At 44.7% G+C, this 102,746-nt stretch overlaps 2 protein-coding genes and 1 non-coding gene across 3 annotated transcripts; 2 read left to right on the top strand and 1 right to left on the bottom strand.

Moving 5' to 3' along the window:
• Positions 1-3,334: 3,334 nt before the first annotated feature.
• Positions 3,335-32,339, top strand: Anapc7 (anaphase promoting complex subunit 7). Its single transcript, XM_005344449.2, has 11 exons — positions 3,335-3,523; positions 10,115-10,301; positions 10,898-11,017; positions 17,981-18,092; positions 18,644-18,797; positions 20,136-20,278; positions 23,057-23,174; positions 27,055-27,251; positions 27,809-28,033; positions 29,247-29,397; positions 31,694-32,339. The coding sequence occupies exons 1-11, from the start codon at positions 3,423-3,425 to the stop codon at positions 31,881-31,883; spliced, it is 1,698 nt and encodes a 565-aa protein (XP_005344506.1). The 5' UTR covers positions 3,335-3,422; the 3' UTR covers positions 31,884-32,339.
• Positions 32,340-41,014: 8,675 nt separating this feature from the next.
• Positions 41,015-83,993, bottom strand: Atp2a2 (ATPase sarcoplasmic/endoplasmic reticulum Ca2+ transporting 2). Its single transcript, XM_013349885.2, has 21 exons — positions 83,352-83,993; positions 82,773-82,790; positions 82,597-82,679; positions 71,982-72,086; positions 71,448-71,586; positions 55,938-56,018; positions 55,471-55,556; positions 53,635-54,099; positions 53,102-53,190; positions 52,240-52,342; positions 51,525-51,656; positions 49,350-49,472; positions 49,052-49,270; positions 48,052-48,387; positions 47,368-47,588; positions 46,682-46,884; positions 46,183-46,268; positions 45,809-45,942; positions 45,068-45,185; positions 43,442-44,982; positions 41,015-41,787 (listed from the first exon to the last, which is right to left on the bottom strand). The coding sequence occupies exons 1-20, from the start codon at positions 83,467-83,469 to the stop codon at positions 44,710-44,712; spliced, it is 3,132 nt and encodes a 1,043-aa protein (XP_013205339.1). The 5' UTR covers positions 83,470-83,993; the 3' UTR covers positions 41,015-41,787; positions 43,442-44,709.
• Positions 83,994-88,473: 4,480 nt separating this feature from the next.
• On the top strand, positions 88,474-88,580 carry LOC113458344. Its single transcript, XR_003378728.1, has one exon. It is a non-coding gene; the product is annotated as a U6 spliceosomal RNA (small nuclear RNA).
• Positions 88,581-102,746: the final 14,166 nt, after the last annotated feature.

The raw sequence follows: 102,746 nt of genomic DNA, 5'->3' as shown, positions 1-102,746 counted from the left end.
CAAAACAACAACAACAACAAAAAAAAAAAAAAACCCACCACCACCACCACCAACAACAAAACACTGCTACAACCTTTCATGTAGATATTTAGATTGGTGTTGATCAGAGGCAGTCCTGGAATTATTAGCCTGCACCACCTCGTCCTTGACCAGAGATTCTTGAAACTTTTTAAACAAAATGTTACCAGTGTTATCCCGAAGACAAAACCCATCCTAAGTGGAGGATCAGCATCCTGCGCAGGACAGCTGAATGTGAGGCACAGTGTAGTGCTAAAGAGCTGCGCAATGGCCAACACCTGTGGTGTTGAAAACCGCTTCAAGCCGGCTGAACCCCACACGGTGGACCAAGACTCCAGTAGCCGTCCTCTTCTTACTTATGAAACACTTCTCCATGTCTTGAACCTGGCAAATTTCACTGACCCCATCATGCACTTATGCCACAATCCACCTGAAAACTTGGTGCGGCCTGGAAGCCATGGGGAGGTGGAAGAGCAGGATCAGGGGTTTATAGCCAGCTTCAGCTCCACCGTGAGTTACAGCATAACCTGTGCCAAAGTTCTAACGCCATACTTTGTTCTGAATTCTTTCTGATGTCAAAGACCCTAGGGATTGGCTAAAGGTCGCAGTTTGGTCTCTGAGAGCCTCCCAGCTCTCGCCACTGGTGACGGAGGGACCGAGGGATCTATCCGTCCCGCTTCACGCCCGTTTCCAGCTCTGAGCCTTCACCGCCCCACCCAAACTGCCACTGGCTGCTTTTCTCTCCCTTGACCTCTTTCTTTGATTGCTTGTTCTCACCTAGGATTCCTAGTCTTCCTCCGGCTCCCACAGCACCACCCTCTCTTACGGCCCCCCTCCCGCCCACTTCATTGGCCACCGTTTCTCATTCTCAGGTCTGGCCTCCCCCATTTCCGCAACTCCCACAGCCCTCACACCCTTGGGCCAGGTCCGGGCAGGATAGCCCATAGTTATTGATGACTTCCTGGCTCTGTGGGTTTGTTTGTGTCTTGATACTTCACATAAGTGGACTTGGAGTTCGCCAGCACTTTCCATCTGGCTTCCTTCACCTAGGGGAGTTTTATTTTTAGCATGATATTTTTGAGATCTGTTTTTCTTATTTCATGATCAGTTTTTTCCCCGTCGTTTTCCCTCAGCAGCGTTAAGCTGTATGAGTGTATCCATCTGAGTCTTCATGGATTGCTCAATACTCATTTCCAGTCTCTGGTTACTGTTGAGCGTGTTATCTGCCAGGTGGCGATGGTGGCACACTCCTTTAATCCCCTGCGCTTGGGAAGCAGAGGCAGGTGCTTCTCTGTGAGCTCGAGGCCAGCCTGGTAGGTTTCACAGAGAAAGTGACCAGGCCTCAGCAGCTGGTGAAGTGCTTGCTGTGTCTTAGTTACTGCTCTATGGCTGTGAGGGGACCCCATGGACCAAGACAACTTATAAAATAAAGCATTTAATTGGGAGTTTGCTTACAGTTTCAGAGGATTAGTCCATGATCATCATGATGGGAAGCAGGGTCACCGCAGGCATGGCTGACCGCTTTCACCTGGTCTGAAAGATGGAGGCAGATAGCAAGTGAGACTGGACCTGGGCTCTTGAGAACACCAAGTCCGCCCCACACCTTCTCCATGAAGGCCGCAGTTCCTAATCATTCCTTAACAGACCACTCACTATCCGGGCGGTGGTGGCGCACGCCTTTAATCCCAGCACTCGGGAGGCAGAGGCAGGCGGATCTCTGTGAGTTCGAGACCAGCCTGGTCTACAGAGCTAGTTCCAGGACAGGCTCCAAAACCACCAGAGAAACCCTGTCTCGAAAAAGAAAAAAAAAAAAAAAAAAAAAAAAAAAAAAAAAACAGACCACTCACCGGGAACCAAATAGGGGGCCATGCCAGTTCAAACCATCACACCATGCAAGCTTGAGAATGTGAGTTCTAACCCCACATCCATGTAAGTAAGCAAGGAATAATGGCTCAGGCTTGTGATCTCAGCATTGGGAAGGCAGAGACATGTGCATAAACACACACACACACACACACACACACACACACCCCTAAATATAATAATGAAAATAAACCTTTTAAAACAGACCTTGAGTCTCAAATTTAAGCAAACAGTTTCAGTTTCAAATTTTGTTATTTGCATTTACTTATTTCCTTTGTGGGGGTGAGAGGCACATGGCTGCTGTGCCTGTGTGGAGGTCAGAGGACAATTTGAAGGCGTCAGTTCTCTCCTTCCACCATGTTGGTCACAGGGGATTGAACTCTGATGGCCAGGCTTAAGGGCAGTAAGTGCCTACTTACTCTCAGGCCGCCCCACTTCGGTTTCAACATTTTAAAATGTTGGCTTCTTCGTTGGCAAAGAGGGAATTCAAAATTTAATTTTTTTTTTTTTTTTTGGTTTTTCGAGACAGGGTTTCTCTGTAGCTTTGGAGCCTGTCCTGGAACTCCCTTTGTAGACCAGGCTGGCCTCGAACTCACAGAGATCCGCCTGCCTCTGCCTCCCAAGTGCTGGGATTAAAGGCGTGCGCCACCACCGCCCGGCAAAATTTAAAATTTTTAAAGTTTATTTTTATGAGTGTCATGCATACCTGAGTGCACATGCATGTAGGTGACCATGGAATCAGGGGGAAGGAGTCGGATGTCTTAGAGCTGGACTCACACGACGGTTGTGGACCTCCAGGAAAGTACTGGGAACCGAATTCGTGTCTTTTCCAAAAGGAACATGCAGTTTTGTTTTGTTTTGTTTTTTTAACCGCTGAGTCGGCTCCCAAAGCCTTAAGGGAATGGATTAAGCGTTATGGTTTCTGAGCATGCAACCTAATAACAAGTTCGTAAAGGCGCGAGATGTTAACTGCAGCGTTATCAGCGACCCTAGCTCATTCCTGTATGTATCCTTTATTACGTCCTTCCCCCAACCCCCCGATCTACCGGGTCATTTTACCCGGTAAACCATGCCTTGCACCAAGGAATCTTAGGGTGACAGGATACATGCCACCGGAGGAGGGGGCGTGGCACCTTCACCTGGTGCGCACGCGTCGTTGTAAAAAAAAGTCGGCCCTTGGGCGCCTGATTCAAAAATTCAATTTTAACTGTCAGTTTTCCACCTTATTTGTGATAGACTCCTGTACAATGTTACTAGCCTTGAAGATGCATCTTTTCCTCGGGCAGACTTTATTTCAAAGGAAGTCGGTATTCCTACTGGGCTGCCTTCTATTGCGTTGTCAGCCCTCAATAAAGCTTTAGCTCCCCGGGCGCTTCTTTTTTACTCAGGCACCTCAATAGCTATCTATATCCTCAGGGGTGGAGCCGCATCTGGACCCAAAGGTCCCCAGCGCCGCCGCCATTTTGGAACCTTCCCCGAGGCTCCGCTCTGCTCTCCGGCGTTCTGTCAGCTGCTGCTGGGCCGAGCTGTCGCCGGGCAGGATGAGCGTGATAGACCATGTGCGCGACATGGCGGCCGCGGGGCTGCACTCCAACGTGCGGCTCCTCAGCAGCTTGCTGCTGACCATGAGTAATAACAACCCGTGAGTGGAGGCGGGGAGCGGCGGTCTGGGAGCCGGGGCTGAGGTGGTGGAGGAACCGTGTGGCCCCGCCGAAGCTGCGCGGGCGGCGAGGCCTCTTCCGGCGGCGGCGGTCTCCCAGAGACCCCGTCCCCCGAGTGTCAGACCTGGAGGTCCCGCCGCGGCGTAGGACGGGGCCCGCTACACTCGGCGCCGAGAGCATCCTTGGCGCGCCGAGTGCCGCCTTTTTTGAAAGTTTCCCTGCAGCGTTTTGTAAGGCCCGAGGCAGCCGCCGTGTAGCGACTCTTTTGGTTTTGTTTGTAAACAGGGCCTCTTGTAGACCAGGCTAGCCTGCAACGGGCTGTCTAGCCGAGGATGGGCTTGAACTTACTACGCTTCTGCCTCCGCCTCCCAGAAGCTGGGGTCGCAGGGGTTTGCACCACCATGCTCGGTGTTCTTTTGGTGCTGGGGATCGATCCCTGCACTTCATGAAGGTTATGCAAGCACTGCCAACTGAGTGACATTTCTGGCCGGGTTTACTGAGTCTCAGATGAAGCCTTGGGTGCTTGTTGGACCCTGCTTCAAAATTCCCCCATCATGCTCACTCTTCCGCGTGGCTCCCCAAGTCGAGCGATTCCTTCTTTTCTCCCGTTTCTTCTGAAGCCCGAGCTCTCACTGCGGGCCGGTCTCCCTGGTTGTTTTCAGCTACTGCAGTGCACACGCTGATTGACACCTGCGGCTCCTGCTTAGTCTTCACTTTAGAACTGCCTCCCGGTTCAGGTTTCAGCGCAAGTCACTTCCTAAACAGATCTCCCGCCACCAGAATTGGCCTTTTTTGATTTTCTGCTTCACTCTTGCCGCCTGTTGAAAAAGCCCAGTTCCCATTTGTGAGAAGCACTCTTGAACTTCCTGAAAGTGCTGAGGAGCTGTGCAGACCGCAGGAGGTCCTGTGTGTCAGGCGAGGTCATAGAGAACATAGAGGAGCTAGGGTATTTGAATACTAGTTGTCTCTGATTGGGATCATTTTTATTGTAATCCACCACTAGGGCCTCCAGATGATGTTACAGTGGAATCTTCTACTCTGTGCAGCTGTTTGCTTTTGGCTTGGCTGAAGCTGGTCTAGGTCAGACAGCCAAAGACTTTGAAGGACCTGTATCCCCCATTTCACTTATTGGTGTGCTGTGGGCCTTACCAGTCACACGCATCATTTTATTACTTAGTGTGAGATGGGGAACACTGGTCTCTCAACCTGTGTTCAATCTGGAGCCTTTCCTCCTGGGTCAGCGTGATTGGTCATAGGAAATCCTCTAATCTTCTTTAGGGGGAGGGGTTTCTTGAAAAGGTTTCTTTGTGTTGTCCTGCTTTGTAAACCAGGCTGGCTTTGAACTCACAGAAATCTACCTGCCTCTGCCTCCCGAGTACTGGGATTAAAGGTGTGTGCCATCACTGCCCAGCTGCCCTAATCTTTATTCTTGGGTCTTAATGATGTTATAGCATTGTTTGAAGCAGTTTGCTTCTCTAGTTAGACTAAACATAGCTAACCTGTGCTTTTTCTCATTAAGTTAGATTGGCAGTTTTTTTAGCTATGAAAGCATTTAGGTTCCTATATTTATCCTTTATATTTTGAAGTTTTTTTAATAGACAGTGTACACCCTGTTAAAAAAACAAACTAAAAACAGTTAAAATGGGACTAGTGGGGCTGGCTGGAGAGATGGCTTAGGGGTTAAGAGCACTGGCTACTCTTCGAGACATCCTGAGTTCATTCCCAGCACTCACATGGTGGCTCGCACCCATCTATAATAGGATGTGATGCCCTCTTCTGGCATGCAGGTATGCATACAGAATACTCATCCATAAAATATAAATAAATTTAAAAAGAAAGAAAATAATAAAAAGCAGTACTGGTGACATAGTTAAGTGGTACAATACTTAAGTAGAATGTTTGAGGCCCTAGGTTTCATCATTAGCACTACCCAAAAAAAATTTTTTTTTTTTTTTTAAAAAGAGGTCAAGATGGCTCTTTTTATAAAGTTACATAATAAACTCAAGAAATCAAAGGTTGGTCTGGTTTGTGATAGCTTTCCTAAGGCTGGAGATGTAGCTCAGACATGGAGAGCCCACTTAGCATGTGTAAGACCCAGATGTGGGTTCCTGGTACCACTAAAAGCAAACAGACTCTTGAAATGCCTGATTATATGTATATACTGAAAAATACGCATTTGATACCTAAGATACTGCTCTACCCACAAAGTGTTCAGTATATGCTGTAACACACTTGCCTTGTAATGTGTCTATGATGTATCTCTGGAATAATACATGAAAAACCTGTTTCCTTTGGATAAGGAAGATGGATGAGTAAGGTTCAAAACTGAGCAAGCAGCCCATCTATTTATTCATTCTCTGCTCTCTGGTTGTTGTAGAAGTTTCTGTCCTGTCTGGTCCTGCAGCCATTCAGTTCCAAAGAAATACACAGAGGCTTAAATTAATTATAAACTGTTTGGCCTATAAGCTCAGGCTTATTATTAACTAGCTCTTACAACTTAACCCATAATTCTTATCTATGTTTAGCCATGTTGCTTGGTACTTTTTCTTAGTAAGGCATTCTCATCTTGCTTCCTCTGTGTCTGGTTTGCAACTTCCTCTTCCCAGAATTCTCTTAGTCTGGCTACTGGTTTGTTAAACCAGTGTGAGTGACAAATCTTTACAAGTGTACAAGAGCAGGTTGTCTCACACCACACCGCCCCCCACCTAGTTTCTCTGCATAGCCCTGGCTGCCCTGGAACTATAAAGTAGGCTAGGCATGATCTCAGATCCACCTGCCTCTGCCTCTAGAATGCTGGGATTAGACTTGAGTCATTATGCCCAGCTTTGTTTTACTTTTTGAGATAGGGTCTTGGTGAAGCTCAGACTGATCTTGAACTCTTCATCCTCCTGCATCCACATCCAAGTTCTGAGATTATAGATGTGTTCTATTGCACTTGATTTTTTTTAATGATTTTTGGTTTTGTGTGTGTGCATGTGCATAGGCATACGAGTACACATAAATAATAATAAAATTATTTTTAAGAAGGTACCACAGATTAGTGCCTTCCAAGGGAAATAGGATTAGGGAATGATTGCTTGGAATTTCTTTGTTTTTTATGTGTATGCATCTGCGTGTGTGTGTGTGTGTGTGTGTGTGTGTGTGTGTGTGTGTGTGTGTATACCATGTGTACGCATGGTGCCTTCAGAGACCAGAAGAGGGCATCAGATTCCTTGGAGGTCAGAACTGGAGTCACAGGTAGTTGTAAGCTGTCTGATAGATGTGTTAGGAGCTAGACTTGGATCCTCTATAAAAACCCAGATGCTCGCAGGTGGTGGCAGTGGCGTACACTTTTAGTCCCAGCACTTGGGAGGCAGAGGCAGGTGGATCTCTGTGAGTTCGAGGACAGCCTGGTCTACAAGGACTAGTTCCAGGACAGGCTCCAAAACTACAGAGAAACCTTGTCTCGAAAAACCAAAACAAACAAAAACCCCAAAAAATCCCAGATGTTCTTAACTGTGGAGTCACCCCACTCCTGTTTTTGAAAGGGTCATAGCCCAGACTGATTTTGAACTGATTATATATATAGCCAAGGTTAGTTCTTAGAATGCCTTGTCATCCTGCCTCTGCTTCCAAATAAATGTTAGGACTACAGGAGAGTATGACCATATCTGGTAGTGGAACCTAGTTGTTGGGGTTTTAAGATAGCCCTCTCCCTTATCACGTTTGTTTAAGACATGGTCTCAATGCGTAGGTCTTGTTTATTTAAAAAAAAAAAGATTTATTTATTATGTATACATATTCTGTCTGCATGTATGCTTAAACACCAGAAACGGGCCGCACGATGGTGGCGCATGCCTTTAATCCCAGCACTCGGGAGGCAGAGGCAGGCGGATCTCTGTGAGTTCGAGACCAGCTTGGTCTACAGAGCTAGTTCCAGGACAGGCTGCAAAGCCACAGAGAAACCCTGTCTTGAAAAACCAAAAAAAAAAAAAAAAAAAAAAAACCCACCAGAAACGGACACCAGCTGCTGGGAATTTAACTCAGGACCTATGGAAGAGCAGACAGTGCTCTTAACCACTGAGCCATTATCTACTCCTTGATATTTAGTTCTGGCTGTCCTGGAACTGGCTATGTAGACCAGGCTGACTTAAACTCATAGAGATCTACCTGCTTCTGCCTTCTGAGTGTCAGTGAATTAAAGGCCTGTGCCATCACTTATGGCTTCCACTTTTTAATATGCATGCCTGCTTATAGAATTCTTTGTCTCAGTCTCTTCTTTACCTGTTAGAGAGAAATGCATAATCCCCAATTAGTTTGCAAGGAGTAGGACTGGAATTATCTGACCAGGGTTGCAGATAGAGCTGTGGATAGAATGCTTGCCTAGCATGCAGAGACCTTGGATGGATACCCCATGCAGGACAAAAAGTAAACCAGTGTCCAGGCATTTAACCTTGCTGATAAGGACTAGTTAAAATGGTTTCTTTTTGAGAGTAAAGGATGAAGTTCTGTGATAGAAGGCTTGCCTGGCATTTGTGAGGCCTTGGGCTTGATCTGAAATACTGAAAAAGCAACATTTGAGAAATATGGATTCCCTTACATTATTTTTAAACACTTGAGAGTCAAGATGATTAATAGTGCTTCTAGTGTTGAAAAGTTTGTTTTTTGTATGTGAAATTAAAAAGAGACTTTCAGATCCTGGAGAGCTGGCTCCATAGTTTTAAGAATTCTTGCTACTCTTGCAGAGGACTTGAGTTTGGTTCCCAGAACCCATATCAGTGAGTTTGGTTCCCAGAACCCATATCAGTTACTTTCCAGGGGATCCAGCATTCTCTACTGGCAACAGTGTATACATATACATGGCACATACATATAAGTAACAGTGATGACTTTCTAAAAAGACTTCTTAAGGCTAATCCTTTTTCATCCTGCCACTTTGACTTTCCTATTCTGTTCTCACACTGGCTTTCAAATTTTTGGGTGCTTGTTTTGTTTGTTTTGGTTTTTCCAGTCAGGGTTTCTCTGTGTTGTCCTGGAACTCTGTAGAGTAGGCTAGTCTTGAACTCACAGAGATTCACCTATCTCTGTCTCCCTAATGCTGTGATTAAAGGCTTATGCCTCCATGCCCAGTTCAGGTGCTTGCTTTTTCAGTGTTTTTCTAAAAAGAATTCATAGTGGTAAATTTTCTTCTTTCTGGAGTCTCTGCCCTTTGGTAATAATAGTCAAGTTGTTGAGATTGATATCCTTGGACAATATTATCCTTAAAATTTGATGTTAACCTAAGGTAATATAGGTGTATATAAAACAGTGCTAAACTGAGAGGTCTTATTGAGTAGGCATAGGGGGTCATTCTATAATCCCATCACTTCCAAGGCAGAAGCAGGAGGACTGCCATAAATTCAAGGTTGCCTGGGCTACCGAGTGAGGCATTGTCTCAAAATGCAGGAAGAGTGTGGAAGGGCCTTAAAAAGAGCCTTAAGGAAAGCATGTTTTTTTTTTTTTTTTTTTTTGGTTTTTCGAGACAGGGTTTCTCTGTGGTTTTGGAGCCTGTCCTGGAACTAGCTCTTGTAGACCAGGCTGGTCTCGAACTCACAGAGATCCGCCTGCCTCTGCCTCCCGAGTGCTGGGATTAAAGGCGTGCGCCACCATCGCCGGGTGGAAAGCATGTTTTCTTTATCATTTTATTGGATTTGATTTATAGGTATTATTTAGGTTCAGTATTAAGAAAACACTAAGTTGCACAAGATCAGAATACAGTAAGATATCGTACTTGATGTGTTGGCCATATTTGCATAATGTTCAAATGTTGTGCCTCTTATTTACCTACTTGCACTTAATGTATACTAACTTTTCTATAAACTAACATACAATAATTTTTGTTAGGCTTAAGTAAACACCAAGGTGTTTGTAGGTGATTTTTTTTTTTAACTCTTTGTGGGCCTCCCACCTAACTCCCAAATAAATACATGGAGTCTTATTCTTACTTATGCATGCCCAGTCTTTGCTTGGCTTGTTCTAGCCAACTTTTCTAACTTAAATTACCCTATTTCTTTTTAACAACGTTTTATTTCTGAACTTTTTGTCTTTGTTTCATTCTTACTCCATGGCTGACTGTGTGGCTGGGAGGCTGGCCCCTGGCTTTCTGTTCTCCTCCTTTTCTTGCTCTCCCTCTTTTATCTCTGGAACCTAGGTTTCTCCTATTTATTCTCTCTTCCTGGCAGCCCCACCTGTCTCTCTCTTGTCCAACTATTGGCCATTCAGCTTTTATTTTAGGGGTTTGTTTATTTATCATGTATACAGTGTTCTGTCTGCATGTACCCCTGCAGGCCAGAAAAAGAGTACCAGATCTCATTACAGATGATTGTGAGCCACCATGTGGTTGCTGGGAGTTGAACTCAGGAAGAACAATTGAACTCTGGAACAGCAACCAGTGCGCTTAACCTCTGAGCCATCTCTCCAGCCCCAGTCGTTCAGCTTTTTATTAGACCAATCAGGTGTTTTAGACAGAGTAACATTAAACTAATATGCCACAGCAGGCGTTCTTTCTAATCTTCAAAATAACCTATGTAGGATTTGCTTCTTTTGTTTTCTAGTGAGCTGTTTTCCCCGTCTCAAAAGTACCAGCTTTTGGTGTATCATGCAGATTCTCTCTTTCACGATAAGGAGTACCGTAATGCTGTGAGTAAGTATACCATGGCTTTACAGCAGAAGAAAGCCTTGAGTAAAACTTCAAAAGTGAGACCTTCAACTGGAAATTCTGCGTCTACTCCACAGAGCCAGGTGATTAAAATTATTTATTTATTTATTTATTTATTTATTTATTTATTTATTTATTTGGGGTTTTTAAGACAGGGTTTCTCTGTGTAGGTAGCCTTGAATGTATAGGAACTCACTCTGTAGACCATATTGGTCTCAAACCCACAGAGATCTTCCTGCGTCTCCCTTCTGAGAGCTGAGATTAAAGATGTATGCACCACCATTGCCCAGTCTTTGGCGCGCGCGCGCACACACACACACACACACACACACATAAATTGTTTTTTGGTGGTATTTTTTTTTTTTTTTTGAGAGACAGGGTTGAAGTATGGGTTGAAACCATTCATTTTGTTATCATGTAATATTCCGTGGTACATGCATGCTGCATTTTGTTTATCCATTCATTGATGGACATTGGGTTGCTTATTCCTGACTACCATGAGTAATGTGGCTGTAAAGGTTTGTGCCCAGGTTTTTGGGTGATCTTGTTTTTATTTCTCGATTATATATCTAGGAGCAGATTGCTAGGTTATAAGATGATGTACCTTGTTTAATATTTTGAAGAACTGTCACACTGTTGAGATCATATTTTGAAGAGATGTTTTTTTGTTATCTTGAAGTGTCTTCCTTCTGAAATTGAAGTGAAATACAAAATGGCTGAGTGTTATACAATGCTGAAACTAGACAAAGATGCCATCGCTATACTTGACGGGATTCCTTCAAGACAGAGAACTCCTAAAGTAAGCTGAAGTTCCTCTTCCCCAGTTCTGTTCACTCTGCCTCATCCTGTATGTTCTCCATGTTTCAGGAAGTCTGTCTGATCATTCTTCTCATGGCTCTCTCATTTTTTCCCCCCAGACAGAGTTAGACTGGCCTCTAACTCACATAGATCCACCTACCTCCCAAGTGCTGGGATTAAAGGCGTGCTCCACCACAGCCCAGCAATCACTCTCATTCTTAACACTTTCTCCCTAGTAGTGGAGTTGGGGTTCAGACAGATGGAAGGTTGACTTGTTAAGGAGCCCTAAGAATTCAGTTAGGTATAGTGGCATTCACCTATAATCCTAGCACTTGAGATGGAGGAGGAGGAAAACCAGGTGTTCAAGGCTATCCCCAAACAGACAAATAACAGAAAAAATGTTTGGCTTGGTTTTGAGGTACTGGAGATCCAACCCAGGGCTTCAGGCATGCTCAGCAAGCCCCCATCACTAAGCTGCAGTTAGTGATCTAAAATTTTAATCTGGAAACAAAGTCTGACTGAGTTACCCAGGCTGTCCTTAAACTGTATAACCAGGACTGCCTTGGACTTTGACGGTTCCTACCCCATCCAGCCTTGTAGTTGGGATTACAGGCTTGCACAACCAGACTCAGCTATTCCTTAGCCTGCCTGCCTGTCATCCGTCCCTCTATCCGTCCGTCTGCCCATCCGTCCTTCCTTCCTTCCTTCCGTCCGTCCTTCCTTTTTTTTTCTTTTTCTTTCTCTTTTTTTTAAAAATATTTATTTATTTATTATGTATACAATATTCTTTCTACGTGTATGACTGCAGGCCAGAAGAGGGCGCCAGACCTCATTACAGATGGTTGTGAGCCACCATGTGGTTGCTGGGAATTGAACTCAGAACCTTTGGAAAAGCAGGCAGTGCTCTTAACCGCTGAGCCATCTCTCCAGCCCTCTCTCTTTTTTTAAAGATTTATTTGTGTGTCTATGTGTGGTTATGTGCATATTAGTACAGGTGCTCACAGAGGCATTGAATCTTCTGGAGCTGGAATTAACATTAGTTGTGAGCCATCTGATGTGGGTGTTGAGAACCAAATTTAAGTCCTCTGGAACCTCTGGAATAGCAGCAATGTTCTTAACCACTGAACCACCTCTTCAGCCCGTTTTTATTATTTTTAATTGTGTGTGTGAGAGTGTGTGTGTGTGTGTGTGTGTGTGTGTGTGTACCTGCAGAGACTTAGGGGTATGAGATCCCCCTGAATCTGGAGTTACAGGCAGCTGTAAGCTACCTGATGTGGGTGCTGGGAACTGAATTCAGGTCCTCTGGAAGAGTAATAGATACATGTTCTTAACACTGACTGCTCCCTCCTATCCCTCTTTGACATTTCTTCATCTCAGGAATAGTGATCTGAAGAGTACTGCAGGTGCAAAAACACTTTTAAAAAGCTTCTTCCTTTTTTATATTTAATGGTGTGGTCATTTGATAACAGGAATATTGTGTTAATCTTTCCCTTTATAAAATCAAAACTACAAGCTACTCTTTGAACTGAGGAGGTGGCTCAGTGGATTGAATGCTTGCTATGTAAACATGAGGACCAGCATTTGGATGCTCAGCGCCAATGTAAAAAGCCCTCTGTAGCAGCACATGTCTATAGCCCCAGAGCTGGGGTGACAACAGGCTAGCCATCCAGTGTAGTAGATATCCGAGTTCCAATGTCAATGGGAAATGGCATCTCAGTAGACATACAGCATTGATTCTGGACTCCACACATGTGTATGTATATACCCACACACTTGCATGCATCTACACATGAGCACATACACAAAAAGACTTCATTATCCCTTGGTACATACTGGCAAAATATATATTTGTGTTTAATTTGGCAGTCTATTAAAGAGTGTGCTTTTAACTGGAACTGGTTAGACATCTGAACTATGCCCTGGCAGGGAGGACAACTTAGCAATCTGTAAATATTTTATTTTTTTTTATAGCTAATAGCATTTTGCATTTTCTTTGTGAATCTTTTTGAAAGCTTATTAAGTTCATGAATATAAAAATATCCTTTTTCTTTCTTTGATTCTTTTTTCTGAACTGGGAATTGGGCTTACAGCTCTGTGTTTGCCAAATAAGCATGTTACCACTGAGCAATACCCCTAGGTGTAAAATTACTTTTTAAAATACTATTCTAGGGGCTGGAGAGATGGCTCAGTGGTTAAGAGCATTGCCTGCTCTTCCAAAGGTCCTGAGTTCAATTCCCGGCAACCACATGGTGGCTCACAACCATCTGTAAAGAGATCTGGTGCCCTCTTCCAGCCTTCAGGCATACACACAAACAGAATATTGTATACATAATAAATAAATAAAATAAATATAAAAAAATACTATTCTACAAAAATAAATAAAGTGCTGTAAACAGTGCTTTAGGTGTCTATCCTTTTCTTGTGTGTCAGGGTTTGTGTTTGTTTGTTTGTTTGAGACAGGGTTTCTCTGTGTAGCCCTGGCTGTCTTGGAACTTGCTCTGTGGACCACGTTGGCCTTGAACTCATAGAGATCCGCTTGCCTCTGCAGAAATTAAAGCCTTAAGCCATCACTGCCTGCCTTTTTGTTTTGTTTTTGTTTTGTTTTGTTTTGTTTTTTTGTAATTTTTAAAGATTTAATTATGTGTGTGAATGTTTTGCCTGTATGTATGTATATGCATCACATGCTTGCTTGGTGCTCAGTGAGGTCAAAAGAGGCCATTGGATAACTTGCAAGTGGAGTTTTGATGGTTGCAAGATGTCATGTAGGTGCTAGGAATTGAACACAGATCCTCTGGATCAGCAGCAGTGCTCTTAACTGCTGAGCTGTCTCTCTAGCCTTCTGTTTGCAATTTAAAAAAAAAAAATTTATTGTGTTTACAGTATGAACTACATGTATGAACCAGATCTCATTATAAATGGTTGTGAGCCACCATGTAGTTGCTGGGAATTAAACTCAGGACCTCTGGGAGAGCAGCCAGTGGCCAGTGCTCTTAACATCCAAGCCATCTTTCCAGCCCCTCCTCTTTGCATTTTCAAAACGACCTCTAAAATGCACTACCTAAAGCCAAATAAAATAGTTTAATTTATAGCATTTTATTATTTCAGTGTAGGCATCAGTGTGAATTAAGTTTTGTATAAGACTTATATACTGAGGTTTATAACTGAAACAGATGTTCTTTTCAGAGCCCCTGTGTTGAGTGAATACATAATATCTGTTATGTCAAGTTGCAGATAACTGAAAATTTAAAAGATTCTTTTACTTTTGTGCTCTCATAGCCACTGCTTTCCTCAGGTTAACAATCTACCAAATACCATCTTGTTTAGAGCTTAAATTGGGGCATGGTCGTTTTCTCTTTGTACCATAAAGATTATCTGTCTTTTAATTTCTGTGTCTATTTGTATATACTTGTATGTTATTGTGTAAGGTTTACTTGTACCTTAGTGAATATGCTGTACACACTTTGTTAAAATGTGTCCTGGGTACTTGTATGTTAGTATGTTGTGTACACTTATATGTTAGCATGTGCACTGTATGTTTGTGTGTGTACTTGCCTGTGTGGGGCTATGAGGAGGCCAGAGGCTAATGTTGGAATGTCTCTTTTAGTCTTTCCACTTTTTTTTTTTTTTTTTTTTTTTTGAGACAGGGTCTCTCACTGAACTTAGTGATCCATGTTTTTGGCTCTAATGGCTGGTCAGTGAGTTGTCAGTCCTAGGGTTGCAGTTGCAAGCTGCGGTACCCAACTGTACAAGAGTCCTGGGGATTTGAATTCAAGATTCTTGTGGTTGCCTGCACTGTGCCCACTGAGCCATCTCCCCAACCTTCATCTTTGTAATTTGTACATTCTTTGGTACTTTTAGTTTTTCTTAGAAATGTAGGGGTAGGAGCGAGAGTGTTTTGTTTCGGGTTTCATGATTTATTTATTTATTTACTTTTACTTCACTGTTATTGTGTGTGACAGCACTGCATCGGAAGTCAGAGAGCAACTTTCAGGAGTCCATTCTCTCCTTCCACAGGGATTGGACTCAGGTTGCCAGGCATTTGCAGCAAGTGCTTTCACCTACTGAGCCTGCTTGCTGCCCTGGTTAGGTTTTTTTGTAATAAGTTTATTCATTTCTTTCTTTTTGGTTTTTCGAGACAGGGTTTCTCTGTAGCTTTGGAGCCTGTCCTTGAACTAGTTTTGTAGACCAGGATGGCCTTGAACTCACAGAGATCCACCTACCTCTGCCTCCCAAGTGCTGGGATTAAAGGTGTGTGCCACCACCATCTGGCCTTATTTTTTTTGTGTGTGTGTATGTATTTGCATGCATATGTATGTGCAGCATATGTGTGCTTGGTACCTTTGGAGGTCAGAAGAGGGTATCAGACCTCCTGGAAATTGCCAGGTGGTGGTGGCACATGCCTTTAATTCCAGTACTTAGGAGGCAGAGGCAGGCAAATCTCTGAGCCGGAGGCCAGCCTGATGTACAGAGTGAGTTCCAGGACAACCCGGTCTATAGAGAGAAACTCTGTCTCAAAAAACCAAAAAAACCCATCCAACCTAATAAATGAACAAACTACCTGGAAATGGAGTTATAGATGGATGTGAAGTACCATGTGAGCACTGGGAAACAAACCTGGGTCTCTGTAAGAGCAACAAGTGCGCTTTAACCACTGAGCAATCTCTCCAGCTCTCATGTTTGTTTTTTGTTGTTTTTTTTTTTTTTTGAGAGGCTTTCAGTATGTATCCCAAGTTAGCCTTGAACTTGTGATCATCTGCATCTGCCTCCCTAGTGCTGGGGATTATAGGTAGAGGATTATAGGGTTTTTAATTAAGGATTTCTTTTGAAATAGCTTTATTAAGTACCATATTTAAATTTTTCTGAAATGTAGATGTCTTATCTCACTGGATTTAAATAATGTGGTTAGTCTTTGAGTCATGTCACCTTTGGAGATCACTTTGAGTTTTTGTTTTTTTTTGTTGTCTCAGTATTGTGAGTAGACAGTTCTAGGTTTAAGTATTAGACCATATTCTAGCCACTGGTCTGCCAGAAGCCAAGTTTGTCTGTTTTCCTTGGTTTATGTCATTTATTTGGTGGTGTGTGGGGGGGGGTATCTGTGCCTTCTTAAACATCTATGTCAAATGTTGTAAGCTCGGTGTTGTGGCTCATGCCTGTAATTACAGCATTTAGGAAACTGAGGCTGGAGGATTGCCGTAAATTTGTGGAATAGCCAGGCTGAACTACTAAATAAGAAACTTAAAAAAAGCTAGCAGCCAGTTAGTTGTACCTGTCTGTAATCATGTGCTTAGGAGGTGAGGCATAAGGATCGGGAATTCAAGGTCCTCCTTAGGTGCACAATGAGATTGAAGCTCAGGATGGCTCATCAGTTAAGTGTTTGCTGTTCTTCCTGGGGCCAGAGTTAGTTTTCCAGCACCCACATCAGTAGCTCATCCACCTGTGAGTCCAGCTCCAGGGGATGATCCCACCTCTGCTGATCTCCAAAGGCCCCCCATGCATACCCACACACTCTTATGCTCACAGACACAGTCACATTTGTGCACATAAATAAAAATAGTCTTTTTAGAAATTGGGACAATATCAGTCAGCAGTGGTGGCACACAGCACACCTTTAATCCCAGTACTTGGCAAGTAGTAGCCAGCGGATATCTGTGAGTTTCAGGCCAGCCTGGTCTACAAAGCAAGTTCCAAGACAGGCTACGTGGAGAAACCCTGTCTTGAAGTAAAAAAAATTAAGATTTCTTCACTTTTTTCTTTTTTGAATAAAGTTTTTTTTTAACTTTTATTGATTCTCTGTGGATTTCACATCATGCATCCCGATTCCACTGATCTCCCTGTCCCCTTGCTTCCCCCTTCTGCCCGTGCAACCTTCCCCCAAAACAAAACAAAAGTTAAAAGAAAAAACAACAAAAGAAAAAAAGAATCTCTTGGTGGAAGCACTAGTGTGTTGCTGAGTCACACAGTTTACCCATTAGTCCATTCATCTTGTAAATGTTCACTTCTATGGGTCATTTATCTGATTTGAGGCCTCTGGCTTCTGCTACACCCTGATAATGGGCTTTCTCTGGGGCTCCCCTTGGAGATCCTGTTGGTTCATCCTCTTCACATGCTTCAAGTTCATAGTTGCTGTGGATGTTGGGGTGGGTTAACTCATAGATCTGGGTCTGGGTGGTAGCTGGCTTGGAAGACAGGGTTTCTCTGTGTAACAACCCTGGCTTTCCTGGAACTCACAGAGATCTGCCTACCTCTGCCTCCCAAGTGCTGGGATTAAAGATACGTGCCACCATGCCTGGCTTCTTCACTTTCTTATGCTTTAGTACTAAATTTAAAATATGAGTTTAGGCTGGAAGGGTGGCTTCAGCAGTTGGGAGTGTGTACAACTCTTCAGAGGACCCGAGTTCAGTTCTCATCACTCATGTCAGGTGGTTCAGAGCCACCTGTAACTCCAGCTCCAGGGTAATTAACTCCTTCAGCCTCTGGACACCAGTACTCAAACCACAGAAACACAGGTGGGAGGCGCATGCATTTAAAAGAGGCAGACAGATCTTTTATGTGATCCAGGCCAACCAGGGCTACACAGTGAGACTCTGTCTCAAAACAAAAACGAACAACAACAAAAATTTTTAAAATATATCAGCTTGAGCACTTCTGGAGCCATTCATCTTAACAGCAAAAATCAAAGTAACTAAAATTCTGGTGCATTTCTTGAGTCTGTGTTAATCCCAGAGGCAGCATCTTTGGTTAGATATAAAGAGGTTATTTGGAAGGATTACAGAACTAGGAAAAATAAGGATAATTGTTCTTTGTTTTGAGGAACGGAATCAATCTTTATTTGCACAGGGCTGTGGGTAGATTTTTCTAATAGAAAGCAGAATAGTAATTGGGAATAAAAATCAGAACTTGCTCATAGTGAAGTACTTCCTTTGCAGATACACTTGCTTTATTGTCCTTTGTTTTTTGTGCGTAGATAAACATGATGTTGGCAAACCTGTACAAGAAAGCTGGTCAGGAACGCCCATCAGTCACCAGCTATAAGGAGGTCCTGCGGCAGTGCCCCTTGGCCCTTGACGCCATTCTAGGTATAGAAAGTTTTCTTCCTGTTGCCTGGGGTATTTGCAGTCAAAGATGATAGTTCTCAGTTATGAGTATGCATTAGATAGAGTAGGGCAGTTTTTTTAGACTTTAATTTTATTTTGTATGAATGAGGTTTTTGCCTGTATGTATATTTGTGAACCATGTGTGTGCCTGGTGCCCGTAGAGGACAGAAGAGGACATTGAAATCCAAGAACTGGAGTTGTGGATAGTTTTTAAGTCATGTGGGTTCTGGAAATCAAACCCAGATCCTCTGCAAGAACAGCAAGTGCTCTTAACCATTGAGCCATTTTTCCAGCCCCTAGAGTAGGCCTAAAACTTTCTAAATACTGTCATTTTGAAATAAAGAGTAATGTCTGTCTTTTAGGGTTAGGGGAATAGCACAGTGGCAGCATGTGCTTACCATCCTTGAGGCTCTGACCTCTTGGTGTTGTATGCATATCTTAGACTAGGGAAGGCAGCTATGCAGCCTGCTGTTTGCTGCACTGTGGGAGGAAGATGCTGTGCCTCACCTTTCTCTTGCTTTTGGGGGGATTAGGTTTATTATCCCTTTCTGTAAAAGGCGCGGAAGTGGCATCAATGACGATGAATGTGATCCAGACTGTGCCCAACCTGGACTGGCTGTCTGTGTGGATTAAAGCATATGCTTTTGTGCACACTGGAGACAACTCGAGAGCAATCAACACCATCTGGTGAGAGCCAGGATATAAACTCTGAGATTGTTTTGGTGGGAGGTACGGTCTGAGATATGTAAGCTCTTACTACATGGCCTGGGCTTTCCTTGAATTGGCCTCAGTCTCCCAGCATCAGTGTCCCTATTGCTGGTATTATAGTCATGAGCCACCAAGCCTGGCTTAATCCAAGGATTTTAAGGCCCTTTGCTTATCTGGAGATCTGATGTATTTCTGGTAAAGCAGAAAAAGTAGATGCTTACTGTTTGGCATTACAGTCTTTAGGCAGTGTTTTCTAATGCACTAAATCGTTGCAAACTGTTAGAACCTATAAAAATGAAAAGCTGGACTGAGAGTTCTGCTCTGTTCATGTGAAGAATAGAGAGCAAACTGCTGTGGATGTCATATGTTCACGCCTTTTTCTTCGGTATATATATTTATTGTAACACCTTACATAGGGTGCCTCTTCGTAATTGGCATTTCTTTTTATTCATAGTCCTAGGACAAAAAGCTATATATTTTTTTCAGTCATGAGTAGTTGTCACTTGTGAATGACATATAAAAATTATGTATTTTTTTTAAACTATAGCCTTGCTAGGTGTGGTGGTACACACCTTTAATCTCAACACTCAAGAGGCATAGATAGGCTTGACAATGCTCCATAGTGAAACCCTGTCTCAAAAAAAAAAAAAATAAGGAAAATCATAACCAGGTTTATATTTGATACACACACACACACACACACACACACACACACACACACACACTTTCATTGTATAACTTTAAACCATTTTATTTATTTAATTTTATGTATACGGTTGTTCTGTCTGTATGTATGTTTGTATCCCATGTGTGTGCTAAGTGCACAGAGGCCATTGGATTCCCTAGGAGTAAACTTATAGGTAGTTGTAAGCTGCTGTGCTAGGGCTGGGATTGAACATGGGTCCTTTTTAAAAGCTTTTAAAATTGCATTTGTATTTATTTATTGTTCATGGGCACAACTTGGAGGAGTCTGTTCTCTCCTTTTACTGTGTAGGTCCCAGGGATCAAACGCAGATCATCAGGCTTAGTGGCAAGTGCTGCCCTTACCTGTTGAGCCATCTTGCTGGCTTAATTATTATTATAGCTAGGAGTTATTGTGCCTGTGTAAAAATACCAGAACTGGGAGGTGGAGGATCATGAGTTCAAGGCCAACTTGGATAAAGTAGTAGACCCTACCTCAAAAAAACAACCCCCAAAAACCTTTTTATGAAAATGTTGTACATACAGAAAAGTATGTCATTTATATGCCCACCCCCCAAATGCAATGATTAAAGCTCTATGACAGATTCTAAGGGTTAGTATTTAATATCTTTTAAGTTCACTGGAGAAAAAATCCTTACTGCGAGACAACGTGGACCTGCTTGGGAGCTTGGCAGACCTGTACTTCAGAGCAGGAGACAGTAAGAACTCCGTCCTCAAGTTTGAACAGGCGCAGATGTTGGATCCTTATCTGATAAAAGGTAAATTCTCGGGCCGTAGTGTCTGTAAAAGGCAGCTAAGAGAAAAGGCAGAAAGAATGTGGCCTTGGCACCTTGTGTTTTTTGTTTTTTGTTGTTGCTTTTAGGCTTATTTTTAATTGTGCGTAACTGTGTCTGTGTGTGGGCATGTACACGTGAGTACAGTGCCCTTGGAGGCCAGAGGTATTGGATTCTCCAGGAGTTGGATGACCCTTGTGACATGGGTGTGAGAATCCACTCAGGTCATATGAAGAGCAGTACATGCTCTTTATTGCTGAGCCATCTCTTCAACCCCTTGTTTTTTATTGTTTGAAGAGAGGGTCTCATGTAGCCAGGCCACCCTTGAACCTGGCTTTGAATTCTTGATTCTCCTTCCGAGGAGGCATGTGCTGCCATGGTGCCCAGCTCTGCTACTGTTGTTTTTCAAGACAGCTTTTGTGAGGCTCGCTTACTGGAGCAGTCCTTTCCCTTGTCCTGGCATATGTCTCTAACACCTAGCTAATTCTATTCTGAGTGGTTGTTTTGACTTGAATATAAGTGTTTTCTCCTCACAGACCATTGCTTAGCTTTTTCTTTTAAGGGTATCATGGCACCCGTCCCTGTGAATTATAAATTTATGATGTGGCTGACTAATGGCATCTGCAGAACCCTAATGTCCTTTTAGGGATTTTGGTTTTACTCTGTCCTTAGTATAATTATGGAGAAGTAGGGAACGGATATTAGGAAAGGGACAGAGTGGTTAAAGTATCATCAGAGCAGGCAGAGCAGCTGTTGGTCTAGAAGCAGTTCCAGGTAAAGGAACAAGGTGGCCTGAGAGGCAGGTAAGGGACCAGCAGTTTGAAAAATTGAATGCTCAGGGGTAGAGAGAAGTGAGATCATAAAGACTCAACAGAGGCCAACAGAAGACTATGGCTCAGGACAGCAAGCAGGCGTTTTAGATGAGTAAAGAATGACTGAACGATAGTTGTAACACTTAGGATGCTGAGGCAGGATTGTGAGATCAAGGCTAGCTATACAGTGAGACCCTGACTCTACCAAACAAAAAGGATGACTGGGTATGAAGGGGCCTTCCCAAGTATTGAGATGTGGGAACGGTCTAGAAAATGTGCTCGTGCAAGATCTTCCCTGTCAATCTACCTACACCACATTAGTAATCCCAGCACTTGAGAGGTAGAAAAAGAAGGGCCAGCAGTTCAGGTTAATTGGCCATTCTGGGCTATTTGAATAGAAGCCAGCAGTAGTGGTATACACCTTTAATTCCAGCACTTGGGAGGCAGAGGCAGGCAGATCTCTGAATTTGAGGTCAGCATGGTCTACAGAGTGAGTTCCAGGACAGCCAGAGCTACACAGAGATACTTCTGTCTGGAAAAAACCAAAAATCACAGAACAAAACAAAAAACCCAACAAAAACAAAAAAGTAAAGAGAGAGAAAAAAAATTAGTGTTTAGAAAAATAAGAGCCTGATGGCATTGGTAGCTTGGAATTGGATACTTACACTCAAATCCCAGGCTAGCAGAAGTGTGGCTTTGATCTTGCTGTGAGGAGTGGGAATTTGAAGGGATGATAAGGAGAACAGTAAGAGGAGGTTTGTGAGAGTCAGCACGGCCTTTATAAACCATGAGGGAGGAGTGAAAGGGACTTGGCAGGGTGAAGAATGAGAGATGTGTGTTCCCTAGTGAACTACATTCCAGAATAAAACTACAACTTTTTGGGGCATAGGCCAGAGGCCATTTTTATATGTTTGTTTGTTTGAGACTGGGTGTTTTTCAGCATAGTAAGCATGTGCTGATGGCTGAGGGCTCTTGAGTAACAGCAATTATGAGATGCTTTTTTGGGTTTTTTTTCTGGGTAGTTGTTCATCACACTACAGATTTAGGGACAGACAATTCTTGACATGAATGGCTTTCAACTTGTGATGTAGGATCTGTTGCTTCTGTGCCTACCTGTCTCTGTCTTTCGTTCTTTCATGTGTGTGGTGTTTGCCTGCAAGTTTATGTTGAGCATGTATGTGCAGGAGCCCACAAAGGCCAGAAGAGAGGGCCTTTTTTGTTTTGGATAGTTTGCTGTTCATTCATCCAGTCACTTAGACCTTGAATTTTTGAACTTCTGCTTTTCCTACTTCCCAAATGCTGGGATTATTGACCTGTACCACCATCATATTTATGTGGTGCTAGACATTGAACCCTTGCGTGCTCACAACTTCTCTCCCAACTGAGCTGCATCTCCAGAGGGTTTTTTTTTTTTCCTTGAGACAGGGTGTTTCTGGATAACAGCTCTGGGTATCCTAGAATTCCCTCTGTATTCCAGACTGCCTCGAACTCACAGAGATCCAACTGCCTCTGCCTCCTGGGTGCTGGAACTAAAGGTATATGCCACTCCCACCTCGGCTTATTTAATTTTAAAGTTAAATTATTTGTGTATGTGTGTGTATGGTATGTGCGCACATAGAAGGTCTGAGGGCATGTGAGTCCCGGAGGCTCGGTGGCAGTTTCCTTTACCCATTTCACAGGTTCTTCTCTGACTTTTTAAAATTTCTGTGTGTGTTTTCCCTTCATGTGTGTATGTGTACTATGTACGTCCCTGTTTCCCTCAGAGGTCAGATTCCCTGATACTGAAGTTACATGTGGTTGTGAGCCTCTATGTTGGTGCTGGGAACTGAACCTGAGCCTCTGCAAGAAGTATTCTTGCCTGCTGAGCCATTTCTTCTGCCTCCTTTGCCTTTTCTGAGGACCTTTCCCTCTTTGGTAGAAGAACCTCTTATTACAATGCTCTTTCTTTCAGGAATGGATGTTTATGGCTACCTCCTGGCACGAGAAGGGCGGCTAGAGGATGTGGAGAACCTTGGCTGCCGCCTTTTCAACATTTCAGATCAGCACGCGGAGCCCTGGGTGGTCTCTGGGTATGCTGGCTTATTCCTTCTTTTTTCTCACCAATTTTCAGTCGATTTTAAAAAAGATACTTTTTTCTCTTTAAGAGAATATGAGTTGAACCAGGCATAGTGGTGCAGGTTTTTATTCTCATCACTCAGGAGGCAGAGGCAGGTGGATCTCTGTGAGTTTAGGGCTAGCCTGGTCTTCATAGCAAGCTCTAGTCAGTCAGGTCCTCATAGTTAAGACTGTGTCTTTAAACAAAAAGTTGAAATCACAGTCATGAGACCTGAATCAAACCAGGATGTGCCTGTGACTTTGGGCAGGCATTTATTGATTCTTCTGAGTATGTTTCCTTATTTGGAGACCAGGATAATGATCCCTACTTTAAGGACAGAGATGATGCGTTGTGTTTAGTAGGCCTCACTCAGGGTAAGAGCAGTCAGTACTGGCCTCACACTGACAACATGGCTGTAACAGGAGGAGTGAGCTGCTTGTCGTCCCAGCCACCCTGCTATCTTTCACACGAAATAACCACACAGAAATTGTATTAATTAAATCATTGCCTGGCCTCTTATTGGCTAACTCTCACATCTTGATTTAACCCATTTTTAATAATCTGTTTATTACCACCTGGAAGTGGACTACCGGGAAAGATTCAGCATGTCTGTCTCTGACAGCTCCATGGTGGCTCTCTGTCTGCCCTTCTTCCCAGCATTCTCTTCTGTCTACTCCGCCTACCTAAGTTCTGCCCTATCAAAAGGCAAGGCAGTTTCTTTATTCAACCAATGAAAGCAACATAAACAGAAGAACCTCCTACACCACTTGGCTTTTATAAGGACAATATCTAGATGTCCTTCTAGTCCTTTTGTTTTGTTTTGTTTTTTTAGCTTTATGTGTCTGGATGTTTTTGCCTACATGTATGTCTGTGTGCCACATGAGTGGCTGGTGCTTGCAGTGGTCAGATTCCCTGGAACGGGCGTTACAGATGATGCTGGAGATTACAGGAGCAGCAAGTGCTATGAAGTACTGAGCCTTCTCTCCACTTCCTTTCCATTTATTTATTTATTTGTTTGTTTGTTTGTTTATTTATTTTTAAGATAAGGTTTCTCTGTGTAGCCCTGGCTGTCCTGGAACTCACTGTGTAGACCAGGCTGGTTTTGAACTCACAGAGATCCACTTGCCTCTGTCTTCCAAGTGCTGGGATTAAAGGTGTGTACCACCACTGCCAGATTTTTTTTTCTTAAGGTAGTGAGGTTTTTTTATTTTTTTTTAAACTTACCTGAATGTGTGAGTATGTGCCACGTATGAGCAGGTGCCTGTGGAGGTCATAAAAGGATGTTGAATCTCCTGGAGCTGGAGTTATAGACAGTTGTGAACTGCTCGTGTGGATACTAGAAACCAAACTGTTGAGCCTTCTCTTTAGTCCTCTTTTTTATTTTTAATTTTTTGGATCATTTTGTGTCTTTTTTGACCTTTTTGTTTGTTTTTGTTTTTAAACCAGGACATTTTATTTTCTGACTGTTAATCTTTAAGATGAATTGGATGCTACAAGAGCCACCCTCTTGGGGTTAGGTGTTGTTCCTTCACAGAAGCCACGCCGTTTTGTTTTGTTTTATGCTGAGACAGGGTTTTACTGTGTAGCCCTGGCTGCTCTGGAACTTGCTCTGTAGACCAGGATGGCCTCGAACTCACAGAGATCTGTCTGTTCTACCTCCTAAGTGCTGGGATTAAAGGTGTGCACCACCACCACTGCCTGGCACAGAATCCATGTCCTAATCTGTATTAGATAATTTTTAGGTAACCTCATTGGCCCGATCCCAGTAGTGTTTCTTCTCTTAGCATTAGCACTCTAGTTATGCTTTCTCTTGGTGTTGGCAGGGAGCTATATTTGCCATAGGTAGACTTCTGAAGGTGGTAGGCCTTAGAGCTACAGCAGTGCTGTTACTACACAACATGTTGCTTCTATGTTGTTAGCTACACAACCTGTGCATCTTATTGCAAAACATTCCAAAGGATGATGTTCGGCATCTTTCCTCATCTTGTCATCTTGTTTCAGCTATGGAGACCAAAGAGCTGCTGTTGTTTTGAAACTAAGTCTCTCTATGTAACCCTGGCTGTCCTATAACTTAGTATGTAGACCAGGCTGGCCTGGAACTCAAAAGAGGTCCTTCTTCTGTGTCACCATGCTAGGCTATCCTTTGGTTTTTGTTTTGTTTTGTTTTTTAAATATTTATTTTATATATATATACACACACACACACACACACACACACACACACACACACACACACACACAAAATGTTCTGTCTGTATGTATGCCTGCAGGCCAGAAAAGGGCACCAGACCCTATTACAGATGGTTGTGAACCACCATGTGGTTGCTGGGAATTGAACTCAGGACCTTTGGAAGAGCAGGCAATGCTCTTAACCACTGAGCCATCTCTCCAGCCCCCATCCTTTGTATTTTGAGAGTCTCATGTACCCTAAGACTGGGGCTACCATGTAGCTGAGGCTGGTCTTAGACTTGTGATCCTTTTTTTTTTTTTTTTAATTCCTAGAGAATTTTGTACATTGTAATTAGAGGTGGGGTTTGTTCCTGGCTGCTCAGCCCCAAAATAATCACACAGAAACTATATTATTTAAGTCACTACTTGGCCCATTAGCTCTAGCTTCTTATTTGCCAATTCTTACATCTTAATTTAACCAATCTCCAATGATCTGTGCATTACCACGATGTCGTGGCCTACCAGCAAAGCTTCAGTGCGTCTTCTCTCTGACTCTGCCTCCTTTCTCCTAGCATTCAGTTTAGTTTTTCCTGCCTAGCTCTGTTCCCCTATAGCACTGCTATGGGCCCAAAGCAGTTCCTTTATTAACCATAGTATTCACAGCATACAGAGGGGAATCCCACGTCAGTATTTTGATCATTTTCACTTCAGACTCCTCCTCTTAATTCCAGCAGATCCATCCTCCCTACCTCTTCCCCAACCTGCTATTCTCTTTTTTATTTAATAAACCTTTGACATCATTTTGTGCTCTCCATTTTCTTTTGAGTATAGGGCAATACAGTGGAGTGTAGTTGACCCACTGTTAAGCCAGACTTAAAGAAAAATGGACTCTCCTTTCCCCAGAGCCACCAACTATCCATAGGTCCTCATTTATGGGTGGGATGTCATAGACCCTGTCCACTTCCAAGTTGGAATGTTTGTTGATTTTGCGGGACTGCAGCTCCGTGGATTCAGGAACGCATCTGTTCTGTAATGTTCTGATGATATTGCACCAATCCTCCCAGACTTCTGCCTGTTAGACTCTTTCTGCCCTGCCCTCTTCTATAATGGCCTCTCCGAAAGGGGAGGTGACATAGTTACCCCATCTGTGGACTGGCACTCTGTCACTGATTCACTGAAGTTCAGCTTCTGAGCCTCTTTACTCCACCATCCACATGCTGGGGTTACTGGAGTACCTGACCATGCCTGTGTGAGATGCCCTCTGAGTGATACTTAATTGGTTTATATTTGTTTTGTTTAGCTTCTTTACTGATATCTGGGTTGTAGCTGTAAGCATAATTTGTAATTGACTTTCTCTGATTGTGGATGAAGTGTCCTCAAAAGATTTTTATTACATTTTAATTTATTGTGTGTGAATGTGTCAACACCTGCCACATGTGTGTGGAAGTCACAAGACAGCAAGAGCGGTTCTCTCCTTCCCTCTGTAGGTCTGAGGGACTGAATTCAAGTCATCAGCCTTGCCTGTAAGCACCTTAACCCTGTGAGCCATTTGGACAACTTTTTTGGGTTTTGTTTTGTTTTTAAAGACAGTCTGTCAGCTTCTCAAGTGCTAAGGTTAAAGGAATTTGCACCCCCAGCCTGGCGGGCATTGAGGCTTTTCTCAAATAACTTGTTCTTTTCCCTAGATGCCATAGCTTCTATAGCAAGCGCTACTCTCGGGCCCTGTACCTGGGTGCCAAGGCCATTCAGCTGAACAGCAACAGTGTCCAAGCTCTGCTCCTCAAAGGAGCAGCACTCAGGAACATGGGCAGAGTCCAGGAAGCTATCATACATTTTCGGGAGGCCATAAGGCTCGCCCCTTGTCGCTTAGACTGTTATGAAGGTAAGATAGGAGACTGCCAGTGTGACTGACGTGACGGCTGAGCTACATGGAAGGTTTTGTTAGGTCAGAGTTCTGTTGTATGTTAGAGTCATGGCGGCTGGGGAAGAGCAGCTTTAAAAAACAGACAGAGCCTCTCCAGCATTGATTGGTTGGTTAATTTTTTTAAAAAAAAATTTATTATTAATAATTTTTGAGACAGGATGTTGCTGTAGCCCAGCAGAGCTGTGCCAGGTTTAGCAACATTTGGTGACTGAGTCACCAATACTAAAATAGCTCTTACAAGATTCTGTTCCTCTAAAACATTTTTATAAGAATTTAAAAGTAAGCTCAGTAGTCTGTCTCGTAACGGGAAGATGAGTTCAAATTTGAAGAGAAAAATTTGAAGTTGGAAAGAAGAAAAATGTGCTTATATAGTCAGAGGCTATGCTGGGTCATTTGGAGTCCCGTTGGGTCATTAGAATGGGGGAAGGCACAGCAGGGTGGGTGCGGCAGGCAGAGCATGGTGAGTGGTGTGATGGGGCTGTCTTGCGATACAGCATCTCTGCTTTGTTTTTCAGGTCTCATAGAATGTTACTTAGCTTCGAACAGCATTCGAGAAGCAATGGTGATGGCCAACAATGTTTACAAAACTCTAGGTGCAAATGCGCAGACTCTTACCCTCTTAGCCACCGTGTGTCTGGAAGATCCAGTGACGCAGGAGAAAGCCAAAACTTTGTTAGATAAAGCACTGGCTCAGAGGCCGGACTATGTGAAGGCTGTCGTGAAAAAGGCAGAGCTGCTCAGTGAGTGCACCACCCTTCTGTGTTCTTCTTGGTTGTTGGGTCCCACATCTCCGGGGGGTGTTGCAGTCCTGGAAGCTTATGATGATAGAGCAGGTCTGAGCCTGCCTGAAATGCTTTACATATATCACAACCAGACAGGCTCAGGCCTACTTAGATTGGTGTGAACCAGCTAAAATCACTTGTAGCTGCTCAGCTCATCTCTGGTTTAGTTTTGAACTACTTTAGTCTGAATGCAGCTGGTTTTAGTCAGTTTGAGCTGTTCTGAGCTGTCTGGGTTCTCTGGGCTTTGTTCTTGTTTCTGGCATAACCATATGTTTACATGATGCTGGGAGGAAGCTGTTTTGGCTCGTGGTTCTAGTGCAGGGCCAGTGGTCTCTCGTCTGGTGCTGGCCTTCTGGCTGGCATCTGCATTCTAAAGGCAGCACAGGACGTCACATGAGTAGGGACACCATTTGTTCTAACTCATGATAAACTCCTATATTTTTGCTGGTTTGGGAAATAAAATTGAATTTGACTGTTTTGTTTAGTTTTCAAGATAGTGTTTTTCTGTGTATCAACTCTGACTATCCTGGAACTTGCTCTGTAGACCTGGCTGGCCTCGTACTTACAGAGATCCTCCTGCCTCTGCCTCCCTAGTTCTGGCGTGCACTAGCGTGCCCCCCCCCCTTTTTTTTTTAATTTTCGAGACAGGGTTTCTCTGTAGCTTTTGGTTCCTGTCCTGGAACTAGCTCTTGTAGACCAGGCTGGCCTCGAACTCAAAGATCCGCCTGCCTCTACCTCCCAAGTGCTGGGATTAAAGGCGTGCGCCACCACTGCCCGGCTCCCCCCCCACCCCTTTTTTTTTAAGTTTAAGAGTGTATCTAAAGATTCAGAACACAGGTTCAGTGGCTTAAGTAAAGAAGCCATCAAGGCTGACAGCTTCAGTTCAGGCCTCAGGACCCACTTGATAGGACAGAACCAATTTCCACAATTGTCCTCTGACCTTCACTCACGTGCTGTGGTATGCTCACCTCCTTTCACATAAATCGATGTAATAAAATGTTTTTTTTAAAGATTCAGTACTCATTTTACCATTTCCCAATGAAATAAAGACCACACACACATGAGTGAAAAGGCAATTGCAGTGCCCTTTAAGGATGTCTCTGGGGAAGTTGTCATATGTGGTGGGTATGATTGTGCACTGGCTGAGCAGTGAAATTGTCTTTCTCTGTAGGCAGGGAACAGAAATATGAAGATGGAATTGCTCTGTTGAGGAATGCCCTGGCCAATCAGAGCGACTGTGTCCTGCATCGGATCCTGGGGGACTTCCTAGTAGCTGTGAACGAATACCAGGAAGCAATGGACCAGTACAGTATAGCACTGAGGTGGGTGCTCAGCCTCCCATGGGGAGGGAGGGAGGGAGAGGAGGCAGACACCTACTTTGTCCACAGTTGAAGGCAGGCTAAGAATAGTAATGAGAAGATTTTTTGAATCCTCGACTTCTGACATAGTAACAGTTAGAGAAGCTTCCCTCTTCTCCAGCCCCGTCATCACATTAGACTGTACCGATGCTCCACGCCACAACTTCATAGGGCTTCACCTCGTGTATCTTTTTAAGATCAAAGTAGCGGTAAGTGTTTTCCTGTATTTCTACCTTCTATAATAACTAAAAACTTAAATTCTGAAGTTTAAATACAGCTTTTACCTGACATCTTGATCAAAATACTAACCATTTTCCTTGTTATATTTGCTTCATTGGTTATTAAATGACTGAGTTAAGGGCTATCAAGATGGTTCAGCCAGTAATGGTACTTGCCACACAACCCTGGAGACCTGAGTTCAGTTCTCGAAACCCACATAAAGGTGGAAGGAGAGAACCACCTCAAAGGTTGTCCTTTGACCTCTGCATGCATGCCATGACTTATACATGATGCACAGACAAATGTCTACATGTATACACACACACACACACTAATTAATAACGCTAATAATAATAAACTTAATTTTTGAAAATAAATAAATGGCTGAATGAGAATTCAGAGTATTCAATAAAAAGTGCTTAGCACTGTACCTGGTATGGAGTAAATAATAAATGCAGGCATTTTTGCTGATTAGTGCAGAAGTGGGAGTATGTATTAGGTATAGCAAGGAGGTGTCCTCGTCAAGTCTGACATTCATCTGAGGCAGCGCTTCTGAGCACTCAGTGACGCTCAGATACACAGAACTCTTTGCTGCAGTGTGTAGGGTGGGCCAAAGTGTGTGAGCCTCTGGGTAGGCAAGAGTTTCGTGTAAGCTTTGGGTAAGGAGGAGATACAACAAACTACCCTGTGTCTGTGAGCATGGCCTGGAATGAAGTCAAGCACCAAGGTTAGAGGTATTTGCCAACCCACTAACTGCCGTGGGCGGTCATCACTGGAGAAAGGCTGCTTGTGGCTGGGGACTTGCTTCAGAGGGAGAGTGCTTGCTTAAGGAGCCAAATAAATGAGGATTCTGGGCTCGCATCTTTGTGGGGTTGCTACTAATGAAAATGCCTTTGTCCTGATTTCTATTCTCAGGACTTAATCAATTCCATGGTGTAGCATGCAGTCTTTGTGATAACATGGACATAAGTGGCTGTGTCTGGCTGCTCCTGCTAGCATAGTGCTAGAGCTTGGTAGTTGTGAGATGGTTTAAGAACTTTATGGAGGGGATGGAGAGATGGCTCAGTGGTTAAGAGCATTGTCTGCTCTTCCAGAGGTCCTGAGTTCATTTCCCGGCAACCACATCTGTAATGAGATCTGGTGCCCTCTTCTGTATGTATGCAGACATACATACAGACAGAACGTTGTATACATAATACATAATTTTTTTTTTAAAGAAAACTTTATGGAGGAAAAACTTAAATTTTTTTCTTTCTTTGGTTTTTCTGTTTGTTGTTGTTTTTGATTTTTTGAGACAGGCTTTCTCTGTGTAGCTTTGGACCCTGTCCTAGAACTCACTCCCAAGAGCTGGGATTGGGCTGGAGAGATGGCTCAGTGGTTAAGAGTATTGCCTGCTCTTCCAAAGGTCCTGAGTTCAATTCCCGGCAACCACATGATGGCTCACAACCATTTGTAAAGAGGTCTGGTGCCCTCTTCTGGCCTGCAGACATGTACACAGACAGAATATTGTATACATAATAAATAAATACATACATACATACATACATACATACATACCAAGAGCTGGGATTAAAGGCATGCACCACCACTGACTAAGAATTTTTAATTGCAATTTTAGTCATTATCTTTTATTGTTTGTTAATTTATTTTTACTTTATGTATGGGGTGTGGTTGCTTTGCCTTCATATGTCTGTATACCATGTGTGCCTGGTTCCCACAGAGGCCAGAAGAGGGCGTCAGATACCTGGGTCCTGGGGTCACAGGTGGTCATGAGTCACCATGTGGGTACTGGGAACTGAACCCAGGTCCTCTGAACAACAAGTGCTGAGCCACCTCTTCAGCCCCTCAAGTTAAAATTTCTAAAACTTAGGACAGTGTCCCTTTTCACTTCTGATGGACTCCCCGGGTCCAGCCTTAGAAGACACAATCATTTGCATCATCTCTGACCCTAGCGTTTCACTGCTGGGCCAGCTTGGTGACAGAGCAGTCCAGTGGAGCAAGGCAGAGACTCAGGCCTCTCCTTTGTTTTGTTGTTCCTTAGTTTGGACCCCAATGACCAGAAGTCTCTAGAGGGCATGCAGAAGATGGAGAAGGAGGAGAGTCCCACGGATGCTACCCAGGAGGAAGATGTGGATGACATGGAAGGGAGTGGGGAAGAAGGGGACCTGGAGGGCAGCGACAGTGAGGCCGCCCAGTGGGCTGACCAGGAGCAGTGGTTTGGCATGCAGTGAAGGCCCAGCGGCAGCTTCTGGTGATTCTTGGACAGGCGGATGCTGTGGGAGGAGTGTGCTTGTGACAGGAGTCCTTGCCCGTTTCCTCGCCTTGTGGTCAGGACTTCAGTCTGTCAGAAGGACTTTACTCTGCCCTGCTTTGCTGAGGACTGAGAGCAACCCAAGCTGCAGACTCACCAGGCTCTGAGTGGTTCTGATGTACCGGTGGAGGACGCTTTTTTCTCTCAGTGAATGGGTTCACAGGACATGCACAGGCATGGTCAGAGGTGTTCTGGTCCTGGGCTCGCCCACCCCCTGGTAGGAATGGCAGTGCAGAACTGTGTTCTTCACTGACTGCAGAGCGGCGCTCGGCCTCAGCTTGGGCAGGTCTGAGAAGCAGCATGATGGGAGTGTGGCCGCACACTGGGCCGGTCCACCTAATAAAACTGTTGAGTGGTGTCACAGTGGACACCCTTTCATAGACTCTCCTTCCGTCTCCTAGTCAGCCCTGAGACCCTACAACAGTTTGCCATAAATACACCCCCTTCTCCCGTGTGTTTGGAGGCAGAACCCTGAGCCCTTCATACAGGGTCACCTGGCTCTCAGAGGCCCGAGGTCAGGGTCTGATTTCAGCATCTGTCCTGGAGCAGCTGAAAGTCACTCAGCTACTGGGAAGAAGTTGCCTCATCCTCCCTCCTGGGTTCTGCAGGTGGATGCTTTTCAAGATGCAGACCAAGGTACATGAGCACATGAAAGATTGATTGTGCCAGCGATGGAGGCGCACACCTTTACGCCTTTAATCCCAGCACTCGGGAGGCAGAGGCAGGCAGATCTCTGTGATTCCAGGCCAGCCTGGTCTACAGAGCTAGTTCCAGGACAACTAGGGCTGTTACACAGAAACACCCTGTCTCACAAAACCAAGCAAAAGATTCATTGTAAATGTACAGTAGTCAAATTCAGAGCATCCTTCAGAGCAGTGGAAAGTGGGCCAGAGCAGCCTGGTAGTGACATATACTGGAGTCTTGCATTTGGGAGGCAGAGGCATGACAGTTCTACACAAGCTGGCCCACACAAGAAGATACATGTCTCAAGATACATGATAAGAAAATGGACCAAGTCTCATGAAAATGTCTCAGTGTGACCCTCAGCCTGTGCTCACTACCTGCCCTGAGCCATTTCATAGGCAGCATGTGGGTGGTGCTTTTCCTGACGTGGCCTCCCCCACAGCACCACTGACCAGTCAGTGCTAAAAGAAAAGACAAAACCCTTTGAGCATAACTTGAACCCAGTCCCCCCTCCTGTCCTCATTTCAGGCTGGATTCACATAGGTCAGATAGTTCTCCAGCTCCCTTCAGTGTCCTGGAATTCTTCCCCTTACATGTCTCCCATGCTGCTCCCTCTGGGCCAGGGTGACTCTCCATCCCAGGTGGACCCCTCAGGTCCAGCCTTGGGCTGAGGCGGAAGGAGTGTAGCAACCACATGGTTAGGAAGCACTTTCAAAGGATGGAGTGCTGACACTGCCACTTTGACTACAGCACATCAGGACCTGGAGCTTGTGACTCTCCACTTGAACTGATTGCTTGCTGGGAAGCCAAGCAACCTTAAACATACACGATTCCCCACAGGGACCTTGTGGCATCAACATGTCATAGCTGGGATGAAGCGTTTTTTTTTAAATATTTATTAATTATGTATACAATATTCTGTCTGTGTGTATGTCTGTAGGCCAGAAGAGGGCATCAGACCTCATTACAGATGGTTGTGAGCCACCATGTGGTTGCCGGGAATTGAACCCAGGACCTTTGGAAGAGCAGGCAATGCTTTTAACCACTGAGCCATCTCTCCAGCCCCCTGGGGTGAAGTGTTTATGCTAAGCTCTTGTACTCCCCATCCAAGTGTGGGGGCAGCTGCCCTGGGTGCTTACCTCTGCAGCCTCCCCGCTTAGGATTCAGCAAGCAGGAGACCCCGGCATAGCGCTGTCTTATCCTCTGGCTGTGAAGACACCCTAACTATGGCAACTCTTTTTGTTTGCTTTTTTTTTTTTTTTTTTGAGACGGGGTTTTTCTGTTGCTTTGGAGCCTGTCCTGGAACTAGCTCTTGTAGACCTTAAACTCACAGAGATCTGCCTACGTCTGCCTCCCAAGTGCTGGAATTAAAGACATGCGCCACCACTGCCAACTCTTATTGAAAGAAAACATTTAATTGAGGGCTCGCTTAGAGTTTCAGATGTTTAGTCCACTCTTCATTATGGTGGGGAACATGGTAGCATGCAGGCAGGCACTGAGCCTGTGGTGCCTCAGAAATGGCTCAGAGCAGGTAGTATGCACAGGTTGAGGTCACAGAGACTTTGAGGATACTTGGCCTGTTTTATTTATCTTGTGTCTTTTGAGACAGATCTTGCTGTGTAACCAGCAGTTCTGGAGAACAACAGCCTGATCCATAGAGAGCAAGCTTGGGCCTAGCATGGGGTTTTGAAGCCTCAGAGCCCACTGCCCATTCTGAAACACTACTTCCAAGGCCACGCACCTCCTAATCCTCTGACCCTTTCAAATGGTGCCGCTTCCTGGTGACTGAGCACTCAAACCTATGATCTGAGGGTCCTTATTAAAACCACAGGTGCTGAGGAGCTGTCGGCCGCTAGTCCTTCCTGGTGGGGACTGTAGCTCTGCCCTGCTCATGGGCCTCTCTCCATTGCCGAGTCCCTGCTGGACCCAGTGGCCTTGGTCATGTGGTTCACCCACAGGACCCATGGCAGCCACACACGTGTTTCTGAACCTTCCTCTGGCACACAACCAGCCATCCAGCCAGCCTCATGCTTGGGCGTGGTTCTCTGCTGTAGACTGTGGGATCTGGAACCCTGACCTGGGGCGTGGCCATCTTTGCTCTGCCCAACTTCCTGGTTTTGGCAGGCTTGTTGGACTTGAGGCTGACTTCAGAGAGGTCCTGGAGCTCCACCCTGTAAACACCTGTGAGTGGGAAGAATGGGCCTTAACTGGCCTTACCTGTGGCATCTGGGTCTTACAGCCTAAACCTGGCTCACCTAGGACAGGCCCGGGCCAGTAAGCATCACACTGCTCCTGCCAGCACAGACTCAACACGCTCATTGTGAGGACTGCCGAGACCAGTTCTCAAGGGCCACATCAGCTGCTGATGTCAGACACTGAGGCCAGACTGGACAGACAGCTCACCATGGCCTCTGGGGAAGCTGCTGAGGTAAGCACCTTGCTCAGGCTTTCCACATTACACAGAGGGAGGCCTCCCTCCCCTGAGGAGGAGGTGAGGCATCAGCTGCCACCTCTCTCTCGGGGAGGAGGAAGGGCACGAAGGCTGGCTTCTGCTGTCAAGCTCCCTCCAGGCCTGACCAGCAGTGGACAGGGCAAGGGCATGGGGTTTTCCTAGACTACAGGAAATGTTTGTCATTAGCAGGGGAGAGAGTTTATGTTACAAAGCACACATCAATAAACCAGGAAGATTCCAGAGCCCTACCGATTGCCTGCCTTAGTGGCCATCAATAGAAAGTGTATCAGTCTGTTGGGATGTAAGAAGTGTGGGCATGCTGAGAGCTGGCTCAGAGGTTAAGAGCACTGGCTGCTCTAAGGATCCGGATCAATTCCCAGCCTGTACCTCCAGGATCTGACAACCTCACAGACATACATGCAGGCAAAACACCAATGCACATATAAAGAAAACAAATCACTAAAAAAGAAAAAAGTGCGGCCACGTGGAAATTTCTGGTAGATCCAAAGTTGTGGCAGCCCCTTTATTCCACTTCTGGAAGAAGTCCAAAGGGATGAAAGGGGGCGCCCAGACAGGGACTGCACGTCTGTGTTCACAATTGACAAGAGGTGGGAACAACCCAGGCATCCAGTGAAGAATGCATACACCGAATGTGGTCCAGCTAAGATTGTCATGCAACCACAAAACTGAAAACATGAATGCACTTTAAGAATGTTCTGCTAGATGAAAGATGCCACGGGGCAGACGGTTCTACTTATCTCAAGCACCTGGAAGAGTCAAGTTTCTCACACTAGGCAGGGTAGAACTGCTGCAGCAGGGAATGCATGGCTGAGTGGGTGAGAACTGCAGCTAGGGATGCATAGCTGGTACACAAGAATGTAGTTCCTGCTAGTGAAATGCTTTGAAAAATGGGTAAAAGCCATTCACAGTCTGTGAAATGAAACGACTGTGTATGGCACACACTTTGTATGAAATGAAAACCCAGGCTCTGCTGGACACATTCATCACGTGCTGTGCAGAGCCCCTGCATGCCCTTAGCTGTTGGTGAATACTTTTCTTGAGGTCAGACACTGTTTCTGACCTGACCCGATAGTCCCAGGGCACAAGAAGGTCACTTTCTTGTGGACTGCAGTGTGCCATGAGGGCCATCATGGATGTGGCATTCACTCTCGGGTGGCAGACTAGAACCTTCCCTGACCTGGGGTTCACCAGGCATTTAATGTCTGGCCATATCTACCATGTCATGTTAGCCCTAGAACTGTGGGCTTCTGGCCTGGCACTGCCTCAGCTCTCTTTGACCTCACATCGCTGTTCAACCCTGAGGTCACATGCTGTGACTCCCTGAGCAGAATGTTCACTAGCTCATGGCTGTCATTCTCCAGCCGATGCAGCTCCCCCCACCCCCAGGTGCTCTAGCCTTGTCCTCAGAGCAGCCCTCATGCTCAGTCTTGCTGCGTTCAGGCTGCCAGCCAGCCTGGCCATGGGGCTGTTGTCATCCTGAGACTGGTGCTCCTGCCGCTTAGGTCTTCCGAGTCTGTCTATAAACAGCCCTCTGGCGGCTTCTCTTAGCTCCCAGCTTTTCCTTCTTTGGGTAAATCCCTAGCAGGATGTTGCAGAGTGGAGTGGAGTAATCCTTGGAACTTTCCAGGGGGGGCTGGCCAACTGTTCAGACTGTAATAATCTGTAGCCCAGGCTGGCCCCCCACCCCAGATGTCCCCTCACTCTCTAATACTTGTTCTTGAGCATTAGATTAGGGGTGAACCAGGACCCAGTCTTAAATGGCCAGCTGGGAGTGACAACTGTTCTCTCAGGCCTGGGGGCTCAGGAAAATCCTTCCCTTTGCTAAAGTTAGACCACTTCTCCTGAAGGTTGAGGGCTGACTCCTGGATCTGACTCTGCACGTGGGATGAGGCTCGTGGTTCCTTTGGTGTCCCCCCAGGGCCTTGGCCTGTCCCAGACATCCCTGTCAGTACATCCCTGGAGCCACCCGCTAGAGCTTTGTGGCTGGTCCTTTGAGGCCCAGGTTCCCGTGGACATGATTACCCCCTTGCTTTCAGACAGGCTCAGACCTGCTTTCAGACAGGCTCAGATTTCTCTTGTATGATTGGTGCTGTCTGGTTTAGCCAGACCAAGGCCTGTAGAAACTGAGTTTTCCATCTACTCCAACCTCTTAGCACAAAGTACTGCCTCTGCCATCCCATAGACAGCTTGGATTTACCTCAGGAGTTAGCTGGGAACCAGAGAGCAAGAATCTGCCCTGATGGAGTCAAGAGGATGGTGCCAGACAGTACCATCCTCTTAAATTTATTTTTAAATTTATTTTTATTTGCTTTGGTGTTTTGCCATGGATGATGGGTCTCATGAAACTGAAGTTATAGATAGTTGGGAGCTGCTGTGTGGGTACTGGGAATTGAACCCAGGTCCTCTGGAAGAGCAGTCAGTGCTCTTAACCACTGAGCTGTCTCCCCGGCCCATTGCTCTTATATCATCAGAGGGCACAATGGACCTGCTACTTCCCAGGTCAAGGCCGTAGAGCACCCTGCCAATGAGTCCAGGCCTAGCACTTCTGGGGAGTTCACAGCATTTTCTTTCTCTCTTGATTTACTTTTAGATACAGGATCTCACTCTGTAGACCAAGCTGGCCTCAGACTCATAGAGTCTGCCTCTGCCTCCTGAGTGCTAGGGTTAAAGGCTGCGCCACCATTGCCCACACAAGCAGTGAAATGAAAATGTTGTCAGGTGAGTGCCCGTAATTCTCAGCATTGGGGAAGGAGTAGAGGGATCAGAAGTTTGAGATCATCGTCAGTTATATAGCAAATTTAAGGCCAACCTGGAATACAAAAGCCCCAAGCCCCACTTGGGTATCTTCTGTGACTCTGGGAACAGCCACACTTGTGTTCTCAGGTCTTTGTTTTTTGAGACAAGGTCTTTCTACATAGCCTTGGTTGTTCTGGAACTCACCATGTAGACCAGGCTGGCCTTAGTCACTGAGATCCTCCTGCCTGTGCCTCGAGTGCCGGGATTAAAGGTGTGTGCCGCTATACCTGGCTGCCAAAATTGATTCCTGTCATTTGTACGTAGAAAAGAAGAGCTGTACAGAACTTGAGCACCTTTCCACTCACACGCCATAGCTGGTTCTAATTATCATGGAGAAACAATCGTTCTTCATGGGGGGGGGGTACGGAGAGTCCCCCTCCTCCTCTGGAGCACGGTTGGTCTTTCTGGAGGCAGTGCAGGGGGCTCTGCACAGAAACAGTGGACAGGTAGGTTTTAGTGACACCAGGCTTATGGACACTTGCCCCGGAGTTCAGAGGCAAATTTCCACCCTCAGATCCTCCTACAGCTTTCCTGCTGTTTCATCCCTTGCTGCAGCTGCTTCTGATCTCAGCAGCTCCTTAGGATAGCAATAAACTCTGATGTCCAGGACTGACCTGGATGACAGGTGTCAGGTCTACCTCAAGTCCATCTAGTCCTGTCCCAAACGGAATTACCCATTTCAGGTCTGTGTAAAATGCCTTGTCACCTCAATTCCTTATAAACTCTGTGCAGTCTCCCCTTGGTGGCTTCACTGTCATTCCTGCAAAGCGCCCTCCCCAGCCATGTAAGTCAGATTCCCTGTGCTCTGCAGTTTACTGAGTTTCTTCAAAGGACACATCTCCACGTGCACCCATCTGTCCCTGTGGCCCCTGCTGCATCCTGGTTAGTGATTTGTTGCTGATCTGTCTCTGATGTCACCCCCATTCTCAAGTCTGTGGTTTGGGTGACTACCTTTCTATTATACATTCGTTGAATTTTGGACATCTTGAGGTTTCAGGGTGCTTGCTCATCAGGATTCTCTGGAGTCTTGTCAGGTATGCTCCTGGTCTGAGGTGTGAAGCATTTTAGAAAGGTGCCTCCCTCAGGATGTCACCAGCACTGTTTAACTTGCTTACCCGGTGTGTACTCCCTCGCCTTCGCCATCCACACTGTCCAGCCTCCTTTGGGGACACTGTCTTCACTGCTGAGCCTGTTGAGGGGTGGACCTGAGCGAGCTCTGCAGCTCTTAGACCCTGCCCCCTTTAACCCTTTGTTCACACCAATGCCAACCTGAGGCTTTAGCACTCTACAGTGAGGTTGGTCCCATGTCCTTTGATATACCTGTCTGTATGGCGCTGAGCACTGCCTTACTTTAGGCAGATTCCTGTTTGGAACCTGCCATGCAAAGTGGTCTGAGGGGGCTGGAGAGATGGCTCAGAGGACCTGAGTTCAATTCCCAGCAACCACATGGTGGCTCACAACCATCTGTAATGAGATCTGGTGCCCTCTTCTGGCCTGCAGAGACACATGCAGGCAGAACACTGTATACATAATAAAAGATTAAAAAAGAAAAAATTGGGGCCAGGTGGTGGGCAGACAGTTCTGAGTTCTGAATCAGAGTTCCAGGCCAACCTGAGCCACAGTCTGAGACTGAAGAACAAAATGAAACAAAAGAACTGGGGTACAGAGATAAGCAAAACTGCCAAGATTGGTCAGATGTGGCAAATACTTGTTACGCCAGTATAGAGACTGGTTCTCTGTTCAGTGTATGAGAAACCTGTTTTCTTGACTCTAGAGTGTAGATTCTAAATCACCCCTGGCTAGGATGAAGTGTACAGATTTTGTCTCTCTCCCAGGGGTCCAGGTCATGCCAAGAAAAGCCAAGTTTCCTCTTTGTATTTAGAACTTTGAGGTGGTGAGAGGCTTCATGTCGAGGCCTAGAGCTTTGGGCATTGGGTCTATCTGGGTTGACCCTGAGCTCTGACTCAATCTGGTTTGTCTGCTCCAAGCTTCCTGCAGCTCTACTTCTGTCCTACAGACAGTGCTGTAGCTCTCTGAGGCTTTCCTGGGGCCTAGAGTGGACCTGCTAGGTCCAGTTGTTCTCCAGGGGCACTGCTTTCCCACAAACTATGGAGGTTCACAGAAGACAGCTCTGACAGGGGATAGCATTTTTCTCCCAAAATGTACAGCTTGGGCTTTAAAATCTTCTGACCCATTTGCACTAGATTGAGTCTAAGGATATAAGAGGGTTTCTTTTGGCCAACAACACACTGAGCTTGAGTGGCACTAACTTATTGGCGCACTTATCTGCTCCCATGTTAGAATGAACCTATTAGAATAAAACCATCATCCTCAACCCGGTCTCGAAAAAAACAAACAAAAAACCCAACAAAACTCATTATCCTCAACATCTGTAATTTGAAGTTATTAAATCTTACTAGAACAGGATGGCTGTTTGTGCTAGGCAGCCATGATGCACACACCTAGCACTCAGGAGGCAGAGGCAGGTGGAGTTCCAAGCCAGCTTAGATTGCATAGCAAGACTGTTCATTTGGAGAAATTTCTTGAGTCTTATTTGGTGGTGACAGTAAGATTGTTATTCTGAAGTGTTAGTCACGAATACTTCCAGGTTCATCATCCCGAATGTGTGGAAATTAGGGGACAACTTTGTGATGGAGTCAGTTCTTTTTACCATTGGTTCCGGGAATCAAACTCCAGGCTTACGTGGCAAATTACCTGCTGAACCATCTTGCTGGCCTTTGGTGTTCATTGTTGTCAAGGGGTTCTCCTGAATTTCAAGAGCTAAGTTTTCTGTTAGGTGATATCACAGAATGAGTAAAGATCATTTTAGGGAATGGGCTCACTCCAAGCAAAAAAGGGATGAATTCTGGATCCGTTCAGGTCTACTTGTCTGTGTCTCAGAAGGTGACTGCATGGTTGCTCTGCAGTCAGGCAGGTGAGGTGTGCAGTCTCCTCTTCCTACTCTGAGAAACAATGAGGCCTGTTTTCTGCTGAGTGACATACACTCTACTTCCCTCCTGGTTGAGTACTAGTCTGACAGGAGGGACCTTGGCGCCCATCCCCACCGTCCTGTAAAACAGCCACTGCTACGCTGAGGGTTTATCGTAGAATAGATTTATTTACCTGAAATCATGTCTGTTACTAGCACAGAGAGAAACTGACCTCTATTTCCAGGCTACAGTCAAACATGCGCCGTGAGAAGCTGTGAGCTGACGCTGAGCACTTTATTACAATAAATGCACACAACACTTGTATCGCACCAACATCTGTCTACTGCTTCTGAGTTCATTAAATAAATTACATCAATACAGTGTGAAACAGCTGGCTGCACACCCAAAAAAACAACTGAAGTTAGGACCGGAGGCCTATGTTGTAACCATTCAACAGCTGTAGTGTTTTAATAATTTATAAATAAGCAAACTGTACAGGGCCAATTAGAAAGCATGTTTCAATGTCACTGTAGAGCAATCTGGCTGCTTACAACTGAAGGCATGCATTACAATTATCATACAGCTATAGAGGCTATGACATTCTGTAGAGAAATATGGAGACTTGGCTGATGGCTTCTATTCTTGGATAAGGTTTCAGAACCTCATTCTTCTTTCAGCAAAGAAACCAAACTTCTCTGGAGAGGCTCTGATTCTTTATGCTAAATTGTACACGTTATTATTTTGATTAAACAGCTAAAACCCCACTGGTAATACACATTTCCTCCACATCACACAGTGAGTTGGGAACTATTTCTAGTTTTCTTTTCCCCAACATCAGTCATGCAGAGGGCTGGTAGATGTGTTGCTAACAACGCACATGCACGCACCCGAACACCCTTACATTTCTGCAAATGGTTTAGGAAGCGGTTACTCCAGTATTGCTGAAAAGGAAAAAGAGAGGAAATCAGCTTCTTGAAATATAGAGCAATGTTAGAACAACTTCCCAAGACACCAACAGAGACAGACAGAAAGAACACTGCATTTGGTCCAGAGGCAAGACCAGCATTTCTAACTAAGTGTCCTACGTGCTGCCTGTCACATCTACAAGCAGTGGCTTGGTGACTGCCCTTGTGCTTCCTGCTGCCGCCAGCTCCTAACAAAGCCCCACAAGGCAGAAACTATAAGGCGTGTCAGGCACGAGGGCAGTGGGAGCGGGAGATCTCAGTAGCCATGCAGAGAGTGAGGCAGGTGGAGCAGAGTGGCATGGCACCAGGTGGGGGAAGGCCTTCCTGCTCCCTCCCTGATCTCCATGACAGCAGCCCTGGGCTGCAGGCTCAGCTCTGCTTGAAAGGTTGGAAGGCTTTTTCAACTGCAAGGGTTGCTCTTGAGGAAATTTGGGAGCTCATGCATGGCAAAGGGCAACCATGCCTCTGCCTCTTGGCTTATGGGCATAGTAGGCACCGAGCCAGTGCTGTGGTCTTAAGATGTTCCTGAGGTCTGTGACACTGCTGGGCTGAGACCCTAGTTTAAGGATGCTATACGGTGCAGTTGCTGTGAGGTGGCGGGCCTTCCCCAGCCCTGGCAGCGCCCTAGCTTCTGGGGAATGCATCACCTGCATTTTGCTGAGTGGGCTGCAGGGCTGAACCTTTGATACAGCTGTACCAAGAGGTTACTCAAGAAAACCTCAAAGCTGAGTTCCAGGTTAGACTGTTCTGTTGGGTTGAGGACAGCATTGCCCAACCATGTACTGCTGTCCCTTCTTGAAGGTGCTGGGTGAGAGTAAGGCTGTCTGTGGGCTGGGACGATGCTGTTGGCCTTGGTACCAAGTATTCCTGGCTCAGGGAAGCAGTGATCTAAACTGTTCATCTGTTGGTGTTGACCTGGTTGCCCAAATAGTCTCTGTGGATGTTAAGGACCACAGTACCATCAAGGATGCGAACATATTCGTAGATGTCATTGAACCGAGGAGGATCAGCGGACTGACTCGGCCTCTCAGGGCTCTAACCGTCTGTCCTGCTCAGCTGCACTTCTGAAATGTGTCAATCATTTCAACACTTATAACATCCAAAAATGGCAAAAACTTGCCTTTTTCTTGAGAATCATTACTCCCTGCAGCACCCAGAGGTCTCACTTGAACTCAAGAGTCGGTTGCTGTGTTCCTTTAGAACCAGGCACTTTCTCTTGCTTGCCTCTCTGCCATGTGCAACTAAGAGCTAGTTCATACCAGGAGGTTGGTTTAATGGCCACTCTCACTAGGACATATCCTATAAAGGTGACAAAATTTCCTATAGAATCAGTTATCTATCTGTAGCCAGTGAAAATCCAAAGCCTTGGGACATGTTTGGCACCGGAGGTGGCACAGCTCCTTCAGCTTGAAGTCAGCCAGGTTACAAGAGCCTCTTCCCCACAACTCACAAAAATCATTGTCTATGCTGGAGTCTATGTAGTGAGCAGCTGGCATCCCCGTTTCCTTACGAAGTGGCTGCCTGGTGGGCAAAGGAGCCATGCAGCCCACTAGCAACAGGGGCCATCTCATTCAGTGGCATCACCTGTACACAGGCCACAGCACCCCAATCCCACAGAGAAGATACTCACGTTAGTTGATGGATGTTGGAAGGCATTGGAGGAAAACACCACAGTTAGGACTGTTAATGACTCACACTGCCGTTAAGACTGACCTTGAACATGCGCAAACGTTCAGAGTCATGGTGGTGGTTAGTGCCACATTCAAATAAAAATAGTTCTATACAATATGTTCATTTGGTCATGTGCTATTTACAGATTTTACAAAACATACACACACATACACACACACTTGCCCTTACACCAGGCTACATACAACAGGCCAGCAGAAACTTGCATAAATGTCTATCACATGACAGATCGTGCCTATACATCACAAATAAAATCCTACTATGCAGCAGAACAGGATCCTTCCCCTCAGGAACAGGAAAACTAAGGCTCTAAGCTGAGAAATCTGAACTGATTATAGATAGTTCAAGGCAGGCCATTAAGAACAAGACAGTTATTTTTCTCTGTCCATTTAAAATGTTTTATTTTTCTTTTAAACTAGATTGTGAAGTGCCACTGAATAGGCAATGTTGGCAAAAAACAATGTCTGTTACAATAAAATACATTAGACATTTAAATAAATAACCTTAAAAACTAGGCAAAGGGACAGAAACCCAGTCGATTGAATCTGGAGCAATGTTTTCTGCACAAGCGAGAACAGGCAAACCTCTCGTGAAGACGGATGTAAACAGAACCATCAGACCTACAGAAGAAGCCGAGCGGGCTGGGGTGGGCTGGGGGTGACAGAGGCTGAGGGTGCAGGAAGTGGCAAACCAAAAATACTGACTGAGGTAGCAGGACTCTGCTCAGTGCAGAAAAATTGGCTTATGAATAAAAATTAGACTGTGATATCAAATTAAATCCAGAGAATCATGCAAAGGACACAATACATGCTATTTAGTTTTTTTTTTTTCTTTTAAAAACCACACACATTCATTTCCTAGAGTCTGCTGCCAATTAATTTGCTGACAATGTCTGCTGGCTCAACTATCTTTGTACAAGTATGAGTATTAAACAGAACACTGTACATGCTTTTTCATCTACAAAAAAATATCTGCATAAAATAGTGTTAGTTCTCTGTACATGTCAATGGACACTTTAATTATGTGTATATAAAAAAGGAAAATCTTGTCCCACTGGAGTCAGAAAAAGCAAAACAAATCTAGAATATGAAACCTCCTTCACCAGCCAATATGTTCATGTGAAAATTCAGCAGAAATAGACAGTTGCTTTAAACAATAAAAAAAAATTAATTGATTAAGTTAAACATCTTCTGTATGTAGCGCTGTCAGTCAAGACCAGAACATATCACTAAAGTTAGTGTCTGTGCTGTAGACCCAGACCACCAGGGGCATAATGAGCAGCACAAACGGCCAGGAAATGCCATCGGTGCATGCCGACAGCGAGCAGGAGGATTTGGTGGCAGGCTGCACACACTCTTTACCGGGTTCCAGGTAGTTTCGGGCCACAAACTTGAGAGTCTCGTCCATGAGGATCACAGGCAAGGAGATTTTCAGCACCATCAGCCATTGGGTCAGATTCAGCGGTGTGATCTGGAAGATGAGCTGAGACAAAGAAGACCAGGTCAAGTTTCTGGACAGGCCAGAGAGGAACCACACCAAACCCAGCCTGGGGTCCACAATGACTCACTGGCAAAGGTTCCACGTAGAGGATCAGGAAGTGAAGTGACATGGACAAGCAGATAGAACCCACGAGCCAAATATTCTCCCAGGGGGGCATCCTCAGCAAGGACTGGTTTTCAGACAAGCTGCAAGACAGAAGAGAGATGACTTCACCAGATGCAAAGGCTCACGTCAGTGACACAAAGGGGGCTAGTTAGTAAGGTAGCTTTGGCAACTCACGCTAACCTAACTCTAAGACCTGGGTTCCCCGCAGTGGGGAGAACTGTAGGCTTCAGTGCAGCAGGTCCATCTCAGCTGGCTCAAAGTTGCTGGTAATGGCCAAAGACAGTCATTTGGAAACTTTTGTCAGTGGCTCAGTTGGATGGAACCTCTTGTTTTCTCAGAGGTACAGGCATAGCTGAGACTACTGGTCCCTTTCTTAGACCCTGCCATAGCAGGACTTGTGACAAGAACCCCTACTTTCTTAAAGCTGTCCTTTTTGGGCTAGAGATGGCTGAGGGGTTATAAGCACTGGCTGTTCTTCCAGACCAGGGTAAATTCCCAGCGGCCACAAGGCAAGTAACAACTAACTGTCTTTAATTCCAGTTCCAGGGGCCCTGACACCCATGGCAAAACACCAATGAACATAACATAGAAATTAAACAAATAAACAAACAAAGAAAAACAAACAAAACCCATCCTTTTCTGGGAGGAAGAGCTTTACCAGCCATGACCACCCATAAACCCTCAGCCTACAAGACTTACTGACCTGTTGAGGGCATTACACATCTCTATGGTTACTAGAACAGAAAGTGCCATTGTCATTGGGTATGGGGACTCAAAAATTGCACAATCCACTCCATCGAAGTCTGGGTTGTCCTCTTTACACTGTAGAAAATGACTCTGCAACGAAGTTCAAACACATTCCATCAGCCAGTAAACTTCCCTAACCCAGATACCCAGTTCTATATCCCAGCACCAACATGAGGACAGCTCAGCAAAGGCCTGGGTCTCAGAGCCGCCTGAGGCAACTGTTTACCTGTTTAGCCCTAAGATGGTCCCACACCACAGAAAGACCAAAGGCTTACAAGAATTCACTCTACTACACAGAAAAGAAAAAAAAGAAAGAAATTTGGCTAATACCAGCTGGTAGAAGGACACTCTTGGACCACCATCAGCAGCGATGAACCACCACGCAGCAGCACCTACGGTGGCAGCGCCTACATAACCTGAAAAGAAACATGACGTTGCTTACACACGAGGAGCTGTGGACAGCACTGTACACTGTAGGTTAACAGAGGCCAGAGCACTGACCACAGACAGGGTGTTTCTGCTCTAAAGAAACCAGGCATCTCTGGAGCTTGTGAGGAAAAGTTCAAGCTGAATTCAAGCCAGGCTCTGCACAGTATGTCAAGAGCTTAAAAAGCAAGCTTCAAGACACAGGTGTACAGGTACTCCCTATTAGACAGAACATTCAGCTCAAGGGGACCAAGTCACACCACTCTATTTGTAGGTAAATTGATGTGACCTTGTTCGATCCTATGTAGTTGCTTTGTTTCATTCCTGGCCTAGCAGAACCCTTCAAAGGAACTGTACTGCCAAAGGGCACCCCCAACAAGGAACAACAAACAACTGTACTTACAGCCAATAGCCAGGTAACGGAAAAAGAGCCACCCGCTGATCAACGGTTCTTTCGGGTTCCGGGGTGGCTTGTTCATGATGTCTAGGTCTGGAGGGTTGAACCCCAGCGCAGTGGCAGGCAGACCATCTGTCACCAGATTGACCCAGAGGAGCTGGACAGGAATCAAAGCCTCAGGAAACCCAAGGGCCGCAGTCAGGAAAATACTAATTTCCATCCAAGGGAAGAAGAGAAGGAACTCAGTGACTTGGGGGAACGATGAAAGCCTCCTCTCTCCCCAAACCACAAACAAACCACACATATAACATATGTATCAACATTCATTCTGAAACGTAAAGAGGACTAAGACTTTTCTGACTTTAAACTACCAAGGTAAACTAAGTCCTGTGTATTTTTCTTTCTTTCTTTAAAGACAGGGTTTCTCTGTATAGACTAGGCTGGCCTGGAATTCTGTTTCTCCTGTCTCTGCCTCCAGAGTGCTAGGATTAAGGTGTGTGCCAGTATATCCAGATTAACTCCTGTGTTAAGGAATATTCTCTAGACACTGAGCAGCTGTAGACAAGCCCCATGAGACCTTTCTCCACTTAAGGCTAACAACCAAAGTTGCCACAACAGAAGCAGCAAACTGAGAAAGCCCAACACCCCAGCCCTGGCCTTCAAAGACAGCACAGTCCCAGTCAGGCACCCACCAGACCACTTCCCCAACGTTGGAGGAGATGAGGTATCGGATGAACTGCTTCATGTTGTTGTAGATGGCTCGACCCTCCTCAACAGCAGCCACGATGGTGGAGAAGTTGTCATCTGCCAGGACCATCTCAGAGGCAGTCTTGGCCACTGCAGTACCCGAACCCATGGCAATGCCAATTTCAGATTTCTTCAGAGCAGGGGCGTCATTCACACCATCCCCAGTCTGAAAGGGAAGCCACAGCTGACTCAGACATCACCATGTGGTACACCTCTGGGCAGAGGCAGACTGACAGCAAAAGGAAATGGACAGAGCAGTAGCTGGTGTTGAAACCCTTTACTAGGAACACGTAAAAGCAGTCCAGTAGTAAGCTCAGAGAGGCAGAACCAAGAGGACTGCATATCTGCTTGGGTTGTCTTACACCAACACTCAAAACCCAAGAGCTACCTGTGGTGTGGCCACATAATTTAAGCTCATTTACACACTTCCGAAACATATTCAAATAACTAAATATTGTTTATAGATTAAAACCACAAACAAAAAACCCCACAACACCTTCTGTTTTTAGATCTCATTCAGTAGCCTCTCTTGTTTCAGTCTCCTAAGCGCCAGAATTACAGGCACCATCGTGACTAGATGGATCTGCTCTCTGTGCCATTTGAACCACTGCTCGTGTCTGAAATCTTACCATAGCTGTAATCTCATCAAAGGACTGAAGGAACTCAACAATCTTAGACTTGTGGGAAGGTTCAACTCGAGCAAAACAGCGGGCATTCAAGCAGGCATCTCTCTGGGCTGAGGGGCTGAGCTCATCAAATTCCCGCCCTGTAAAAGCCTTTGATGTCACATCCTCATCCTGCCCGAAGATACCAATGCGGCGACAGATGGCCACAGCAGTGCCCTTGTTGTCCCCAGTGATCATGATGACACGGATGCCTGCTTGCCGGCACAGCTTCACAGAAGAGGCCACCTCGATCCTGGGAGGGTCCAGCATGCCCACACAGCCAACAAAAGTCAGATTGGTCTAAAGTAAGAGAGACACTGAGTTCAAACAGCTTATCCCACTGTAAGAGTCCTGGCTGCCCTTGCTACAACTTTCCGCTTGCCCTTGACTGAAGCAGGTCTCACTATACACTTGTAGCAGTCTTCCCACCTCAGCCTGCCACCTGTTCGCCTCCTTGATGGAACTGGGGACTGAACATGGGTTTGCTCATGCTCAGCAGTGTTCTACCACTGAGCCACACCATCACTCGATTATTTTTAAGAGAGTTCACCCTTGTCACCAAATTATTCTAGTCTAAACTCTCACATTCTGTAAGAAATTTATCCAGGGAAAAAACCCAAAACAATGTGTTGAAGGGTCAGTGTGCTCTGACACTGGCCACAGCAAAGCTCTCACTGTTACAAACCCTGACAAAAATTATGGTCTATGGAGGAAGTGGAAATAAACCTCAGCTTGTGTTATTTTTACCAATACCTAACAAATATTTTAAAAATGTAAAATAAGTTGTTAATGGATACTAAGCTTTATAGGCTTGTCCTGAACTTGTCTTGACTATGCTACTCTGAAAGCAGATAAATAAATAAGTCCTATTTCTGTCTGAAGCAACAATCTAAAGACAGCCTCCCCAGGACATCTGCCTCTGGAGGCAGCACAGGCTAGGCAGTGATTGCGCTGGTGCAGGTACCTCATACTTGATGAAGTTGGCTGAGTCTTCCAGGTGCATCTCCTCTCTCCTCAGTGGGTTGTCATGAGTGGCTAGAGCCAGGCACCGCAGTGTGTCGCTGCCACTGCCCCACTCCCGAATGACAGACATAATCTTCTGTTTGACACCAGGAGTCATGGGGACCTTGGTACTTCCAACTCGAATGTGGGTACATCTGTCGATAACACCTTCAGGAGCACCCTAAGAATATGAGATTCAGGTAAGTAACTGCATCTGCCTGTTTACCTGGTGAAAAAGCCTCAGTCTGTACAGTACTTGCCTTCACAAACATCTTGCTCATGGATGTCCGGCTTGGTTTGTTTGGTGTACAATAGACGGACATTGATTTTCTATCACGTGAAAACTCTAGAGTAAATTCCTTCTTCATCAGCTGTTTTATGACCTGTAGAAGATCAGAGATGGAACACTGCTGGATTACTATTTCTAGACTTCTCATTAGGCACTTGTCATATGACAACTCTAGCCCTGGTTAAATAACTTTATCATGGTGGGTCTTTTGGGATTGTGGCAGCACAAACAGCAGTGAACAAAACAGCAAGTCTGTACCCTCATAAAAATGTCCTCTATGGTTTGGGAATACAGCAGAATATAACACTATTATATACTGAATGCCACAGAGAAAACTGTGCAGGAAGACACTGGAGGGCTTTAAACCCTGGCTATTAAGAACTGTCTGAATGCTGTGCAGTGGTGGCGCACGCCTTTAATTCCAGCACTCAGAAGGCAGAGGCAGGCAGATGGATTTCTGTGAGTTCGAGGCCAGCCTGGTCTGCAGAGTGAGTTCTAGGACAGTCAGGGGTGTTACACAGAGAAACCCTGTCTTAAAAACAAAACAAAAATCTCCTAAATGCTAATCTAGACAACTCTGCATTGACAACACCTTCCCAAGTGACTGCAGGTTATATCAAGCAAAGTTAACTACATTAGACATAAATATTCTAAGTAATTCTGGGAGGTCTCGATAGCTGCCAATGCCCATTTTAATCTCAGAGTTAGTTGACAAGATCTTTTTTTGTACTCTTCATGATTTTGAGGGTTTATATTTAAGTTATTGAGCCCTGCTTCATAGACCAGCAGTGTTTTCTATTCTTGAATGGTAGCACATGACTTTAATCTCAGCAGAAAAGCAGAAGCAGGCAGATCTACTTAGGACAACAGGGCTATACAAACAATGCCTCACAAAACAAAACAACTACAAAAAAATAGAAAAAAAGAAAGATAACAAGTAGCAACAAATATAAAATGCTTCAAATCATTACTGATTTTTTCCATCTGAGTAGTCATTAGGTTGATAATGTGTTGAAATCCACATTTCTAGTTTTCTTTTTGTTTTAATTTTTAAAAATGATTTTATGTACATTGGTGTTTTGCCTCCATGCACATCTGTATAGAAGAAAGCGTTGGGTGCCCTGGAAATGGAGTTACTGTGGCTGTGAGCTACCGCTTGGGTGCTGGGTACTGAACCCAGGTCCTCTGGAAAAAGTCAGTGATCTTCTCTTAAACCACAGAGCCATCTCTCCAACACCCCCTACCCCCAATTTAATTTTATATGTGAGTGTTTTGCCTACATGTATGTCATTGTACCACACGTGTGTATGCAGACCAGAAGAGGACCTTTGATCCTCTGGAACAGGAGGTATACAAACAGTTCTTCGATGTCCTGTGGGTGGTGGGAATTAAATCCAGGCCCTCTAAAAGATCGGACAGCACTCTTAACCAAGGAGCTATCTCTTCAGCTAGAAAATCCACATCAGTAATTGTTGACTTATGTGTTATATTTCACAAATATAAACAATGTAACCCCTGGATTTAGCACAAGGTTATAAGGGACTCAAAGGAGGTTTTGATGGACAGATAGAGTAAGAGCTTGATTGGGATGGGTTTGAGAACACAGGAGTGAAAAGGATAGCACATCACAACAGTTCTTTTCATTGAGTTAAACAAATGTGATGTCAAATGAAAACTTAGGGCAAAGGGCAGTTCTAAGTTTGAAACGCATACAATGATTTTCTCTATACTGCTGATGAAGAGCTGGCAGAGACAAAAACTGAAACATAGGCAGGAGGAGCTGGGTTTTGCCAGGACCAAGAATAGCTTGCGTACAGCTTCCTTGGAGAAGGCAACCCTTGTGACATACCTGTGACAATTTACTAATATTTGCTGGGATTTGTTTTTTGTTTTGGTGTGATTTGAATTTGTTTGTCTAATGAGACTCTTACTCTACAATCTATGGCAATCCTCCTGGACTCAGTTTCCTAAGTGCTAGGATTATATGCTTGAGAGTACTTTACCTGACTATAACTGTCAGGAAAAAAATAGGGAAAAGCAAAGGTATAAACGGAAGCACAGAGGTCAAGGAGGCAGGAAAGGAAAAAAGAGTGAATGTATATGGTAAGGCTGAGTAATAAACAGTACACCAAGCTCAAATACTTACCGAGTTGCAGGCATTTGCACGCTCTATTTTAGAGAGTCCCTTCAGTTCGGTATCAAATACATTCATTTTCTCTACCAGGCAAGTGAGAGCAGTCTCTGTAGCTTCTCCAACTTTCTCATACACACCCTTTGCCTACAGTGTTGAAAGAAGTCACTGTCAGTAGGACAGCCTGTTCCATGTGGGAAAAGACACTCAAGGTACAACCATGAGACACTACCATGTGCTTTCTCATTTAAAGTATTAGTTCATTTCAGATTTCAGGCCATTGTCTGATGAGTTCATATCCCCTGATAGGGAAGGCCTAACCTTTGAGAAAGAAAGCAAATGATTAACCCCATTATTTTTCTCTTGGTTACAATTCTTTCACCACCAAAATATCCCCATAAGCTTCACGCTGTCCTCAAGATTGTATGGTAATCCCTATTTAAAGTACAATCATTACCCCCACTGTTAGAAAGACTTCTGAGCTCTGGTCCTTTAAAGTAAGGGTGCATCTGTGGTCAGACCATCATGACAACTATTGATCTTATAAAATAACTGCAGTGCCCAGCCTCAGATCTAGGAAAGGCACTGGGATTTTTTTTCAGCTAGGCCACACTAAATAGAAATGGAAAATAAAATCAGAAACTTGTTTTTCAAAGGGAGGAAGGAAGATGGCCTTTTTTATTCCACTCACCCTTCTCTTGAGCTAGGGATAGGCCGCTTTCCCACTTACCTCATTATAATCCAAAGCAGAATCATTACACAGAGCACAGATAGTTGCTAACTCTACAAGCCCGTCATACTGATGGCATTTCACTGGCTTATCATCTTTATGCCTATCAAAAAAGAAAACATTTCTGGATCACAGCTTGCTTTAACTTAAGATAACAAAAAACCCAAAGCACTTCTTTGTGTGTGGGGCTGTGTGTGTGTGTGCGCGTGCGCGTAGAGAAGGTAAGAGGACAAATAGTGGAAGATTTTCTCCTTCCTCCATATTGGTTCCTGAGATGGAATCCCCACTGTCACACCTACAGGCTTTTATACTCTGCCTCCCATTTGAAACAAGATCTCACCTTCATGTTCCAGGATAGACTTTCTGTTTCACCTGCCTGAACCCAAAATTGATGGGATGACAAGCATCTGACCCAGCTTCCCAATGATGAGGAGTATGTAAGTTTGAGGGAGAGCAGGTTGGGAGAGATTCAAAAGAATTTGAGTGACAGTTCTTTTGAAATCCAGTGAGACCAGAAATTCTTACTGAAACTCCACCATGGGTAAGTGAAGAACAAAATAGGGCCCTCACCAGAAAACAGGCTTCAAAAGGTACCCTGTTCATAAAAATCTGAGCCACAGTCAGCCATCTTAGCTATAGTTCCTTTTGTGTGCATGTAGCCCAGGCTGGCTGTTATCTCCTGTTCATCACCATGCTCCAAAGGATCAAAGCAAGGCTCCAGGTATACTAGGCATACTTTAGCTCTACCACTAAGTCACAGGCCCGCCAACATCGAGATTTTCTAGACCCATCCTTTGTGATGGATCTAAACAACCAATGACTACAGTGACACAGTGGAGTCTGCAGGACAATGGTTACTCACACTTCACCAATCGGTGCATATGTTGATCCAGTTATGGTAAACTCATTAAGGGAACAAGTGTCTCCTTCGACTTTGTCCAGAATGAACATCTATAAAGAAATACAGAATACAATTCCTTAGAAGATATATATACACAACCACTCCTTGTCTACAGTGAAAACCCCGTCATTTAAAATGGCAGTTTCAATGATGCTCGCCAAGCACTACTCTTAATTGCTCAGATGACTTTCAACATAACTATCAGTGATGCAGTCTAAGACAACCCAAGGAAAGATACAGGGATTCAGAAGTCAGTAAAAGACTTAGGCTAAAGACTATGGTTACTTTTTGCATTACACAGTCTTGCTTTAGAACAAGGCAGAAAAGCTCAAGTAAAAGAGACTAATATTTTAGAGTCAAATACTTGAGCAAAATAAGCTGTGGGAAGAATGAATTGGTGCTCCTTCCCCACCCAGGGCTGACAGACCATAAAAACACTGTCTAATGAGGAGCCTACAAACACCCAAGAGTCATAAAGGACACTCCTTCCTTACCCTGCAGACTGACATCTGGTTTGTGGTAAGCGTGCCTGTCTTGTCTGAGCAGATAACAGAAGTACAACCAAGGGTTTCCACAGAAGGCAGACTTCGAACAATAGCATTTTTCTTTGCCATCCTTCGAGTTCCAAGAGCCAAGCAAGTGGTGATGACAGCAGGCAGACCCTCGGGGATGGCAGCAACAGCCAGGGCCACTGCAATCTTAAAGTAGTAGATGGCACCTCTGATCCAGGAGCCCCCATGAACTGGGTCATTGAAATGCCCAATGTTTATGATCCAGACTGCAATGCAGATGAGGGAGATAACTTTGGAAAGCTGCTCCCCAAACTCATCCAGTTTCTGCTGTAGGGGTGTTCTCTCTTGTTCAGTTGCAACCATTTCATCTCGAATCTTGCCAATTTCAGTATTAACTCCAGTTGCCACCACCACTCCCATAGCTTTCCCAGCAGCGATGTTTGTACCCTAGGAGAAGCAGAGGAAAACTGGTCCTAAGATCAACACCAACTTAAATACTGACCAATATACTGACTGAATTCCACATAGTACCTGTTCACCCAATGGGACAAGACAGCTCTCTGCAACATGGAACCTGGTCTACAGACCCGCTCTGGGTTTAGCAGTACTCCAACTTCTCTAATCTCAAACTCCACGCAGCTCTCAGCACTATACATTCTTCTTTATCTTTGTTTCTGGCTCCAAAGTTGACCTCATCTATTAAGATGAGCAGTCAGCCCCGTGGGCTGTTTCAGAATCTCCACCCCAGGCAGCACCAGCGTCAGGTGAAATCATGTGGGACTGACTGCTGGAGACACAGCTACAGCCTTCTCACTGCACTGTACCTGCTGTCAGTAGGGAAGTCCATCCCTTGAAATACTAGATTCTAAATAAAAATATAGGCATTTCTGCAGTACTTACAACAACAACAACAAAAAACAAGTATTTATTTTTCACCTAGGCTCACCAAATGGTGTGCCACGTTTGCTCTTTCCAAATACATACTTTTTATCACAGGCATAGCAGCAATGTCCACAAACTTGAAAGGATCCTTTCTAGGCTTGAAGACTTTCCTTGAAAAGGCTACCTTTTCAGCTGTTACAGAGTCTAAACATTTCTATCCTAGTCTTTTCATTAGCTAGCAACCAAAACAAAGCCACTTAAGTCACACGTATCACTATCGTACATGGTCTCTATTCTTGTTTCTTTGCTTTACTGCTAAAGACTGAACCAGGTAGGGCCCTCAGCACACTGAGTGTCACTGCTTCATCCCCAGCTATCTTAGATCTTGACAGCTGAGACACACAGTAAAGAATAATATCTTTTGGAATAACCAATTATCGTCTGAAGTCTGACCACTGAAGATGGTCACGCTGGGACTATGGTGATCTGAATAAAAATGGCCCCCATAGATCCAGGGAGTGGCAATTATTGGAGGCATGGCATTGAGGTTTCAGAAGCTTAGACCAGACCTAGTAGCTCACTGTCTATTCCTGCTGCCTGTGGATCCAGATGCAGAACTCCTTCTCCAGCACCATGTCTGCCTCCACGTCCCTCCATGCTGATAATAGACTAAACCTCTGAACTGTAGCCAGCCCCAACTAAATGTTTTCCTATAAGAGTTGCCTTAATCATGCCTTCACAGCAACAGAAACCCTAACTAAGACAAGGACTGTCTCCCAACAACAACAACAACAACAAAAAAAAAAAAAAAAAACAAAAAAAACCATTCTTAGACTGGGAAGCTTGGTTAAAGTTTAGACAAACTAGGACCTATCAAGTGTGAGACCCTGGGTTCAACTCCCAGCATCCCTACCGCCAACATCTGATAACACTCACAGAAAAGAGCATGTTCTTTTTATCTTGATTGACAGCTCGTGGGTCAGGGACAGGATCAGTGTGCTTGATGACGGAAACAGATTCACCTAAGCAGGTTATGAGACAGGATGGTCAGCTGTTTGAAGCATACCCAATTTTGGTAACCCTTACCCACACCAACACATTCCCACTTTTTAACCACTGCCAATGTGGGCAGTTGTGGTGGCACACAACTATAATCCCAACACATAGGAAGTTGAAGCAGGACATGGACAGTTGCATGCCACCACGTGGGTTCAGGGGAAACTTGTGTGAACGGCAAGTGCCTTAATTATTAAGGCATTGCTCCAGCCCAAAACTAATTTTAAAACTTCTTTAAGAAATTATCTAGAGAGGGTTATGGTAGGGTGCCATACAGTAGGTACTGTCTATATATAGTTGGGAGATAACTGGCTTCAAAACTTCATTTTCCAACATGTACTACTTACCTGTGAGAATTGACTGGTCGACTCTTAGAGTTGTAGACTTGATGGATGTTAATCTTATATCAGCAGGAACTTTATCACCAACTAACAGGTTTTAAAAAGGAAAAAGGCAGCTAACGTAAATAACTTTTGCAATTATGAAAAGATGAAATTGCTTCCAAATCAAACAATTTTTAAAAACAAATACCTTGCATACAATGGAAAAAGTATACCTTTTTATTTATTTTTCGAGACAGGGTTTTTCTGTAGCGTTGGAGCCTGTCCTGGAACTAGTTCTGTAGACCAGGCTGGCCTTAAACTCACAGAGATCTGCCTGCCTCTGCCTCCCAAACGCTTGTGAGTTGGAGGACTTGGTTTACAGAGCGAATTCTAGAAAAGACTCCAAAGTTACAGAGAAACCCTGTCTCGAACTCCCTCTCCCCCCAAAAGGAGAGCCAGGTTGTTAAAGCTTGCCATGCAAGCCTAGAAACCTAAGTTTAGTTCTCAGAACCTATGAAAAATGAAAAAAAATCAACTCCACAAAGTTGTCCCTCTTCACACAGACACACAGTAACAACATAAACCTTAAAAACTAAGTAAAAAACAAGAAGTGGGTCTGTGAGATTGTTCAGTGTGAAGTCAAACCTGGGGGACCTGAGTTTGCTTCCTGGGATCCCCACAATGGAAGAAAAGAACAAGATGCATAAAATGTTAGCCAATATTCTCTGCAATATTTTTGGTTTTTCGAGATAGGGTTCTCTGTAGCTTTGGTGCCTGTCCTGGAACTAGCTCTTGTAGACCAGGCTGGCCTCAAACTCCCAGAGATCCGCCTGCCTCTGCCTCCTGAGTGCTGGGATTAAAGGCGTGCGCCACCACTGCCTGGCTAGACAGGACTTCTATTGTCTAGAAGCTGCAGCATACAATGCTCTGATCCACAAATTCTTATTTTATAGACTTCACAGAGTTTATTTTTATGACTTTGCTCAAACATTTTGCAAACAAAGAAAGCTGTGATAACTTTATACTACGGTGAGATTTCCAAAGATACCTGTGTATTACATGGGATGTCACATGGTATCAACCACATACACAGACCTGATAGTGGTATGAGGTTTAACAAATGATCAACAACAGCTTTCCAGGTCAGTGGGGAGAGACATTTTACCTTATAATCGTTGGAACCTTTTAAATGATCAAATAAGTGAAAAAAAAATCTCTTTCATAACCTGAAGGTCCTTTAGTCAACAGTTTTCTTTCCTGGGTAAAGCTCCTTTAATAGCCCTAAAGGGTTCTAGGATGAGCCCTCAAGCCCTTGGTGTGTAAAATGCAAAACGATATAACCCAATAACAGACAAAAGAAAAGTAAATACACTTCCTGAGAACACCATAGTCTTCAAATACTGTCCAAAAAATGCACATCTGCATGAGAACTAGACCTTTAAAGAGGATGGGAACTGAGTGTGCTCACCAACAGCTTGCTCACCAGCGCCTGGGACTGCCTCCAGCCTCAAGGTGTGAAATCATGATGTTCTGAACGGCAACCAAAGTGGTTTGAAAAAGAAAATGGCAAACTAACCATCCTACCCCAAGAAGTAAACCCTGTACTTAATCCTTCAATTTAGTTCACTTCTCTATTTTTCAGAGTTTTACTCAAAGCGAATATAGTTTACTCTTTTTTATTGGTTTGGTTTTTCGAAACAGGATTTTCTCTGTATAGCTTTGGAGCCTGTCCTGGAACTTACTCTGTAGACCATGCTGGCCTTGAACTCACAGAGAACCACCTGCCTCTGCCTCCCAAGAAAGGGCTGGAATTAAAGGCATGCATACCATCTCTGGGCCCTCTAACTTTAAAACAAAACAACCACAGCAACAACAAGAACAGTTTAGTACAGTGGTCCTCAACCTCCCTAATATTATGACCCTTTAATAGACCTCCTCATTTTGTAGTACCCCAACCATAAAATTAGTTTCATTGCTACTTCCTAGCTGTAATTTTACTATGAATCAAAATGTAAATATCCGATAAGCAAGATATCTGATATCCCCTATGGAGGGGTTTTGATCCACAGGTTGAGAACCACTGCTTTAGTGCACAAAACGAGCTTACACCTAAGAAAGAGAGTGACACAGAAAGAGGTAGAAGGTCCAAAATCTTTAGGGACAAAGATCATCTTTGCATTCGACTAAAGGGACACACACGTGAAGGTAGAATTCCTGCTGGAAATGCTTATGCAACCAACAGCAATATTCCAACTGAATAAAATGAACCTTCCACTTTAACTGTTAACAGTATACCCAAGGGAATATATCCAAATCACTCTGGAGGCAGAAACAAGACCACTGATTTTCAGTTAGGCTAGAGCTAAGTAGTGAAACCCTGTCTCAAAAATAAATAAATAAATAAATAAATAAAATAAAACTAATAAAAATTTAACTGCACTATTGTTTTAGATTTAAACATTTTTATTCTATTTTTACTTATTTGTGTATGTGTGGACACACCAGCGTGAATGAGGTCAGAGGTTATCTATTGGGAAGTCTGTTGTCTCCTATCATGTGGGTCCCAGGTATTGAATTCAGGTAGGTCATTAGGACTGGCAGTAGAGTTCTTGGTGGTCCTAATTTTGTTTTGTTTTTGATTAAATATTTTTTTCACACATTTTGATGATGCTTTCTTCTCCCAGATCCTCCTCAGCTCCTTACCCACCCAACTTTTGTTTCTCAAAAAACAAAAATAAACCCCCTCACAAAATAAAAACAAAAGCAAGCAAAAGAATAAGATAAAAAAAAATACCTAAAGAAAACAAAATGAAATTTAAAAATCCCACAAAAGCTGGGCGATGGTGGCACAGGCTTTTTTTGTTTTGTTTTGTTTTTTTCAAGACAAGTTTTTTTTTTTTTTGTAGCCTTGGAGCTTGTCCTGGAACTAGCTCCTGTAGACCAGGCTGGACTAGAACTCACAGAGATCTGCCTGCCTCTGCCTCTTAAGCGTGCACCTTTAATCCCAGCACTCGGGAGGCAGAGGCAGGCGGATTGCTGGGAGTTCGAGACCAGAGGGTAGTTGAGAGTGGGATGGGATTGTGGACTGCCAGATTTTTTAAAAAAGGTTTTCGCTAGCATTGAACTTGTGACAGTCCAGCACACTGCACTGTCTTAACTATACTATTTCTGCATGCTATAAATTAATCTGATTCCCTGTGCTTTTCAACATTGTGAAACGAATACAAGGTCAAGGGGAAGCATTGTTAACTCTAAATGGAAAATTTCAAATGCTCCTTTGCTATTTGAGATTATTATGTAATAATGACCCTACGGGAGCTTCAGACAGGATTCTGTCCAATGTGGCACAGAGGTGCTTGCAATCTACGACTGCTGTCATGCTTCTGCGCTATAACTGGTGGAGGACACAATTGTATTTACTCCCTGGGGAGTTGGAGGGAGAACTCAAACACCCATACAGATAATTATTTTGTCTAATGCTGGCAAGACAGTTTACTGCTTAAGGCTCTCTGAGCAAGCCTGAGTACCTGAGTTTAATCCCTGGATTTCATGGTAGAAAGAGAGAATGACCTTCCATACTCTGTAGCATACTGAGCCACCACATGCACACTTATTACATACATATCACAACCAAACTAAATATGATGGTACACACCTTTAACTCTTTTTGTTTGAGACAGGGTTTCTCTGTGTAATCCTGGCTGTCCTGGAACTCACAGAAATCTGCCTGCCTCTAGCTCCCAAGTGCTGGGATTAAAGGTGCCACCAACACCCAGCACTGTGTATCCTCCTTAGGCCCACCCCTCAACCTGCAGGGTACTTCGAGAACATCTCTTAGGCCAAGGGTACTTTCTTATTAGGTACCACCCCCCCTTCAGGTACTATTTGGGATGCACTGAGCACCTACTACCCTCTTCATGTGATGAGGTTACTTTGATTTGCATTACTGTCAAACAATGCAATCCTAAACCATTAGGGTGATTCTCACCTTTACCTGTCCTACAGATAAGGTTAAGGCAAACTGATTTTTTTTTTTTTTTTTTTTGGTTTTTCGAGACAGGGTTTCTCTGTGGTTTTGGAGCCTGTCCTGGAACTAGCTCTGTAGACCAGACTGGTCTCGAACTCACAAAGATCCGCCTGCCTCTGCCTCCCGAGTGCTGGGATTAAAGGCATGCGCCACCACCGCCCGGCCATCCCAGAAGATTTTATAATTAGACCTCAATTACATGAGGCCTCAAGATCTTACAGAGGATCTAGGATACTAGGTTGGGTAAGACAGAGAAAGGGAGACCTCTATGGCTATGGGAAAGCCCGGATACATACTGGGTAAAGACTTTTCAGTGTGACTACTTTGGGTCAGCTACACTCAACTCTTAGGTAGCCCTTATCAATTCTCTATAAGTAAGCCTAATAAATTCATCAGTTACCCAGAGTGAACTCTGATGAAATCAAACTTCGGTTTGTTGCTGGAATAGGTATCACTTAGCAGTCACCCCAGTACATAGCTTAGCTGGATGTTTCCAGAATGGAAGAGAAGACTAGAAAGCTTATACAAGTTATGAAGCTCTGAGAAGTTATTTAAGGTACATAAGGATGAGACTGAGATGATGGTATACTATGGATGGTATCAAAGTTTCTAAGGTCAAAGATCAACACTCATAGGAACTCTCTAAAATGTCTAATAAGTTTAGTGTCTGGTTTTAGTAGCAGACTGGCATAACTGACCTTCTGGATGTTCAACAATCCTCTTTGGAGGTCTATACTAATGTGGTCAGATGAATGAAAAGGGTTTTTTCATCCTTGCTCTCCAAAGTCAATTAGTTCCCAGGGCACTGTGGAGCATCCCTTGAAATATTCTGTAATCATATGAAGTCTCCTATTGTTGCGTTCAGGGAGACCTCATGTGGTGAATTCTAATCAATGTCCAGCCTACAAAAAGAGAGGGCCAACAACAGGAAAATCTACACTCTTCTTTATGCAACAACTGGAAACAGTTGTCGACCAACACTTTTGACTTTTTCTCAGAGATGGACAGCCTGGTAAAAGACTGAAGGAGCCAGAAGTTCCTGAGGCCCAAATAATTCCAAGGACTACATTTTCAACTGGCCTTGACAGTAAAAAAAAAGATTAATTTTGGCCACCTCTATGGTCTTAAACAGCCCTGGGAATGAAACAGTAAGTATGTTTAGTGACTAGTCCTCAGACATTATATTTAACCGAATTATTTCTACATTTTTTTTCTCACTTCTTGGTTTTCTAAAGTTGCACGCACAGAGAGAGAGGGAGGGAGGGAAAGATAGAGACAGAGAGTACCAATATGCCTAACCACCCATGTTCCCTAATTTACAGGAGGCAACCTGATACCCTCCTCCAACTTACAGGTTTGGAAAAATTATTCAGAATACCCAAAAGATGCCTTTGGGACACTGCTGGACAGTGCTATAAGAAAGGATCCAATAGATTGTTCTCTTTCAAACTGTTAATTAGATGCTGACATGAACTGACTCCTCTTTTTTTTTTCCGACTATTTATAGCAGCGATTTACTCATCGGCGCTATGGACGGGAATCTAACTCAGACCTCAGGTGTAGCAGTCGGCGCTCTTAACCTCTGAGCCACCTGTCCATCTGAACTGACTCCTCTTAAAAGCTTCTAGATAGTCACACTCTCTCCTTGAGACAGGGCCTATGTAGTAGGGAACTCGCTCTGTAGACCAGGCTGTCCTCAAACTCACAGAGATCCACCTGCCTCTGCCTCCCAAGTGCTTGGATTAATTAAAGGCACACACCATTGCTGCCCAACAAGAATTAGTTTTTGTAGTGTGGAGTGTGGGGGCTGGCTTCACCAAGCCAAGAAACTGTTCTGTTTTGTAAGCTGCTGGGTGGGCAATAAGTCATATTGGCTGGTTTTGGACTCTAGACTCCAGAGTGTACGATGGGGATTGGTTGGCTACTTTCTGGAATTCCATGGACAGTGGAATTTTGAACCCTTGGGCTGGTTTTATAGACCTGGTTTTTGGGTAAGGGGCTTCCTTTAGTCCCAGATCCCTTATATATAAAGGATATAGGGTATTGTTTTCTGTCTGGCTACTTCCTGCTGGCAAGGAATATTGTTCAAAGTTTTGGGGTCTGAAGTAACTCTAAGAGGAACACTGTTGCTGTTTTTGAAACAAGGTCTCTATGAGCCCTAGCTATCCTATGTATCACTATGCAGACCAGGCTGTCTTTGAACTCACAAAAATCTGCCTGGCTTCGCCTCTCAAATGCTGGAATTAAAAGTGTGCACCACACTAGGAAAGGAGTATTGTTGTGTGGTGGATTAAGTGATGACAGTGATTTGATTCATAAGGAACTGTCAATAGTTTAAAAGCATACACCAGAATTGGGCAGTGGTGGCGCACACCTTTAATACCAACAATTGGAAGGCAGAGGCAGGTGGATTTCTGAGTTTGAGATCAGCCTGGTCTATAGAGTGAGTTCCAGGACAGGCTCCAAAGCTACAGGGAACATCTGGTGTCAGGAATGGTGGCACACACCTTTAATGAAGCAGAGGCAGGCAGATTTCTCTTGAGTTCCAGACCAGCCTGGTCTGCAGGGTAAGTTCCAGGACAGCCACGCCAGGACTACAAAGAGAATCTGTCTTGTGGAAAACAACAAAATCTGATTCTCAGACCCTACTCCTTCACTCTAAGGTTTGGGGGTACCAATCTCTTGACCAATAAAGCCCACTCTTGTTTTGAGGCTGACTATTCTTTCAGTTTTCTCATTTACTTATTTCTTACTTCATTTCTCAGTCTTTTTGGCTAGGATCAAGTGTAAAAAGTTAATACACGGCAGGTTACCAAGATGACTCAGTAGCTGAACACACTTGCCACCAAGCCTGACAAAGTCCAATCCCCAGGACCCACACTGTAGGAAACAATGAATTCCTTTAACTTGTTTCTAACCTTTGAGTATGAACACACACACACACACACACATACACACAATGTAAATAAGTACAGTACATTTTAAGAAACTATTAGGAATCTACTCATAATCATAGTTCACAGATTCTACAAAGGGCATGTTTAGGACAGCCTCTATTACATTTCTTGCATATCAGAAATACTAGCTCCAGAATGAAAGCCTAACTGTTTAGCACTTAAGGAAGTGGCTATCTTAAAGTTCTATGATTCTGCTCCCATTACAAGATCACCTCTTTCTAGAAAGCCACGAAGGAAGCATACCCAAGTTAGCTTTTATAACCCAGCATGTTGTAGCCTTCTCTTAGAAGAACCTTTAAATCATCTTAAGTTAACCAATGTCCTTGTTTTACAGACAGAAACTAAAGGCCAGGAAGTAAAAGGAGTTTTGCTTCAGGAAGCTCAATTAATGAAAGACCTCCTTTAACTTGCTATGACTGACTGCTTCACTTCTTTTCCTAACAATCTGTTTGATGGGCACATCAAAAAGCAGATCTATTAAGGAGCTATAAATAAATAAATAAATAAATAAATAAATAATGAGCGTAAAGACCCGTCTAGAATTTTTCAAAGGCATAATGACAATTTCCTTCATACCACAGGCATCTATGGGTGTCAGGCAGGGCTGTGCCTGGGAAGCAGGCAAGGGCACTGCTGCTCACACCCAGTCCTATTTCCTGATGGGCTCGTCAGCGCCCAAGGGCAAGTGGTAGTGGAAAGTTCTTATTTTTGCCAAGGGAGTGCTCTACAACTTTTTCCTTTGCATATTTTTTTTCTGTTTCTTTGGGTTGAGGCAGGAAGAATCTGTTATTAACCACTTTCTCTTTGCCTAACACCTGACACTTGTTCACATGTAGTTCTGGGCGTCTTCAGTTCTTAGCTCTTTCCTTTCCACCACAATAATGATTTTCACTCTGAACAGAAATACAATTTAAAAGTTAGGCTACCAAAAATACATTTTATGAGTGAGTTAAGAAAAATTATTACTTGCCATATCTTACAACTAACTGCAAGTTTTACCTTATAAGGAATATTTAAGTTATGCTACTTAATTAAAACACCTTTTTCTATTCAAGTTAAATGTAAATACCAATATATGCAAGAGAAAAGTTTTTTTTAAATATGTGTGCACGTGAGTGAAAAAAAAAAAATTTTTTATTTTCCCTAGGCGTGGTGGTGCAGGCCTGTAATCCCAGCACTCAAGAGCTGTGACAGGTAGATCTCTGAGTTTGAGGACAGGGTTTCTCTGTAGCTTTGGAGCCTGTCCTGGAATTGTAGGGGTCTCTCCTTTCACATTGTGGTCCTAGGAACTGAACTCAGGTGTCAGAGTTGGCAGCAAGGTCTTTTATCTGCTGAGTCATCTTTCCTACCCAAGAAGGCTTTTTTTACACCAGGCACTGTTGCAAGGACTCTACAGGTCACCCTCTGTAACTCTTCACAAGGAACAAGCTATTATCTTCACTCCCTGTTTATAAATGAGGTGCTTTTCAAGGTCATAGTACTTCACAGCCATAAAGAGACTGAGCCAGTCTCCATTTTTCTGCCCCTTAATGTCAGTGTTTTTAGTTTTTCTACTATAATGTTACAGAGTAAAATACATCTATAAATACCTTTAACTTCTGGAAGGCAAAATCATGGAAACAGGGATTATCATTTTACTCTCATTTATATCCCTGCCATTTTCCCCAAATCACAATTTTCTAAATGTTCCAGCACAAGCAAAGCTGAACACTGTATTTTACAAAAGTCACAGTATCTTAAGAAAAGCGAGCCTCTTCCAGTGGTCTCTCTCGTCTCTTAATCTCAGTGACAAGAATGGGAAGACTGACACCGTGACTACTACTGAGTCATGCAATGGGGAGGAGTGATTACAGGAAATCAGGAAACGCCAGCCCTATGTAACCAGGTCAAGCTTCAAGATCAACTGGTCTGTCATGGTCTGAAGGTGGGGGAGACCTCCCGGAGTACTCACCTCTCAGTGTCTTATGAGTAATCCTCAGAGTGCTAACGGGTCCTGATATCAAAGCCCTGCATAACTCATTATTACATCTACACTCAATGTGAAGAAATATTTCGCTCTTTTAAGAGATTGGCATTTATTTTTGTGTGTACAGGTGTTTTTGCATGTATGTGAACCTCATGTGTGACTGTTGTCTGCAGAGGCCAAGAGGATGTCAGATCCCCTGGAACTGGTGTTACCGACTTTGCGGGGCCATTGTGTACTTGCTGGGAAGTGAACCCAGGTCCTCTGTAAGCGTAGCCAATGCTCTTAAGAAACCCGGAGTCCCTCTGTTTTTGTGGCTTTTTTTTAAGTAAGATTTTTGTTTTTAACTGTACGTACGTACGTATGTATGTATGTATATGTTGAGTACAGGTGACTGAGGCCAGAGATATGGGGTCTCCCCGGAGAAGTTACTTACAAGCAGTTGTGAGGTGCCCAACCTAGGTATTGGGAATGAACTTGGGTCTTTTGCAAGACTAGTATCCACTCCTAACCGTTGAACTAATCTCTAGTTCTTGCTTAATATACAAGTTAACATGAAGAATTTGACTTGATTTTCAGGAACGGCCAAAATTATTATTTCTAGGGATATCTGAATATAGATGCCAGCCCTTATCTCTCACATCCCTCCCCGTGAAACACCTTCACAGAAGGGGAAAAGCTGAACAAATACAACTCTTTATTTGGTCATATCTCTTGCTTCTTTTTCCTTAATATGTTTGACTTTTTAAAAATTTTAGAGAACTGTGTATGTATGTTTGTGTGTGTAGAGGCCTGTTGTACCCATGAGGTGTCTCCTCAACTATTCTACACTATACTAACTGAGAGAGAATCCCGTGCTGAACCCAGAGCTCACCTCAACTAGTGTAGCTAGCCAACTTGACACAAGGATTCCTTTGTCTTCCTCCCGAGGTGATGGGATTAGAGGTGAGTGTCCATGTACCGCCTTTCTGTGTGGGTACAGGAGACCTGCACTTCTGTCCTCACTGTTTCTGCACATCTCCCAACCTAGTTTGACATTTTATGAACATATAAAAGCCTAATCTCTGTAAACTGCTTAAACTAGACAGTAATTACTATTTTAAGCATACTTCAAGTTTTAATTTAATCTGCATGGTGGTACACACCTTTAATCCCAGCACTCTGGAAGAGGCAGGTGATCTGTGTGTTCTAGGCCAATCAAGGTTAAACACTGAGAGTTTATCCTTAAGAAATATACTTTTGTTTTTCTAAATTTGTGTTCCCACGTGTGTCTAAATTTATATGCATTATGTACATGCAGGTATCCACGAAGGCAAGAGGAACCCACTGAACTTGAGTTGTGAGAGGAACTCTAGTGTTCTGCATGAGCAGTAGTCATTCTTAACTGCCACCTCTCCAGCCCCCATACAATTTTAAAAACCAAATAGCATCATAGGCTTCTAGGAACTTTTAAAAATGCAGCAACTATCCAGCTCCATTTCAAACTAAATAATCAAACTGCCCATATAAACAGCTTTTGTTTTTGTATTTAAGACTTCTTCTGGCTTATGCAGGTACCTATATGCAGACAGAACACCATAATGTAAAATAAACAACAGGAGGGACATAGTGGTGCTTGTCCTTAATCCCAGCTCTTGGAAGGTAGAGGCAGGGGTTCTTTGAGTTCACAGGCCATCATGGTCTATATAGAGTTCCAGGACAGCCAGGGCTCTATAGAAATACTCTGGAAGAACAAACAAGACAAACAACAAAACACACACACAAATAAACTAGTGATAAACTTCTAAGTGCCTAGATTACATAGCTGAGCCTCCATAGTATTTTTACACTTTTTAAATGACTGCTTTAAAAAAAGAATGAAAGATTTTGCTGTGCGTGACAAAGCCCAAAATACTGATACTGCCTGGTTTTATACCAAAAGAAAAATGCCTGCCAATTTGGCAGAATCATACACATATGTAATTCTAGCATGCAGGAAGATAGAACAGGCAGAAGATCTTTTTAGTTCAAGCCCAACCCAGACTACATAGTCAGGACCTATTCTTAAAACAAAAACCAAAGCCAAAAAATTCCTTAGTCTCTGCTCTTTGGGCTGGTAAGCTAATTAGGTATAGCATTAGGTGTTTGTTATACAGAGCTAGGACACTCAACTTTGACAGCTTTCTAAAATAAAAAGCCAAGTCTCATGGTCACAATTCTTCAATATACATGTATTTTAGATTTAGAAAGTTCCTTAGAATACACTCAGATGGGAATGGTAGTGCATACTTCTATTTCAGCACCTGAGTAGGAAGATAAGAAGTTCAAAGTCTGCCTTGGATATAGCAAGACCACTACTACCCTGGGCTACAGGAAACTATCTCAAAGAAATAAGCTCACTCTATCTAACTGCCCAAATCTGTAGAGGTGAATTTTCTGTTCAATCTCAGGCAGAGAAAGATAGGGTTGGTGTTCTTAAATGACCTGGGTCACCTATTCCACAGTCTTGCCTTGTAAACTGCCTCACAGTGTCAGTGTCAGTCAGTCTGTCTGTCTGTCTGTCTGTCTGTCTCTCTCTCTCTCACACACACGCACGCACGCACGCACGCACGCACGCACGCGCGTGCATTTGGGAGTGGGGAGTCGGGACAGGGCCTCACTACATAGTTCTGGCTGTCCTGGAACTCACTTATTTAGACCAGGCTGGCCGTAAACTCCTGCCTCCCAAGTGCTGGGATTAAATAAGGGTATGTGCCACCTTACCCCAGTTTAACTTTCTTTTTTTTAAAAATATTTATTTATTTATTTATTTTGTGTGCAGTTAGCCAGAAGAGGGCACCAGACCTCAATACAGATGGTTGTGGACCAACATGTGGTTGCTGGGAATTGAACTCAGGACCTTTAGAAGAGCAGGCAATGCTCTTAACCGCTGAGCCATCTCTCCAGCCCCCCAGGTTAACTTTCTACTACTAAATCTCATTACTATAAACAATTCTTCCTTTAAACACCATCAAGTTTAAGAATTATACTTTATTATTGACTAAATCTAAAAAATGCTGAACAGTTAGTCTTCATTTTAGGAAATATAAAATCTATTTCTTACAGAAGGTATAAAGCAATTTTATGTTAGAATCATGTCATTTTTATCACTTGCATAACCTTAGAATAGGGCTCAATCCAGAGAATGCTACAGGATAGGAACATATTTATGTCCTGTGCTATCATCAACCCTGTTACCAAGATATACAACATCCAGCACTCGGGAGGCAGAGGCACGCGGATCTCTGTGAGTTCAAGACCAGCCTGGTCTACAAGAGCTAGTTCCAGGACAGGCTCCAAAACCACAGAGAAACCCTGTCTCAAAAAACAAAACAAAACAAAAAAAAAAAAAAAAGATATACAACATCTATTTAAAGCAGTAATGAAAACAGTGTCCCAAGACATACACCAAATCCACTGCCAAATTCTAAAAGCAAAAACTTTTCCTATTATAGTTTAACTCACATTTGTAAGATTAACAGATAACACAGAAAAGTCAAAACCACTGATAATCCCTTACTGTAAGAGTATATACAATCAGGGACTGGAGAGATGGCTCAGCAGTTAAGAGCACTTATTGCTCTTCCAGAAGACCCAGGTTCAACTCTAAAAACCAACATAGCAGCTCCAGGGGATCTGGCACCCTCACACAGACATGCAGGCAAAACACCAATGAGCATTCAAAAATGCACATTTTGTTTCCAGTCATCCAAAAATATACTCCTGGCATTAAAAAAAATGTAAAATTGTTCCGTATTTATAAGATGAATGAGTATTAGATCTTTCTTTCTGCCAAGCAACTTTATGTGACTCTAGTGTTCTAGACTGTTCAAAGGTTCACATAAACATCTGTAATGTTCACATAATCTCTTCTAAAATTTTATTTTCTTTTAAAAAAAGATTTATTTTTAATTTATGTGTGTATGTGTCTCAATATCAAAGCATCACATATGCTGTGCAATGACTAACGTAAATTCATAAAAATCTAAGTAAGTTGCTGTTAGAGAATAGTGACAAGACAAGGAACATTTGCTAATGGAGATGGGTTTCTCTGAATCTAACTTTAATAATGGCCACTCAAGTCTTTGAACAGGCTAAAACTATAATTTGGAAGAGGTTATATGGTATGTGAACTATGTATCATTAAGATGCTAAAAAGTGGTGATTTGAGCCATCAACAAATTGAAATGACTTCTATACATACCATGTATATATTTATCATGTACATATGTCTAGAAAAGACAGTGATTCATTTTCCTCAACTAGTGAAAGTAACCACATATTTTAGAGTGGCTGGTGGCAATTAACCAAGTATTTGTAAAGTTGTCAAAATATCCACTCATTCTAAGTACCTACTCCTGAACACATTTCACACTTTCACAGTCTGTTCTGCAAATTTTATGATAAAGCTATTTATTAGCTGCATCTGTCCTATACTTGTGATTTCATTTTGGTCAGCATTAGAGTACTTAGGATATGCTTAGAAAGGAGAAGAGCCTTTAACAAAGTAATCTATGTAAGACCTAGTCCTTTCCTGTGTTCTTCTGTACCTCTCAGAATGATCAAACACCAGGAAGCAAGAATTAGCACAAGGTCAGAGCACTGCCTAAGCTTTCCATAATGAATATGCAGACATGACCAACTAGCAGGGTGTCAGCACTGTCCATGGAGAATTCACAAACAGGTCAAACAGACATAGACTTAAATGTATATACTGCCTACTGACTAGTTATTCAATTAAAATTGAATAAATTTAACTATCTTTTTTCTCTTATTGAATAGTCAACCCAAGTTTTGAGTATTTAACTTGCTATTTTTTAAATAGCAAGATAAAATTTTAAAAATTGTTTTAATTAAACTAAGTGTGGTGGTACACACCTTTAATCCCAGCTCTCGGGAGGCAGAGGCAGGTAGGTGGATCTGTGAATTTGAAGCTAGCCTGGTCTACAAAATCAATTCAAAGACAGCCAGGGTTGTTACAGAAAAACTATCTCAGGAACAAACAAACAAAAAATCATTTTAATTAATAAGGCAATGATAAAGTCTAGTAGAAGGATTAATTATGAGTCACTATATGAAAATATAACCTAGACTCAAAACAGTGTAAAAGCCACATCTGAATAATCCTCTGCAGTAATTCCTCTCCATTCACTCTACCAACAAAACAACCAAACATGAAATATCTCAGGGTGACAGTGACAGTATAACGTCACAGAATAGTGGCACCTAGGACCTAAGAGGTAAAGGCGGAGGGTCAGGAGAGTTAAACGCCAACTGGGTTACATAAAACCTTGTTTAAGGAGCTGGAGAGATAGCTCAGGGGTTAGGAGTACAGTGACTGCTCTTTCCAGAGGACCCATGTTAATTCCCAGCACATACACGGCAGCTAACAACTATCTGTAATTCCAAGATCTTACAACCTCACATAGACATACATGCAGGCAAAACACCAATGCAAATAAAAATACATCATTTAAGCTGGGTGGTGGTATTGCATGCCTTTACCCCAGCAGCTAAAAAAGGCAGAGGCAAGAGAATCTCTGTGAGTTTGAGGCCAGCCTGGTCTAACACAGCACACTGCAGGCCAGCCATGGCTACATAGCGAGACTCAAGTATCCAAAGCAAATAAACAAACAAAATAATTCAGAATCAAACAGGAAAAAAAGGGGAAATGGAGAGATAGGTTAGCCAGTGGAACATGCACCATATTGGCATGAAGACATGAGTTAAGAACCCACTAAAAAAACTAGGCAGCTAATTGGGCAGTGGTGGCACACTCCTTTAATCCCAGCAGTCAGGAAGCAGAGGCAGGCACATCTCTGTGAATTCAAGACCAGCCTGGTCTACAGAGCGAGTTCCAGGATAGGCTCCAAAGCTAGGGAAACCCAGTCTTCAAAAACCAAACCAAATAAACAACAGGCAGCTACTTAGAAGCTATAATCAATTAATCACTACAGCTAACTGTAGTGCACACAACAGTAGTGTTCTACAGTTGATAACTACAAACCTCAAACACATTGGCCAAAACACAAGATCCTTTTAGGAGGCAGAGGCAGGAAGATCACTTCAATCTGGGAATTTGAGCCCAGATTCAGCAACATAGTGAAACTTCATCAAAAAACAAACCTCAAAATAAACCTTACTGACAACATAAAGGGACACTACAATTCCAAACATGCACTGAAATGGTATAATAACTGATAAATAATTAGTTTTAATTATAATTATGAGAAAAAAAACTAGGGCTGGAGAGATGGCTCAGTGGTTAATGGTTAAGAGCACTAGCTGATCTTCAAGAGGATCTAGGTTCAATTCCCAGCACTCACATATAGGCTTACTCTAGTTCCAAGAAATGTCATTCCCTCTTGGACTTTGTAGGCACCAGGCACACGTGCAAGTATATGAACATGTATAGGCAAATCACCCACATGCATAAATTTTTAAAAAAGCAAACAAAAAACTTTAAACATAAAAAGCTAAATATAATTCTGAACCTAGAGAAAAGGACCTCCCTTAGAAATAAAATCTAGAAAAAAAGAAAATAAACAAAAACAAAAATCTCAACTCACCAGCAATTTCCACAATATCCCCAGGAACGATGTCTTTAGCTTTAATTCGCTGCACACTCTTCCTGTCCTGTCGGTACACTTTTCCCATTTCAGGCTCGTACTCCTTAAGGGCTTCTATTGCATTTTCAGCATTCCTTTCCTGGATGAAGGAAAACCAAGCATCATAAACTACCCTGCCTGCCTCCTTAACTATTTCTAGAGTAGAAATTAAAACTTCAGTTTTAGTCAAGGCTATGTAAGGAGATCCTTCTTTAAAAAAAACCAAACCAAAACAAAAACACCAAAAACCAAAAAAAACGCAACAGACTGATATTTAAAAATTACATAAACTACTGAAATGTTTTTTTTTTTTTTTGAGACAGGGTTTCTCTGTGGTTTTGGAGCCTGTCCTGGAACTAGCTCTGTAGACCAGGCTGGTCTCGAATTCACAGAGATCCGCCTGCCTCTGCCTCCCGAATGCTGGGATTAAAGGAGTGCGCCACCACTGCCCGGCACTACTGAAATGTTAACTGCTGCAGGAATTTTTCTGCTTACCTGCCATACACCCACAATTGCATTGGCTACTAATATAAGCAGAATTACAAAAGGTTCTACAAAGGCTGTAATCGTTTCTTCACCTTCTTCAAACCAAGCCAAAACCTAAAAGAAAAATGGCACATGTCAGACTTCCTGATGTACTTTTAAATTTACCTACATTTTATAACAAAAGGGGCTCACATTACAAGAACCTTTTCTTACATCTCCAGAAACAGACAAAATATAGTTACAGAAACAACTGTCTTATATTCTGTTCTTTCTTTTCTTTTCTTTTCTTTTCTTTTCCTTCTTTCAGGTTTTTTGAGACAGGGTTTCTCTGAGTAACAGCTCTGGCTGTCTTGGAACTCACCACTTTGTAGACCAGGCTGGCCTCAAACTCAGAGATCTGAGTGCTGGGATTAAAGGCGTGTGCCAGTCACCACCACCTGGCTAAACTTCTTTATTTTTAATGCCACCCCAAGCTCAAATAGAGTGGGGTTTTTGTTTGTTTGTTTTTTGGTAGAAAAAAGTAGTCTCATTCAATTTGTATGTATATATGTCAGATAATAAAAAACCTTAAAATTCCTGATTGTATTATAGTAAAGATGAACAGGTAAACATGAATAGTCACATTGATGTTCACATCAGGTCTGGAGATATGACTCAGGTTTAAGACACTGGTTGGTAGTCCAGAGGACCAGGTTCCATCCAACACCCACACATTGGCTTTTATTCATCTCTAACTCCAGTAGCAGTTGGGATTGATGCCCCTTTTTCCAGTGTCCAGGGACCTAAACACATGTGATATCCAGACACACATGCAGGCAGACCACCCTTACACACCAAATAATTTCTTAAAAATTCACATCATGTCTTCCTGTCCCCTCTCTGGGAGAGGCAGCTTCTGCCTCTCTCCGGCCCCCACCCCTTCTCTCTCTTTCCCCTCTTCTCCCCTTTTTCCTTCCCCTCCATAACCCACCTAATAAATATCTAACTTTAAAAAAAATTCACATCACGTCTTAGACATACATGGCCTGAATTTACAGCTTACAAAACTGAAAACAAGAAACAAACAAACAAAAAAAAAACCAAAAAAAATAAAACACCAAGAAACAACAAACAAAAAAATATTTGGAGGTAAAAAAATTGACCATTCACTCAAATTCAAGGCAGACCAAGTTAATCTCCCTGACTTCTCAGAGGTAGAGGAGTCACCTCAGAATTCCACCACACAGCACTTAGTACTGCAACATAGCACTTCAAAAATCACAAAATTCCCCTCCAGACAAATGAAATAAAGTGGGCCAGGGAGATGGCATATACGGTAAAAGTGCCTGCTGCCAAGCCTGATAATCTAAACTCAATCACAGGCTAAGGGAAGAAATACTCTCAAAGGGCACACACATGGACATACATTCCATCAAAATGTAATCACAAAAGCAAATCAAAAACCTCACCTAATCATGGCCCTGACTCCAATCAACTACAAGTTAATAGCCAAGGTACTATGAAGGTGATAAAAAGATACAGTGAGTTAATAAAAGAGCATCAAAAGCAGTGGCTCTCATCTTCCTAATGCTGTGACCCTAATACAGTTCTCATGTTGTGGTGATCCCCAACCATAAATTTATTTGTTTCTACTTCATAACTGTAATTTTGCTACTGTTATGAGTTGTAATGTAAATATCTGTGTTTTTTTTATGGTTCTAGGCAATGTGACCCTGTGAAAGGGTCATTCACCCCAAAAGGGGTTGTGACCCACAGGTTGAGAACTGATGATCTAAGTAGTTAGAAGTTAACCAGAAGGACAAGTGAGATGGGCAAGTGGGTAAAAGCTCTTGCTGGGCAAGCCTGCTGATCTGAGTACAACTCTGGAACTCATAGTGGAAGGACCTGACAACTGACTCCTGAAAGTTGTCCTCTGACCTCCATGCAAGGTCCAAGTCACATATGCACACAAGCTCGCTCCCACTATCCAGGGCCAGGTCCTAACAAATGTCAGTGGCAATTTTACCAGAAACCTGCCAACCTCAATGATTGGATCCGGGAGGTGGGCTTTGCTTCGTGTGTGGGTGGGTGGGTGTTTTGTGATGTTGCTTAAAATGAACACATTTCACAATGAAGAGCCTTACTTTAAAAGATTATCTAGGAGTAAGCAAGATGGCTTATCATGTAAAGACACCCTACAAGCTTGACAACCTGAATTCAATCCCTGGAATCCATATAAAAGCTCTAGAGAGAACCAACCCAAAGAGTTGTTATCTGATCTCTCTCTCTCTCTCTTTCTGTGTGTGTGTGTGCGCGCGCGCGCGCTACTAGCTTCCAGGAAGCAGAGGCAGGTGATCCTTGTGAGTTAGCCTGGTCTACATGATGAGTTCCACAACAGCTAGAGCTACATAATAGAGACCCTGTCTCTAAACAAACATAAATACATGTGTGTACACACATACACAAACAATTTTATAAGTAAAATTAATATAGTTAAAAATAATGAACCCACATGAGATTCTTTTTGGTTTTTTGTTTTTTAAACACAGCCAATGACCAGAAGATAATTAGGCAATATGAAACTCTTAAAAGAAGATTAACACTGAATTAGCAAAGAATCAGATCAAAGAAAAACCAAACAGAAAGTGCCCAGGTTCTGACACATGCCAATTGACACTGACAAGCAGGGCAGGAGAAAACCAGACTGTGATAAACACGACAGCAGGCTTTCCACAGGGCATTCCTAGTACTAAGGCCAGGATCTCAGCCAGAATGAAAAAACTTCTCTATAAAGTTAAATTTTGATAGATGCAGGATCGCAACTACTGATACAGCCTTCCAAACACTTAGCAAGGAGAACATATCAGAAATAAGAAATTTAATTAGCCCTTAAAGAAGAAAAATTGCTCAACTTCACAAGTGACCAGAGACCTTTTCAAAAGGTCAGTGAGGCATTAGCGACTCTAAGATAAGCTTCACACCTTGTTTAAGTGGGTATGAATTTCCTTCTTGGCAGTCAAGCCTGGGGACAACTTAGGGCAATATCCCTCAACAGATGGAGTGAAGGGAAGGGTGAGCAGTGTTAGAATTACTAGAGTAAAAACACATCTCTACTAGTCAAGAGATACACATTGTTCTCATGACTAATATTTATCAAATGTAAGAATTCTTATTTGACCAGTATACTAAGCTTGTCTTCCATGAGACCCGTTGGATAGAAAATATAGGCTACCAACACTCGAAAGTTCTACAGATGCACTAATTACTATGGAATGAGCAACTAGTGGGCAAATTTACTAAGATGGAGAATGGCATCCAAACCTATCTAAAATTTAGGAACCACCCAGTTAGGGCTGGAAGATAGTTCAGTGGCTACAGCCTTTGCTTAGCATATGCCAGCCAGACCCTGGGCTCATTCCTCAGTACATGGAGCAAGGGGAAATTCCAGTTTTTTGAGTACTTTAAAAAGAGAGACAGTTCTTAGTAGGCTAAGAGCCAACTGTTGCTCTTCTAGGACTGGAGTTCAGTTCCCAGCAGCCATATTTGACAGCTTACAATTGCCTATAACTCCAGTTTCAGGGGGTCAGATACCCCTTTCTTGCCTCTAGTGGTACCCACACACATGGTATACCGTCACACAAACATACCCATATATACACATAAAATAATCTAAAAAGTTTTAAAATAAAGATAAAATCTACCTCAAAACAAAATATAACCCAAAGACTCAAATCCTATACCTCAAATTGAAGAATCACATTAACTGATAAAAACCAATCTTCTCAGATTGTGTTTTATGGTTCTTCACGGTTTGTTCTATTGGTAAGAAATCCTATTAGGTTATACAAATGGGAACACTGCTGACAAATGACTGACGGTAAGAAGGTCCAAGAAGAAACTGGACAGATACTGTCTCAGAGTACACGGTCAATTTAGTTACTAATTATGTCTTTTCCTAACTTACACAAAATCAATCCATTCAAAAGGAGAAATATGTCTGTAAAAACAATCTTGACCAACTAGGCTGATCATAAAGGTTCTTTGTATTGCCTTTGTTTACAGCTGCATCCCTAGGGGCTCAGAAAGGGCTCTGGTACACGGATGGCACTCAGTATTTACTACTGGACAAGCAGAGGAAGAAAGAAGCAAGTGCTCAAATAAAGCCAAGTGAGAATCAAGGAGTAAAAGTTCTACAAGGAAGTACAGCATTCCATCGGAACTGGAGGAAAAGGAGGAAAGGTTAGCTGCAATGTAATTTCAGGCAAAGCATTTCTTCTTCCCTCTGAACTCTGTACTGTTACAATAGCAGCACCCTTCCACTACAATTACAATTATTCAAAGTTCAAAGCTTCAAATTTGCCAACCCTGTTCCAAGTCACCATTCACTGCATTTCAAGGTGAAGTAGTATAGGACAGGGATCTTTCTATTGATAGTCACAGAATTAATCTCTGGATTAGGACAGAACTAAGAGGTAGAGCACTTACCTAAAAAGGTATAAAGCTCTGGGATTTGATCCAAATGCACAAGAAATGGCATTACAGCACTACTAATACCCTTAAAGAAATAAAAAAAAATTTTTTTTTCTGGGGGCTGGAGAGATGGCTCAGAGGTTAAGAGCATTGTCTGCTCTTCCAAAGGTCCTGAGTTCAATTCCCAGCAACCACATGGTGGCTCACAACCATCTGTAATGGGGTCTGGTGCCTTCTTCTGGCCTGCAGGCATACACACAGACAGAATATTGCATACATAATAAATAAATAAATAAATAAATAAATAAATAAATACTTTTAAAAAAATTTTTCTGTATGTGCCCAAGAGTATGTATATTCAAAGCATGCATGTTAGTGCCCACGGAATCCAGCAAAGGGTGTTGGAGCCCCCCAGAATAGAAGTTACAGATCTCTTGAGCCTCCTGATACAAGTGCTGAGAACCAAACCCAGGTCTTCTGCAAGTGTAACAAGTAAACCATCGAGCCATCTCTTTAGTCCCCTAACTTTCCTGCTTTTCCTGGGTCTTACTCTGGCCAGGCTGATCTCCAACTTGTAGCAGTTTTCCTGCCTTAAGTCTTCTCCTGGCTAGTATTACAGGCGTATACCCAACACTTAATCTGGCACTATTAACTTCTAATAGGAATAACGAATAAAGCAAAATTTGCTTAGGCAAAAAGGCATGTTTTGACATACACTGGAAGGGAGGGTTGTCATATTATGGCATTGGGATTGTGGGCTGAGCTCTTGCTTGCTCGCTCCCCACCCCTGGAGTTTCAATATGTATCCCTGGCTAGCTGGCCTGGTGTTCCCTATATATAGACCAGGTTGACCGTGAACTCAGAGATCCATCTACCTCTGCCTCCTGAGTGTTGGGATTAAAGTTGTATGCCACTATACCCAGAGGACTGAACTCTCAAGACCACTCAGAAAGCAAGGAAGTATAGAGGGAAAGTAAATGCATAGCATGTGAAGGGTCCAGATCCAATGCCAGCACCATCTGCCTAAAAGTGGTTAAAAAAAAAAAAAGTCAGGGCCGGGCGGTGGTGGCGCACGCCTGTAATCCCAGCACTCGGGAGGCAGAGGCAGGCGGATCTCTGTGAGTTCGAGGCCAGCCTGGTCTACCAAGGGAGTTCCAGGACAGGCTCCAAAGCTACAGAGAAACCCTGTCTCGAAAAACCAAAAAAAAAAAAAGTCAGAATTCAAGAGGCAGAGGCAAGAGGATCTGAGTTCAAGGCCAGTATGGTCTACAACTCAAGCTCCAGGGCAGCTAGGGCTGTGACAGAGAAAATTGTCCTGAAAAAAACAAAAGAAAAAGACGAAAAAACATCATAAGTGCTATTTTCACCTTCCTTTTATCTTCAGAAACTTACACTGTGCCTTTGGACATTTAAACACTAGATCAATAAACAATATTTACATCAAGAATTCTGGAAAAAAAAAGGAAAATAAGCACTCATCAAAAACAACCCAAGATTATCAGTAAGTGATATGCTAAATGTCTTGGGTGGCAAACAAAAATTCCTTCAGTCAGAAAAGCAAACCTAATATGCATTAGAATTCATTCTCTCCAGTAAAAGGTGGCGGTGGCAGCAGCGGCACACACCTTTAATCGCAGCAATCAGGAGGTAGAGGCAGGACGAACTGAGGTCAGACTGGTCTATAGAGTGAGTTACAGGTCAGCCAGGAATGTTACACAGAGAAATCCTGTCTTGAAACACCAAAAACCAAACCAAAACTTAAAAAAAAACACGAAAAAAACCCTTATACCAGAAGTAGGAATGGCAATACTATACATCTGTAATTACAGGACACATGAGGCCGAGGCAAGAAATTAATAAGAGTTCAAGGGCAGTCTTGGCCATATAATAACATAACGCCTTAAAAAACAACACATCTTTAATCCTAGCTCTTGAAGGTAGAAGCAGGTAGCTCAAGTCCACAACAGTAGGTCCAGGATAGTCAAGGCTATACAGTGAGATTGTCTCCCCCATAAACAAGCAAACAAACAAAACCAACAACCACACACACACACAAAATAATAACAACGACAACAACAAAAACACAGTATGACTGAAGATAAAAATCAGTAGCAGAACACTTCCCTAGTGTGCTCAAGGCCCTGGATTCTATTCCCACAGTAGGGAAAGGAGATAAAGACAATTAATGTTTCCCCTTCAAATCAACTTTTAAATTGTTTTTAAGAAATAAATCAAACAAAAAATTTAGAACACCATAAAATGCACTACTAAATGCTTCTTAATCATTGAAACAAGCAAAGCAAAAACAAATCACGTTTTATCAGTGTCTCAAAATGCTAGAAACAAACTTAGTCCAATATTGACACACTGAAAAAGAATAGGGGCCCAGCATGGTGGCAAGATCTTAATGAGTTCTATGATCTGCATAATCCTGGTCTCCAGGATAACCAGGACTATAAGGAGACCCTGTCACAAAAACAATCAAAACAAAAACAAATACACACACACACAAAAACAACAAAATAGTATTTTAGTGTAAAACAGGAAACGGGGCAAAGAGTAAAGACCTATGCTGATTTCCATCTCAGTATCACCCATGATCTGGAGAGATCAGCTAATGCCATTAAAGCCCTAAATATACTCACCTCTCCTTCAGCTCTTTACTCCAAGGTTACCTTGTGAGGTTCCCTTTTAAAAAGCCTGTGCTCCTCTTCCCTATGGACAACCCCCTTATCTCAGCCCCTTTACTTTCTCAACAGTACTATTCAAGTTAACAGGTACCATATTCCCTATTATAGCCTTTGTGTCTGTGTCAAGTGCTCACTTGGGAGAGAAGAGTGGGTAGGCATTTCAGTTAGGCAACCAAATGATGCCAGGATACTTAGGGTAAAGTTAGTAACCTAACAGAATGGGAACAACCCAAATAAAAAACAGTAAATGATGTCATATTAAAGAAATTTGATGTCCACATGCAAAGGGAGATGCATTTTGCTAAGACAATCTTACATATCTCAGGCTAGCCTTATCAAACTCACTGTAGAGCCAAGGCTGGCCTGGATTCCTAACCTCAGCTACCAAATACTAAGATTACAGGCATGCACAGTTGATCTTTTTAAAAGAAACAACCCTGGGAAACACTACAGATTAAACTGTCCCCATGAGCCAGTGTAAAACATTAATGCAGCTTCCTATTTTCTGCCAGAGAAAACATTAACTGTAGTTAACATTTTACTAGTCTAATAAATATTTGAAATAAATCACTAGTATCTTTCTAACCCAAAGAGAAATCTGATGATTTGTGACAACTGCCTATTCACTTCTGCAGAAGAATGAATATTCAAAGACCCATGTTTTTCCTGTTAAGCCAGTAAGAATATACTGACTACCACAAATAAGTCAGTGCTGTTATTTGGAAACTATGAAAATAAATAAAAGCTGAAGTTCGTGTCACAAAACTATAACCCTGGCACCTAAGAGGCTAAGTAAGACAAGAAGATCTCATAAGACTGGGCTATTCAAAGTGAGTTTGAGACAGTCTAAGATATAGTAAGACCTGTCTCAATAAACAAAAATAAATACACATACAAAACCAAAACAGGGCCTGAAAGATGGCTGAGCAGGCCCTCAGGCATTCACATAAAGGCCAGAAAATGGTGACAGCAAGCCTATATTTTATTTATTTATTGGGTTTTTTTTTGAGACAGGGTTTCTCTGTAGCTTTGGAACTAGCTCTTATAGACCAGGCTGGCCTCAAATTCACAGAGATCCCCCTGCCTCTGCCTCCCGAGTGCTGGGATTAAGGGCGTGTGCCACCGCTGCCCCATAGCTTGCCTGTATTTGCAACACTTGAGAGGCTAGGGCAAGCTGGCTAGCTAAACTAGCTGAATCAGTGAGCTCTGGGTTTAATCCAGAAACCCTGCCTCAGTATGTAAGGTAGAAAGTCATTAAGCAAGAAACCCAATGGCCACTGCACACACATTCACACAAGTACACCCACATACCTGAACAAGCACACACATAAGCAGTAACAGAAATAAAGAGAAATAAGGAAAGAACAGATCAAGGAGCACATAGCACCATCAACAAACCAAAATTTCTTTTCCATTTTTATAGCTTTTGAGAAAGGGTCCAGACTGTCTTGATGCCTCAGTTTCCTGAACCTTTCCTTTTGAAAGAAGGCAACCCTGCAGATCATTTTAAAGGTATGAACACACACTTAAGCATGGCCACTAAGTAACACTCTAGAGTGGTGCAGACTTAGAACAGCCTCTGAAGACTACCGTAATCCATCCAAAATCTTGACAAAGAAACCAAAGCAAACTTAGTGAACTCTAAAAAGCACTTCCTGCACTTATTCTTTCGTTATTTAACACCTTAACATAGAATATAACAGTTCATTTCCTGAACAAGAATTCCAAATAGTTATTGAAAATGAATTCACATTTCAACTACAAACACTAATAAGCAACATCCTCTATTACAAAAAAGTTAAGCACTTAAAATTTGAAAATGATTACAAATAAATTCCTAATTATTACATCACAAAATACATCTACAATCACTAATCTTACTTTCTAAAACACCAAACTAACATGATTTTGAAACCCTGAGATCCAATAGCCAGTAACTTGTTCACTGAAAAGGGGCACCATTTCCGAGATTTCTTCAAAACACAGAAGGAACCAGCAGGAATGTATTTTGCCTACAGCTAGTACACATCAGTTAGTTAATTCCTAAGTCCCTGATGACCTTAATGAAGGCCAGCATTTAACAGCCACAGCAGAGACTCAGAATCATGTAGCCTGCATTAATACAAACCCTGATCAACTCCCCAAATGTGTAATTTATTTTACCTCATGTCAACATGCTCAAACTATAATCAAACAACTCTATTCATTTATCTTGTTTACCAATGATGCAACCATTTACAGGGCAAAAATTTTAAAAACTAATCACAAGATATATAAGTTGTATAGAGTGAATGACTCAGTAGTGTGCTTTGGTTTGCTATTGGTGTCTAAATTTTATTCAATGAAAACCACAGGTGAGATTCTTGAGAACTGAACTAGCAATGGCCACACAACACTTAACAAACATGGTATACTAAAGTTTCACAGCAAAATCCATGTGTACAACTGCTCCTAAAGGCCAACTCTGCCACCAAAATTTATTTTAAAAATAGCTTAAAAAAACCCTTTCCTTCACCTGAACTCTGTAAGTTCCCTAAACAATCCTCTATGCTAGTGTTTTCATAGAGGTCATTACCACATGACCCCTAGGTCAGATTTATATGTGAAAATACATAGTTGAAACCTTACAGCTGTCAGCTTTTTGAGACCCGAAATAAGTATTATACGATTTTCACTTCCTATTACAGTATAAGAATACAAGGTTGGAAGAACAAAAAGCAGTGTGCACTATGATGGCTAATTAAGACCACTGGGCACCACTACCACTATTTTAAGAAACTGTAAAGAAATCCACTGGCCAGAAAAAAATGATAATAACCTAGAAATAACCTTGCCACTTCTTAGTTTTTCTTAGACGGGTCTCTGCATTTCACTAGTTTCTAAGCAACCACACAGGGCTCAAGCACATACAGAAAGGGGGGGCCAAAAAAAAAAAAAAGAAAAAAGAAAAAAGGTCTGTCTGCCTTCATTCCCTCTTCTAATACTCAGAACCAAGAGTACTGAACTTTGCTCTCTCACTCTAGGAATCACTCAAGACAGGGGTCCAGGTTAGATGCCATCCTAAAGGTCAGTGACCAAATTTGGTCAACAGTGGTGCCATCACTGCCGTCATCATTCTTGTCACTGTCAGAAACAACTGTCACCTTGCCACTACCAGGAAGGCAAAGCAACTGCAATATTCCCTTTGTCCAACATCATCTTCGTATGATCTTACAGCATGACAACAAATGGAGGAACCTAATAGAAAAGGCCTTGTAGTAAGAAACTGACCGGCACTAAAAACTGGTAAGACCCTGCGGTCAGGAGCCTAGACATCTATATTCTGAACAAAACACCTTCTAGCACTTTTTTTTTTTTATCTCTAACACTTGGGTTGGTTGTTTTTTGTTTTAAAACACGGAAACTCGAAGGCTATTTTTTTTCTGGTATATCAGTGAAATACTTTCAGCTTGTACGGGCAGATAAAATATTTTTTTAATACTTACGAAAGATATACATGCTGCCAGCAATAAAATCCTAACTAGTAAGTCTTCAAACTGCTCAATGACAAGTTCCAGCAAGGTTTTTCCTGTTAAGGAAAAAAGTATTTGTTACAATTGTCCATATCAATCAATCCGTGACCGCACACAGACCGTCTCTCCAAAGTAACATTAAGATTTACCTTCTTCAGCCGGTAATTCTAGAATGCCAAAATTCGCCAGCCAACGTGTCAGGGGAGGAAAGAAAAAATACAGACATCTGATTAGCGCTTTTATAAAAACTGCTAGATACATCACCATCGTTGTGGGTCTATGAACATTTAACCTCTCTCTCTCCACTCTGATACCCCGAGAAAACTACACGGTCCCTGGAATCAAGGGCCACGGTCCTGCCCGTCAGCTCACTCGGGCCTCCAGGACCATGCAGCCGTTTCAGCTGGGTCATCACTTCTGCCAGATGTGTAACTTTGGGGAGTGTAAGAAACGGTCGGAGGCTTTCTCAACTACATCGACGCCTCATAAATCCGCGGGGGACTCAGGCCAGCCGCAGGAGCGCCCCCCCTCCCCACCCCGCTGCGCTCCGTCCGGGAAGGTCACCGGCTCGAGACCCCTGGAGGTCGGGAGAGGCCCGGACCCGCGTGCGGACAACCCGGCCTCTCGCAGCCGTCGGGCGCCGAGCCGAGCCCCACGAGGTGGAGCCGGGTCAGCCATCTTCCTTGGCGCTCGGGCCCGCGCCGCCCGCTGCAGCGCCCCGCACCTACCGTTGGAGCCCCATCTCTCCTTGAGCTTCTTGACCTGCTCCAGGCTCAGCCCCGTGCTCTCGTTGACGCCAAAGTGGCCGAGCACCTCCTCCACCGTCTTTGTGTGAGCGTTCTCCATGGCTGCGGGGGCCCCGGCCGGCCTCGCCTCGCGTCCCCGCGGCCTCCTCGCCTCCGCCTCGCACTCGGGCCGCGGGCTCGTGCCACCGCGGGCGCCCGGGCGCAGACAGCTGTCCCCTCCTCTTTCTCCTCCTCCGCGGCTGCGGCCGCTTCCGCCTGACCGGGCGCTGAATCACCCGAGCCCCCTCCCCCAGAAACCGCCGCACGCGGCCCGGCCTCGCCGAGCCCACCCGAGGGGCTGCGAGCCTCCCGCCGCGCCGCGACTGTGCGTCGCCTCAGCTGCCAGCCGGCCGCGGGCACCGCAGGCCGCGGGGAGGAGATCCGGTGCGGCTGAGGAGGGGCGCCCGGCCGAGCCCTCGGAGCGGAGGAGAGCGAGGCGGGCGGCCGGAGAGGAGCTGCGCGGCGCGTCTGCACGAGCCCCTCAGTTCTGCACCCCCGACAGCGGCGGAGGAAACTGCGGCGGAGGAGACGGGAGGTGGCGTCGGGGACGGCTCCGCGGCGGCTGCTCTAATAGCATTTATCCGCCGCTGCCTCCCCTCTCGCCGCTGCCGCGGCATGTGGACGCCGCTCATTGGCCGAGAGCGCCCAGCGCGGCGCGGGCGGCGCGGCCCCGCCCCCTCCCCCGGCGCCCTCCCGCGCGCGCACCGCGCGCCCACACCGCCGGTAGGCCCCGCCCCCTCCCGCGCGCCGCCCCCAGTAACCCGGATCGAGAACGCGCGCGTGCACGCGTGTGCGCGCAGGACGCCTTCGCAGCATTGCTTTGCTGGCTGTGGCCAGGGCGAGCGGAGGGCGAGCTCGGTTTTTCTCGGCCGTGGCTTTCGCGTGTTGTCCGAGCGCGGGAGTAGGGCGCGGATCTTACTGGTGGGCGCTCAGCGCTCGCTGCCCCGCCGCTGGGGGACTGTCTGGGGCGCGCGGTGGCAGGGAGGTGCCGGAACGCGGGCGACCCAGGCGCGCTCGGACGGGTGTCCTTGGCTCGCCTCCGCACCCTGGACAGCCCGAGCCGTGCTCTGCATCCTAATGTCTCCTTCAGAGCGCACCCCCCACCCCCATCAGCCACCAAGGGGAGGAATTCCGCAGTTCCCTTCCCACACAGCCAAAGTCGCTCATCTGTCGCCTCGGGAACACCGCATCCCACACCCCCAGCCGAGAGCCCCATCTCCACCGCACGCCAACACCAGCCCTTCCTTCCCCTGCGGGTTCTGTACCCCGACAGGGAATCCCACTCTTGGGGGAGGAAGGAGGAAGTTTTATTTCGTTTTAGTAGCCCACACAGCCTTTGACATACGTCTGCATAGAAGTCACAGGTTACGCTGTAGCAGCTACGCGTTTGCTAGGTGCTTGGCTTTGGCTTTAAAATGAAGGTTGCTATATAGACTTCCACTTTCCCCAATGAGAGAGAAGGAGCTTTCAATCCCAAACCTATTCTTAAACCACAAATCATCTGCTCTGTCGGTGAGGTCTGTTCAGAGCCTAGCACGAAATGTGATTTTGCAAATATGAAGAGATCGTACTGAGTCAGGTGTGACGTCCAGCCTGTAGTTTCAGCACAGAGATGGAAGAAGCAATGTGATCAAGAGTTCAAGGTCATTCTCGGACACTTGAGTTTAGAACCAGCCCGCAGTGTTGGACTGTGTCTAAAAAAATAATACATAAATTTAAAAAGCAGAGGAAGGTGGGAAGCCATACTAAACAAAGGGGAAGGGAATCTTTGCATTGAATTCACGAATATTTTCACAAAGAGCAGCTTCCTGAAGGGAATCGGTTGCAAAATAAAGCATTTCGTCTGAGCAACACTACCCACCACCCCATCACTGGAGTAGTCCCACAGGGCTCCGCCCCAAGACTTAAGATAGATTCCTTCAACAGATGCAAATCACAGTGCTTTACCCGACTGAAAAAAACGAAGTACGTCATTTCATTTAATTATTTCCAAGGAGTGGAGGCTGGCATGCAGTTCTGATTGATACTTGGAAAAAGACCAACAGAACCCTACACGAAACAAACAAACAAAAATTCTAGTGTATAGCAATGCACTCCCTAGAAGCAAGGTGGAAACTGGTTAGGGCACAGCCTCTTCAGGAGGATCGGGTGACAGCCTGCGAGGTGGGGGTGTGGTGATGGAGAACTGGTGGGTCTTTGGCCTACCTGTGTTCCAGTTCTGCCTGGCTTCGTGTTGTTTCACACCAACAGCAGGAGGCACTGAGGGCAGGAAGGTCGCCTTTGGGAGTTGTCTGAGCCGTTCACTGGGTTCCCGGTACTTCCCTCAGGCCATCTTCTTCATTTTTGCCCCCTCCTGAAAGATGCTTTCCTTATCTAAAGCAGCCCCCCTCCCCAGTGCCCTCTATCACTTTATTCAGAGTCCCCCCTTCACCCAGAACCCCGAATTTTCTGTTTAGCTGTTTACTGCCTTTCTCCTAGGTGTCTGGTGGGACACCCCAGACATGAGCTCCATGAGGACACAGCTTGTCTGTCTTGTCCATCTTCAGCATCCCCTCATCATCTATTGAGAACCTGCAGTTTAAGTGAATGAGAGTCCCACCTTTCCCAACCCATTAGTAACCTGCAAAGGGCTGTGCCAGTGCCAAGGCCTCAGCAAATGTCTGCTGGACTCTAGGTCATTGCTTTCCATTCATGAACAAGACCTCTAAACAACTTGGCTTATGAGAATGGCTATGAAACAGGTTTAAAACAAAAAGAAGGCAAAACTGCATTATAGGGCTGTCAGCGATGAGAATGGCCTATATTCTCATAGGTACTGCTACCAGTCAGTGCTCTTCTGGAATGTTCTTGGTAAATTTGCAAGGTTTTGTTTATTTGTTTGTTTTCACTGAAGTCTGGAATGCTCCCTTAAACTAACAGTTTGACTTTGTTTTTATCTCAGCGTGGGCCCTAGGCGGTTGGTTTAACACACCAAAATAGCCCTTTGTTTCCTCTGCCTGTTGTTATCTCTGAGACCCCTTGCTTAGAGGTTGGTGAAACTGATCAGGAACCCAGACTCCCAAAGGCAGAATCCCTGGTTACTCTTATTTAGAAATAAGGTTGGGAGAAACTAAATAATTAAAGGATTTATCTCAGTTAAAAAGAAGATGGAAGGGGGCTGGAGAGATGGCTCAGAGGTTAAGAGCACTGGATGCTCTTTCCAGAGGTCCTGAGTTCAATTCCCAGCAACCACATGGTGGCTCACAACCATCTGTACGGAGATCTGGCGCCATGTTCTTACGTGTGGGCATACATCGAGGCAGAATGTTGTATAAATCTTTTTTTTTAAAAAAAAAAAAAAAAAAGAAGAAGAAGAAATAGGAAGGGTGTAGGGGCGCAGGCCTTTGATTCCGGCACTCAGGAGGCAGAGGCAAGTGGATATGAGTTTGAGACTAACCTGGTCCACACAGTGAATTCCAGGTCAGCCAAGAACCTGCCTATTTTAAAAAATATTTTTTATGGTTTATTTAATGTGCATTGGTGTGAAGGTGTCAGATCCCCTGCAACTGTATCTTCAGACAGTTGTGAGCTGCCATGTGGGTGCTGGGAATTGAACCCAGGTTCTTTGGAAGAGCAGTCGGTGCTCTTAACCACTGAGCCATCTCTCCAGCCCGAACCTGCCTTTTTTAAAATAGAAATTTGGGGTTCGGTTTGTTTTATGCACAGTGCTGTATTCTCTTCTTGTTTTCAAGGTTACTCACAAAATAAGAAAGGTTCCACTGTCTTCCAGCAAGTCTCGCAGCCACACACGCCATCACTCGAGGACAGGAAGAAAAGGGAAAGGAGAGACTGCGATGCAGAAAGATGAAGTGTGACCAAAGACCTTCAGAAGCATCAATAAAAGAGGACATTAGCTAATAAAAGGCGGGTTAGTTTAAAAAGCTGTTTGGATAGAAAAGCTGAGAGGCGACTTGCAAAAGAGGCCTAGCCAGTTCTCCGCCCTCGGCAGGCCTCCTGTGAAGCAGTGGAGGCCACAAGAGGCAGTCTGCTCCATATTTGGACAGCTCTAATCATTAAAGCAGCCCCATTCTGGGCAAAATCCACCTTCTCTTAGCTATATCCACTCTTATTAGCTCTCCAAAACCACCCTGAACAAGCTTAATCCCTCGAGTACATGATCCTTTTAAGTATGTCAAGATCTTTACTGCATTAATGTCTCCTTTCCTAACTATAAAGAGCAGCAGGGCACTGGCGCTGTCTTCCTATAGTGCAGGTCTCAGCCCCTCAGCATCTCTGGACACGCCCAGTCCTGAGCACACCATGCTGAGCACCCACCTCTGCCCTGTATCCTTCCACTTCACAGTGTAGTGTTAACGAACTCAAACCAAAAACTTTCCATGCGAACCACAGTCCCATTAAATCTGTTTATGGTATACTTAGCTTGTTGATTTATGTGTATACCAGGCACCGAGCCTGCCTATAATGAGATGGTTTTGGGCTTATTATGATCTTTTTGAGTCTTCATCTTTAAACAGTCATTTTTAAAAATTTTTCTATCTGAATGAGTGTTTTGCTTGCATGTGTGCCTATACACCACTGTGTACCTGGTGCCCTTGGAGGCCAGAAGAAGGCAACAGATCCCTTGGAACTGGAGGGACAAATAATTGTGAGCCACTATGTAGGGGCTGAGAATAGAACCTGGCTCCTCTGAAATAGCAGCCAGTGCTCTTAACCACTGAGCTATCTTCAGATCCCAGATTTAAGCCTGGTCTACAAGAGCTAGTTCCAGGACAGGAACCAAAAAGCTACGGAGAAACCCTGTCTCGAAAAATCCAAAAAAAACAAAAAACAAAAAAAAAAACCCAGATCCCAGATTTATTTTACCTGTGTATTAGTGTGTGTATCTGTAGAGAGAGTATGTGCACATGAGTGCAGGTGCCTGAGGAGGCCAGAAGAGGGCATCAGATCCCCTGAAGCTGGAGTTATAGCTCCTTGTGAGCTATCTATCCAACATGGGTACTGGGAAAAGAACTCCAGTCCTCTGCAAGAACATTAGTTCTCTCTCCCTTTAAAAACATTTAGGATTGTGCTCACTTCGGCAGCACATGTACTAAAACTGGAGCAACACAGAGAAGATTAGGTTGCCCCATGAAAGGATGACACGCAAATAAATATGTGAAGCATTCTATACTCTGATCATTTTTGCTTCATCTTATTATAATTTATTTTGTCATGTTTGATTGTTATCTCTTAGAAGCCCGTTCTTGAGAGACAGAAAGGGAATGGGTCTGGAGGGAAGAGGAGATGGGGGAACTGCAAGAAGAGAGGGGAAACTATAATCAAGGTATATTGTATGAGAAAAGACTCTATTTACAATAAGAGAAAAAATGTAGATTTATTTATGCGTAGGAGTGTCCTGCCTCTCATGTATGTGTACTACATGTGTCCCTAGTGCCCTCGGAAGCCAAAAGAAGGCATCAGATATCCTGGAACAGGAGTTACAGATGGTTCTGCCATGTGGGTGCTGGGAACTGAACCCAGATCCTCTACAACAAATGCTCTTTCGCACTGAGCCGTCTCTCCAGCCCCGGCCCCAAAGAGTGCTTACGTGGTCCCCTCCAGATCTGGCTGACACACAGTCTAACAAGCAGAATGTGTAAGTCGCTATCCAACAGGCCTTCTAGTGACTCATCCGGGTTAAAACACTAATTGGATGGATGTCATTCCTCAGTCGTTATAAATCTTTTCTTTTTTTCAAGATTTATTTATTTGTGTAGGAATGCTCAATCTGCGCATACACCTTTATGCCGAAGAGGGCCTCAGCTCCCATTAGAGATGGTTGTGAGCTCCCACTAGAGATGGTTGTGAGCCACTATGTGGTTGCTGGGAACCGAACTCGGGTCCTCTGGAAGAGCAGCCAGAGGTCATAACCGCTGAACCATCTCCAGCCCCTGTTATAGATCTTTTGACCAGAGGTTCCAAAGTCAAGAAGTAGAGCTCCTAAAGGTGTTCCCACCTACTTACCCCTTACAGTCTGTCATTTGGTGTTGGAATCACCCTTCCTTTGATGGGTGTAGTCAGCTGACTTGAAGGTCATGTACCATGAGAGAGAAACACCCATTTAAGCAACAGGACCGGATCTGGCATCATGAAATGCTTACACTGGGAGGCCAGAAGGCGCCAAGACCTCTGACAAGATCCCATCTGCCGCCTTTTGCTTGCTCTGGATGCATGCTTGCTGAGGGAAATGACGGCGGAAAGGGCCATGCTATTGAAACGCTGGCTGCATATTCGAGATCCTTCTGCCCCAGAATCCTGAATGCTAGAATTATAGGTGTGCCCCACATTTTCTTGGGAGAGCTATGTTCTGGAGTCCTTACCCACAGCAGGCACCAAATCTCTGTGCTGTTGGCCTTTGTGTGAGGACAAGTTCACTTGAGCGGAACTCGCGGCGCTGGGCACACACTAGCACTTTGTGGCCATTGTTGTTTCTATGTGCCTCACAACTAACATCTGAGAAACCCAAACAGCTCAATGAGCATCTTTTCTAGAATCTTCCTCACCCCCTCCCCCCGCATCAGTAAGTGTCCTCTATATGGCTTACTGTGTCAAACTCCAACTCCTGGGAGCCGACTCTAGACTAACAATGGCTGACCAGCTACTTGAGCAAAGTTACCTCCGCCTCCCGACTGTCCCAGGTGGTGGCAGACGCAATTCCTAGCCACTCTGGTCTGTAACCCACCAGTTTAGCAGACCGGTTTTATTTATTTATCTACCGATTTTGAGGCAGGGTTTCCCTAGGTAGCCCTGGCTGTCCCGGAACTCACAGAGGTCCTCCCGTACAGTATTAGGTGCCGTGGCTTGGTGCCACAGGAACTCGGTTGGCCTCCCTGCTATTCCTTTTTAAACGCTTCCTATGCACCTCTCTCTACATAACCCCGGATCTGGGGAGTCCCAAGGCTTGCCACTCTTCTCTATCTCCAATCTCTCCTTTCACCCATTGCTTTAACCCCACCCACACACTCATGACACACACATTTCCACAAGCAGACTAACAAACTCAGCCGCCAGCCCACATCTCCACCCATCCAAGCCGTGGGTTCCTATGTGAGAGTAACAAGAGGAGGGTCAGCGAGCGGTCAAGTCCTTTTGAGAAGGGAGCCATAAATAATACAGCCTATCCAGGGCCAAGCAGTCCAGGCTCAGGGCGGAAGGAGTGACAGGTGGGCAGACTCACCTGGGATAAGATGTCCTAGCTCTCACGGTCGCCTACCTTCTTACAACAAATTATAAGCCCCAGGAGTTCGGGGATCTTCAGGAAATCACAAGTGACCAGATAAATGTGTAATAATCATTTTCTCTGAGACCCTTTAGCCCTCCCTCCCCGTGCCCCCAGCAGCTAGCTGAGTGCCCAGCACGCTGCAGGCGCCAGCACGTATCAAACACATTAATTAAGGAAACCCTTTTCTTTCTCTGCCATTGTTGCTCTGGGTGGGGAAACCACCATCTTCAGGAAGCGAGAAAAAAGGAAAGAGAGCAAGCGAGCCATATAGCAGTGCAAAGCAAAGTATCGTAGGGGCTTTCAAAGCTGTGGCCTCCTGATGAGGGAAATGCGCTTTAAATACAGCAGTGATTCCCCCTCTTCCAGCGGACACATTTCTCTGCTCGGTTCTTCCCCACCAACTCCCCTAGGGGCTTAGACCTTAAACAGTGACTCTCCTAAGTGCAGAGAGGACTCAGTCTCCCAGTCCAACCAAAAAGTGAGTGATGGAAGACTTGCTCACTAGTGAATGATGAGACTCTCCCCAGCAGGCTAGAGGCTCAGGGCCGCACTAATGCCAAGGCCCTGCTCCCCAGTAGGGGCAGCAGCAGTGAACAGGTAGAGTTTCCAGCTGGCAGGAATCCAAGGACAGACAGAGCAAGCAGCAGATAGGGTTGCTGTGGACAAATTCCTAGAACAGAATCGCTCCCTTGATGTCCCACAATAGCAGAAGGGGTGACTGGCAGACCCGTGAGCACAGTTAGATGTCTATTGTGATCCAGCGCTAGCCACCCGATAGCTCTCCACAGATCCCCAGGGTCTGGCTGCCCGCCTGAGTCACCTTGTGATTCCTCACTTTGGCGAGGGGGAAGGAGGGGAACACTGTGCATCCTGAGAGAAGTGTGTCTGACATGCCTGATCTGTTCCATCTGGGCGCATCATGAGTCCCATCTGGCTCCAGCAGTCTGAGCTGAGGAGCTGCAGATCCCAGCAAACCCCAAGCTCCAACCCTCTCCAGCCCGCTCCTCCTTCACCTCCCCTAGACAGGAAGACCCCTGCAAACTTCTCCTCACCTAGTCCCTACCTGCTTTCCTGTAACACCCTTCACCCATGGGTCTGGGCATCCACCTTGGGACTGGGTTCATGGGAGACCCTCTGCAGAGGGCAGGCCTCTAGGGAAAGTACAGAGTAATTTGTGATTCTGATTTATGGTGATGGGGCTCCAACTCGGAGCATAGCGGGTACTTCACCAACTGAGCTGCCTTGCAGCTTCAAAAGCCCACTTCCTGTCCCTAACCTTATATCACCAGAGCAGGGCCTGGTTTGTAGACAGAGTTCCCTGCAGAAGGTCCTCTCCCATGCCTTATTTGCTGGGGTCCCAAGATACACAATTGTCCTTCTCTTGGCTGCTCTCCATCCCAGGAGAACCTCTCATCCAGATGACCTTCCTCCCCTCCCCGGAAGTCTTCTCAGGTGGTCCACGAGCCCTGGTAGGGGCTGGGCAAAGCCCCAGGAAGCTAAGACTTGGGCCTAAGATGTTTGCAAACATTGGAAGTTTCTCTCTCCATGACTCATCAGAAGAGAGCGGAGTCCCTCCTTCTTCCTGGAAGGCAGTAAGAGCAAAGCCAGCTACAACCCTTCCACCCCAAAAAGTAAACAGCCCTCACAAAGAGCTCTTGCTTCAAGACTCAGATATCACCCCAAAATCAGTCATGACAGCCTAAGGAAGGGGACATTTTCGAGGCCACAGACAGCCAGAAAGAGGCTACTCTGACCCAAGAAATGGCAAGAGGGGGCTGGAGGCACAGGCAAGCATTCACAAGTGTGTGTTTTCCAGAAAAATAAAGGCTCCCCTTCTCTCTTCCCCAGCCCTATTTTATTTGTGTATTTATTGTTTCTTTTTCTGAGACAAGATTTCAAGTAGCCCAGGCTGGCCTTGAATTTGCTATGTAGTTGAGGATGACCTTTAACTTCTGGTCCCCCAGCTTCCATCTCCCCAGTGATGGGATTACAAGCATGCACCACCATGCCCAGTTTATACACGGCTGGGACCTGAGCCAAGGCCTTCCCATGTTCCACAAGCACTTTCTCAACTGGATCCCCAACCCCAAACTCATCCTTTAAAGTTACCAGCATCTTAACATAAAACCTGAGCTGGGAACCATGGGAGCTTTTAGCAAGAATTTCAATGGCACCTAACGCGGTTATAGGAAACAATCAACATGTACACACACATAAAATCAGGCTAATCAGACCAAAAGGAAGAAGGAGAAATGGAAGACAGGACAGAAGCTTTCTTTGACAAACTTGCTATGCATGCAGTAAGCTCAGGGGTCATGGGTCACCTCCTTCCATCCTTAGGACAAGCCTATCTGTCAGGTGTCACTGTTCCCCACCCCTCCCTGGGAATCTGGTAACTAGTTCTCAGAGAGGTTGCTGTTTGATGAAGTCACAACTACTATTCGAGAGCCAGGTGTGGGACACACTTACCACGGCATTCAAAAGGATGAGGCAGGATGGCTGGAATGAGCTTAAGGCCAGCCTAGGCTACTCACTGAGCTCTGAGCCATCCTGGGCTACAGAATGAGAGCCTGTTTGAAAACTGGGAGGAGGGCTGGTGCTGTAGAGATGGCTCAGTGGCTAAGAGCACTTATTGCTCCTGCCGAGGATCTGGGTTCCCTTCCCAGCACCCACATGATGACTTACATTCACCTTTAATTCAGTTCCAGGGGAATCCCATGCCCTCTTCTGGCCTCTGCAGGCACCAAGCAAGTGTATGGTACCCAGACATACAGGCAAGCAAAAACTCATACACATCAAACGAGAAAAAGTAAATGTGTTTTAGAGAGGAAAATATTTCTCTATTCATGATTCATCCAGGGCTGTCCCATTGAGGGAACACGCGATGATTATTTGGATGGAATTTGTACAGACCCATTCCTCTTATCACCAAATGCACTGAATCTCATAGCGGAAAGAGAGCGAAGCTTTAGGGGAAGCAATTAGAAGAAGCAACAGCGGCATGCTGGTGTGGAAGGGAGATAAATTTGAAGTACTTTAGATACAAAAACATTTTAAATCTGCCTAAAACAAATGGAGGAGTCCTATGCCGAGTTCTGGGAAGACATTAGCAATTTCTGAAAGCCATTTTCACGACAGAAGCCAGTGATTCTGTGGTGTGTGGAAGTTGCTCAGACAGGCTGGCACACATCTCTGTAGCAAACAGCAATTTCCTGGTCCCAGGTCCCAGGTCCATCGCTCCTCCCTGAGCCTGCCAAGGGAGAGAGGGCCCCTTCCAGTCCTGCTGAAATGCAGAAGGCTCTCGCAGGGTGGGGCAGAGACAGCTGTCCCAGTCACAGCTTGAGGTGGGGGTGGGAAAGGGGCAAAGTGACATCCCCAGTGAACTGCAAGAAGAGGCCAACAGAATGCAGGGACCTGAGCTGGCATTTGGCCAGGACAATGGGATTAGCTTCCCAAGTGCTGGCCAAAAAGGGCCCTGGGGTTTTTATTTTTATTCGTTTTCCATTGCAACGGCACAGCAACGCAAACAAGGCCCCAAACAAGGGGAGCCGCCACGGAGTCGTTTTTCCTTCGTGGGGTGGCATCTCAATGCCACATATGTTGCTGACCTGGGCTCACCCAGGGTTTAGAGTAGAGCATTTGATTACCTCCCTCTCCAGGGACAATGGAAAAGAGGCATGATGAATGCCCAGCTAGCTCCATGTGCACACGAAAAGGGAAGTACATCAAGGTGTGATCGCGGGTCCATTGTACCCAGGAACAATACCTTAATGAGAAACTGGTAAAAATCCAAGAAAGGAGAGCCCCACCTCCTCCAGACCTCAGGTCAGAGGCCCTAAGTACAAGGAATCAGAAGAAATACAGCTGCAGACAGCTAGAAGGCAAGTGTGAAGCCAGGAAAGGCTGTGCGCATCAGAACAAGAACAGGCTACTGAGAGCCTCACGAGATGCCACCCCCATGTACAAAGGGCTGTGTGATCTTGTGATTTGTCTATTCCTCAACTGTGTGGCCTAATGTCAAGCTGTCACCTTTTGGGAACTAGAGGCACAAATTGAGAGAGTTATAGCCGTCGGATCTTGACTGTACCAACTCCAGGGTAGCTACTTAAACCATGCTCTCACTCCCTTGTTTGTCAAAAGTGGATAGTGAGATAGATCAGCAGATTTAAAAAAAAAAAAAAAACCAGCAAAAAGCACTTGTGGAGCAACTCTGGGGTGCACCTGAGCTCGAGCGAGGCCCAGAGTCCATGCAAAGGGCCAGCTGTGGTAGATAGCTTGTGTCTTTAGAGCCCACGTGATACCAGCACTCCTGAAGTGAGCTCGGAGACAGAGACAGAGACAGGAGGATGAGAACGCTGGAGTATTCAGTCTAACAGCCGAAATAACAGGAAGTCCCGCCCCACAAGCAGTGTGGACAGAGAACTGACTAGTGAGAAGTTGGCCTCTGGCTTCCACATGCATCACGCCTACACACAGAATAAAGGATTAAAATAAATTTTGTAAGCCGGGGATGGTGGTGCATACCTTTAGTTCCAGTGCTAGGCAGGCGGAGGCAGCCCGCCCTCTATGGCTTTGGAGCTAGCCCAGTCTACACAGGGAGTTCAAGGACAGCCTGTGCTACGTAGAGAGACGCTGCCTCCAAAACATATACATATATACACATAAATCAAAAAGTAAGATAACAAAAAGCGGGGAGTATGGCTCTGGGTTCCACTCTCAGCACCTTTCCCCCAAAAGTGGCGAAGAGAATCAGCTTCACGTTTCCCTGGGGTGCCTAAGGGAAGCTTCTGGGTTTATTCTTTGGCCATTCATCTGTTGCTGGGCGTTTATTTATATTGCTTTGCCTCAGAGTGCTGTAATGAACGTAGTCGTGCAGACTCATCTCCAGGAGAGCTTACAGCTCTTTTGGGTTCTCTGTTCAGGCATGCGGTAATGGGTTGCTAGATCAGATGGTCCGTGTATGTGTGTATATATTTAATTTTTTTTTTTTTACTTTCACTACTGGATATTGAGCCTCAGTTCTCATGCATGTTAGACAAGTGCTCTACTATTGAGCTATAGCCCAACCCTGTCTTTTAATGTTTTGGGACAGGGCTTTGCAAAGTTGCCCAGGCTAACCCTGAACTTGTGATCCTCCCATCTCAGTCTCTAAGTTGCTAGGATTATATGCCTGAGCCACCAGGCCAATATTTCTTTCTTAATTTCTACCATGATACTCCACCCTTTGCTATGAGCCTTGCCCCCAACCTTTACCCGCATCACCTGGGCGAGCCCATCTTTCCTGCAATTCAGCCCTAACTCCTTAGGGTACTCGGGGCCTGGCAGCCCCGCCCTGCTCATCACCTTCTAGCCTTCTCAGGGTGTTCTGGACAGAGTCGGGCTCAGGCTCGGGATGGAATTCTGTGTTTGAACCATCTTCCATCCTAAGCTGGCTGTTTCAACTCCCTAAAACTGAGCATTTGCCACTTTCCCCCTCCTCTTTCTCCTCAGGAGGGAGAGGGAGAGTTGACTGTCAGGAGGAATCATCGACCTCATTCTGACATTGTGTTCTTGGGGCCACTGAAGGGATGGAACTGGCTCTGCCGGGAGCAGGTGCACGGAATCTAGATCTTCTGTGGAAACTTCCTCTTGGTATTTTGTTGTTGTTTTTCTTTTAGCCTTGAGGTCGCCTGTAACTCTGAGTTAGTTGGTCAGTGTCTCACTCTTCCAAGGAAGGGTCTAAGCAATATCACACAATGCTCCAAAACACAGGACAGGGGCAGGCCTTTCCTTTGAGTCCCATCAAACCCTTTGCTTTCCAGTGTGCCCACAGATAGGCCAGACGGCTCATGGCTAGTCCTGACCTGGTGCCCTGACTCATCGGCTAGAGTCAGGCCAGTGCCTGTAGCCTCTCCAGCCCCTCCCAGGTTCATCCCATGAATCCAGGGGTCCACTGGGCCTTACTGGAATAGCTGCAGACATGGAAGGAGCAACAGAGACCATCAGCCAGTCTTCTTCTCCCTCTGGAACTTTCCCTTGTAGTTTCAGTGATAGACAGAATGAGGTAGGAAGAGGGGAAGAGAAGTTCTAGAAACCCCAGCCTTCCTCTCAGCCCAGGAATTCTCAGGCTGGTTGATGCTGTGTCTGCTGGAAACCAGGGCAGGCAGGTACCTGTCAATGAACTGACCTCTCCTGAATCAGTCTTGGGAAAATGAGATGTTGCCCCAAAAGGAATTCATGACAAACCTATTTTCCTCCCTGGTTCCCTCAAGGTTAAAACAAAGAGACATTTGGCTGGAGAGTTTGGTGCACTCTAATATTTTAAAGACACATCTTACAGCGCTCAGGATGACCTTGAACTTCCAATTCTTCAGTCTGTACCTCCAGATCGTTGGGATGACAGTTATATACCGGTGTGCACAGGGGCGGGGATATCAAGCCTGGCTCTGTGCATGCCAGGCGGGCAAGCTCTCCACTGCTCTAGTTACAGCCCCAGCTCCAGCCCCGGCTGGGGACTGTGGGAATACAGAAGGGACCAGAAGGGTGGCCACACTGTGCGGTTCTAACACAGACTAGGCTTCTTCCTTTGATTTATCCTAGTCACATCCTACCAGCTTCACCTATATTAAAAAAAACAACAACGGTGTCCGTCATAGAAGCATTTGGTTAAATGTTAATGTGAGGACACATTTAACCAAAGTGGAAACAAGTACTAAAATGACCTCCACTACGATGTGGCTTTGTTCTGTGTGGCTCAATTTGACCTACCGTGTCCTGTCTTCCTGCCTCTGGAGGGAACTGTGCTCCCACCTGCTGTGTCCTACTACCAAGTGCCTTCCTTTTTTTTTTTTTTTTTTTTTTTCTTTCTCCTGTATCCTTGGAGCCTGTCCTGGAACTAGCTCTTGTAGACCAGGCTGGCCTCGACTCACAGAGATCCTCCTGCCTCTGCCTTCCAAGTGCTGGGATTAGAGGAGTGCACCACCACTGCCTGGAGAAATTACACATAATTTTAGTTGAGACAAAAATCACAAATACCCAGAATCCCATCTATGCAGTTATTTTGTAGGCGATTAATGTCTACAAGCACTTGACTTTAAGTTTATTCTAGATAATCTGACACCAAGCTGAGGTTTCCCTGTGGAAGAGATTTCACCTGTGATACAGCTTCTGGGAGCTTCCAGGCTAGCCTGTAGATTCGACTTTCCCAGCCATGATTGCATAAAACCAACGAATGGTTTGCCAGAACTCTAGACCTCCCATCTCTGTCTGGTCCTCTGTCTTGTCAGTTTCTGTCCATCTCTGCCCACTTGTACACATAACCACCTTTAGTAACTCAAATAGTCCAGCAATCCCTGACCGTGGCTGCCACATTTCCAACTTTGGGACTCTGTTCTTGGCCATGTGAGGACAGCTGATCCCACAAATTCCCTCCACATCTTACATCCCTGCCTGCAGACTCCTGAGGCAGTAGCTGCCTCTGTGAAGCCTCTCGGCCACCTTGGGTCAGGCAGAGTCCGTGGTCTGCATCCCATGATGCTCTGGGACCTCTCCTTTGCCCTTCATCCCGACTTTGCCCTGCATGGCTCTCTGAGGTCAGAATGTGGCTTCTAAGCCTTTGTGTCCTTAATGTGTAACTGCTGCTTTGCTAGAGAACAGACTCAGATGTTTGAGGCTATTGCTGCTGAACTTGGGCACTTCAGGAGGAACTGAGGAGATGATATATCAGATAGCCCACAGAGGCTGAGGAGGCCATGTTGTCCAACATCGAGGCTAGCAAACCCAGGAGCAGCAGGCGGAATTGGTGACTGAGATACCCACAGGGACCTGCAGCTGGAACCTGGAGGGGAGATTCCTGCATATGTTCTTCTGGACCCCGAGAATGCCAGCGCCTGCCTCACCCAGCTGGGGATGGCATCTTCTGTACCTGCCGTGCTCCAGCCAGAGGAAGGGGCTCGCACACCCACGGGAGATGAGGGCCCATACCCCTCTAGTGCCAACGGTGACAGGCTTCTTCAAAGATCAGGAGAGCCCATTAGAATCTCAGCAGGGACGCCGGGCAGCTGAGGCCACAGGCTCATGAGAAACTGAGGTCCTTTCCTTGGCCCCGTTGCTCTCTCACCTCCCCAGAGAGCAAGAGGAATTTAAGTTTCCTGGGAAGAGAGAGCCAAAGACATGGGCCTGCTGGCTCTAGCCTGGTTACTTCCTGTAGAGAGATCCTCCCTCTAGAATGGGCCTGAGATGGTAGATTAGGTTGAAGGGAAAAGCTGCACTCTGACCTTTGGGTCTCTGAGGTGTGGCAGTGTGCAGGAGCCCCAAGTGAGGTAGGTGTGGCTGCGGGGAGGGGGGGAAACGGGAGTCTAAAGAGTGACACATTACCACCAAAGTTCTGCAGGGTGTATCCTATGTGAAGACAGATTCTCCTCCCAGAGGCCTCCCTGGAGCCACCGGGTGCTGGCTGAGAGGAGGGAGAGGCAGGCCAGGAGTGGCAAAGCTGCCCTATGGCACAGACTAGTGGATGAGAGGCTGACTAAGCTCAGCTTCACCAGGGATCAAGGAAATGCAAATCACATCAGGAGAGAGAACTGCCACCTACCAAATGGGATTGCTTTGAAAGAGGGCCCTCTCCTCCGCACGCGGGCGTGGGAGTGCAGGCTGGCATTCTGGAAAGTCACTGGTAATATGGAACAAGGCTGGTGAAGGGATGATTCAGCCATTTCACTTCTAGGAAATGATTCTGAAGTAACAGCGAGAGATGTGAACCGAGGTGGCTCAGAGTGAAGATAACCATAACGGTGGGAGGGGCATGTGAAGGTGGATCTTGGACGGCCAACAAAGAGTTACTCATCATGATGAAATTCGTGGAGAATTTTACTTAGATGTTAAAAAAAGGCCACCAAAAGCCATGCTACAGTTCTTATCTGACATGCATGAGTTTCATTACGAGCACAGGGTTGGGGGTGGGGGGAGCAAAACAAAACAAGTGTTTGTGTCCCTGTTGCAGGATCTTAGGGACGGAGGACAAGTTCCTTCACCTCACTGGGATTCACCATCCTTACCTTTAACATGAGTCACTATAAGAATTAATGTCACAGGACAGACAGCGCTGACACATGCCTTTAATCCCTGCACTCAGGAGGCAGAGACAGGCGGATCTCTGTGGGCTCGAGGCCAGCCTGGTCTACAGAGTGAGTTCCAAGACAGGCTCCAAGCTACAGGGAAACCCTGTCTCAAAACCAACCAACCAACAACAACAACAAGAATTAATGTTACATGACACCTAACATCCTTAGAGTACCTGGTTTCTGAGACTAGATTGTGTAAGCAATAGTTATCTCAGTATTGATACACCTTTTAAAATAAGCAATAAATCCAAGGTATGTGTTATTTTAGAAATTATTTCCAGGGGCTGGAGAGATGGTTGAGAGCAACTGACTGCTCTTCCAAAGGACTTGGGTTCAATTCCCAGCACCCACATGGCAGCTCACAACTGTCTGTAACTCCAGTTCCAGGGGACCTGACAGCCATGGTAAAACACCAATGCACATAAAATAAACAAACAAAATGTGATTTGGGGGGCTTGGAAAAGCAGATCAGCAGGTGAAGACACTTGTTACCGAGCTTGAGTCTGATACCCTGGACCCTCATAGTGGAAAGAGAGAACTGACTCCCTCAGATTGTCCTCTGACCTCTACACATTCACGGAGACTCCTGTACCCACCCGCCCCCAAATCAACGCAAATAGAAATTAGAGTTAGAAAGAGATATTTCTGAAGAAATGTTGATGAACTGAAACACTAAAGCCATAGGTAAATATAAAAGAAATATATAGTCCATAAGCATGGACAGGCATTTCACAGAGGGGTAAAGATCCAACCTTGAAAAGAAGGTTACAGAAGATGTGATGTGGGGAGAGGGCTCCCAGTGACCTGTGCCCTCCAACTGTGAACAGTCTCTCTGCTGTGTCACCCCGTGGGGCCAGAGTGTCCTGTGAGCTATATAGACAGGGTCAGCCCAGCTCACAGGGGCTGATGGCCTCAGCAGACCTTTCCCTGGGTGGGCGCGATGCCACCGGCCTATCTCCAGAAGATAACAGATGTCCAAGCACTTTACCACGGGGAGGTGATCCGGGCAGGCTCACTCCAGGGAAAGGAGGCTCAGGACACATTCCATTAAAGAATTTCACACTCTCCTTCCTCCCAGCTCTTCTTTTTTTCTATCCCCTAAACAGAAATATATTTAGCAACCCTATCTAAACCCTCTCCTATCCTTAATTTGATTAAGGAGCTGAGGGAACAGAACCCGAGATGGGGGAGGTGGGAGGGGGTCGGGACAGGGTGGCTGAGCTGCGCAGTGATTAGGGAGCGGAATGCCCATCTCAGGCAGGTGAGGCTTAAGTGTGGACAGCCCCAGTGCCTCCTGGCACTCCAGAAAGAGGCACAGAGGACCAAGGGAGGGAACATTTTATCAGGGTATGCTCTTCTCCAGGAGAATGTGGACCAAACTAGGGAGGTCAAGCTTCAAGAATTAACGGAGAGAATAATAAAGGGCCCACCTGCTTCTTTCCCAGCTCTCTCTGCCTTCAGGCTTCAAGGCTTCCCAGAGGCTGCACATTCTGTTTAGAGTCTGGGAGCTTTAATGGCTATCTGTCTGTCTGTCTGTCTGTCCATCTCTGGTGCTGGAATGGGATTCCCAGCCATATGCAGTACTACTGAGCCACAACCTTATTCTCATGACATTTTATTTATTTATTTATTTAGTTATTTATTTATAGACAGTGTCTTACACATCCCAAGTTGGCCTCCACCTTGATATGAAACTGAGAATGACCTTGAACTCCCAATTTCCCTGACTTATCTTCTGAGTGCTGGGATCATAGGTATGGACTACCACATCCAGTTTATGCAGTGTGGGTTTCAAACCCAGGCCTTTAAGTTTTTTCTTATTGCTTCCACTTGGGCACGTGTTTATGTCCACGCATGTGCCGCGGTGCACGTGTGGAGGTTGGAAGACAACTTTATGTCATGTTTAACCACTGAGCCTTCTCCCCAGCCCACTTTTTCTTGTGGATGTGTTTGGCTATGCATCGCCACAGTGCGTGGATGGAGATGAGTAGACAGTTTTCGGTAGTCAGTTCTCTCCTTCCAGCATGGGCTGGGGGAGCCAAACTCGGGTCATCAGGCTTGGCAGCAAGTGTCTGCCTGTGGAGCGTCTCGCCAGCCTCTTTCTATTTCGTTTTGCAGTAAGGATTCATTGTCTATGCTTCCCAGGCTGGGCTTGAACTCATGGTCTCCCTTCCTTGGCCCCCACAGTGCTGGATTTCCAGGCCTGAGTTACCACCACTGACTGGCCATGGAGTGAGAGGAGGGGTGGGCAGCAGGGCGGAGGGCAGAGGAGAGGAGAGCTTTCCCACTACTTCTCCATCAGTCTGTCCTCAAGGACAGGGACTTCACCTTGTTTACCCTGGACGTTCCCTCCAAACACAAAGCCTGGAACAAAGGCGATGTTTCCTGCAGGCACTAGTGGTGTCTGATAAATTTGGCTAAGCAACCTGAGGTCAACTCAGGGAGGATTAAGTGAGAAACATTTGTCCAGTGATCTCAAGTTCAACCTGTCATGTTGCTGGGCTTCAAAAAAAAAAAAAAAACCCACAGAAAACAGTTCTGCTGGCAGGAGGTGTCAAAGGTAAACAAGACCTTGGGGCAAGTCCGAGGAGGGGCTCCAGCTCCCCTCCTGGGTTGGATTTGGACCAAGTGGCAATAAGGAGGCTGACATACATTTCCCAGGGTTTCCTTCTATAGGGACATCTCAAGGTCATATCTAAAAGTCCTGGGGTTACCCAATGCAGAAGATGGTAGGAGCCGGGCTGTGGGGGTGCACGCCTTTAATCCCAGCACTCGGGAGGCAGGGGCAGGCAGATCTCTGTGAGTTCGAGGCCAGCCTGGTCTATAAGAGCTAGTTCCAGGACAGACTCCAAAACTACAGAGAAACCCTGTCAGAAGAAGAAGAGAAGAAGAAGAAGAAGAAGAAGAAGAAGAAGAAGAAGAAGAAGAAGAAGAAGAAGAAGAAGAAGAAGAAGAAGAAGAAGAAGAAAACGAGGA

The sequence above is a fragment of the Microtus ochrogaster genome, chromosome 2 (genome assembly GCF_000317375.1).
Source record: "Microtus ochrogaster isolate Prairie Vole_2 chromosome 2, MicOch1.0, whole genome shotgun sequence".
Lineage (NCBI taxonomy): Eukaryota > Metazoa > Chordata > Mammalia > Rodentia > Cricetidae > Microtus > Microtus ochrogaster.
Note: the sequence above shows the minus strand (reverse complement) of the source record. Positions and strands in the feature narration are given on the sequence as shown.

Bases quoted from the DNA above. Each gene is read 5' to 3' on its own strand.
- Anapc7 (XM_005344449.2), top strand. From the start codon at position 3,423: ATGAGCGTGATAGACCATGTGCGCGACATGGCGGCCGCGGGGCTGCAC. The intron at 3,524-10,114 runs GTGAGTGGAGGC...TTTGTTTTCTAG, and splicing joins ACCATGAGTAATAACAACCC to TGAGCTGTTTTCCCCGTCTC. The intron at 29,398-31,693 runs GTGGGTGCTCAG...GTTGTTCCTTAG, and splicing joins CAGTACAGTATAGCACTGAG to TTTGGACCCCAATGACCAGA.
- Atp2a2 (XM_013349885.2), bottom strand. From the start codon at position 83,469: ATGGAGAACGCTCACACAAAGACGGTGGAGGAGGTGCTCGGCCACTTT. The intron at 47,589-48,051 runs GTAAGATTTCAG...CTTCCCTTTCAG, and splicing joins TTGATGAGATTACAGCTATG to ACTGGGGATGGTGTGAATGA. The intron at 46,885-47,367 runs GTGGGTGCCTGA...GATGGAAATTAG, and splicing joins AACGTTGGGGAAGTGGTCTG to TATTTTCCTGACTGCGGCCC.